The sequence below is a fragment of the Rhamphochromis sp. 'chilingali' genome, assembly GCF_963969265.1.
Source record: "Rhamphochromis sp. 'chilingali' genome assembly, chromosome: 3".
NCBI classification, from domain to species: Eukaryota; Metazoa; Chordata; class Actinopteri; order Cichliformes; family Cichlidae; genus Rhamphochromis; species Rhamphochromis sp. 'chilingali'.
In genome coordinates, this window is record NC_137931.1 from 25,336,835 (window position 1) to 25,481,013 (window position 144,179).

Genomic DNA, 144,179 nt, shown 5'->3' on the forward strand with positions numbered 1-144,179 from the left:
TAATTCTGCAGCGTGTAGCTGGGATTTGGTGTTATACAAATAAACTGGAATTGAATTAAATTTGTATTGTCATTTGACTTTTTATTAATTATTAATAATAGAGATTTTATTTATTTTCATTTATTTGTTTCATTGTAATTCATGGATTTCTTTTTAATGCACCAGAAGTCATCTGGAACCAAATAGTGGAAAGACCTTTACCTTTTTCTTCAGTTTCACAACTCAGTTGTTTCTGACCATAATCACTTAAATCACAACAATCTGCTTGTCCCGTGAACATTATGTTCATAAATCCTGATAAAATAACACAAACAAACAAAAAAACCCAACACATTTTGTTTTGCTTTTTTATCAATACAGTATCAAAAATTTAACATAGTTTACATCCTTCAGTTTTTCGTTCATTTTCTCCTGCTAATTAATCCAGGTTTACCGTATAAGAATTTACGACAGGACATCCTCACTTATTGGTGCCCATTTCCAAACAGGATGTTACACTTGAGTACTTTGTTAAACCTATGAGGTAGCCTGACATGCAGCTTCCCAGAAAGATATGTACACATTGTGGTAACATAGACAGTAATATGAGGTATAACCAGAATATACTGATTAATACGGAGATCCAAAAGTCCAAAGAGAGACCACAGAAAGTGAAAGACATTCTGATACTGCGAAATAAGCAACAGCAATGGGAAGTGGGTGGGAACCAAGAGAAACGTGTCCCTGCTTCCAGGAGAGCCACTGAAGTGACTACCATTTTGTCACATTACAGCCACAAACATGAATAAATTTTATTTGAATTCCACATGAAAGACCAACACAAAGTGGTTCCAAACATTTTTTACAAATAAATAACTGCAAAGTGGAGTTAGTGCAAAAAAACAAAACAAAAAACCCAACACTATTTAGTCATTTATAAATTTCCTTTCTCTTAAAACTGGGACTTCTTCATATGAACAAACTGGCTCTAATTTAGAATTTATTTAAAAATGTTACCTTTTTTTGTTTCTGTTTAATTTGCTTCATTTAGCGCACACGTTGTATTTCTATTTTGGCACTAACTGTCTTCCACACATTGCTCCTCGGAGCAGAGCGCAATGGAGACGAGGAGGTGGTTCAGTAAAGATGGGTGGGGGAGTCCAGAGCTCCAGCTGGTGTTTGGCTAATGACGCGGGATCAGGTGGAGGAAAAGCTCCTTATGGAGGGGAGGGGGACAGAAATACTGTGACAGGGTGGTGAAAGGCGCATTCGCTCCGCGGACAGCACATCAGCACCGAGCAACAGCAGCAGCAGCTGTTAGAACAGCTCCCGACTCTTCGTACGGACTTCATCCCCACTATCTGCTCAATCGACGGGCCACCGGCCGGTTCCTGCTCCCCGCGTGGGTTTGTGTTTGAGGAATCGCGCCACAGGAGGCGTTAAAGAGGCTTACTCCAGGTAAGACGGATTCCTGCTTTTTAATCTGCAGGTCAAGTGCGCCAGTTTGTAAGGTTAACAAGAAGATCCCAGTTTACAAACTTCATGTAAAGCGGAAAGAAAATGCGTGAACTGTCTGAAGAATCACACAACTGTTTATTACTGCTTATTTATTTTATGCAAAACCCCAATAGGAGAGTTTTCACCACAGTTTGCTTACTGACGCCCCCCCCCCCCCCCCCCCCCCCCCCACACACACACACACACGTTGAATCCATCGAAAATATAGTAACTATTGTAAATTACATTTAAAACTGATGCTATTCTGTGTGTTGGAGTGAACATGTTTATCTACTGACATTTGATATAAATACGTTTCTTTTTAAAATTTCTTTACACCTGACAGTGAAACTGCTGCCTGAGGAGCACATGTACACCTTTTCAGTATGTCTGTACACCTGCTCCTGTGTGTTTTGTAAGTCCCCTTTTGAGAAGACAAATGGTCAAATTTAAGTTTTTCCCCAAAAAATAATCGATGCAGAAGCAGATGTAGGACAAGAAAAGAAAAGAAAAGAAAAAGATCCGTGAAGTTTCTTAAGCACTTATCAAGTTCAGGATATTGAGGATGGCATTCAATTTACTTTAGTTATTATTTGAATTCACTTTTAATACAGGTTACTTTAATTGAGTGCTCTGACTTAAAATTGCTCTTTTCTGCTCATTTTAAATATCTCTCAGTGTGGTTTGAAGATTGACCTTTTGTGATACCACACGGTTCAAATATCATGTCTGCTTCTTGATCAAAAAACCATCCAAAAATATGAGAGATATCAAGGAAAACCATTGTCAATGTACAGCAGGAGTGTCAAACCTGTGTCCAATCTGGGTCACTGGGTGACCTCACAAAGTGTGAAAATTGCAGTGGAGTCATTAATTACAGACATTATCGATACGACACAACACCTGCTGTGGTGATGGCAGCAGTGCGTCATCACAGTGAAAACATCTGGAAAGTTAAAATTATTTCTAGGATGATGTAAGTTGCTTCAAATAAAAGATGTGAAATACTTCTGTTTAGTTTCAACAAAGCAACGGCTGTGTAACTTTCCTCTTTGATCCGTAATCGTGTGGTGCATGTAATGACAGCTGTGTCACTGAATGTGGAAAGACGTTGACGCATCATTGAAAAGTGCACTTATTTTTTTAAAGATGTCAGGATGTTCCACCGTTTTATGAATAATTTAATGAGAAATCTAACCTTCTGGTGATCAAATTGGGCCCTATGTGATCTAGGAAGTGCCCATGTTTATGTGCTATTGAAGAGTAAGGTTTCAGGCAGACGTAAAGGAAAATAAGCAGCGCTGTAATAAAATTAAATCTGTAAGCATTTAATTCAAGTTGGGGTTCATCTACTCAACATTTGTAGACATTTTGTACACAAATACTTCAGGAATAATAGGAAAACCCCCAATAATATTTCTGTTAAATAAAATAAGACAAACTCTTTGCCTTCAGTGGATGCCGGTCAGCTGTGCTGGTGTCACCAACAAGCAGCTATTCAAGGCTCAGGAAAATCCCTGAATTTTAGCTGAAAGAGTCAATTAATGTAACCTAAAATCATCTGATCATCATTCCAGATTCTAAAATGTGGCACTTTGTTGCTTTACTGTTTGTTTGTTTGTTTTTTTAGTCTAATGAGCTGAACATTTGGCTTTCTTAGTGTATTAATGCTGTATTAATTCTTAGATAACCATTAACTGTGACTTGGACCTTGGAAAGATGTAATAACTAAAGTCAGATAATGGAGCAGAATAGAAAACAAGAGTGACATTTCAGAACGTGAAATCGATGCTTTTTAAGATTTTTCTGCAGACACCCAGCTCTGTGTGAGCTTATCTCTGCCCAGTAAACCCCTTCGCCCTCATGACCCCATGTGTTATAATAGATAAGAATGGCAGCAAGCATACATTCAGCCACTTCCGCAACAATGAGCCATAAACAAGATGTTTTCTGAGGCTTGTTCAAGATCAGTTCAGTTCCTACATTAAGAGACGACTGTGCACAGGGATTCGCAAGGACGAAATTCTGGGTGCAGTTTTGTGAACACATCTGTTCTTTTCTTCTTTGTCGTTGTTGCAAATGTTTAATCACATCGCCACCTTCTTCTTCTCTGAAAACTTTTGTCTGCATGAACTGGGCTTTTAAAGTCAGGAGAAAGTAGATCTTGTCATCTTCTCTAACTGAAACTTCTAAATGCAGCTCAAGTATGGGAACAGAGGGCATTTACAGCATTTATAAAGTCAGTAAAACACACAGATTGAGCATTTCTATTTTTGTTTAATCCTTATGTTGTTGCCTTTCAGACGTGTCTGCACTCTAACTAACTGATTTGTAGTCACTGGGTACCATCTGCACATACCTGGAAATGCTTTCTAATGATATTGTGAACAAGAAGCATAACATGAAAGATATCGAACCTACTACAGAAAACTACAGAAAGCTCCATAGCTAATATTAGTGTTTGAGGAAGACTTTATAAGAACAATTTGGAATCTGTTAGATTAATATGATTCAGACCAGAGCATCCAAGTTGTTTTCAGTGAGCCCAGCTGAAGTCAGAGAGAGGGTGATGATCATTAACCCTATTTAATGATTATTTCCTCTGTTTCTCTATCTTCTGTTTGCTCATCACTTCAGAAACACTGAGCATATAAAACCACTAAATAAAAAAAACACAAGTTGAGCATTTCATGTTGCATTTGAGGTTGACATTGCTGCAGACCTAACTGTAAATTAAAGACTGTAGATGCTTTTCTTTTCATTTTCTTTCATTTACTGTATTTTTAGTCACAACAGCAGTTGTCTCAGTCTGACACAGTAAGATAAGGTGCTACAATGCTGGAGAGAGAACTATAACAATCAGCTCATCACATTTGAGCAGGACTGTGTTTTAGTAGTCCCCCAGCAGCTTAAGCGTATAGCAGCTTAACTAAAGGATGGCTCACGGTCACCTGATCCAGCCCTAACTGTAAACTTTATCAAGAAGGAAAGTTGTAAGTCTAATCTTCAATGCAGAAATAGTGTCACTCTCCCAAATCCAAACTGGAAGTCTGGGAGCCGAGTGCTCTGTTGGGATAATAGACCACTTGGTCTCAAAGAAGCAAAATAGATGACCTAGTTTTTCAACATCACTCTGAGACAGGATGTTTAACAATACTGCACAAATGGAAAGAGCAAGGTCTACAGATTTGGTTAGTTTGTGAGTTAAAGACACGTCTTGGTCAGAAGTGACTCCAAGTTGTTGATGAACAGAGATGGGCAGTAACGCGTTACTTGTAACTTTTCATTTTCTTTCATTTACTGTATTTTTAGCCACAACAGCAGTTGTCTCAGTCTGACACAGTAAGATAAGGTGCTACAATGCGTAATCAGATTACAGTAACGCGTTACTGTAATCTGATTACTTTTTTCAAGTAACGAGTAAAGTAAGGGATTACTATTGCAAAAACGGTAATTAGATTACCGTTACTTTCCCGTAGGAACGCTGCGTTACTGCGTTACTAAAACCGTGATTTTTTTGTGAGAATGTTTCATGACAGTGACGTAAGCGAGTGCGACATTCGTGACAACAGCTGTGTGCAGATCAACAGTGGATCATATATCGAGTGCGGGAGAGAGTATGAGCGTGCAGCGTTTAAAGCGTGGAAGTACTGACCTTATTTTGAGTCTGATTCCATAAAAAGTGACAAAAACATTAGCGTCCTTTGTGCGTGGGAAGAAAACGTCTTTTAACAGCAAAAAAAACCCCTAAACTTCCAAACAAGCACCGAGTGCACTATGACGTAATGGGAAACTCACAGAGAAACTCACGGATTCTTCCACTGACCGCTGCAGCACACCTGCACCAGGGCAAACCTCCGCCTACCCTACTCCTGCTTTACAGGTGAAAATAGAGCAACAGGACCGCTACTCTTTGATTTTATTTATTTTCTGCTGTGTTTTACTTGCATCTATTTGAAAGAGTGAGTGTAAACACAAAAAAAATTATTTTATGTGCTGGAATGTGCAGAAAATAGGTTTAAATGTTAAATAAATTTCTTCCAGTCAGAGAATGTTGCATATAATTTAATTTTTGCTTGATGCATAAAGTTAAAAGATTAAAACTAATAAAACAAGTTTTAAAAAGAGACTTTTCCATTTGATTACATTTTATATGATGGATTATGTAGAAAAAGTAGAATTGGGCTGAAAGATCTATTGCTTTATCACCTATTCAGGTTGTAAATCATGTTTTTAAAAAGTAACTAAGTAACTAAGTAATTAATTACTTTTGAAAATAAGTAATCAGTAAAGTAACGGGATTACTTTTTGGGGGAAGTAATCAGTAATTAGTTACTGATTACTTTTTTCAAGTAACTTGACCAACACTGTTGATGAATCCCAATCTGCTGCAGACAACAAAGGCAATGATGGAAAAGATTTTCAGGTTTTCAAAGTTTTGGGAGATCTAATCAAGTGTGCAGCTTTTTTTCCCGTAGTTTTTGCACCATCTACATTTGGGTCAGTGTTGTCATGTACCTGTTTTTATTCAGAAATTGCTTTTCTCCACAGTGAAATCCTCCATTTGATTTGCAGATTGAATGCTTTCAAGAGAATGAAAAGGTCACGGCGACACCAATACATGAATGTATTAAAATGGACACCAGATAAAAATCAGTATCGATTTAAGCAGAGCAGAACTCTGACAAAATAACGGAAACATCCCATAGTGTCTGACGTTTATACCAAGTCAACTTGTTGATCCCAGGTGGAATGATCTGCTAGGCTGATATCTGCATAATCAAACTCAATGACTTTCCTCTGCTGTGATAGGTGAAAATACATGATCCACTAACTGGAGTTTGGGCCGTGCTGCTGATATTTTATCCATCCATCCGTCCATCCATTTCTTTCCACTTCCTCTGGTTTTTATGCACTAGGTGACCTGAAACCTGTTAGGGGTAGAGTTAGAGTTAGCACCTTAAACTATTTGGCAAATCGGCTAAAATTCACTTAGGATACAAGAATGGCATCCACCTACCTTAATATTAATTTGTTTAAATTATGATCATGAAGGCATTTTAGTTTTGTGTTTAACAGGAAAATGTTAGGAGGTCAGGCACAGCAAGTGACCCATGCCTATTAATGACTATTCATGAGACCTGCCACCACACAAGCTTTGACTGAAATTCATAAATACCACTGTAGTCACTATAATTGTTGTTACTGACATCAAAACAGCTACATATAATATAATGCACTTTACTACACCATAAGGAAATGATTGTCTAGAATTGCAAGGACACTGAATTGGGGTCCTGGACGGTGGTAATGTTCCTGTTTATAAAAATAGAGTTTCCGTTTATCTGAAAATGTCACGGTATGGCATGGCACACCGTGGAAGGAGTGGGGAAGGAGGACCCAGGCGCGGTGCTCTATGTATAGACAGTGTTTATTTACAAAGTGAAACAACGTAACAATAAATCCCCGTGTTCTCCCAGACTCCAGTGTCGTGTCTCCCCGTGAATAGTCCGTGTTTCTGTGCTCTCTCCGCTCCCGTGTCAGCACCCCCCGGTGCTCGCTGCTCTCGTGTCTTCCACGCTGCTCCTGCGGGAAACATAAGACGCAGCCGTCAGGACACATACAACTGCGGGCATGCACACTAACTCAATAACAGGACGACTAACGTGGAGTCTCATGCAATGATCCCGCGTCGGTGGGAGCTCCAAGACTCTCTTAAGTAGCTCCCCCGACGAGGCCTGATCAGCAGCAGGTGTGTGGCTTCGGGTGTGGCCAGTCCCCTTGCAGGACCACACCCTCCAGGCCTGACGCCGCCTATAAACGGGTGCTCAGCCACACACACATATATACACACACAAGCACAGAGAAGGGAAGCAACACCAAAATACATATGATAATGATAATAATAATATAATTCATAACTGCTCAGAGATCCTGGGTCGCCCAGTCCCAGGACCCTGACAGTACCCCCCCTCTAAAGGTCGGCTCCCGACGACCCCAAAACCAAAACAAAAAACAGCACAACCAACCCAGGGCGGGCGGCGGGGGGAACCAGGACGGAGGGCCAGAACCAAAACAAGCAAAAACAACAAAACAACAAACCGACCCAGTTCACAGTCTCAGAGTCAGACCGCGCATCCCGCAGCGGTGCAAAAAGAAAACGAAAGACGCCACAAACAGTCACAGGCGGCCCATCAACACAACAAGAGAGTTCAGGGGGCCTACCTCGAGCCCAACGGCGGCGACGAAGCAGCTCCGGCGGACGGCCCCGGGTCCGGCAGCAGCAGCAAAACAGTTCAGGGGGCCTGCCACGGGTCCGGTGGCAGCAGCGCTGCTCCTCCGGCGGCCTGCCACGGGTCCGGTGGCGGCGGCGCTGCTCCTCCGGCGGCCTGCCACGGGTCCGGTGGCGGCGGAACTGTTCTGGTGGCCTGCCATGGGTCCGATGGCAACGTCGCTGCTCTGGCGAGCAACAGCGAGGCGTGGCACCAGGTCCATGACGCGCCGATCGCTGACGTGGACGCACCGGACGTGGACGGCGAGGAGGCCGCGCTAGACGTGGAGGTCCCTCCGGTCCGCTGACCTCCGGCCGAGCGGGACCCTCCTCGGCCGGCAGCGAGAGCTCCTCCTCGGCCGGCAGCGAGAGCTCCTCCTCCGGCTCGCTGAGCTCCTCAGCTGGCAGAGCGGGCTCCTCCGGCTCACTGAGCTCCTGCGCCGGCGTGCCAAGCTCCTGCTCGGGCGTGCCGAGCTCCTGCTCGGGCGTGCTGAGCTCCTCCGGCTCGCTGAGCTCCTCAGCTGGCGGTGCGGGCTCCTCCGGCTCGCTGAGCCCCTCAGCTGGCGGTGCGGGCTCCTCCGGCTCGCTGAGCCCCTCAGCTGGCGGTGCGGGCACCTCAGCTGGCGGTGCGGGCACCTCCGGCTCGCTGAGCCCCTCAGCTGGCGGTGCGGGCTCCTCCGGCTCGCTGAGCTGCTCCTGCTCGCTGAGCTGCTCCTGCTCTCTGACCCGCTCCGGCTCACTGAGCTCCACCAGCTCGCTGAGCTCCTCAGCCGGCGGTGCGGGCTCCTCCGGCTCGCTGAGCCCCTCCAGCTCGCCTAGCTCCTCCGGCACGCTGAGCTGGTCCGGCTCGCTGAGTTCCTCAGCTGGCGGTGCGGGCTCCTCCGGCTCGCTGAGCCCCTCCAGCTCGCCTAGCTCCTCCGGCACGCTGAGCTGGTCCGGCTCGCTGAGTTCCTCAGCTGGCGGTGCGGGCTCCTCCGGCTCGCTGAGCCCCTCCAGCTCGCCTAGCTCCTCCGGTACGGGCTGGCGTCTCAGGCTGTGAATCCACCAGCTGTCCAGGCCGGTGAGCAGCCTGAGGAGGAGAGTGGAGGTGGAGGGTGGAAAGTAAGAAGTCCAAGACGACAGGATTAAGGTCGTCAACCAGCCAGGGAAATTTAAAAAGCGTCTCCTGCAGCCGCCTCTCCACGGCGCGACGCAAACCTTCCGCGGGTTTCTCCCACCATAACTCACAGAGTCTGTAAACCCTGTCCATCACCTCCCTCCTGAGCCTCTCCTCAGAGACCGCTGGGTCCATACGTGGCGGGATCATTCTGTCACGGTATGGCATGGCACACCGTGGAAGGAGTGGGGAAGGAGGACCCAGGCGCGGTGCTCTATGTATAGACAGTGTTTATTTACAAAGTGAAACAACGTAACAATAAATCCCCGTGTTCTCCCAGACTCCAGTGTCGTGTCTCCCCGTGAATAGTCCGTGTTTCTGTGCTCTCTCCGCTCCCGTGTCAGCACCCCCCGGTGCTCGCTGCTCTCGTGTCTTCCACGCTGCTCCTGCGGGAAACATAAGACGCAGCCGTCAGGACACATACAACTGCGGGCATGCACACTAACTCAATAACAGGACGACTAACGTGGAGTCTCATGCAATGATCCCGCGTCGGTGGGAGCTCCAAGACTCTCTTAAGTAGCTCCCCCGACGAGGCCTGATCAGCAGCAGGTGTGTGGCTTCGGGTGTGGCCAGTCCCCTTGCAGGACCACACCCTCCAGGCCTGACGCCGCCTATAAACGGGTGCTCAGCCACACACACATATATACACACACAAGCACAGAGAAGGGAAGCAACACCAAAATACATTATGATAATGATAATAATAATATAATTCATAACTGCTCAGAGATCCTGGGTCGCCCAGTCCCAGGACCCTGACAGAAAATAAATTGAATGTAAAAGAAAAAAATGACAAAATAAAACTAGCGAAAGAAAGTTTCAGAAAATATTAAGAGCTGTTCCAAAACCAGGTCTACTTGAAATAAAGTGCGTGGTGTAAGTAAACAATGTTGATAATCACATATAATGATGACAAATGTGCTGGGTAATGTAGCTTCAAAATGATGTCACAAGCATTAATTAGCGGAAACAAAATGAGGGGCTCTTTTTTTCCAAAATAAAGTAACTTGACCGTGTTACCTTGCATGCAAGCACTAATTAAAGCTCTGCTTTTCCACAATGTGACCATGTCAGTAATTTCCATCCAGTATTTACTCTCATGGTCATATAGAGTACAGCTAGCGAGTGCTCTGGCACCACTCTCCTTAGTAATTCGTTTACATTTGGGTAGCAGATCACCAGCTGCTAGCGTCTCGTTTTTTGTGGCCTGGTTCTGCTCGTTGATGGCTATTTGCTTGTGAAGTGGTGAAACAGGTTTGTTGTTTCCACCTTTAGTGGGAGCAGTTTTCTGCTCAAGTATTGAGTTTTATTCGAGATTGTTTTAATAGTTCCCTTTTTTTCCTACTAAACCGTCAATGGAGGCTCACACGTGGCTCTCACTCTTATCCATGACTGAGCTTGTTGTTATGTATGCTAGGGAAGCTACAGACTTGGTGTTGCCATATTACTGATCTTAAAATGTGACACGTTTGTACCATGTAAGCATTTATACTGGTATATAAGAGGATGGTATTATTTGGCAAAGCCCTAATTATAATAATGGTTACCAGGCTTATGATACTGTGTGGTATATTACCATATTTTTTGGACCATAAGGCGCACTGGATTATAAGGTGCATTAAGTGAAACAAAACAGTCAGATACATCAAGCTTTAGTCAGCTTATTCTTCTTGCTTCCTCCACTTCCATACCATTGATTCATTAATGTTGAATTCTCCTGCAGCGGCTCTATTCTCATGTTGTTGCAGTATATTAATGACTAACCTCGTATTGTGGATGGATTATCTCAGTTGTCTCCTGACTGAAGTTTGGTCCATTTACAGTATCCTGCCATGTGATTGCATTTGTCTCTAACCATCAGGAACCCTCGTGTTAACTTTTATCAAGTGGAAAAAGGTTAGCGTTCATCCTCCAGCTTCACTGTGTTTATGTTATGCTAACATAGCTGTGTCGCTAGCAATCACATAGCACATCATTATATACCAGCTAGCCCAACTTCAGTAACCCTACAAAATTCACTGCTGTTTGGTTTTCTGTCTTCATTTATGCTGGAAGTGATAGCAGAGCTGTAAGTTTTATTTTTTTCAGAAATCTCTCAGTCAGAACATGCTATATCATGTTTAGGTGGAAACTAGCTAGCTAACTTCTAAGTCGGTTATGTTTTCATGGATGCTTGAATATTAAACTTCATTGTTACACCTGGTAAAGCAGCAACACTTATCATTTTTAAAGATGAAAAAATTTAGACAGTTTTTAACTCTCAGTGAGTTCGTTTGACTTTGGGACCTGAATCTGTCAAAAAAACATTTTTTGACAGATTTTGAGCGCTGTGTACCACATATAATCGGTTAGAGGTGTTACGATCCTGGGTCTTATGACCCAGTGTTTTGAGTTTTAGTTCATTTTGATGTTTATAGTATGTTTAAGCTCATTAGGTCTCCTAGGTTTATTTGCTTATTAGTTCCCCCTTGTGTTTCCAACCCATGTTAAGTCTCCCCTGCTCTTCATGTGTTTCATGTCTGTGTCTTACGTTGTCAAGTTCTGGTTGTCATGTCTGCGTCTCATTATGTTTCCTATTTTATTTTGAAGAGATCTTGTGTTTTTATATTATGGTTTATGTTTTGAGTCCTTTGTTGTACTGTTTCTTGTTTCCCTAGGTCTGTTATGGTTATCATAGGTTTAGTTCTTTGGCTTTGTCATATGGCTTCCCTGTGTTCCATGTTATGTCCACTGTGACGTTTTTGTACCATGTTTCAGGTTCCTATGTTCTGTCTCCCCAGTTGCTGTTAAGTTTGCATGTTTAGAATTCAGTCAGTGTGTTTCCTGTTTTACTTTGAAGGTCCATGTCTCATGTGAGTGTTTCTAGTTTTGCTTCCCTTGTCTCGTCCAGCCTGATTACTCCCAGCTGTGCTCTCCTTCTGTGTCTCATTCCGTCGTTATCCCTCTGTGTATTTAAGCCCTGTGTTTCTCTTTGTCAGTGTCATAGTCTCCCTCATGGCTGTGTTTCCCTGTGTGTTAGTTATCCATGGCCCAGTTTAGTTTTCCATGCCATTTCTGCAATAAAGCAGCTTTTTGAGTTTAATTTCGTTGTCGTGAGTTTTGCGTTTGGGTCCTTCTCCTGCCTGTACACAGCCGAAACATGACAAGAGGTCAGTAAGCACAACCAGAATTCATACATACGGCGCTCAGGATTATAAGGCGCACTGTCGATTTTTCTCACAGCACAAAGGGTATATTTTTTAGAAAGTAAATTGATGCATTTTATTTAAAATTATTTTTTTAGCAAGTGGCTAAAAGGCAATGTGGATTTTAAGAGTTTAAGAGCCTTGATCTGTCCTAACAGTGTATCCACCAGTTAGCTTTTTTCTTTGATCACTGATCTAATCAACTTTTACACTGTTTAATCATCCATACATTAAGATGGACATATGAAGCTGAACCACAGACTTACCTGAACTGCAAGGTTATTCTCCCAACTGGCAACCATAGCCTGACAAAGGGCACCTATTCTGTTCCTTTCCACCTCTAAATGTATTATTGATGGACCCTACTGAAGTAGCTATGTGTTATTTGCAGTTTGAAAATGAAATATTGAAAAAAACCAAAGTCTTTTCCACAATAGATCCCAACCAGCCTCAAGAAGAAGGGAGAGAGATTTAATTTTGAGCATCTAAAGAACCTGAAAGTATGCCAGATCTGACGTGCAAACTCAGATGCTGTCTTCCGCTCATTCTCTGTCTGTTTTAGCTCTTTCCTCTTTGAGGCACTTCTTCTGATTGGCTGACACTATTAAAGTGAAAGTTTGACCAGCAGGCAGTTCTGATATGGCAAAAGATGGCCATATCAGGGATACCCACTCTCTGTGACATTAGAAAAAAAGAAGAAGAAAGAAACAGCATCCTAAAGCCTGAGCATTTGGCTCACAGGGATTAGTTGTACAGTCACTGACCTCGTTATTTAAAAGCAACGCAGGTTCACTTTAAAAGTATTTTAGAGGACTGTTCTGCTTCCAGAAAAGTGGACTGTGCCCGACTTTCAGTGCCCTGAAATCTATAGTAGAGTCATGAAGTATTCAGATTTGTTGATTAAAGTTGTGTTATTACCTTTTTCAGTTATTAACTTTACCTAAATAAGTTTAAGACCCCTTAAACAACAAAATCACGAGAGCACACATTGTGTTTAAGGCTCTCAGCTCAGATTCAAGCTGTTTCAAGCAGACTCCAATTTTCTGGCTGTGTTCATCAAAGATTGCTGTGGGATTGGGTCAACATGGACATGCAGGATTATATAACGCTGAAAACCAAACATAACATGTGAGTTCCTGTGGATCGAACGCCCCTGTCCATTCAGATCTATATTTCCTTTGTGCGTTGCCCAAGGCACTGTGATGGTTTGGTGGAAAATGGAAACCACAGAGCAGCATACATCCTCCAGATAAGACTTATCACTGCACATGACAGTTAGAACCGTGGTCACAGAGTGACAGAAACATGTTCTTGTACTTTACAGGGATGTGAACACAAGTTAATTCCTGGGAGGACTTTCAGGTCTCTTCTTTGGCTGTTAAAGGGTTTGCATTAGTGCTTGAGCAGCTGTCATTTGCAGGCTGTTCAGCCCCTGGTGTCTGTTCACTCCAGCATGGTCTGCAGATCAGCGAGCAGAAAAGTGACAGCATTAAAGCCAGACGTTTTCATTGTGGCCTGTGCGCTTTTCTTTTGAAGAATTTACACTGGATTGTCGGAGCAGGTCAGTGATTTGAGGATTTTCTGTCTCGGTCTGAATTCAACATAAGGCAGCCAGCTAATCCCATACACTGTGGAAAAAAAGCTGTTTAGAAAAAAAAAAATAAGACAAAGCACTCGCAGGCTGACCTTTGGACTCTTAAGTAAAGCTTGTATCGCTTACACACACAAACACACTCACAACACACACACATACACATGTCAGGCTGGAAAGAAACAAGTCATGCTGCTCTGATTAAGCTGTAAAGGAAATGTACATGAATCCAGAACTGAAAAATAAATATATAAGGCAGCAGCTCTCAAAAGGGTGAAAAATATGGAGCGCAACAAAAGTCTTTCTGGAACAAACTCTCAATGCTTGGCAACCATCTTGGTAACACCTCTTGGCAATTATTTTGAAGCCTCTATATCAGTGGTTCCCGATCTTTTTTTGCTAGCCCCCCCTTTGTTTTACAAGAAAATCTTCATGATGTTGCGATGCTTCAACCTCTGCATTTGTGTGGGAGCCGTGTCAAAAAACCTGTCCATTATGCTAGCAGTGTTGTTAACTTGTACACAACTTTGGTGACAATGTAGGATCAAGTGAAGAAGGCCCTGGTAACACGGACGATCTGATTTCCTCGTGTCAGCATTGTTCCCACATCATCATAATTAATGTTGTTCCAGGTTCAACATTGCAAGTGACCAATCACCTTCTTGTGACGTCATTCCTTTGCGACTTCGAAATACCCGCCTTCGATTATTTCGAAATACAAGTGAAGAAGCGAAAAACCGCCGCCTGTCCGCCGAATTTGAAGTCATATCGCCTGTCCGCCGAATTTGAAGTCAATTTAGGATACTTTCCTTTAATAAACGGTAAGCATTATACATATGTTCCTCACTTGGCTTGCTGTTTGTTTGCTAGCGATAGGCTACTTGACGACAGCATTAGCTAACCAGTGTTCCCCAACTTTTTGGGTGTTTCGTGGCCCGGGGGTTGGGTCAGGCAAAATTGCAGTAGCTTCCCTGATCATTTTACAAACATAAGTGAAGAGAATCTGGACTAAAAGGCCTAGACTTATGGTTGTGTGCTGAATCTATGAATCAAACTATCACCTGGAAACATAATTAACTGGTCCATAGCTGTGAAACTGGACATGAGTTCTTGATTCTATGGAGATTAACAGTAATCCAGAAATTTACAAATTTGTCCTGGTACATCGCGTAAATGTTGTCCCAGGGACATCGCGTAAATGTTGTCCCTGGGACATTGTGTAAATGTTGTCCCTGGGACATCATGTAGAAGTTGCCCTGGGACATCGTGTAGATGTTGTCCCTGGGACATCGTGTAAATGTTGTCCCTGGGACATCGTGTAAATGTTGTCCCTGGGACATCGTGTAGATGTTGTCCCTGGGACATCGTGTGATAGCTTGTAAATAATGGAATGAAAATTATTGATTGTTATTAACTTGTGAAAAAGAAGTGTAACAAATCCACATGTTATGTTCTTACACCCTTACAGAAACTGTGACTCCTTCACAATGTCAGGTAAATGTCAACTCATGTTGAATAATCAACCAATCAAGCCTTTTATTATCACATGCAATGTTACACGTACAACTGCAATGAAAATTTCACCCCCTTCTGACCATACATATATTGCTTAAACATCACATTGGGAAGACAGGTCGGAAACAGTTAGGAAGGTCAGAAAACAATTTAATTAATAGATGAGGGGAGAGGAGGAGAAAAAAGAACTACAACCAGACAAAGCTCCTAGAAGACTGAAATGGATGATGGTTGCAGCATGCAAAAAGAAAATGATATCTGTTGACTACAGCATATGCTTTCTCACAGATTACCTTGTGGGAGTAGCTGGACCAAACTCTATTGGTATTTCAAGTTTGAAATCCCTGTTTGACCAGACTAACATTTCAGATGAGGTACCTCTTGACATAAAAATCCTTTTATGTTGTCATAAAACTAATGTTAAATTCTGCTTTAAATACACTTTATTGTACAATTTACTTAATGAATCGTGTTCCTTAGTTCTGTTTTTATTTATATGTATTTATTTATTTGTTTTATAAGGTAATAGATGGCCTAATCTATTTGCAGTGTGAGGTATGTTGAAAAGCTTGTTTGATCATAATGACATAGCATGTTTACGTTTTTTGTAATGTATTTGAAAACATAGGTGTATTTATGTTATTTTTATAGAATTTCCCTCACATTTATCCAATACCAAGCCAAATCACTGGAAAAATTTTGGATGGGTCCACAAGAGCACAAAGTGCATACTTTTTGAAGGTATGACTTGGACTGTGGTAACTATGTTCTTATCACAAAGGGTTTATAAGTTGCCACTATAAACAAACAGCATTTTCCAAAATTGAAGCCTTGTCAGAAGAACCTGAAAAATACCTTTCTGAAACCTTTTCTGTGTAAAGACTTGTTCAAAAGCAATGCACACAGATTAAAACATTTCTGTCTTGGCCAACTGATAAAGAACACCAAAAATTTAGTGGTGCGTGTTGAGTCTGTGGTCTTGATTTGTTTTGTACACACTATAGAAATTAATTAATGTAAACCAAAAATGACACTTTCTATATGTTTGTGTATCTGCAGAATTAATTACAAGTCTCACCTGACAAGCTTTTGCAGTTTTGCAGTGTCATTCTTGACAGAAAAACATACTTGTCACATTATTTTTATTTCCAGAAAAACATCTTTCAGATGTATGAGAAATTGATTGGAGCCTGTCTGGAAAACGGCAGCCACTGGACCTTGTTTGTAAGTTGCACAGATTTTGCACTCTCTCTAGTGCATGATACTTTTCAGTGTCCCTCATTAGGAAAGCTCAAGGCCCAAGCCTACCATATCCATCTTTTTACAAAACAGTTTTGTGACATACCCAAGAGGACCATAGTCTATATGAATTCATTTGGCGAGTCGGAGGTCAGAAAAAGTGCGGTGTTGAAAAACTGGAGGTAATTAATTAACATATTTAACATAACATATTTAATTTAATTGAAATCATTACCGAACGTGGTTATTGATTTCTCTATATGCTTTTTATTTGTAATAACTGCGATCTCTCAGCTCATTTGCTTCAGCAAGAGGCTGCGCTGGAGAGTGGACCTTGTCACATGTGAGCCACCCACATCAACAGGATGGGAACTGATGTGGAGTGCATGTCATAATGGTACTGAAAACTATAGCTTTAACCTATATAAGTAATGTTTACATTTTTGCCTATTCAGTTTTTAAAGCCTTAGAGGCAGGATGGTAAAATCTCAATTTTTTTTGTAGATTGAACCATTTCAGCAGTAATGCTTTGCTTTGGTTGCTCTGTTTTTTTTTTTTTTCTCGGGGGGTTAAAAAAAAACAAACATTTCTTTGTTAATCTAATTCTTTTTGTTCTTTTTTTTTTTTTTTTTTTCTTCGTCAATTATTAGTTTGCCCAATCTCTCATTGACGGTAAAACACAAGTGGAGGAGTACAACACTGAAATCACAAAGCTCAGGTCCCGACTTTGCCACTACTTATTTTCCTCAATAGGTAAAGATAAAATTAGCCGCCTTCTTTTTCTCTAACATTGGAAAATGTAACTTGTACTTAAACAAATTATATTTTGCAGATCGAACTAGGAAGTGCAGTCAGTGCTGGTGTGTGATTGCAGCCAAAGACCGGGTACACTATGACATGTCCTTAGCCATATAGATTGTTTATTTAATGGACTTTGTTCATTTGTTTTTTGTTTGTTTATTTCTTCTTCTTTTTTTTTTAATTCACAGGTGCAGTGCCAGAAATGTGGTGCATACAAGCACATGCGTTGTTCAAAGTCTGTTTGTGGCATCTGTATCTTCTGTGAGAGTAAGTCACAATATAACTAAACAATGTCCAAAAATGTTTAAAGTGAATTTTTTTTTCGTAATTTTGCCTTTGCACACCAGGACTGTGTAATTAAAGTGGACGTTTCAAGATCCAGTTTTTACACAAAACTATTTTAGACATAACTGTGTCGTATTGTGGGGATTTCTCTTCACAATTAAATTGATATAGTGCTGTTTATATCATTCTTCTTTATGTAACAGCACAGTGCAGCACAGCAGAGGGAAAGGAGTTGTGCAGCATAGTGGGTGGCTATACAGGAGGAGCAATAGAAGTAGCCAGTGAAGAATGTCATCAGGGAAAGCATCAGGCAGCGAATGACAAAGGAAAAGTTCCTAAGGGAGAGAACATCTGCAGCAAATCGACAAGTAACAGTGAGATAGGAAGACTGACAGTCAGAGATGAAGGTACACAGACTGAAGACAAAGAAAAAGAAAAAGAAACAGAAGTATACGGCACAAGTCTGAGTACAGATAATGCTGCTGCTGATGATGTTGACAGGATCGATGCAGATACAGAATTCCAAACTGATTCAGAAGGAACTAGTACAGTTTACAGAGTGCATGGTCGCTTATCTGTACCAAGCTCAAAAAAGAAAACCTACACAATAACAGAAGACGAGATCAAGCGCAGAATCAACGCAGAGAACATGTCAGTTCATGTTTTCAGAGGTTTGATTGGGGTAGGTATACATTTCGTGATTTTGATGTCACCTGAAATAAATCCGGGTTACTCGTATCAATGAAGTGACAATGTGGCTGGAAATTGTGCATTTGCTGCAACATATACACAATTACACCATGTAAACAAAAGCATTTAACGTTGTGCGCGTGTGTGTGTCTCTCTCTGCTCTTTTGGTGTTTGCACTTTTTCTTTTTTAGGGCCGTAAAGCCAAACTGCCCGCAATGATTCTTGACAGGCCTAAGAAGGCCAAAACTAAAGTAACAGTGTTTAGTGTTCTGAGTGAAGAGGAGGCTGGGGAGCTAGCCCTCGGGTTTGCCGGAAGATTGGCCTGCGATGTCACAACAGACATGGTCTGTAAAGGCATCGACCATTCAAGTGCTGATATGACAAAGTAAGTTAGTAAAACAATATGAAAGTTGTATCTTTTTTGGTATTATTTGTCATTTCCCCGTATTTGGGTTATTGGTGTAACATTGTTAATCTTACTTTCTAATAACAGACAGACTCTTCTCAAAATCCAACACAATCTTAAACATGAGCTGACTGATTCCTCAACCTTCAGTTTGCTGACACACACGTTTGGCCCCGCTGCACTGGATTCTGTCATTTCATTCCTGTGTGAAAAACTTGATCTTGTTTCTTAAATAATGAAACCTTTTGTGACTTTTGTTTGTTCTGTAAATCAGAATCTTGAAAATTGTTCATTGTTGTTCTAAGTTTGTGTTAACTATTTGGCAAAAATGATTGGTTCCTAATCCAAACAGCATAATGACTGTTCTAACACATATCTTAAAAATGCTACAAAGAAAGAAAATTATCACATATGTTTCAATATGAATGTAATTGTGTCACACTCGGTTTGTAGTAGCTTTCCTGTTTTATTTTGAGTTTTGGTATGTTTACACTGTTATTTTTATTTCCCGTGTGTTCGTCTTCCCTTATTAGTTTTACTGTATTTAATTAGTCTGATTTAATAACTTATAATTATTTACTTTCCAGTGTTTATATATGCTCCTCGTTTGGATTATTGTTTGTTTGAGTTCTGCCTGTCTTTTCTATTAAAGATTTGGACTTTTGGACTATTAGTGGACCTCGTAGGTTTTTATTCTGTTCAATTGGTAATTGACTGGGTTTAATTTAGTGGCCTGGAAAACAGGCCGGAGGGGTCTGGTCATTTTAACCCCCTAAGACCCGAAATCTTCCATGGCATGCATTTTTAATTTCTCTTTGATATTTGGGCCGATTGGAACCCGATGAATGTAAAAAGAAAGAATTACCAGGTTTTGTTTTTTTTACCTAATTTTTGTTTCTGAGAAAAATGAGAGCCACATATGAGGACATTAATTTGAAATTTCGATAGAACAGTTGCAGTATAATGTCCTCATAACTGTATATCAGGCACTTGTTGATCAAGATTTAGTATTTTGGTCTAAATAACCCAAAATGTGATGTCCACATGTGTGGACGCCAGGCTGGAGTAAAGTGTTAGAGCTATTTATACCTATGTAAACTTTTATACACTGGTTTTTACCTGTCTTGTTTCAGAAAGGTTTAAAAGGGTAATGTCCACAGTTTATTTGTTTATTTATTTGTTTGAATTCAACATATTTTATTAAAGTAATTGAGCTTGAACACAGAAAAAACTGAATCAAATAATCATAAAATCAAATCACTTGCACTATACTGAAGTCTAATCTACTCTGAGCTAATGCCGGTTTCCAACACTAATGATCGGGTGAAGGAGAGAGATGAGGGTGTGCACGGCCACTGGTGCTCTTATCCCTGTTCTTTGTGATACAATCCAACAGGAAAGCAGTCAAACCCTTGGACATTAGCCAAGTTAACGTTCACAAATATATACACACAGAGGAACTCTGAGCCCCAATGTCAGCATTAGCACAAACATGCCACTTCATACCAAATCTCAGTGTGAGGTCAGGTGTTAGTCTCATTCCATTATTCTGGCTATATTTTCTTACTCATTACTATTAAACTTATACTTAAGACTAACTATTAACAAAATCACACCCCAATAACTCTGTTATTACACTTTGTATTTAATCATAAAAAGGCTGGATGTTGAAACCTTTTACTTCTATTTTGTATGAGCCAGGATTCTCAACAGCTGATACTCTATGTCCAAAAAGTGACAGGTATCGTTTTATGGAGCAAAAAACTTAAGAGCGCATATTTTATAAATAATACCAACAATTACAAATGCAGACCTTTAATAGTTATAAGTAATCCTTTATTTATAATGCATAGCAATATAAAAATAGTAACATATGAAAATATTACAATGGGCACAGATGAATTTGTATCAAAAACAGCAACCAAGCCAAAGTAATGAATAACACACATAAATAACAACTGCTTGAGAGAGCAAACAATTTCTTTTCAACTGTTCCTTGGCAGAAAGTTAAGACAGCTATTCAGCTTTAGGTTTCAATAAACAGAAGTAATGGATGCAGTCCCTTTGAAATGTCACACAAAAGTCTACTTGTGCATATACTTAGCTTTAACTCTTCTCTTTTTTGTTTTGTATTCCAAAAGGTTTTCATTTTCTCCAGAGGATGTCTCTCTTTCAGTGGTTATCGACTGTTCACATTCATTTTCACAGACTGTTGGAATGTCGATGCTGGCCGAACGTTTCTTGCTAGAATACAATGGCCTAATTTTGCGTGCATTCTCTGTCGTCTTTATTTCGTACTGGCATATACTTTTGCCTACTTGTTTTGTTTTTAAGACATTTGTATGCAGTTCATTTATCATTGGAGTAATACCCTCTGGAATGAATGCCCACTGTTTAACTGTGTCTAAAACAGCATTTAGTTTTCCAACTGCATCTTCTGTGCATTTTTTGTCTGTGCTTTCAACTACAGGAGTGTCATTCAAAGTTGATAGAGGACTTTTCAGAGAGTTTTTCATTTTTTTAAAATGGCTACAAGCCACCTTCAGGCAAGCACATGTGTTATAGTGAGAGAACGTACAACAAGTGCACTGAAGTGTTTCAGCCGATGCAAAAAAACACAGATTTCCAAACAAACTTGGCATTTTTATCACTTTCAAGTCCTCACAGTGTACAAAGTAATGCCTTTCTTTCACTGCAATTCTTGCCAAGGTAGAAATGTCTGTTTCCATGTTTGGATAGATGTCATTGTCAGCCTCTGCTAATTTTGCAAGTAACACTAGATGCTTGCAAAGAAGTCCTCGTAAGCCATATGTACAGTTGCAGTAGGACTCAACAGGGCAGACGTCATACACCATGTCTTCTCTTGACTCAGATGGGACTTGATATGCATTAACTCCATGGCTGTTCTTGACTGTAATTTTAAGAGCCCAACCACTTTCCATCAGTCTTGAAGCAGAGTCTGAAACTTGAGACAAGGTGTCAGCAAACCTGTTTTTCATGCGGCCCACATCTTGCAGGGTTTTTATGACTGAGAAGTAGTCGTCGGCCTTCCCTAGGAGCACTTCAATCAGATCATCCAGACGCCTATTCTTGTAGCCAGATAAAAACTGGTATTTCAGGCGGTGGAAAAATCTGAAAAACAGTTATTTGAAATGATTAGTAACTGTAATTGAAGGAATTTAAAGTTTTAATCAAGACTGTATTATTTTTTTAAAAATTGGAATACCTATTGCACACGTCTTTTATAAAGGAATGCTCTGTGCCGGTTTAGCTGATTTAGGCAAATCCACCTACTCTGTTTTTTGTTGTGATAACATAAAAAACGCTGCTAGAATTTAAAGGATTTGCCTAAAACCTGTTCTGGCAATGACATGACGAACCTACTCAGTTTAGCCTCTTGGATTAAAGCATAATATCTTTTTTTCAGCAATACAATTGAATGAGGTCAAAATAATAAATCATACCTTTCAATCACATTGTTTGTTTCAGAACGAGCGTGACTGAAGCGACGGCCGTAGTCACACCACATGTGGCCAATGCCTTCCCAGTGCTTCTGAAAATACTGGCACACCAAAGGGTATTGCTTAAATGTCTGGCAGAACTCTGCTGATGTGGCTTTAAAGTCGTCCTCCTAAGAGAATTGGATGCAACAGAATATATTTCAATCCATTTAACAGACCTATTGAAATCTTTAATATTATGTATTGAAGCCCTTTTCCTTTTATTGAATAACATTAAGAATTTTAAGTTATTAATAATATGTCGTGTTTTTGTATTAAGAAGCAATTATTTCTTCCCTTACAATGGCTAAGAAGGAACACTAAACCTATAAGCATATTTGGTTTCAGCATCTGTCTGTGAAAGAATCCCACTCACAAGTTCTACTGCACAGTGGGTGACACAATGATGTTCTGCACAGCTTAAGTACTTGTTTTGATAAGCAAGATAAGAAGCCAGTTTTAGAAATTGTTTCAAAAATCTATTTTGTATCTCTCTGTAACTTTTTTTAGCAACTGAAAGTTATTATGCTCTTAGTGTAATCAAGAAATCAAAATGTGAAATAGACAAATTACACTTACAGATGTGCAAGCTTTCAGCTTACAAAAGAAAGAAATGATTTCATTTCTCTTTTGGGTGTTAGAAAGCCCATGGACCCCAGACTCTGATTTTGAAAGCCATCGATTAACAGCCTGTGAATGTAAGAGAAAAAAAGTTAATCTGGAGAGAGAGACAGAGGAGCAGCTGTACAAAAAGCATAAAAGAAAGCTGACGTCCAAAAATAACTTTGTCACTCACTGGACAAGAGGACCTGTGCATTACAGAAATCAACCAGGCAAACATATTTTTAAATGTCAAAAAGAGCTTTGGGAAGCAGCCACCAGAAGATGAGTGCACTGTGGTCTTAAATGGATGGACATAGTCACTCAACATTTTATCCCTTTATATTCATTAACCTGAGTAGGTGAATATCACAATGAGGCAAATCATAACAACAGGACCCTGTTGTAAAAATGTGTTTCAGGTGCATCTTAGACAACGTGAAAAGAAAACAATGTGGTTTACCTGCAAGACACGGTACCAGCATAGAAGGATAGCTGACTCTGGAAAAACCTTCTGCAAAGCATTTATTTCCGCAAAGTCTTTGTCAACCATAAATGCTCTACAGAAAAAAAGAAAACACTAAATGAGATTAAACAGTATGAAAATGTTTTTGCTATCTCAAAGCACCACTTCAATGCCAAATTAAACATTTCAACTCACAAGTAGATATATAAAATACTGCATACAGCCTATAGGAATAACTTTAACAACTGGAAAGGAAAGTTTTTTGCAGCCCATGCTGCAGCTATAGCATTAGATTCTGGCATGTTATAACTTTTTTGAAAAGGAATTATTTCAAAATCAATAGCTGTCAATGTATTATTTACCTCGGGGAAGTTGGGAAATGCTCACAAACTATTCCAAGAACAGTTTCCAGGGTTTTCTGACTTTCGTTGCTGACAATAGCATAGGCCACAGGGACTCCATGCCCATGATCATCTCTTACAACAAGTGTGAATAAGGGAAATGAATACTGGTTAACGCAGTGCGTGGTGTCAACAAATACTAACTGTTTTGCATAGTTCTCCATGTTTGATTTCATTACAGGTGTCTGCAAAACAATCATTAGTTCTTGGTCAGATGTGTATGGTTGATAGAAGAGAACATGTTCTTGATGTTTTCCATTAAGTAAGGTATGTACACTTTGACTGTCTCCACAGTTAAAGTGCTTCTTCCTCATCATGCAGGTTCTAACACTGTCAATGTCACGTGGTGTGACAAAATGCTCTCTGTTGTGAAGATCTCTGTGTCCATGTTCTTTGGCCCATTTATGACATTCGGTTAGTATGATGGCTGGCTTAGTTCCAAGGGAAAGCAGTTCCTCAATCTTCCTCCTCAAATCACTGGAAATATTGTTGAAATGTGCGTCTTTTGGGTCCGAAGGATCATGCCCATCATGCTTATCATATGTACGCTGCACGATGACTGTGTGGTCTTTCCAACATTTAAATGAAACATAGGCCTTACAGCCCACTGCTCTGTAGCTGTTTCGACTTTTTTTCCCAGCTCTGATGCAGTTGAATTTGTAATAGTCTCTTTTCCTGTCTTTACCTGAGGCAACATTTAAACATTTATAATGTCCATGAAGGGTTAATGAGTTCAATTTTTCTAACACAACACTGAATGGGTCCTCCTGGCATTGTGACACATGCACACAAAGTTGTGTGTCTTTTCCAGTTCTTTTTTTTTCGTCATTCAGAACACTTCTTCTAATTATGTCGTCCATTTCTGGTGGAAAAATAACGAAGGTTTAATTAGTCAATATTCATTAATTCATTTTAACTTGTTGTGGGGTTTTTTGCAATACAATGTAAATATTAAAAAATATATATATATAAAATAATATAAAACAAACAGGGGCTAAAAGAAGCTAAACTTTCATATGGTATGTCTCTGGCAACTTTAACATGATGTCCCAGGGACAACATCTACACGATGTCCCAGGGCAACTTCTACATGATGTTCCAGGGACAACATTTACGCGATGTCCCAGGGACAACATTTACGCGATGTCCCAGGGAAAACATTTACGCGATGTCCCAGGGACAACATTTACGCGATGTCCCAGGGACAACATTTACGCGATGTCCCAGGGACAACATCTACGCGATGTCCCTGGGACAAATTTGTAAATTTCTGGATTACTGTTAATCTCCATAGAATCAAGAACTCATGTCCAGTTTCACAGCTATGGACCAGTTAATTATGTTTCCAGGTGATAGTTTGATTCATAGATTCAGCACACAACCATAAGTCTAGGCCTTTTAGTCCAGATTCTCTTCACTTATGTTTGTAAAATGATCAGGGAAGCTACTGCAATTTTGCCTGACCCAACCCCCGGGCCACGAAACACCCAAAAAGTTGGGGAACGCTGGTCTAGAGAACACTGGTTAGCTAATGCTGTCGTCAAGTAGCCTATCGCTAGCAAACAAACAGCAAGCCAAGTGAGGAACATATGTATAATGCTTACCGTTTATTAAAGGAAAGTATCCTAAATTGACTTCAAATTCGGCGGACAGGCGGCGGTTTTTCGCTTCTTCACTTGTATTTCGAAATACTCGAAGGCGGGTGATAGGTTTGTAGCTTGAACCCATCTGCTGGAACGTTGAAGACAATATAATTACACTGCAAGCAAGACGCAAGTAGGCAAACTTCTTCATGGTACTCGTGCACGGGAGAGAACCAGACAAACGCCGTTCCTTCGCTTGACCCCAGTAGCTCTCGTCCGTCCTCCCGTAACACTGTCCTTTTATTGAGGTTACATGAATATGCATAGGTTCATTAACATACGACGTCTACATACAAACAAAGAGTACCTTGTGTGTGTGTGTGTGTGTGTGTGTGTGTGTGTGTGTGTGTGTGTGTTTCTGATCAAAGGGTTAAACATCCTTGGTCAGGAAGAGGGTAGCCTCCCCCTCACCCTAGATGGTTCATCCTAGATAACACGGTGAGGAAGTCCTGCAGTTCATCTAAACAAAGAGCACTTAGACTAGAACAGATGTAGCTACGTTAATCCTACCATAAAACAATAAGACACGGTATGACCTCTCATGCTCCCAAAGTGCTGTCTAATACACACAAAGTTTGCAGACTATCAAGGATCAAAACCTCTACCAATCTACAACTAATTACAAAACTCTAAGCATATATAAGTAAATATTTCTAAGCATAAATGACAATCAACAATACAAATCTAACATTTCCCCCCTTTTTGACCTTTATGCTTGAAAAGTTCCCAGGTATGAATACCTCATGTCTGACAGTTTCAATGCAAACCTTTTTATACTCAGCATATGTCAAATCACCCTAAATTACTGAAAAGGTACACAGTTTAATAAATGTATTAGCAGTTACCCCATTCATTGAGCTCATCTCATGGCAAACTGCATCTTACGAGCAACCAAAGAAATTGTTAATTTAATAGTGAAACTAAAAAAGTAACATTTTCAAAAACATCTCAGCTTGGTGGTGCTTCCTCCAGGTGTGCACATCACATGTCTCTCTGCAGAGTGGTTTAAGCTCTGCAGGGCGTCATGAATGTCTCTTCCAGTTGTTTCCATCACTGTCCATAGGACCAGAGTCCAAATGTATGTAGAATAGACATTCAAACATACCAGTTGGTTTTGTTGTTCGTCAACATGGGTCTCAGCTATTTCCAAGCTGCAGACCTCTCAGCACTCCAGTTTTATGGCCTCTTACCAGCCCCCATCACCTGACTTCAGACCTTCGTCTTGTGAGGGGGATATTTATGACTCCTTAATTGTCCACGCTCTGCAGAAAAAGCTCTCTGTGGAAAGGGTGCTGGGTTCCGTCATCTTACTGCTATTATGATCCCAGCAGCCTTCAGAGTGTCATCGTATGCACAGTATAGTGGCACAGCATTAGGTGATGTTCATAGGAAACTGCTGTCATCACCACCATAGCTTCTGGTTCCTGTGCTTTCACAGAATCATGATGTCATCCTCGAACTCCTTCTGCGCTGTCGATGGAGCTTGGCACGCTCCCCTCATCCCACGAGTTTTCATGTTCCAACGCTGCTGAAGGTTTAAGGCAGAGCACGTCGTACACCTTAGTTGTCTTCCTCAGCGTCAATATTGAATCTTTCATTTTATTTAAAATCTCCTGGAAGCTCAGTAGCACAGCTCTCTGTGTGATGTCTGCTGTGCTGAAGATGATCTCTGATCCTCCTGAAGCCTCTCTCCTGGCCTCAGCTCCCATCTTGTGGACGATCCTCTCCTCTATTTTGTAGGCAGTTTCATGGTCCTTGCTGTGGCTCCAAGGTCTGATCTCATGATGGGCCCCAACCAGCTTGACCTTTGACCTCAACCACTGCCTGGCTGTCAGCTATGCCTGGAATGGTTCACGCTTCTCACTGGGCCTCTGAAGATTTCTCAGGAGATTACTGCTGCACCTGTATTTCCTTGCTAAGAAGAAAAACTTCTATTTGGAGAGCATGTCAACAATCATCAAACCACATTCTTTAGTTCAGTGAACTTCACTTATAGGCCATCAAAGCCTCATCTGAACATGGATGCACCACTTGCATAGGTTTAATATTTGTAAATAAAACGGCTAATCACACAAATCACTGCAACAATAATAGTAAACATTGTTTAATGTTAATCCTTGCACTCCACCTCTTGACGCATGGACATTCCCATGCGTCAACTCACCAAACCTGGATCCCTGTCTTAAAGAAAAAGATTAGCTAGATCATGTCCCAGGCAACATCAGGGCATCTCCTCTGGAGTAGCTCCGTAACCCTGCAATAAAAGATGTTAGCGTGTGTTGCATATTAAGTTTGCTTAACACCTGGCTCTCCCAGGAGCCTGCATACACACCATCACGGCCTGGAAAGCAAAATCTGGAAGTGAAATCAAACTTCATACCTGTAAACAATTGTATCATAAGAGTAATAAGCATTCAACATCAGCAAGACAAGTGTCATGTGCAGGTTTTCTCAAAGCAGTAACTACAACTATTACCCTAATTCACCTCAGACATGGATTATCCCATGTACTCTGTTAACATTAATGTAATCAGTGACTTCTCTTAAGCAAAGTCACTCCACTCATATATTATTATTATGGGTTCAAAAGTGGCCAGCAAATGAGCCCATAATAAACTATTCCATAAATACCGTAATCTCTTATTTGTTTTACTCATGTCACTTGTCCGCTTCAGCTGAATCTACTACAGCATTCTCAAAGAAACAAACATTAGCAATACACATTGACTGTGGTCAGACGGAGGTCAGACACAGGTCAACAGATTCTAGAGGTGCCATAAAACACCATAAAGTTAACACTCGCTGTGGAAACAGTAACACTGGTCTCATCACAGTATGTCTCAAACTATATTAATTTCTCCATCAACATATGCCTGTAACTACAGTTTTCTTCACACATAAACCCAGAAATCTTGTAGTAGAGAAACATTAGCCAGTATTCCTATAAATCACATGATCAAACACACGAAGAACCGTAATGCTGTAAAAACGAAAATGCAAATGTTAGCGCTTGCGCAGGCGTATGCATACTTTGTCACAGATATCTCTGTGAGCACACAAGCTAGTGAATGACACACACATAGTAAATTCACAGACACAGAAAATGGCATTTAAAATGTTAAATCATCACGCAACCTCGAGTGTTGCTGTCATCTTTCTGCTTCTGTAAAGGGAAGCACACACAGACTCATCTGCACCCCTGCCAGGCGGGGGTCAACTTCACACAGTCGTGTTACATCAGTAAAGTCTTGTCAGCTTTTGTCAGCTTTTACCAGTCAGTCAGTTTGTTTTCCTTTCACTCACTCATTCATGCATTCATTCTTTCTTTCTTTGCTGATAGTGGAACCTATCGTCGCATTTAGTTTCCACTCTCAGCAAAATGACGTCATTTCAAAAAGAAAAAGAAGAACTTTAGTTTGGATTACATCGCTGAATCCTTTTGGACTGGGACTGTCATTTAATAATTGTCCCAAATAAGTGGCTTTCTCCAGAGTCCATTTAAATGTGGAGAACTCACTTGGCACAATTTTCTCGACGATGTGTAGCATTTTTAATTCCCGACGTGCAGATCTGCTTAAAGAAAAGAAAATAGACAAACAAAATCAGTGCCTGTTCAAAAGATAAAAATGAAAAATAACAGAGATTATCAAACAAAACTTTCAGTGCACTGTGAAAGTATCAAAATAAAAAGGCCTTGTTAAGTCATGACACAAACTCCTCATCTCAGGTAAATCATACCATTAGCATGGTTCATCATACCATCATACTAATCGGCAGGCTCGACTTCACAACAAAAGAAAAATCATCAGCTAGATTCACTCCAAATCAACCATCAGCTGCACAACACACAACATAATCCTAATGTCTTATTAGCTATGAGTTTAATTACCAGGTCTGTGCTCTTCACTCATTTAGGCCACAGATCTATTTTATTCAATTTTCCTTTTCCCTTCATCATAAAACATGTGACATGCTGTCATGCACTTCACAAAACAGTCTGTTCTGACGTATTCAGAGTTGTGTATCTAAATACAGGATTCACTCGCACATCAAAGCAGGAAACTCAGTGTTTTAGAGTCTCCACTCAACACACAACAACTCCAACACATCTCATTCACTCGTACTAGAATTCAGTCACCTTTCATTAATCTAAAACCGATCAACTAATTTGCATATCAACTATTAACCCACTAAGTTGACAGGACGACAGAAAAGCATGTTCAAAATAGTATCACAAAAGACAATTTCCCTCATACAGTAAATTACATGTGCTGCCTCAATCAAGCAGGAAGCTTCTCCCAATTTACCATTTTAACAACTAAATTTATTGTCTGATCACTGGTTGGTCAAACCAGGATCTTTTTTCTCACAAAAGTTAAACTGTTGTCCTGCAACCTGGAGAGTCAATTTTTTGCATTGGATAAATTCAGTATTTAATAACAAGTGTCTGCTAAATTGACACTATTTTAACACTGATGAAAGATAACAAGCTAATTTTCATTACATGTGTTTGTGTTATTAGGCAGGTCTAATGCATGTCTGTGGAGCTGCATCTCCAGCAGAGCATGTTCTTAAAGCTGCCTTTCCTACACACTTCTCTGCTATTATTTAATCATTTCTTAACTAATGTGCTATGAGTCTTCATGAGTCATTTTGTGTTTGGAATTGTTAGTAGGGTTAATGCATGTTCTGCTTGTGTGTGTGTGATTTTGTATATGTTTCTATTTTCGCAATGTTTCAGACTCCGTCTCAATTTTCCAACTTAAGCAGTCAGTTTTCTTTTCCCCAGGTTTGCTAACCCAAATTTTGATTTCCCACATTAAATAATTCCTATGTGTTCTCACCTAGTCTTCTCACTCTGTTGTCCTCTCCCACTTCAACAGTCCAACAGCCGGCAGTTCTCCTTCAGCTTTGTCCTGTGTCCCACTGTCTCTTCTTGCCATTTTACTCCACAGGTGGCAAATGTCAAACTCCAACTGTTCAGTTCTCCTCAAACGTTTTCTTCACATGCACAGTGAAGTCACAGCCACTCTCACTATTGTCCTCTGATGCGGTTGACTTCGTGCTAGTGGCTGAAGTGCTGCTGCTGCTGCCTTCCTGGGCGACTTCTTAGCAGCTGCTGCCGGTTTCTTGGCTTTGGCCGCGGCGGGCGTCTTAGCTTTGGTCTCAGTAACCCTGTTCATCTTGAAGGATCCGGAGGCCCCGGTGCCCTTGGTCTGCACCAGAGTGCCCTTCGCCACCAGACTCTTGATGGCGGTCTTGACACGGGCCTTGTTCTTGTCCACATCGTAGCCTCCGGCAGCCAGAGCCTTCTTGAGAGCGGCCACGGCTTTCACAATCAGCTCGCCCACGCTGAGGCCGACCTTCTTGGGCTTGGAAGTCATCGTCTTCTTCTTCTTGGCCTGAACCTCGGCGCAGGGCGTGTTTATGATGGAGCCTTTCCCACCACAGCGCTGGCACGTTGAACGCATCATGAAGGGTCCATTTCTTTCATGTCGCTAGCCGCATGTGGCTTGCCCGAGTCACTCAGTCCTTTTTGAGCATTTCAACATGCTGCCGCCACAGACCCTGGCCTCAGATCCAGCAAGTTTAGCGCGCTGATCTCCAAAAAAGTCCCGAAAGCCAGAAAGACGTCAAATAAGTGTCTCGTGCTAAGCGCTCGAACAAAAACTCCTCTTCACGCCGCCATCTTGCTCGCCCTTCCGTGGAATTCATTCAATCAGACAGGAAGATGGGTTTGCTTTCTTCTTCTGCTGCTTTTGCTTCTGCAGCCTCTGCTCCGATACTGCCGCTGCTGATCAGGTTTTTTCAGGGAAGAGTGAGAGTTTTGAGACAGATCGTGCTATAAATAAGTCAGCCAGAAACTTGGCTTGAACGTTTCCAATTGTTAAACTATAACTTTTCTTCCGACCGCTGCATGTGGAAAATTGATTCAGGTCTGCTTTTCACCTGAAAGTGACAACTAAGACATTTTCATTATTATCATCACTGCTTAATCAACACATATCTCTCTCTCTCTCTCTCTCTCTCTCTCTGTTTTTGTGAACAATCCTTTCTTAAAAGCAGAAAATGAAATTATAGTTGTTTTTTTGGTTGATCAACACAAAACCTTTTTCCTATGATTATTTTTTTCTACAATATAAATTCTCCCTCTTATTCACTCTTTTTTTTTTTTATTTACAATAGCTGGTGACCTGCAAAATCACCGCTGTCACTCACAATCAAAGGCAATTACTCTTGCACAGTGCACAAAAACACTGTGATGTCAGACACATTCACACTCACTTTGTCATCTGCATAAATAAATCATATGGCTGGAGATATGTGCCATGGTGATCCATAGGCATGATCACACGTTTATTTAATTATTTCCAACCCAACAAAACAAATAAACAAAAACATAATGCTGATGCTATGAACACTCCACACACAAGAGTCAAGATTCAGGAAAACTGCTCATGGAAACGCTGCACACTCCAGTTATCACAGTTAACATAGTGCTGTTTCCCTCTCTTAGAGTAGTTCTCAGACAGCTCTCGATCTGATAATGTGTAGCCTGCTCATCAGCTCAGAAGAAAAAAAAAAAACTGCAACGCAACATCACACAGTAGTTGCTCTGCCCACAGTGGCAAAGTCTTACACTTTCATATTCAACTCAGCTTCTCCATCATGTACTTTTAGATGTTTCATACAGGGTTCAGCATATTAGTTGTTTTCACAGGTGTGCTCCATATCTCAACAATGGTTCATAATAAGACGACAGTCTTCCACACAGGTCAAGTGCCTCTATGCACTTCATTAGTTTAAATATTTATCTATATCACTTCACCTCACATGTCATCGTACTGAATTTAAGCAACCACAAGCGTAATGTAGATGACTTTTAACAACTATCCACCTCAATTACGTCTATGGTCTGGCACACAGGCTGAAGAGTTAACGTTTTGTGTCAGCAAGGGGTGGGGGGACAGCCACCCACCAGAGCATAGCTGCTGATGTGGGCTGGCCTTCTCCACACGCTCTTCAAGGCTGGTGTGTTTTCTGAAAACTTCTAACATTTTAATCTCTTCCATTTTTAAGCCTGCGATTAACCGCACGGCTCAGGTCCGCGTGAAACCCGCGTGACCGCGCTCGCGTGAACCCGCGCAGCTGTGGAGCCGTCGCTCCCTCTCTTTTTTACATAAATACTTTGTGCTGCCAGGAGCAAAGTCCAGCACAAACGTCTGTCTCCCTCCGACTCACTCTTGGTTGCTTAGAAACCCATGATAACAACAACAGTCGGTGTCACAGACCACATGTTCTGCTCCGCACACACCCACACAACAACAACAACGACGACGACGACAACAAAAACAACACAAAATAGGCCTATCGTCCAGCACAGTCTGGACCCCGCGGAACTTCTCAACGCCCCACAAAGTGGCGGAGAACTCACCTCTAGCCACACAAAGTAGCGAGGAACCTCTTGCTCCACAAAGTAGCAAGGAACCCGGGTATCGCTCCACAAAGTAGCGAACTTCTCAACGCCTCACACAGTGGCGGAGACTGCACAACCACACGGTTATAGAGTCGGGCTCTTCTCAACGCCTCACACAGTGGCGGAGACTGCACAACCACACGGTTATAGAGTCGGGCTCTTCTCAACGCCTCACACAGTGGCGGAGACTGCACAACCACACGGTTATAGAGTCGGGCTCTTCTCAACGCCTCACACAGTGGCGGAGACTGCACAACGACACGGTTATAGAGTCGGCCTCTTTAAACTTACTTGGCATTGCTTAGAGTGTAATATCAGCCCGAATCCCGCCGACCGTCATTCATCGAGGAGAAAAGACAGACCGCGAATCCACAGGAACTTCCTGGCTGACGTCAGTCTTTCAGCGTGCCTCTCCTCCCCTCGGTGAATGCGATTCCAGGGCTCCGGCATCGAAGGACCAATTAATGATAGGTTTGTAGCTTGAACCCATCTGCTGGAACGTTGAAGACAATATAATTACACTGCAAGCAAGACGCAAGTAGGCAAACTTCTTCATGGTACTCGTGCACGGGAGAGAACCAGACAAACGCCGTTCCTTCGCTTGACCCCAGTAGCTCTCGTCCGTCCTCCCGTAACACTGTCCTTTTATTGAGGTTACATGAATATGCATAGGTTCATTAACATACGACGTCTACATACAAACAAAGAGTACCTTGCCTGTGTGTGTGTGTGTGTGTGTGTGTGTGTGTGTGTGTGTGTGTGTGTGTGTGTGTGTGTTTCTGATCAAAGGGTTAAACATCCTTGGTCAGGAAGAGGGTAGCCTCCCCCTCACCCTAGATGGTTCATCCTAGATAACACGGTGAGGAAGTCCTGCAGTTCATCTAAACAAAGAGCACTTAGACTAGAACAGATGTAGCTACGTTAATCCTACCATAAAACAATAAGACACGGTATGACCTCTCATGCTCCCAAAGTGCTGTCTAATACACACAAAGTTTGCAGACTATCAAGGATCAAAACCTCTACCAATCTACAACTAATTACAAAACTCTAAGCATATATAAGTAAATATTTCTAAGCATAAATGACAATCAACAATACAAATCTAACAGCGGGTATTTCGAAGTCGCAAAGGAATGACGTCACAAGAAGGTGATTGGTCACTTGCAATGTTGAACCTGGAACAACATTAATTATGATGATGTGGGAACAATGCTGACACGAGGAAATCAGATCGTCCCTGGTAACACAGGCCTACAGACTGGTCCAGGATCAACTCATAATCATGGTTGCTAGGTAAAATGTCATTCCTGGGCCGGTTAGCAAGAAACTCCTTGAGATTGCTGATCAGCTGAAACACAAACTGGAAATACAGACTTCAAAGTAAAAGCTGAGTCTTTTGAAACGTGTTTGATAAAACATTCATTATGGGCGTTCTCTGTTTCCAGTTTCCTACTGCTACTTTTTGAGTTTTACTACTGCTTGATGATTAGTAAGCAGTAAGTAAGTGTTTGCACACAAGTCGGCATCTTCCTTGTAAATTAGTGGCAAACTCAGCACCTCTTTGCAAGACGATTTTACCTAACGACAGGCAGCAGCCTTCAGCAAACACCCACCGACTGATTGGGAAAGACACATTTTTCCTTCATCCCCATTGGTTGTATAGCACCCAATATGGAAGACTTTTCCCTAAAAGTCTCAGCTTTTTAAGCTGTTGCAGGATTTTCCTCTCTTTAATTAGAGGGATATATCAGAGCTTCTGTGTGGATATATCACTGAAACAGTGAAGAGCAACCTGACTTTGAACTTATTATGCACTTGTTATAAAAATCAAGAGATGCACGATTGGCTGAAAACACACCAAAATGTGGTTTGTGCCAGGGGATGTGATGTCACTTGTGGCGTGAACCACCGACCACGAGGGCAACAGCAGCGGGTAGGACGAAGGCTTTACTTTCTCTGAGGTTTTAACTAAAACCATCACCAACAGGGGGCAGAATTTCACCAGTGTGTGGTCGGTAGATGCCCGCCTAATACAGCCCCCCCCCCCTACCGCCCACACTACCACACTACCACCCACCTCCTTTGTTGGGCTTTTGTTGCTCTTTAAAAGTCATCAAGCTTTTGAGCCTTTGTCAGGTTTGATAAACTGGATGGCACAGTGATACATAAACTTGTGCTCCCTTCTTTAAAGTCACTACACGTTTGTTTAGCCCATATTTTACTGCTTGTGTGTTTGGATGTAATTAGAAACTTAATTTTTAAAGGTCAGCGCCTCGCCTGTGGGGAGCGCAGCGCCGTGACGAAGCAGCAGCAGATGCAGTAGCCCTATTCTTTTAAAGTAGGAGATAAGGTTTAATTTAATGGCTTTTTGAATGTCTGCTGCAGCCCGTGACCACTTTTATAAGCTCACAATCACAGGTTTGCACAGACACAGCAGCATGGAAACATTTAATTGTTTTTTTGTGTCTCACTGGCTGCATACCTGCATGTCATCAGAATGAGAGGATGAGAAACACATAGCAACTTGCCATGCAAGGAGAGTTATCTTTTTCAGTCTTCATGACAATGCCAGGTCGGGGTCAGGTGACCGTGGAGTCAGCACTCCTTTGATCTTGTTTGGTCTTCAAAGCTTTGAGGCGTGTTTGGGCTCATTATCCCAGTGCATTTTGAATCCTTCACAGAGATGCAAACCAGAAGAATAACAGAGTCTATTTGACTTTAATCTTCCCACCAGCATGTTTCACTCTGCATTTGATCCCCTTAAGACTGGGTGAGTAATCGGGTCTTTAATTTCACTAACAATTTCTAATGAAACTGAAAGCGAGATAATCAGGATTAAAAAATATATATTCTTTTTTAACCACAAAGCTCTCAAAACTATCAAAATTAGCCTGCCAAAGACTCCAATCTTTCCCACTGGACAGCTTTGGAAAATGTGAAAAAAGACATAAATTTTAGACTTTTAACTGTATTTTGATACAAATTACAGCTTGTCCTGCTCACCCACAGTCATTCATACTACAGTAATAAAAGTAAGAGACAAACAAGCAAGCGACAGGAAAGTTCTGATTTATTGTAACAGGGATGTCTAGGCAGTGAGCTACAACAAGTCTTTCAATAATTTTTCACGTCTTACAATTTAAGCCCAAAGAGCCGCGCTGACACATTTATTTAATTTCCTACAGCAGCTTTTCATTATCAGATCGTAAAACTGAGGCATACTGTTGAAATTGCACTTGTTTTTCGACTGCCAAGATATCTCAGGGATTGCAGTTTAACTACTTTACACTGACAGAAAGGGGAGTTTCACCAGTTAGGATCAAAGTGCGCTGCATATGGATCCCAATGTAAAATGAGTTTGACATCCCTGATCTAGAAGAAAGTTTCTGTATGCAAACCTGTTACATACGGTTCTCCAGGAGTGGAGCATTGCCATAGGTGATGGTTGTCAACTTTTCACGGTGCTCCCTTTGTTTCTCCTGCTGCTACCTGAGTCTCTAGTTGTGCCCTACAGTAAAGGCCCCTTCAGAGTCAAAAACACCTGTTAGCCTGACCTTTTTATCCCCATCCACCTTCGTTTTTCTTTAATTCATCATTCAAATTATACCTGAATTTCATGCAAATTCCCAGAAAGGATGTGTTTTTAAATGCATCAACCTTATTAAATTATTATGCCAAATAAAATGATGTTAAACTGAAGATAAAAATGTTCAGATAATTATAATTATGATCTTTACGATAAGCCAGCAGACCTCTTGTGTTATTATTCTCTTTCTCTTTATTGCCTCTGACTGGGATTTAGTCAAGTACAGTGAATATTAGTTGAGTGAATTATGTCAAAAGGAATTTTTTTCTCCATAGTTCACTGTGAAATGCCGGTTCATGATATTTAGCCTTGTTTTCCCTTTTGGGAAAACTTTCAGAGAAGCCCCTCGTCCTCAGAATCTGCTAATAGGTGCTCACTGTTCTCTCTCTATTTATTTCCATCTTTACTAAGGTTTGACAAAAAATAACTAAAGAAAGGAAATGATACCTGACTTCAGTGTGTATACATACACACACATGCGGAGCGTATATCTTTCTACACATCCCTGTAACACGTATAACCAGAGCAACAAATGAAGCAGTTTCATCCTACAAATTGAGCATAAAGTTCAGAATGTCAACAGAGTGACGCTCAACCTTAATCCTCTTCAGATCAGCTGATCTCAGTGCCTGCCCACATCAGCTGATTTCTCGTCAACACATCCCATTGGTAAATCTCACACAGGGAATACTATTCAAGCTGCTTTTGTCACAGTCCCATGGTTCTGTGCTGTTTGTCACTTTTGAATTCCCTTTTTGTTTTTAGTAGTGCTTTGGACACGTTACATTTCAGTTTTTTTGTAGTATTTAGAGAAATTCTGATTCAGTGTTTAATTAATAAAATAATAGATAAAAGCTTATTAAATGATCTACAGCTGGGCTCTAACATCTTTGCCTGAGACAAATTGGGTATTAGGAAGAATTCAATGATGAGTGGACCAGCAGCTCCTTTAGTTTTTAGCACCTGCAGCCCGAGGGAATGACTGCTTTCACTGCCTGGGATCACACCGCTCAATATGTGTGAGTGCAAACAAGCAAAGTTACTTTAGAGGGCTGACTCACAGCTCTGCTCTGAGCTGGTGTCCTGTTTCGTGCATGTGTTTCACTGCAGTTGTTTGTGCAGTATGAAGATTGCAGTGCTTGGAAATGGAAATATCAAGTTCGATTTGATAAGAAGGCAAAGACGGAGAGGAAGACGTGGCACATGCTCTTCTCTGATTTCCTCTTCCTATTTTGCTGCCATGCTGCTGATCACCTGTTTGCATATCGGTGCCTGCTCCACCTGCATTTACACCTGATGGTCTTAAATGACAGACTCTCAAGCTTTGTTCTTTACCTTGAAATGAGGCTTTACTCTGCAGGTATTTTGGGGTAGTTTAGGGGGGAAATGAATGCAGGTTTAGGGTTATAATAGTTAACCTTCAGATTTTTATATAAGTCACACTTATCTGCTCTCTTTCTGTGTCTGTAGCCCTGGTCCAGAGGAGAGAATATGTAGAAGTGCATAGAGGTTAACATGAATATGTCTCATTTAAGGTCATCTTTTCCTGTTCTTGTTGGCCGAGCTTCATGAAATTTGGCATAAAGTGTCCTTAAAAATGTAGGTGAGTGGAGAACAAAAGAATTATATACAGCAGATGGGCAGTATCTGAAAGTCATGTCCTCAAAAAACAGGAAAAAATCCAGCAAAGACCTGACGCAGGACCTGAGAGATGCATCTGGGTTTTCAGTTGATCATCTAGTATTCATTGAAGCCTTATCTGAAGTGGTCTCAGTGGAAGAGTGGCTGTCAAGAAGCCATTCTTAATGAAGGGAGACAGGGAGAAAAGGCTGAGGTATTAAAATTGAACAAGAACTGCACTGTAAATCAGTGGCAACAGGTCTGATGAAGTGATGAATTCAGATTTGAAGTTTTTTGGCGTAAATCATTGTCAGTATGTAGGGAGAAGTTCAGGAAAGAAGTACAGTGAGTGTCTACAGCCATCAGTAAAACACGGTGGAGGCTCTGTCATGGTTTGTAGTTAAACAAATGGTTGAATTAAGAACACAGAGATGTACCATCACATCTTGATTCACCATGCAAAACCACCTGATTAGGAATGGCTTCATTTTTTAGCATGACATGGATCCCAAACACTGCCAATGCAGTAAAATCATACCTGGATAGAAAAAGTCAAACTCTGTTTTGATTTTATATACATTATTTCCATGTATGCATGTATGTTTCGGTAAATCACAGGATCCATTTTTCTTGCTCAAGACTTTTTGCACAGTATCGTACTATATATATTGACATCACCATGGGAGTCTACAGAACCTAGAGTTTCACAGACTTCCATATTAAAATGTTCCACTTTTAAGGTAAATTGAACATGTTTACAGTCTGTTTTTTGTTTTTCTTGTTTTTACAATGTGAAATTCTTTTCAACAAATTTACAGGTTTTGCACTTTTATAAAAATCAATCGTTTTCTGTAATTTGGGACACTTCAAATAGCAGGTTCAGTGCAGGTTCAGTTCAATAGACATCCACTGGGTTTTGTCTCTGCTAATTGGCATTACTTAACTTATCTTCTCAACCATGTCTGTGCTGTTGGTTCCTTTTGGACCATGTTAACAATTAATATGACATGCTCTGTGCTTGATTGAGGTTAATTATACTAACAGACAATCGCAGAAGAAGCTTTTGCTCCATTTTAGCTGTTGCACGCATTAGAAAGGACTTGGGATTGACTTTACTCACCACACATTGTTGACCACAATTTGTTATGATGCTTCCTTTGAATTACTACAAAAATATTTCACTTACTGACCTAGAATTTCACTCCTTTATTCTCTAGCACAAATTTCTAGCTGCTGGTGCATTTGGAACAGTCTAAAAGTACAAAGGTTCAGAATTCAAATAGTGTGACCCATGTTATGAAACAAGCATTCCAGCAACTACACCTCCTGTTTGGCACTAACTTGTCGAACCACTATAATCGTGTTTCGCACCACCAGACATCTCTCACTCGCAGCTGCCCAGTTGTGATCTCATCACATCTGTTGAGATGTATGTTAATGTCAGAGGGTGAGCTAACGACTTAACTTCCTAAATTGATAAATAGTGTTTTGGTGTCTACTTTTTACAACAGAACCAAGATAATCTGATTTCAATTCCCCCTGTCCAGAAAACTTTTTAAATGTATAACTGGATCATAACTACCACATGAGTGGTCATTAAACCAATCATGCGCAGAGCCTCCACATGCTCTTGCGCTGAATTCCTCAGAAACATAATTAGATTTCATCTTTTAAGGTCAACAGCATGTTCTGGGGAAAATACACAATTATTTTTTCCTTAAATATGATAACAGTGGTCATATTATGCACTCGACTCCACAGTCCATGAGTTTGTCTCGTGTTGCAGAGTCTTTCTCTCAACTTACGAATAGTAAATTAACTATTAGATGTAGAGTGATTTCCTTCTCTCAGAGACACATGTTTGTTTGTTTTACTACAATCCACATTCATGGCGTCTTACTCTCTAACTTTTAAGGCCTGTATCTATCACGCAGGGCGACTAACTCTGCCTCGTCTCCGCTAATTGGCATTACTTAACTTATCTTCTCAATCGTGTTTGCGCCATTGGTGCCTTTTGGAGCATTTTAATGCAATTACCCAACAATTAATATTGCCGGAGGAGCTGCAGATCAAACCACAAAGCTCCTGATTAGCCATGGCCTAGAGATGGGAGCCTTAGCCATGCATTTTACAATTGTGATTTTAAAAAAACCCAACAAAAAACCCCCAACACATTTAACCACCTGTGGCATTGATTTCCATTAAATAAGGCATACATGAAATACAGACAAAGCAATAATTTTTCATTTTCAGCAATGCTGTACTCTACTACATGCTACATAAAGTTCATAAAAAACTTTATGTAGCATCAAACATTAGCGTATTTAAATTTGGCCAATCCCCCGGTCAAGGACCCCATCAGGTTACTTCTGCCCAAAGTAACCTGATGCTTATAACAGAGATAGCACCTTTTATAGATGAACTTTAGCTGTAAGTGATTACGTGTTGCAACTGCAGTCTCCCATCAACAACTTAATTAATGTTTCCTACATAAGGCTGAAACCGGTGTCTACTTTGAAGCACAAAGCAGCAGCATCAAAGAGCTTTTCTGTAGTTCAGGAGCATGAATGAAGAGCAGTGGGCATTCCTCAGTTTGTGCAGGACCTCTAAGGCTAAACCCCAAACAGTGAGCCAGAAAAAGACCAGTTCAGAGAGTCACATGCATTGAGCTCATTTGGCACATTTCCCTCAGGCTTTTAGATGTTTTCTGCGTGACAGGAAGCTGTAAGTTAGCTAATTGCTCAGCAGTAATAAGATGAAGATCGAAAGAAATCTGCTCTAATCATAAAAAAAAAGATCCATGTGACTGATTAGCTCACAGTGGATGTGAGGATTCTCTTTTCCGTCACGTTTTTTCATTGAAACTGAAATGATGCTTGTTTTTCAGTGGTAATTATAGTTCACTAGTGTGTAGTGGCAGACAGGGCAGAGACGCTGAGTCAAAAGATGTAATATTTTTTTTGGAAAGTCTCAGAGCTCATCTAGCAGCTATAAATCGACGCTCAAAAGAAAACCAAGCACAGAACAAAAAGATACAAGATGGTCACAGAGAGAAGTGATATAAACTCACCACAACAAGATAAAACAATTTCACAGAAACATAAAATAACCACAAATAGTTGTTAGAGGACACTTTGTAGCAACTACAAAAATGACCACAGATGAATTGAAAAACACACAAAGAGGCACAAAATGACTTCAGAAAAATGTGAAATAACCACAAGTAAGTGGAAGGAGACCACAGAGACACCAAATTACTCTAGAGGGATACATATCAGGCAAAAGGCGCAAAGGAGCTACAGAGAGACTCCCAGTGATATCAACTGACCACAACATGAAAATAAGATTAAAGAAACATTTTCAAAAAGACACTGAATAGACATAAAATGACAGCACTGAAATACAAAATGACTATAAAAATGCCAAAGACACAGAGATACAAAAGAAAATTCAGTGATATATAAAACAACCACAATTAAATGGCAAAAGACCACAAAGAGTAAAAATTAAAGCAAACCAGCCACACAAAGTTGCAAAAGAGACACAAAATAACCGCAGAGAGACTTAAAGTGATATAAACTGACACAGCAATGCAAAAAATATTCTAGATTTTTTAAAAAGACACACAAGCGACACAAATATCTGCACAAAAATGCAAAACAATCACAAAAACTCATAAAGAAAAATGTTAACTGAAGTTCTAAGGAGGTGGTGCTTTTAAACCCTAGCCAGCAAACCAACTGAACTGCCTCAAAATAAAAACACAAAGAGCTTATTTTATCACAAGTGTTAGCCCTTTAAATCCCTAAATACAGAGCATGGGGTATGATAAACATAAACATAAAATCTGAAGTGCAGTCTGAAGCTTTTAAAACAAGTGTTTGGCTTTTTTTTTAGGTCAGATGTTTGGTGAGGGACGCCGAAGGATTAGAAACCGAGACTTTTTTGTGCTTTTTGAGGTGGTTGCGCCTTGTGGCGTGTCAGGGTGAGCCGAGGCTGCCAGATAAAACCCAACAAGGCCTCGCAGTAATCCTGTGAGATCAAGGCGGGGATTATTCGCTGTGATTGTTGTCTTAGAGCTGGAGGATGGAGCTGAGCTGCTGCTATTGTTGCTGCTTGCATGTCAGTTCTGTCATCTTTGCCTTCATAAGACCAGACTTTAAAGGCCCTAAGCCCCCGTGTGGCTTCATTAATGTCACACAGGCTTCACGCAGTCATGATGAGGGAGGCTGACAGATTTATTTATACTGTTTTCTCCTGTTGTTTCATGTCTCCTGTTGCTAATGTAGGTTCATGCCCATACAGTTGTCAGCAACAGGACGGCCCAGAAATTCAGTCCAAGCTTAAAGCAATAATCAGCTACATGTAAGGGTCAGCTATGAGCAGTAAAAGAAAGGCAGAGGGAGGTGGATAACATGGAAAGAAGGAAGGCAAGCTTGAACGTGACAGGTAAAAGGATTTAAACAAAGTAATAAAAAGAAATAAGGAGATGGGGTGAAAGCAAATGAAGTAAAAGTACATAAGGGCAGATGAACAGGAGAAGTAAACAGTGTAAACAATATAGGTGTAAGAAGGAAGGTAAGAAAAAAACACAGAGAAAAGAAATGGATCCAAAAGATCAGAATAAAATTAGGGACACTAGGAAAAAGCAAAGAACAAACTAAGATTAAAATATGGATATATGGTATGAAGGGAAAATATAAAGTAGGCATTAATGAAATGAGAAAAACACGATATGAAAGGAGCAAAAGGAGACATGGAGTGTAAATCTGGAACGTGTTTGGAAAATGAAGAAGAAAAACATGACAAAGAAAAAAACTAAAGAAAGAAAAGTTAAAATGGATGAAAGACAAACAAGTAGTGGCAGAAGTAGTAGAGGTGATGACCTCAGACTCCTGGGTGAAAGCCTCATGTAGGCCTAATGCCACTGCATCCACCTGCTGAGGGGAACTTCGTGGTTTTTTCTACAATTTGCAAAGAGAAATAAACTTCACAGTCAGTGCAGGTAATCAGAAATTAAGAGGCTTGTAGTTGTTTGACAGGTAACTGTCACTTCTGAAATATTGTCAGTGGCCAGGCCAGGAACCACATTTAGACCCTGCAAAGTTCCCGAGCTCCTGGAAAAATCTGTTTATGGTCACTTTAGCTGATTCTAGGAAGCTGCAGCTGAGTAGTCCTCAATAGTTCCTGAGTGCCAAGAAAATCCAGCATTCATTCAGCTTATTAGTGACTTTAGACTACAAGCATTTGGTTTTCCTACTGAAGACCCTCATTCTCAATAGAAAGACAGAAATGACAGAAAACGTTTATCTTCTTTTTGCCTCTCGATCACAGCACGTCTTGAGAATGACTTGTGTTTTTACCTCTGCAGAGAAAACCACCAAAACATATCAATAAGTCCACTCTCCTGATCCTTCAGCAGTGTGTGTAAATGTGCATCTATGACTTCTTGCACATGCTCAGTAGGCTCTGAGGAAACAGTTCAGTGGAGTAAGCTGATTAAAGTAATGAGCTTTGAGCAGACCCTCTAATATCTGATATCGTTGATGTTATCGAACACAGCAACCTAAAGGTCAGTGTCACGGCAACGATATGTTCTGATTTAAAAAATCATGTTTTGTGAGGGGACAGGTCTAAATACTGCAGCACTTTATTTCTAGAAACATCAAAGTCCCTCCAACAGTGTTTTAATCTTTTCATCCAGATGGTTTGACTAGTCTCTGGGGATTCTGGAGACAGTAAGTACTATTAAACCACTTTGTGGGTCGTGCAAACATTGCAGGGTAATTCACTTTTCGAAAGATAAATAAGATCTGATGTAAGCTGGAGCGAATGAGCATCAGCAGTTGTTAGAGTTACAGAGGAGAACAAAAGACACCAACTTGGAAATCATCCACAATTTGAAAGTGAATTTACACCAAGTTTTTCTTTTTTTAATGTTCAGAAGATGTGTTTGTAATGCATCTTTAACTATTTGGAGTTATATTTAAGCCTAAGTTAAGAAGTCCGCTGACTTTAAGTCATGTAATATTGGCTGTGGGAAAATGAACCCATCAGACTGAGCCGTAAAAGAAGAAATTGTCAGTATCTTACCTTACACATGGGCAAAAATCCCTCAAATTTCAAAACAGTGCCAATATTTTAGACTTAATATCCAAAAACATGTCCAATATCTGTTCTGCCAAGGTTGTTTTGTCAGTTTAGTGGGTAGTCCAGCTTCAAATGCTAATTTGAAACAAACAATTTGGGATTTTACAGACCAAGGTCTAGTGCCCAGACTTTGACTTTATTTCTCTAAAAAATAAGTACAGCTACAAACAAAGTTACTAAGTCACCACTAACTAGTTCAGAGATCTGCAGTTTCTTGCTGGTTTTCACAGACAGCATAATATCAATCTGCATACATTTTCATTGCTATGCAGACGATACCCATCTTAACACACAAAAATTAGTTATTAAACTACAGGAATGTCTTAAAGACAAGACTTGGAAGACTTCTAATTTCCTGTTTCTAAATTCAGGCACAGAAGTTTTTATACTCAGCCCTAAAATCTTAGAAATATGGTATCCAACCAGATGCCTACTCTGGCTCCCAGTAACACTGTGAAGAATCTTAGAGTCATTTTTGACCAGAATATGTCCTTCACCTTTCATATTAAACAAATATGCACACTGAAGGATATACTCTTGCTTTCCATGATGCACTGACCATTTCTTCTTCGCTAAACTCTTTTCATTCTCTACGTTGTGTACACCACTCTGCAATTATTAGTTATTAGTAAAGGTTGGGCCTCTCTCCTCTAGTTTGCTTTTTCTCCAATCTCTCTTTGCTCACTTTCCTTTCCTCTCACCATATGGCTGCCCTTCTCTGAGCCTGCTTCTGCTGGGGCTTTCTTCATTTTAAAAGGCAGTTCTTCTCTCATCGTAGCCAAGTGGTTGGTTGTAGGAGGTTGTGTGATTTGGGGATTTATTTCTAGGGTATTTACCTGACAATATAAAGTACTTTGAGATGAATTGTTGTGAATTGGCACTATAGTACGGTGGCCCCTAGAGACAAAGCACGTACAAACTCCAAAACACATGCAAATTCCAAAACACATGCAAACTCCAAAACACTTGAAAACTAAAGAACACATGCAAACTCCAAAACACGTACAAACTCCAAAACACTTGCAATATCCAAAACACTTGCAAAACCCAAAACACGTACAAACTCCAAAACACTTGCAAACTAAAAAACACATGCAAATTCCAAAACACGTACAAATTCCAAAACACTTGCAAAACCCAAAACACTTGCAAACTAAAAAACACATGCAAATTCCAAAACACGTACAAATTCCAAAACACTTGCAAAATCCAAAACACGTACAAATTCCAAAACACGTACAAATTCCAAAACACTTGCAAAACCCAAAACACTTGCAAACTAAAAAACACATGCAAATTCCAAAACACGTACAAATTCCAAAACACTTGCAAAATCCAAAACACTTGCAAACTAAAAAACACATGCAAATTCCAAAACACGTACAAATTCCAAAACACTTGCAAAATCCAAAACACGTACAAATTCCAAAACACGTACAAATTCCAAAACACTTGCAAAATCCAAAACACTTGCAAACTAAAAAACACATGCAAATTCCAAAACACGTACAAATTCCAAAACACTTGCAAAATCCAAAACACGTACAAATTCCAAAACACTTGCAAAATCCAAAACACGTACAAATTCCAAAACACGTACAAATTCCAAAACATGTACAAATTCCAAAACACGTACAAATTCCAAAACACGTACAAATTCCAAAACACTTGCAAAATCCAAAACACTTGCAAACTCAAAAACACATGCAAATTCCAAAACACTTGCAAAATCCAAAACACTTGCAAACTAAAAAACACATGCAAATTCCAAAACACGTACAAATTCCAAAACACTTGCAAAATCCAAAACACGTACAAATTCCAAAACACGTACAAATTCCAAAACACTTGCAAAATCCAAAACACTTGCAAACTAAAAAACACATGCAAATTCCAAAACACGTACAAACTCCAAAACACTTGCAAAATCCAAAACACGTACAAATTCCAAAACATGTACAAATTCCAAAACACGTACAAATTCCAAAACACGTACAAATTCCAAAACACTTGCAAAATCCAAAACACTTGCAAACTCAAAAACACATGCAAATTCCAAAACACAACGGAAGTGCTCCAGGACGCTAGGGGCAGTGTTGAGCTCGATTTGCAAAATAAACGGCAAGTTTGTCTGTATGGGACGGTCTAGTCTCCGTCGCGCTTCCCAGGTTGCCTAGCAACCGTGATACTAACCGCTGGAAACGTGTCATACAACTTGGTTTGACAGAAATGAGGGAGAACATATTTTGTTCATTTGTTTGTTTGTTTGTACATGAGCTTTGTGTGATTTGATAAGTATCTGAGGCTGAGACCACAGGACAGTAAAACATGATTTTTGGGCTTCATTTCTGTACTGAACAGTCATTTCAAGATTAATTAGTAAATAAGAATTAGCTGATGTTGTTCATGAGACTAAAGTCATATCACTTTGGTAATGTAAATATAATATGGCCAATATTCTAGTTATTATATTAATCATTATTAGCTATTACAGCAGTGAACATGAACTCTGTCAAATACTGAGCCTCAGTACAGATTCAAGTTGCAGTTATTTACATGTCTTATCACCTTAAATCTTCACTCAAAGAGAAGTATCTTTGACAGTGCATATATAGGTGTATGATATATGAGACAAATGTTGTTCCTTCATGTTGGCATTACTAAATTTGGCTCATTGCTTACATATATTTATAAAAAGAAAATGTACAAGCTGTGATAACTGTTTCTGATAAAATGAAGAGTAGACTGATATATGAAATATTCCTTTATTGGGTGAGAAAATCAGACCATGTCATAACTGCTTTAAGTCATACAGAATAGATATCAGAGCCTTAAACAGGCTGGCTTCTGCTAAATGGGTCAAACTGGGCAGAAAGTCTACAAACACATAACATCCTTATAGAATATGATGTAACACTATAGATCAACTTACCTCAGAATATATAAAGCATATAAACAATTACAGCAATATGATGCAACAAACACAGCAGTGCTACTGATCCAAAATACTCAAAGCTTCATAGAACTGGAACAAACATTTATTTTTAGGTCCATTCTGCTGCTGATACATACTTTAGGTTTCTGAATATTACACTTGTTGCTGCCTTTCATAGTGTGTAACTTGAAGGCCCTGAGTACTTTCTCCCACACTGAAAGCACTGGAATGATTAAATTATTTGAACATTACCTAATAAGACTGATTCAGGACAGACAATTAGTTATTTTAAACTTTTCTAGCAGTCCTTCACAAACAGGGAACAGTCTGTCTATTCTCTCCATCTGTCAGCTGCTGCTGGCTCTTCCTCCTCCTCTTCCTCACACACTGTTGAGTTTGTCCTGGTGGATCATCAGGGGTGCAAAGCCTCACAGATGATGTGCAGCAGTGGGTCCCTCAGTCTGTCCTCACTCTGGACACTTGCACGTGTCACACATAGAAATCAAATGTGTGATAAGCTGCAGGATTCAAACACAAGTGTGACTTATAAACACATGTTCATACTTTTATTACACAATCAGAGAGAAAGAAACAGAGAGAGAGTGCAGGACAGACAGACAGGTGACAGTCTCAGGTGTATACACTGCTACAAAACAGCACAAAAGAAGGAGGATTTAGTGTTTGTGTTATTACGAAACAAGAGGAGTTCCCAGATGGTACAGTGGACACACATGTGTGACTCCTGTGATTAAAGCATCTTTCTTTCAGCTTAACGAGTGAACCGTCAGCTCGTTCAAACACACGTTAAAGTCTGTTTGGCTCGACACCACCGAACAGAGGCAGCAATATAACATAGCTAACATTAACAGTGCAGTGAATCTTCCTTGTGCTGTGATATTCAGGACTGCAAACCGAGCAGCATCACTGACTTTCAGCTTGTTGTGTTTGTGGATATATGACTGACTTTAATTATCCACAAAATCATCACAATCTCTGTAAGATTAAGGTCGACTATATATATATTTTTAAAGTAAAGGCTTTAAAACCAAGTTAATTCTGAAAGTACAGACATGTCACACTAATGTCACATAACTTTCCCGACATGTGGCCAACAATAATGGTTTAATGTTCTTCATTAAAAAAATATTTGCGCATAAATAAGTGACATAATATTCAGTACTTACTTCTGAAAGTTTACTCTTCCTCCGCTCCGCTTCCACCGATTTTTTTCGGCAAAATTATCCACACCACCACCGCACTATGAAGTCTGGGATATGTTGGGCCATGAAGGCTACACCGACCCATCCTTAAAATTCAGGGAAATTATGGACGCATTTGAGGGCTGCATTTCGAGCAGCCTTTGAATTGGGAAAGCCTTCTCTTGTCGCTGTGACGTAATCGGCCTTAAAATGCGGCCTTTAAGGCTGCAAACCCCAAATCCGGTCATTGGTACGTCCTGGCTTGTGTAGTTACTAGGTAACAAAAGCTCAACACTGCCCCTAGCGTCCTGGAGCACTTCCGTTGTGTTTTGGAATTTGCATGTGTTTTTGAGTTTGCAAGTGTTTTGGATTTTGCAAGTGTTTTGGAATTTGTACGTGTTTTGGATTTTGCAAGTGTTTTGGAATTTGTACGTGTTTTGGATTTTGCAAGTGTTTTGGAATTTGTACGTGTTTTGGAATTTGTACGTGTTTTGGATTTTGCAAGTGTTTTGGAATTTGTACGTGTTTTGGGTTTTGCAAGTGTTTTGGAATTTGTACGTGTTTTGGAATTTGCATGTGTTTTTTAGTTTGCAAGTGTTTTGGATTTTGCAAGTGTTTTGGAGTCTGTACGTGTTTTGGAGTTTGCATGTGTTTTTTAGTTTGCAAGTGTTTTGGATTTTGCATGTGTTTTGGAGTTTGTACGTGTTTTGGAGTTTGCATGTGTTTTTTAGTTTGCAAGTGTTTTGGAGTTTGCATGTGTTTTGGAATTTGCATGTGTTTTGGAGTTTGCAAGTGTTTTGGAGTTTGTACGTGCTTTGTCTCTAGGGGCCACCGTACTATAGAAATGAAAATGAATTCAACCAATTTGAATTACCAATTCCTCTTGTTTTCTGCCCTCTGGCTCCATGTACATGTTAGCACTGGGTCTGGGTCTGTCAGAAATGTTGATTCCATACAAGTTAGTTCACAGCCTCAGATCCTTCGGTGGGTCCTTCAAAATGTCACAATGCAGACATGGAAAAAAAAATACGTGCCATGCTTAAGTAGCATACAGAGCCACCTTTAACAGCAAAAAGCTTGAAGTAATGATACAGAAGTCAAAATAAAATTATAGTAACATAGTAGTACAAGTACTATAATAATAGCTGGCAGATGCCTCTCTGCCAGGTCACACAGGTATAATTCAATTATAGTTGGTGATAACATATGGTCTGTTAGAGAAGGTGCTTCACTCCAAATGCTGTCATTTTTTCTGTAAAGCAAATTTACCTTGCCTATGGGTATAAATAAAGTTACCTTGACCTTGACCTTCACTCCTAACCACTATCTGCAGTAAGTGGTGCAGAGGGTGGTCAGGATTATCCACGGTGGATAACAGTTTGGTCAGTGACCTCCCCACCTCGACTTCAAAAGTTTTCAGTCTTCAATCAATCACAGAGCCAGCCTTCCTAATCAGTTTATTCAGTCCGTATGTGTCACCAGCTCCAATGCTGCTTCTCCAGCAGATCACAACAAAGTACACTGAGCTCACCACAACTGAGTGATAGAAAATCTCCAGCATTTTGCTGCACACATTGAAGGATCTCCAGAGGATACGGAGCTTTACAGCCTCATTTTGTATACATTTTGGTCCAACTGTTCAGCCTTATGTTAACATGCATGCCACAGTACTTGCACTCCTCCACCGCATTAACATCCTGATCACATTTATAAGCAGATGATTCCTCCTCGACCACTTCATGGTGCTCTCTTTCTCCTGCCCATCACTAATACGTCCAACTAATGCAGAATAGTCAGACTATTTCTGTGGGTAGTATACAAAGTGAACAGGAATGCAGACAGCATCACCTGTACTGCACATGACCAAATCAGAGTGAATTGTTTTCTGTATGACTTTAACAGTATCTCACTTTATTGTTGTCTGTATGTAATTTTTTATGCACAGCTTGCTTAAAGTTGCACCAGAAGAATCAGGTCCGGCTGAAGTATGGACTTTGGCTGAGCCGTTACAACACCTCGAGTCATTTTTTTTCAGCCATTCTGTTGGAGATTTGCTGCTGTTCTTGGGTTTATTGTCCTGTTCCATGACCAAGTTTTCAAGCTTTAGCTGGTGGTCCTTACAGATGTCCTTACATCTGACTCTAAAACAGTTTGGTATATAGATGAGTTTATGGTCAGTTCAGTGACTGCAAGGTGTCCTGTGTTTGCTTTTCTCCAAAAGCGGTGCTGTGTGAACAAACATCTCCATTTTGGTCTTGTCTCTCCAAAATATATTGCTAAAGAAGTGTTGTGATTTGTTCAGATGCAACTTTGTGAACCTAAACCATGCTACCCTGTTCTTTTTAGATAGAAGAGGTTTTATCCTGAAAACTCTTCCAAACAAGTGATGCTTGTTTAGTCTTTTTTTAATTGTTCTGTCATCGACTTAAACATTTCCCATCCCAGCTGAGGCCTGTAGAGTCTGAGTTGGGTTTTTGGCTTTTCTCTGTGCATTTCACATTCGGATATTGGGCTTATGTTACGGGGTGCCGAGGCAGGCCGTATGGATTAATAACGGACCCAAGATGCAGACTGCTTAAGTGGAGGGTGAGCTTTATTGACAACAGGTGAAGTACAACAAAAAAGGGTGGCGAGAAACAGAACGGTAAAAACTCTAAACTGGGAAAACTAAAACTAAACACAAAGCCAGAACACGAACGAGGGTACCTTGCAGGGAGAATGACCAGGAAGCCGGAGGAATAAACACAGAATGACGAAGGGGGAATAACGCAGACGAACCAGCAACTAACAGAGGCAGACACGAGGTTAAAATACACAGAAGGATAATGAGGGGATGAGACACAAAAGGAGGGCACAGCTGGGAGTAATCCGACCTGACGAGACTGGGGAAAAGTAAACTGAACACACTGAGAACAGACACGGACCTTCAAAGTAAAACAGGAAGCACATACACGTAATGACATAACACACCAACTTAACACAGACTGGGCGACACAGAACATAGGAACATGAACCATGAAACAGAGAAGTACAAACACCCAAGGTAACCAAAACCACAGAATAATAATAAACTAAACAAAAACACGGAGTCACAGACTCCGGACCATGACAGCTTAATTTGCTGGCATGTCTTCTCCTGGGAATCTTGTGGCATTGTGTTACCAAACAGCTAAATGCTACACATTAGCAAATGGCTAAAGCATCTGCTTTTACAGTTAGTCACTGCATAGAATGCTAAAAAGGAAAGAGTAAAGGCAATTACTTGCATTTATAATGATTAAAAAGGGACAATTTTTCTTATAAATTCCATTTAAAAATATGTGGATTAAAAAGTTAATTCTATGATTACTGAGTATTTTGTGTGCTGTGTTACATTTCATTCAGTTAAATGGTCAAAAAAATAGATGAGGGCATCCTTTTTGGATAATTTAATGAGCAAAACCTGTCTGTTTGCTATTTAGTTTTAAATTTTTATTACAAGTCCATTTCAGTTAAATTCATTTAATTATTATCACATTCCAGTTTGGGCATTCATGGACTTCCATACCAATGGACGGTGTTTTTCTCTGTTGTTTTATTGTTGTGTAACATGCACCAAGGCAGATTTTGTTTTCTGCTCCTTCTGCAAACACGTGGAAGATTATCAACACTGGGAGGTAAACAGATAAATCTAAATTAGTTTTTTCTCCTATACGTTTATTAATTCATTGGAAGAAGTTGTAATTTTAGGAATGCATGAAGTTTTTAATGGGAATCTGGTGAGGCGGCGGTGTTGTTCAGGACTGATTTGATGGGAGAAAGGAGGAAGTGAGGGGGGTTTCATCCCTTGTGATGTGTCTCATGACTGGAGGAGGCAAAGCTGTTGTGTTTGGACTTGAGGAGCTGCAGGGTGAACCCACTGATGCCCCTTAAAATTGAACATGTGACTCTTAGACAAGTGGACACTTAGATAGACTTCACTGTTATCAGATGGAAACTAAACTTTCTCACAGTAAGTGCATTAGGAGCATTAGGTGTTTAGTGGGTCTTTTCCCCAGCTCATATTTGAATGTTTATTTGTGTTGATAGGTTAACAGAAGGCTCTGAGATGTTGTGGCTGCTGCTCTGTCTGCTTCCTCCCGTGAGTTACGGCAGGATCGTCGCCCAGAACAACGCTCACACCGAAAGACACAACCATGGTGAGTCTGAGAGCAAATGATTTACAAATGATTTACAAAGTATTTATTTATTGCCCAGGTTTTCTTTTTTTTCAAAACTGTTTGCTCATTTGTGCTGATGTCACACCAGATGGTCCCTCTCCTCTTTAGCCTGGAGGCCACAGGATACATGAACTTCAAAAAGTGTCTCAGATCTGATTGTCAGACCCACACCACTTGGCCTCAGGCCATCTTAAACGAGCTCAGACTCATTGAAGAAGATGTTTTTGGATCCATCTTTTTCCTTACTCGGTAGAGTTTTAACTTAATGAGCTGTGTTTGCTGACAGTTTTGCCTTTAGAGGTGTTCCTGAGTTCATGCAGCAATCTCCACCACAGAATCAGCTCTGTTTTTAAGGCAGCGCTGCCGGAGGGGCCTGAACTCCACCAACATTTAATGATGGTCTGCAGGCTCGTGTTTTCTTTACAGAGATTTTACAGACTTTCTGAATCTTTTAATTACATTATCCTTCCTTATATTTACTTTTGAAAAGCACTGTCATTATTTTGGGAGGAATTTTGTTCTACTGTCTTGTCTGTTTGCAGTCAGAGAGCACAGCTATCCCTAAAGGGCAATGGCTGTACTAAAGCTTTGATCTTTATTATGTTTTTTTTACAGTATGATGATGCCAGCCTCTTATTGCATCATCGTGACATTGCAGGGAATCATATTGAAAAAATACAAAGTGTGTTGTACAGTTGTGTTTATGTCCTTTCATATGATATATTACTTAATATGGTTTCTTGAAATTTTTTTTCAAGGTCAACTTTTATCTTGAGCGCTAACGATGAAGGACACGGTGAAATACTTAACCAACCTAGCTTCTCGTGTCGGCAAAGGTCTATTATGCTGTTGTTTGAAGTTTGAAGATGATCGGTAAAAAATTGTGGGTAATATAAACTTTTTACGGATTTTCATATTTGGTGTGACCTTGATCCAGTTTTCACCTAAATGAGATCAGTTCAAGCTGTTATTGGTACCTATCATCACACAATTTGAAAATGATATCTTGAAAACTGTGAAGCCTAGACGGGTAGCAAGCAGACAACCAGACAGAACCGATAACATACTCCCTCCCTTTGGGGAGGGGATAACTGTTAACAGGGCAGTCCATCAGCTTTGTTCAAGATTACTGAGTTCATGTCTTTAAACAATTTAAATCACACAGAGAGTCCCGTAATGGGCACTTTCAATCAGCTTGATAAGTTTCCAGTTAATTTTTTGCGGTAACCTTCACATCAGTGTGAACATTTAAAAATAAACTCAGAACAGCAGCAGCTTTGTCTGCCGGGATCAGCTTCAGACGGCTGCCAGCTGAGTTTGACAATTTCCTTCCGCTCAGATGGACATGTCGGCAGCTCATCGATACCTCAGCTGGAGAGGCAGGATGACTCACAAACCTGATGGCTGCTCATGTTTCGGAGCATCACACGGGTTTATCTCTAGGCCTACACAAACACGCTTTGTCTGTGTCTTTCTGATCTGATTTTTGAGTGATGTTTAGGTGAGAATTCATGATTGTGTTTGAAGATACGCACAGCACAATAAGAGATTATCTCATGGCCGCAATTTGAGTTACAAAATTGTGCTTCAGCTTTTATAATGTGTTGAATAACTTACTTTTCATTGAGGAAGAAGAGATATCCTTCCAAGGCTACACTGAGTGAATAATTCAACACTGCAATTCAAGTATGTATGCCCTGGTGTATTTATCGAAAACAAAATGCCTTAGGAGACAAAAAGACAAAAGACGGCAGCAAACGAAAACTTCAGTTCTGTGGAACAAACCATCCATCCATCCATCCATCCATCTTCATCCGCTTTATCCGGGGCCGGGTCGCGGGGGCAGCAGCCTAAGCAAAGAGGCCCAGACCTCCCTCTCCCCAGCCACCTCCTCCAGCTTATCCGGGGGAATACCAAGGCGTTCCCAGGCCAGCCGAGAGATATAATCTCTCCAGCGTGTCCTGGGTCTGCCCCGGGGCCTCCTCCCGGTGGGACATGCCTGGAACACCTCACCCAGGAGGCGCCCAGGGGGCATCCTTGTCAGATGCCCGAACCACCTCAGCTGGCTCCTTTCAATGTGGAGCAGCAGCTGCTCTACTCTGAGCCCCTCCCGGATGGCCGAACTTCTCACCCTATCTCTAAGGGAGAGGCCAGCCACCCTTCGGAGGAAGCTCATTTCTGCCGCTTGTACAAACCAGCTCAGCTCAAATAATTACATTTCCATGTTTTGGCTTTTTCTTTATTGGCTTTTTGGAGGGAGAAGTGTTCATATATGGATGAGAGGGTGCAGTGTTATCAGCAGCAAAACAGTTTTTAGCCACGCGTGTAACCGGTCTCAGTTACACAAGCCTAGAGACCTGTCAGCGATACCTCAGGAACCATCAACTGCAGTCTCTCACAGCCAATCACAGCTGTTTCCAAAGGCACTTGACAGCAGTGATGTACTGCAGATAACGTAACCCATAGGTCATGACGTGTCACTGCTATGCCCTAACCCCTTTATAGTTGAGGCTTGGGTTTTCATTGACTACTTAGTCTTCAACCCTTGAGTTCTCATTTATCTTCAGCACAAGTTTCTGTGTGTGTTTTTATGACATTAATTATTCTCATTAATTAATCTCACCCTTCAGTTTAGAGTTCATTCTTGTCCCTGTTTAGTTGTTCCCTGACTTCCTGTTTTGATATTGGTTTTCCTGTCTGTTTGTTATTCATGGTGTTGTTTTACTTCTCTCCTCTTCTCTGATTGTCCTGATTATGTTCAGCTGCATCTTGTCAACCATTACCTGATTACCCTGTGTGTCTATAAATAATGCTGGCTTCCCTTTGTCCTCCCTTGTGCTTTTGAAGCTTTTGGATTCTGCTTGCCTCTTCAAGCTATTAAAATTTTGTTTGGATCCATTAAAAGGTCTATTAAAAGGTCCATTGTCAATTCGTTTCATGAGTCTGCATTTGGGTCCTCAGTCTCTGAGACATGATAGTCAATGGGGTTACCTAGGCAACTGGAATGTCCACTAGTGAACAACTGTCTACAAGGGGATGTTTACAGAAGAAACCACACAGCGCTGTCTTCTTCCATGCTTCTCTTTTGATACTGTGTGCATAGATTTGAAAAAAAGCCCTACACTGCACACTTGCTGGATGGACTCCCCGTACCAGCACAGCAAGACACATTATTTGTTAGATAATTCCACTTAAAATGCTCCAAAAAGCACTAATAGCACAAACACAATCCAAAGGTCCAGTTCAGTAAATGCAATTACTCCAATTACTCCCCTCCCGTCCCACACACAAACACTGTTTTTATGAATGTGGAAATTATCCATATGGAGAGCAAAGCCTTATATTTTTTTATATCGCGCCGTAAACAAGTTCATTTTTGCTGTAAAGCTGGTCAATTTAATGTGGGAGTCTTTGGGGATTGAGTCACATCTGGAGCCAGCCTCGAGTGACCATTAAGCACAGGTTTCACTTTTCAGTCCTGCACACTGGTGCAGCTAATTTGCAGCCTTTATCTTAAGTCCCCTGCAGAGATTTTCTCTTGCTCCCTCTCAGTGACTGTACCTGCTCTGAACCGCAGACTTGGTCATTTTCAGTAACAGGAGTGGCTTGCTTCAATCAGAATCAAGTAATATGGCAAGTTGCGAACTTTAAGTTTAATTTTGAACTCTTGATGTACGACTCACATGCTTTCTCTTGTCATTTAGCTCACTGATAAATATCCTGACATTTTCCTTCAGAAATCACAGGCTTAGTTGACTGACTCCTGGCTCAGAAACAGCAGTATAGGTTCACGCAGGAAGTGTTTATCGACATTTTGTTTTCTGCACAACTAATATCCCAGGAAGCTTACGAGTAAACCTTTTTATATTCTCTCTTTTTTATGACATATGGCTGAAATCTTATTCTCCCTTTCAAACTTTAGCTGTGAAACACTTCTGACCCTGCAGTGTTATTAGCCTTCTGTGATTTGTCTGGCTTTGTTCTACTCGGACGGCTGTTTGTGCATTTGACAACGAAAACGGTTTTGACAAATGTCAGAACAAATTAGTTTGATGTCTTCAGTCGGTGTGTGTGTGTGTGTGTGTGTGTGTGTGTGTGTGTGTGTGTGTGTGTGTGTGTGTGTGTGTGTGTGTGTAACTGGCATTCAATAAATCAGTGTGGCTGGACATGGTATTTGCTTTATTTCATATCCAGATGTCTGCTTTTGTTTTGACATTTACGGGAGGCTCAGCCATTAGTTCGTTCCCAAAATGCTAAAAAGCTGCGACTGCCTGTGCCAGACAGCAGGACCTGCTTCTGATCAACAGCAGGAGCATCTTTTTATGTTTATGCTTGTCATTGAGTTTTGCATCATTTCACCAAGAATTACAATCTGGAAAAAATAGATGGTTCTTATATATGGACATCTGTTTCTAAAATTTTAAAAGTCATATGGCATAGCGAGAAGAAAAAAAAAATACATATATATATATATATATATATATATATATATATATATATATATATATATATATATATATATATATATATGTGTGTGTGTGTGTGTGTATATATGTATGTGTGTCTGTGTGTATGTATATATATGTGTATGTATATGTGGGCAATCCAATGGTTGCCAGTTTGAGTCCCAGTTCAGATGCTGTTGTGTCCTGTAAAAATAAGCACTATAAGCAGTACTGTGCAAAAGCCTTGACCAATAATTTCTTTATAAATTGCTAGGGAAATGGAGCATTTGAGATCATAGTATGAACCATCAGGAAAAGAAAATTCATCGAAGAATTTATATTTCTTTCAACCCTCCTACACTCCATGCACAGATGTCTGAGGGATCTTCTAGAAATGGCCATGCTATTTTTGCAGGGAAGTGATCGGTCAACAGGAGGTGATTTTCTACCTGTTGATCTCTAATCTGGAGCATAACCTCCTCCAGAGCAGATCAGGTCTGCAGCATAAGTTACCATGGAGATGCACCCAGTAAGGTGTGAACTGCCTTTGTAACGCTGAAAAAACCCGGGATTAACCTTGAAGTTACCTGGATAAACCCAAATCCTGCTTCGTAGCGCAGACCTCAGGTCATCACGTCTCTGATGCACTTTGCTTTGAATCATTTCAGGAGAGAATATAGTCTGTTCTGTTATTTTGAAAATTGACTTGATGCTCTCTGGTAATACTTTGTCTGACTTCCTGACCTCCTTCTCTGCTCTGTGCAGATTGAGAGGGCTTGAAGGTTTACATCAAAAATAAATTTAGCACTTGTTTTTAACGACACTGGTGCAGAGCCAGTTCTGGTACACTTCAATAATCATGTTATATTCTGGTTGTTTCATGTAAATACGAGGCTGGTCCTTTGAAATCTCTTCATATCTTCATATATTAAACTAGGTCACTCTAAGAATTGCCTTCTTTCTTTTCTCTCCTTCTGTTGGTGCAATTAAAGCCGGATATCATTCTTTGTGAAAAATTAAATTGCAAGCACTGCTGTTCATCTGCAGGTAGAAATTTGTCCAGCATTATTGGTGCCCAGCGTGCGTTCCTTAGCTGATTTATTTCTGAGAAGTGTTGGTTTTTCATGAGAAAGTCCCTGCAGCGTGGCTCCCTGAGCTTCTTACAGCAAACACAAGGCCTTTGTTTCCCTGCTGCTCGCAGACTGAAGCGCCACGAATTCTCAGATGGATTACTGCTCGCTTCCCACAGCGTCATCTCAACGGGCAAGCAGTATTTCATTACATTAATCACCACACTGAGGCCCTGCTTTAACATGATAACACAGACATGAGGTGTGCCTGATTTTGCTGCTCTGAAGCAGTTGGTCATGGATAACTGTTCCAGATTCACACGTTGGGTACACAGTAACAATTGCTGACTTGTTTATGCAGCATCTGTCTGGATACAGGTGAAGCTTAAAAGTTAGGGGTGTAGTCGCTGTGTTTCAGAGGTGGATGGAGGCACAGGTGGCTTTAGCTGCTCTGTCTGCAAGAATCAAATTCAGTAACTGAAGTGTTTGTGCTGTTGGCAGGGGCATGCCTAGAGGGAGCCCCTGTAGTGCCCCCCCACCAATGTCATTGGAACAGAGTACTATTAATCTTATATTGCCCAACACCAGAGCAGTTGGAGTGTAACTGAGTACATTTACTCGAGTACTAGTTTGATGTACTTGTATTTAATTTACGGATTTTTTCGTTATGCTGCTTAACAGTCCTTTGCTTTTACTCCATTATACTTTCACAAATTTCTAGCACCTATCATTAATTCAGGTGTGCAGAGCTTTCTAATTTTTTTGTTTGATACAAATATTTTCTTAAAAATGATTAAGCATCAGCATCTTATTATTCTGAAGATTCATTTTACTGTCATAGATCAAGGTGGACCATTAAAGAGACGTGTACACATCAATAAATGAATAATAATAATTATAGCTTAATAAAATGTCTATATATTATGTATATAATATTCTGAAAATGGTCATTTTACATAAGTAGAATGCTCTGTATAGCTAGCTCGATACATTGACATTTATTTTAATCTCACAAGACAAATTACTTTGATTCTACAGCTTGTTTACTTTTAAGCTATTTAACTGGGATTGTAACTTTTACACAAGTAAAAAGTCTAAATATGTTTTTTCCACTTTGCAAAACATTTGCCCAACACAAAATTATATTTAAAGTCTTGTGCAGCGCCACGTTTCATGTAATAAATCTTTAACAGGACACAGCAGTTACTCATTAGCAGGTATCTCAGTCTGTGTGTTGCACTCATACATTTTATACATTAGCTGATAATTGAGTACTTCATCTCTCTCATCCATCAGAGAAGTTACTTTTCTTCTAGTTACAAACTTCATTCTGCTGTTTGCGTGCATCCGTTACTAGCAGAGCTTTGATTATTATTTAACAGCACTGGGACTGCAGAAACCTTCCATACACGACCTCTAATCCTGTATTAAAGAATCTGTGCAGTACACTTTGAATTTTTGCAATTATAAAACTGTGATGTACTCGGGTTGTTTGGAGGCAGGGGATTTCTGCCTCACTGCTTCATTAAACAAAAAGTAGGCGCCTAACATAAAAAAGCTATAAACTCGGTTAATTCCTAGAGTGCTCAGAGCTCAGTGCCACCTCATCGCCTGGATGATGCCGTTGATCTTTCCTTTTTTTCAAAATTTATAACAAACAGCATGCTGTCTGTGCAGACAGGACCGCTTTCCCTCTGCTTTCAGACGCCAATCAATTTTCCAGCACTGCTTTAAATCACAGTCATGGGACTAACAGTCTATCAGATAGAGATGGGCTGGATAATTGTGTGTGTGTGTGTGTGTGTGTGTGTGTGTGTGTGTGTGTGTGTGTGTGTGTGTGTGTGTGTGTGTGTGTGTGTTTGAGGTAGAAACTGATGAAATTAGAGAATGGATTTTGTCGAGGTGAAGCAGATGAGAGATGACAGCTGGATAATTGATTTTCCTCCCTGTTGTTTCCCACTTTATGTATGTGGGGTGTGTGTGAGTGTGAGATCTAGCAGTCTGACTGGATAGCCATTTCGTTACCTTTCCATTATCCAGTCAGTCACAGCTTTTTCATTAGATGCTTTCATGTGTTTACTGGGACGAAAGATTTGATTTTCTCTCCAGCAGTTCGCACGTGTTGGCACCGAAGCTGCTTCGGCCGGTTAGTTTCAGCAATGCGACTTTGCCAAAAACGGCTCAGGAGATACCGAAAACAAAGCGGTGAACAACTTTTTAGCAAGTTTTCCTTCCTGTGTAGATTATGATAAGAAACGTAGGGTTTAATTTCCGTCTTTTATTAGATGCAAAATGTCTTAAGGTGCAGAAATAATAGCTGGGATGTTTGCCCCCAGCATGTGGCAGAGATACAGAGACCCTGCAGGTATTGTTTAATGATTTAACATGATTTAATAGTTTGTGTGTAATAAAGGCAAAGTTGACACACTGCTGTGCTCCCACAGTGTTTTATTAATAACTACCATGCTGTGTTGTCATGTATAATATGTTTACAATACATTAGGTTTTTGTCCTAAGTCACCACCTCACTAGTCTCCCTCTCCTTGTTGCTGTTCTTAAGCTGGGCTGAGACAGTATAAATAAACACAAGAATAGAAAGGAAATGAATAGATGTGACCCAACAGAGACAGGTTTACACAAGTGATCTGATCAAATTAGCTTTAAAAGGTTCACTTGTCCCACACTTAGATTAAATTAAAGCAAGCAAACAATACATTTTTCATTTATAAGATTCTTTTATTTTGTTATTATTATTATTTTTTAATAGAAAAGGAAAAAATGTCTTTATATACACATTGATGGACAGAAGTTTCATGGAATGTCATAGTAATTTTTGAGCTTTAATGATTTCTGTGGGTGGAATGATTGCACGCACACATCTTTAATGAATTTAAAAAACAAGCACTGGGTGCTCCAGTCTGAACTTATTTTAGATTTTTTTTCTAATCCACACAGGGTCAAAAGCCTTCTGGCTGGATATTTGACCCCTCTTCTTGGCAGAATTGGTAGCATTAGCTTAAATTGGTTGGTTTTCTGGCACAGACCTGGGTTTAAAGCACGGTACACAAAATGTCAATATAGATGGTGTTGAGGATTTGGGAAGTTCATTCCAGAAGGTTAATCTTAGCCTGCTTCATCCACTCAAAAAACAGATTTTATCTGTTTTTCTTTTGTCTTGTGTTTGGTCAGTGGTCAATGGTAACTTTATTGTCCCCAGTGGGAAATTGATTTGCAGTCTGTTCATACAGAGAGATGAAAACAAAGAAACACAACACAAAGCCCAGAGAAAACAGACCAAATTTTTCATAAAAAAATGCAAATGTGCAATGGCAACAACCCTTACGTATTATTAACCGTGATTATAGCAGCAGGTACAAAAGACACGCTATGTCTCTTAGACTTCAACGGAGGCACTTTATACCCACGACCACAGGGAAGCAGCTGAAAATCATTAAAGAGAGGATGGTCTGAGCATAACATGACAGAGGTTGCCTTCCTCAGCACCTGCCTGTTATAAAAGTCCACAAGTTGGACCTGAGACCTCCCTGAAATCTGACCAGCCACTTTAACCAGATTGCTAAGTCTGGCCTTATTGTTAAAAGACATATTACCATACCAAGCAATGATGCAGAACAAATAAAACAGATTCAATAAAACTTTTATTAAAAAAAAAGGGTCATTATTTCAGAAGAAACATTAAAACCCAATCTCCTTAAAAAGTAGTCTTTGTTGAACCTTTTTCACTGTAGCAGCAAGATGTGGCTAAAAGGGACAGAGTCTTATCAACAACCCCCAAATACTTATAACTGTCCACTAGTTCAATGGCTGCACCATTTACCACTGTTAGTGCAGGATGGGGGGATGACTTCCTGAAGTCAATAACCATGTCCTTGGTTTTCAAGGTGTTGATCATTAAAATGACTGATCACACCAAGAAGCAAACTCATCCACAACAGGCCCATGGGAATCCTCTTCACCATGAAGGAGGCTTACCATGACTGTGTCATCGGCATCTGTAATGACATGCCTGTTAGCCTGTGTACTGCGACATTCATTACTGTACAAAATATATAGTAAAGTGGAGAGGCAGCAACCCTGTGGTGAAGCAGTAGAAGAGTTCAGCTGTTTGGAAAAACAGCCGTTTACTCTCACACACTGAGACCTGTCAGCTAAAAAGTCTAAAATCCAGCCAACAAGATTAAAATCAAGTTTAGACTGGTTAAGAAGTTCATCAGCTAAGCTATGTGTCTAAGTCCTAACTAAGTCCAGTTTTTATCATTTAAGGCGACTGGCAAGAGTAAAATCTTTTCTTTCGAGGCAGCACCTTGAAACAGTGAGCCATGCTTTTATTTCTTCCTGCCTGGACTACTGTAACTCACTTTATGTGGGGGTCAGTCAGTCATTGCTCTCATTGCAGGTTCAAAATGCGGCTGCACGACTCCTAACAGGAACTAGAAAAAGAGAGCATATAACCCCCGTGCTAGCCTCTCTGCACTGGCTGCCCGTGTCTTTTAGAGTTAATTTTAAAATTCTTGTGTTTGTTTTTAAATGCCTTCACAGTCTTGCCCCGCCTTACCTCTCTGAGCTTCTTCATCCCCACACACCCTGTCGCTCTCTCAGGTCAGCTGACCAGCTGCTCCTGGAGGTACCGAGATCCAGGAGGAAGCTCAGAGGGGACAGGGCCTTCTCTATCATGGCTCCAAAATTATGGAATAATTTGCCCATGCACGTTAGAGAGGCCCCTTCACTGTCCACTTTTAAATCACGTCTTAAAATCCACTTTTATTCCTTGGCTTTTAACCTCAGTGAGACTTAGTTTCTCTTTTAATTGAAGTAGTTATTTAATTAATGATTCCACTCTTCTTTTATTTGGTTTTTACTTATATCTCATGTAATTTTATTTTACAGTTCCACAGCACTTTGTGTCAGCTGTGGTTATTTTAAAGTGCTTTATAAATAAAGTTGATGATGATGATGATGTGGCTGGATAGTATTAAAAGCTGAAGAAAAAACAATAAATGAGAGTTGAGCATGACGCTTTGGCACCATCAAGATGGCAATATAGGAAATTTAACAGAGTGACCACTGCATCATCAACACCCCTACACGGCCTGTATGCAAATTGTAGTGGGCCGATAAGCTTTTCTACCTGCTGCAGGATCTCCTTCCTGATAATTTATTCAAAAGACTTCATCACTAAAGATGTTTTTTCCATACCTCGGGAAACCTTTTGTTGCTGAAGTGATAAAAGAAAGATATAAGAAAAAACACTGCAGAGTTGCTCAGCACATGTTTTAAGCACCTGGCCACATATTTGTTTTTGTTTTGTTTTTTCTAAATCATTGTTCTGCTTGAGACGTTTTGACGATCTAGCTGTTGATTTGAGGTGAAGCTGAAGAATTTGGAGGTATAGTCCTCCTTCTTGATTTTTCCATCCAGTTTATGTAATATGCTAGTACAACTGTCAGCAAAATAGCGCCATAGCATGATGCTACCACCACCATACTTGCCAGATGGTACAGTGTTTACATACCTCTGTCTACCAATATACCTCTTGTCGTTGTGGCCAGGCGGCTCAAACTTTCTTTTGTCTGACCACAAAACTTTTCTCCAGAAGGCATTTGGCTTGTCCATGTGGGCAGCTGCAAATTTCAGTCAAACTTTAAGGTGTTGCAAAAAAGTTACAGATACAAATTCTTGAAATGTTGAACTGATCATCTTGGAATTTCCAGTTGTTTACAAAATGGCTCCAAGAGACATTCCTAACCTGTGTAAATCTGCAAATCTTAATCTAAGTTCCTTGAATTTTCCCATTGTCCTGAGTGTTAGTCAGTCCAGTGATTGCTGTTAATTAGTGCTGTTGTGCTGAACAATGAAGCAACCACTTGTAGTCAGTAATGATCACTAATAAGAAGTTAATACGCCTTAAAAAGTTAAAAGACTCTGCAGAACCCTCAGCATCGCTGAAAGATTTAAGTGAGTATATATTTGAGTCTGTATGTATAACTCTGTACATTAGAGAATTCCAAAATAAATTCAAAATTGTGAATTGAAACTACAACGGGTTTTTTTTTTTCAGAAATATAAATGAATCCATAAATATTTATATATCATTCAACTGATATGTTCATTTATTTATTTTAATTATTTCTGAACATTTATTTATTTATCAATACATTTTTTTCCTGCCTCCTTTTTGGCGCAGGGCGTTTTTTGACACTCGCCAACTGTTCACGTGTGGCTGAGTGCTTGATTGATTTGTCTGCCCCTGTTTTCGGCCAGTTGTTTTTCTGCTTGTGAAAGAGTGTCATGCTTTAGAGAGCACTGTGTTTGTATTCACAGTGTGAGTCTCCAAAATCCCTGCTGTGCCTGAAGAAGAGCAGATTGATCAAAGAGTTACTGTGTAGCACAGCTGTATGCCCACTTTGTCTGTCTTTTATATTTAATTTGAAAGAAATTGAATTATCATCAGTCTGCTCTCAATAAATCATAAAAAAAAGAGAGGACGTGTTTTTAGAAATGATTGTAATAGTTTTCAGTTTGCTGCAGTCATGTGGGCCATGTTTGCTTCAGTTGTCCTACTTCTTAATTATAGGATTTGTAAAGAATTTATTCGTAAATCACGGTGGAAAATAAGTATTTGGTCACCTCAAACAAGGAAAATCTCTGGCTCTCACAGACCTGTAACGTCTTCTGTAAGAAGCTTTTCTGTCCCCCACTCGTTACCTGTCTGAATGGCACCTGTTTGAACTCATCATCTGTATAAAAGACACCTGTCCACAGCCTCAAACAGTCAGACTCCAAACTCCGCCATGGCCAAGACCAAAGAGCTTTCGAAGGACACCAGGAAAAGTATTGTAGACCTGCACCAGACTGGGAAGAGTGAATCTACAATAGGCAAGCAGCTTGGTGTGAAAAAATCAACTGTGGGAGCAATCATCAGAAAATGGAAGACATACAAGACCACTGATAATCTCCCTCGATCTGGGGCTCCACGCAAGATCTCATCCCGTGGGGTCAAAATGATCATGAGAACGGTGAGCAAAGATCCCAGAACCACACGGGGGGACCTGGTGAATGACCTGTAGAGAGCTGGGACCAAAGTAACAAAGGTCACCATCAGTAACACACTACAACGGCAGGGAATCAAATCCCGCAGTGCCAGACGTGTTCCGCTGCTGAAGCCAGTGCATGTCCAGGCCCGTCTGAAGTTTGCCAGAGAGCACATGGATGATACAGCAGAGGATTGGGAGAATGTCATGTGGTCAGATGAAACCAAAGTAGAACTTTTTGCTATAAACTCAACTCGTCGTGTTTGGAGGACGAAGAATACTGAGTTGCATCCCAAGAACACCATACCTACTGTGAAGCATGGGGGTGGAAACATCATGCTATGGGGCTGTTTTTCTGCCAAGGGGACAGGACGACTGATCCGTGTTAAGGACAGAATGAATGGGGCCATGTATCGTGAGATTTTGAGCCAAAACCTCCTTCCATCAGTGAGAACTTTGAAGATGAAACGAGGCTGGGTCTTCCAACATGACAATGATCCAAAACACACCGCCCGGGCAACAAAGGAGTGGCTCCGTAAGAAGCATTTGAAAGTCCTGGAGTGGCCTAGCCAGTCTCCAGACCTCAACCCCATAGAAAATCTGTGGCGGGAGTTGAAAGTCCGTGTTGCTCGGCGACAGCCCCAAAACATCACTGCTCTCGAGAAGATCTGCATGGAGGAATGGGCCAAAATACCAGCTACTGTGTGTGCAAACCTGGTAAAGACCTATAGTAAACGTTTGACCTCTGTTATTGCCAACAAAGGTTATGTTACAAAGTATTGAGTTGTATTTTTGTTATTGACCAAATACTTATTTTCCACCCTGATTTACAAATAAATTCTTTACAAATCCTACCATGTGGATTCATGGATTTTTTTTTTCACATTCTGTCTCTCACAGTTGAAGTGTACCTCTGGTGCAAATTACTGACCTCTGTCATCATTTTAGGTGGGGGAACTTGCACAATCGGTGGCTGACTAAATACTTTTTTGCCCCACTGTAATCATCAATGATTTTTGCACCACAGCTGCCATTTCTTATTGTGTGTCATACATACAAGTTTAAAACAATGAAGGTCACTGTATATACAGGTGTTCATTGTGAGCAAAATTTCAGGTTTCAGACACTCAGGTTCAGTTTTTTTCTACTCTTGGCCTTGTATGATATCACAGGCACAAATGTGGCCAAATATTTCAAACTGACAGACAGCCAGTCAAATGAATGTTAGGTCAAAGGGAGGATGACCTTAAAGAGGAAGTAGCTGAAATGGCTTGTAACAGACAGAATGAATTAAACTGAGGGGCTTGAGGAAGAAAGATGTGGTGAGCAGACTATAATTTCATCATACTTCCTCTAACTCCACCCATGTGTGACTCCACAGAGGCGACTGGTGGCACCACGACAAGGCCTCACATCTACTTCTGCCGCTCGCCAAACATGGAGGACTTCACCTGCTGGTGGCATCCACTCAGCAACCTGACAGACGGAGAGGAAGTCACCCACATCCTCACCTACTCCAAAGAGTATGAACTCCACATCTCACAGTTAACTAGGACTAAAATAAACAGTAGATAGGTGTTGACTGGTGGCCTTAGTGCATATGTTTGAGACTGAGGGACTAAAAGGCTTTAAAAATTGTAATCAAATTGTTTCAAATTTCATCAATGCTTTACACTAACCCACATTAGTGGGGTTAGTGTAAACATATTATGTTATAAAACCTTATAAAACATCCACCCTAACAAACAATAAGAGCCTTGTTTTAGCCTTGTGAAACTATAAAAGAAGCCCCAGATCAGCAGCACACTGGGTCAGTTTCTGGGTCAGGTGAGTTTGTGCAGTTTGATTTCTCGTGCTTCGCGTCACCGGGAAGCTTTTAAGAAGGTCAATATTTCCAAGCTGCTCTGAAATCCTGAACGCAGACTCACGTGGCCTCAAACAGATGCCAGCTGGCCCAGATGGCAGCCACAGCAAAGAAAACGCTGCCACTAATCAGGACAAATTGGATTGTGCTTTTGACCACCACGTGGCTTCAGAGCTCCTACTGATTGTTGTTTCATCTCCTGCTGCACTTTGTATGTTTGTTTGGGAAAACAAATGTAGATCAGGGATTATCTGATAAAAAAAAAAAAAAAGACAAAATCTTACTAAACACCAAAGCAGCTAGGAATAAAGTCACAGCTCAGAGAGGGAGATTACACTCTGCAGGCACACCTCAGTGCTGTTTGTGTTTTAATATATTAAACTGCCATTACACACTTTTTATTTACATGAAATACCCTCACTAGGACTGAATACAAACATGCTAATAAGGTTAAACATAAGCTTGTGATTATCCTCCATATAGAAAAGTTTCAAAACTTAAAGACAAGTTCCTTAAAATATTACAGTTAAGATCAATTTGAGGCATTAGCCTAACGTTGAACCTGATTTGGGGCTTTGATTTGGCCATTTCTTTATAATGGTTTTAACCTGGTTTTAAGCTGGTTTCAGATGTTGGGACTACTAGGTCAGGACTGGATTCAGTTTTGGTTTGGGGCTTGATCGAGAACTTTCCCCAGAATTTGTGTGTCTCTCTCTGTAATCTCCATGTGTTAACCTCAGGTCCTCAGGAGTGAGACCATCTGTTGTGGGATACCTTGTTTTTCTTTTGGCTGAAAACAGTTCTTCAGCCCTCTGGTTGGATGTTTGGCTTCATGATGTCTACAATAAGTGTGATAAATTATTGCAAACCTGCTTGGAAATTAGACAAAATTAGACTGTTAAAAAAGCCAAAAAGAAAAGAAAGCCCAAGTATTGTTTAAAAAGATGTCCAGTGTTAATTTACTGATTTCCCTTTTGTTTGTTAGTGTTTATCTAAATGTGTTTTTTCTTTGATTTTGTGAAGGAAGGAAGCCAAACTGGAATGTCCAGACTATGTGACTGGCGGCCCCAACAGCTGCCACTTTGACAGCAGCCACACATCTATATGGATGGTGTACTGTTTGACCGTGACCGCCATAACCACCCACAGAAACTACACCTCCAAGCAGCACTGCCTGGACGTGGCGGAAATAGGTAAGGGGTCGGATCTCGGTTAAAAATGCTGATTCAAACTAATTATATGACTCCATTACACAGAAGTTCAGTTTTTTTGCTTCTTTTTGTTTTGATTTGGTTCGTTTGTTATTCAGCCAACAACAAAACTGTTCTGTTAAATGGAATTTGATTCCATTGGAAATTGATTTTGGTGCAGATTTCTCCTTGCGACCTCTTATTTACTGACTAACATTGAGAACAAAGTGATACAAGAAAACAGACGAAAACAGAGCGAGTTTCAAGGCTTCAAAATTCATGTCTGAGTATTGATAAACCCATTTTTTAAAAAAGAAATCTTCATGCTCAGACAGCCAGCTGCGCCACCTGTGGTCAAAGCAGCAGCGAAATAAAGGGCAAAAGTGAGATGACTTTATTGTCTGCAGGCTTTAATTCATTTTACCTCCTGGAAAACTTAAAAGATTGCATAAATAAGATAATTCACAGCAAGTTCACGGGAAGGAGAACTTGTTCTAATCTCAAACTCGATATAAATCAGAAACAGAAAAACATTTGTACACGAAGAGCCAAAGGACTTTGGACTGGAAATCAGTAGGTTTTTAACTTTTCCTCACTGTCATCATAATTGAGCTGTAATTTTATGTGTATCTGGTAAAAAGCCACCAAATGTGTTATTAGTACAAGCAGCTCAATATGACCTTTATTCACTATGTAAATAACAGGTTTTGTCCTTGCTCAAAATTAGCCCTAACTAAGTACAGCTGTAAATTTGACCTCTTTATCATTACATCACACCATTCATTAAAAAAAATTAACACTCAAGGACAGAGGAGGATCTTTAGGCTCATCTTCAAGTTCATAAAAAGACAAAGAGAACTTGACAGTTGACAGAGCTGCCAGTTTGCCGAGAACTAGGAGTTAATAACAACTGTAATAGTCACTGTGATGGCGTGAATAATTACCCACCTACTTCATCTGGATTGGATTAATCCTGAACCTAAATAGAGGATAATAGGGGGATGTGAGGTGTGCACTATGAAGGGAGATTAAAGGAAGCGTTGTGGCTATCTGGCTGAATCACCATGGTACTTACCCTCAACACATAACCTCATCTGGACAGGTCGTGTTTAGAGTTTTGATTTAAAATTGTCTTTAAGTGTAACAAGTACCGTCTGCTGAGGGAATACCTTTTACACATAAACTGTATATAACAGATGGACACAGCCACAGTGATGTCACACATTGGTTTGTGTGTAAGTGTTTTGGCTATGCTTTTTTTGTAACCTAGAGGGACCATGTTTGGATGACAGGTCAGAATGCTGTGTTGTCAACATTTGGCTCTTTTGGCACTTTCCATTTGTACTTTTGCAGAACACACTGTCTGCTGTCTCCTCACAACTTACATACATTTAAATTCCTGAATCAGAAAATACATTACCAATTGGCTTGGCTCTTAACTCCATTTTTAGCTGGAATGGCAACAAATCAAGCAGATTAGAAAGCTGTTCAGTCTATTACAGAGCCTATTCAATTTGGGAAAACAAATTTTACTTTGCTTTGGTCCAAAGCTAAAGTGATTTCCTCGTCTCCTTCATTATGGCACAGTGCCATACCTGAATGCGCTTCTTCAGCTCTATTTAAATGGATCTAGTTTAACATTTAACATCTTTAATGAGCAGCTGTCAGTTTGGAAAGAAACAGCAGCATTGAGAGCAGATTGAGTGGCAAAATAAATGTTTTCACTTATGAATTCACAAGATTAATGGTTTTCTCCCAGCACTGCTCTCTTGACTTATTTTCAGAGCCTGTTGCTTTCTGCCAGAATATGTTTTAAGGCTTAATAACCTCTACTCACATCCCGTTGCCCTGTTCCACTGACTCACCGTCCCGACTGACATGATTGCTGACTTCTTGGCTAAATTGGATTTATTCTGTTAATGGCAGTAAAAAGTAACACTTAAGCACAAGTCTGCAAAGCAAATGGAAATCTAGTTGTGTGAAAAAAGGGGAATGTAATTATATGTCTCCACATGAGGTAGATAAATCAGGGTTCCCATGCATTCTTAAGAAGTTTTAAAAAGTATGAAATTTGATTTCACATAAAATGTCTTTACTTCTGAAAGGCCTTTTTAGTTTTTAAAAGGTATTTATGACAGAAACAAATCATAGTACTTAATCAAATATACAGTCATGGTAAAATAAAATTTCACCCTTTTTAACCCTTTACAGCCGATCGGAGCGGGCACGCTCTGTTTTGCGTAACTATTTTTAAATCCCGGTAGCTCTGCAACCAAGTAAGCTAGCGCAATAATTTTTTTTGCATATGAAACTGGAGGAGTTGTACTTACATCTTATGCCATCAGCTTGTCCTAGGTCACAGTTTCCTTCCACATATAGCTTTGCAAAAACTGCATAAAAATCACTTGCAGCAACAAAAACATCAGCTGTTTGTAACACTTCCTACGTCCATCAGCGCGAACTATCACATGACCGCATGACCTGCCCGAAACCGGAAGTGACGTCATTTTGCGGAAATGTAGTTTTTTACGATCGGGGCCTTATGAGCTTGTGTTTTACTTGTTATGTGTTTTAAAAAGTTATGTTTGACTTTATGACTTTCTGTGTCATTTCTGGGATGCTTAAGACTCATATTGCACTGCTGGAAATAGTTTATTTTGATGCATATGCTGTTATTTTGCAAATTTGCACTATAATATTTATTTTCGTTTTTCCTGCAGTATATAAAAATTGGTGTATTTCAAAAATAAAACTATGAAGACACTCAAAATAAATTTCCTGTGGTGGGAAACTAGTTTGTGTAACTTTTTTGTATTTACAGTTTTGAGGGATAAGCCTCTTAAATTTCTCTAACTAGAAATATATGTTAAAAAAACAAAAACGATTTTCAATTTTTTTGTAGTTTATTGCACTTTTTTGCAATTTATGTAATTACTATGCACCTAATGCAGACATATTATTAAAGTTTGGGCTATAATGGTTGTATTGATGTATAGCAACTTGAAATGCTCCCAAAAATGGCTCCACAGCATGTAAAAATATAATATAAGCTCTGGCGAACTTGGTTCTATGGTAGGTCTTAAAGGGTTAAATTCAAATATTTTACATTTCATCAGCAAGTGTGAGCACCTCTATAAAAGTTTTGGGAGTTTGCTAGTCAGGAACATTCAGGTGTGCGGTAACTCAATGCCAAGAAGGAAAGACATCAGCAATGGTCTTAGAGAAGCAACCTGCCTATCGCTTACTGAAGCGTTGTAAGATAATACATAACCAAAATAATGGTAAATGGCCTGCATTTGTATAGCGCTTTTCTAGTCCCTTTCTAGTCCAAAGCACTTCACACTACATTCAGTCATTCACACACATTCACACACTGGCGATGGCAAGCTACATTGTAGCCACAGCTGCCCTGGGGCACACTGACAGAGGCGAGGCTGCCGGACACTGGCGCCACCGGGCCCTCTGACCACCACCAGTAGGCAAACACGGGGTTAGTATCTTGCCCAAGGACATTTGGCATGCAGCCAGGAGGCAGCCTGGGATCGAACCACCGACCTTCTGATTAGTGGCTGACCTGCTCTGCCACCTGAGCTACAGCATAGCTGCCACATCAGAATCGCTTCATTTCCTAATTTCAGAGAGTCTTCTTTATACCTACACAAATATACGAACAGTGCTAATTTGACCATTTCAAAATCTATTATTGCTTATCATGTTTACCATAATAATATAAGATAACAATAAAGTTAATAAATAAATAATAAATAGTTATTATTTGTTAAAACCAGCCTCAGAATCTCTCAGTATGCTCAGTCTGAACTGAAGTAATTTAGCTGTGGAGCATTTCAAGGTTAACCATGTGAGTGAGCTCCTGATGTAATTAGAATCTTGTTTCACTTCATATTGAGTCTATTAGCAGCCATTCATTCTTACTTAAATATAAGATTCACAAGGTCATTCCTTAATTGAGGGAAGTTTTTTAAAGGCCTCAGACCCTGCTTATATTGAGATTCTGCGTGTAATGACCAGCTGCTAATCTCATTTATTGGGGACTGAGTGTCTGTTATTATCCAGATGCTGCACATTTGGACCAGAGCAGTCCACTTCCTGAGCTGGTTTTGAGGGGTTGCAGATCGGAGGTCTGCTTGGCATCATTATCACTGAACACGTGCGTGAAGCAGCGTCATGTGACCAGCAGTGTAGTGCTCTTTTTTTTGTGTGCCTCAGATGTCAGGGGAGGTCAGAGACGTCGCTCTTATCACAGCCATGCAGGAGATTCAGCTAACAGCTGCAGATAGGCGTTTTCACTGGAATTGAATTAAAGGTTACAGTTTCAGTGTTAGAAATGAATTATTCTCATGACTCATTACTGAAATGTTGCACACCTAAGAAGAAGCAAACACACCTTAGATGAATCAGTCAGAGGGTGAATTTCCCTCTGACAAATACCCTTTGATGTCGAATTTCAATTAGAGTTTTAATGAGAACACTCCAATACATTTTCAGACTCACTACATAATGAGTTTGACATTTTTTAATGTTAAAATATAGAGAGTGTAGTGTTTATATTATATCCCTGTATAGTACTCTCAAAGCCTCCCAATATGCTTCAAGTTCAAGTTCAAGGTTCTTTATTTGTCACATGCATAGTTATACAAGTATAACACACAGTGAAATGTAGCCTGACACGCTCCTCGACATGTGCAAAGAAATTGGGAGGGGGGGGGGGGGGGGTGTAGAGGAAGAACATTATATATATATATATAGTATATACATTGGGTGAATGTGCAGTAGTAGCAGCAAGCAGGTGAATTCTGTACATTAATATGAATAGACATCTGACTATTTTACAGGATAGACAATTTAAAATTAAAGGAATTGAAATGTACATTGTGCCTTGGTTTAGTGTCTGGAAGAGAGTCCTGCCTCAGTCAATTATAGATGATGTGAGAGGGCGGGTGTGTGTGTTTAGGGCACGGATGGCTTGGGGATAGAAGCTCCTCTTGAGTCTCTCTGTCCTTGCCCGGATGATGCAGAACCTTCTACCAGATTGCAGAAGTTGGAACAGTTTGTTGCCAGGATGGGACGGGTCCTTCAGTATCTGCGCTGCTCTAGTCCGGCATCTCCTGGTGTAGGTGTCCTGAAGCGGGGGGAGAGCAATCCTGCAGCAGCGTTCTGCTGTACGGATCACTCTCTGGAGAGCTTTTTGGTCCTTCACACAGCTGTTCCCAAACCACGATGTCATGTTCTGTGTGAGGATGCTCTCCACAGCGCCTGTATAGAAAATCCTGAGGATCTTTGGAGAGACCCTGAACTTCCTCAGTTGTCGTAGGTGATACAGGCGCTGCCTGGCCTTTTTGGTCTGGACCTGAATGTGGGCAGCCCTTGTCAGGTCTGAGGAGATGTGGACACCAAGATACTTGAAGGACTGCACCCTCTCCACTGGAGCTCCATTGATGATAATGGGCTTGTAGTCTCTGTGCTGACCCCTTCTGAAGTCCACCACCAGTGATAAGTAGGGTACTAATAGTTCCTACCCAAGTCTAAGAGAAAAGAGAACCCAGAATTTTGACAATTCTGATACACTAGTATTTACCATGTTCTGGATCCTTTTTTTGTTCACAGTTCAGACGGAAACACCAGTCAACCTGACCTACAACCTGACAGACGTCGGTGGTGATGAAATGGGCCACAATGCGCTGATCTCCTGGACCTACCCGGTGCCTGCCCATGTGCAGTACGGTTGGATCACGCTGGTCTATGAGCTGCAGTACAGACGTATTACCGAGCCAGACAACTGGAAGGTAAAGAGAGAAGTAATAATGAACTACAGATGAGTTTTTATACAAATGGAAGAAAAGAAAAAAAGTTCTTGGGGGAAGATCTTTACATTTACAGTTCTGGATATTTATTTAGGAAAGAAAAGAAATCTTTACATCACTGAGGTGTGTTTCTGAATTAAATTGGTGATATTTGCCTTTATTTTATTTTACTTTTAAAAATAATTTAAGCGCAGACAACTGATTCAAATGTGAGATTACAGTCATTTGTTTTAATCGAGTTTTGGTTTCAGGTGAATGAGAAACTAGCTTGTGGGTGTGAGGAAAATGTTGGGTGCATCATCTACATAAAAGATAATATTTTGAATCTTGTACAGAATTTAATTAATAGACATTAGAAAAAACAAGCTCAAACAAAAATGTGATGAGGATGGCAAACTTCAACAAAATGTCAGGAAAAAAGAGGAGAGACCCTAAATTGAGCACATAGAATCTCAAGATACAAAACAAACGAACCAAGAACTTAAAAAAAATTTGCCAACAAAATCCTGTGTAAAACAATGTGGCAGAAAATGTTATACACGTTACACTGAGTTCATTACTCTTCTTTAGACAGAGTTTTACGTATAAAGTAGTTCATTATGGTCTGCATGTCACAGAACATGTTGTCTGTATGCAGGTGAAGTATCCTCTGCGTGAGCCTCAGGTGGAGCTGCTTGGACTCCCGGTGGACGACTACGTGGTCCGAGTTCGTTGCCGTGCGCAGCACTCCAAGCTGTGGAGTGACTGGAGCGCCACGCTGGTGATGAGCATCCCCCCGAGGCAGTCTGCAGGTACATCAGCAGCCAGACGGAGTAACGGTGCTGATTTACATGCTTCTGGTTTTGACTTTCAAGTGTTTCTTATTTTTACATTTATTGTTGGTTTAATTGCAGTGAACACAGTATGTTTCTGCATTTTTAAATTATATTTTGTCGGTTTCTCGTGAGATTCATTTTGAACAAATTTTAAGGCAAGTACAAAAAAGTTAAGCACCTATTTTTATTGTAGATCCTAACTAAAGCTTTATAATGCAGGCATAAAATCACATTGCATTTAGTACAGGCAATGACAAGACATCAATAACTTAAAAAAAACACCATCCAGTTAAAAGCTCTCAACACAGACTCAGTAGTGCTGTGGCACAGGAGGAAGGATTCAAACATCTACAGCTTGACACTAGACATTAATCCTGCAGACACATGCTAAGCTTTTTAAGCACATTAAGCATATTTCTTTTACATGCAATGTTGTTTTAAAAAAAAAAAAACAAATTTAAAAAAACAAACAAAAAAAGACAGTTTTTCAGACATAGAAACAGCATTTCTTTCAGTGCAGTGCCAGGATTCTGAATTTGGACAGAATGGATCAGATCTATTTGAGCTGAGGATTCACATTACAGAAGTTAATGTTTTTAATGCTACCACTTCTATTTATTACAAGCAGGTACATGTGCCTGTATCAATCAAGGAAGCAGTACCCAATCAATCACTGTTATTTTTGCTGTACATTAGAAATACTAATATAAGCCAGTTCACAAGCTGTGGGCAGTGACTGAAAGAGGCTCTCCCTCAGTGATCGGGTGAGAACTTCAGTCATTTGGGAGGGATTCAGATTAGATCTGCTACTACTCCATAGATGATGGATGGATGGCTAGACACTGAAATCCAACTGAAATTAAATAAATCCTGTCTTATTTGAATTATTTCCATCATATAGGCTAGATCACAGTAAAAGAGAGCTGAAGAAAGAGACTGTTTGATAAGCTACATTGACTCTCATCAGTCGAGAGGCTCACTGTATTTAAATTCATTAACTTCTCTCAATAGAAACTGCCTCTGCTTTCAAAGAGAACGATATGCAGAAATGTTCAGCTCTGTGTAGTTCTACTGTGAAAAAAAGCTACTGTGTAAAATACATGTGACCCATTTATTAACAATCTCAGGGAAAATTAGTTTTTTCCCCTAAGGGTAGTGTAAATATCTTTTAAACAGCAGGAGAGAGCCATGCTGCTTCAATAAGCATCATGCCATGTCACAAGATATGCATCCACAGCAGTATGCAATGCAAAAGAAAAAAAATTAAAGAAAGTTTCTTTGCTGAATGACTCCTGCTTGCTTAACATGCATCAGCTCGTGTGAAATGGCCTGTTCTGATTGGTGTGAATGATAAATTAATGAATGTTATCTTCAAAGATTGGAAAACGACAGTCTTTTTTCATTTTTTATTTTTAATTGTATTTGTTATAATCATTTAACATGAAATCGAGGAAAATCTCTCTCACAGGCAGTCCTGATGGGCTCTTTGTTAAATTGGTGGGTCCAAGCCCCTTAGGCCCACCCACAACATCACAAAAGATTTCCTCTGTTAAAAAAACATCCCTTTTCCCAATTAAATGTGTCACTGAAGGAGTAAAGCTGCAGGGGAGGAGGAGAGGGACGGTGACTCAAGGTGTGTTTTACCTGTGCAGGTAAATTGCTGGTGCTGATTCTGGTGACTGGAGTTGGCGTTGTGGCTCTGCTTGTTATCACCTTCAGTATTGTTCTACAAAGCAAGAGGTGAGAAAAAATACACATCTGTTTCTATCTTTGTCTTGCCACATATACACATGCGCCCGGACACACAAACACACACATCATTTGATTTAGATTTTTGGGTTTAATATTGCAGGTGTAGAAGTAAGACGCTAACTGCTGCCCTGCTTCTTGTTTTTGTAGCTGTCAATAAGAATTTTCTTTACATCTGAACTGATTCATTTTTAGGAAGACCTTCAAATTTGTAAAGAATGTTCAGCTGCAGAGAAATTGTTAAACTTAAATTGTTAAACTATCCAATTCTGACGCACAGGAAGAGCAGGCTCAGAGATAACGCTACATTTTTTAAAAAGATTAAATACATTTTATGGCTGGAACACTGACTTCGTTCAATGTGTGTGTGCTAGCTTAGTGCTGCCGTGAAGCTGCCTATTTTATGTGTGTCAATTAAAGGCAAGTACACCCTTTTTCAAGGTTTTACATATCACTACATATTAAAAATAATCTAGTCCCACCAGAGCATTTCAATCAGGTTAAAGTCTGGACTTTGACTGAGCCACAGTCAGTCTGCTGTAGATTCTCTACTGTGCTTGGGATCATTGTCCTGTTTAATGACACAGTTTGGGCCGAGCTTTAGTTGTTGGACAGATGGTCTCAAATTTGACTCTAGAATACTTGGATATACAGAGCACCTCATGGTCAACTCATTGACTTGTGGCTGCAAAACAAGCCTAACTCATGATCCGTCCACCACCATGCTGTAAGCTGGTATGAATTGTTTGTGCTGATACACTGTGTGTTTTGTGCATTATGATCAGACATCTTTACTTTGGTCTCTTCTGCCCAAAGGATGTCTTCTGGTTTGTTCAGATGCATCACTGCAAACTTAAGCTGTGTTGCAATGTTCTTTTTAGAGAGAAGTTGTTTTCTCTTGGCAACCCCTTCAAACCAGCTTGTTGATCAGTCTTTTTTGAATAATCCTTTTCACATACAGCCACCAGGAGGTGATCAGGATATTTTGGCTATTTTGGCATGTGTTTGAGCTTCTCTTCCCTATAATTTAGCATATCTGCATTGCCCCATAATACACACCAACAGTTCCTATTTAAAGCAGAAAGTGGTTCAGAATAATATTTTCCATGGGAACTTTTCAGAGGCTCCACAGAAACACACTGTGAAAAATAAAGATTAGCTTCACTCCTCAGTGTGGACAAAATGAGCGAACGGCGATAGGTTTTGTCTCTTCTCAGGGTCACACTGTTACAGCGTGGGAGGATGAATGTGTTGTTTTTGTTTGCGTACTGACATGTTCAAACCTCCTCTCTGTCTACATTCACCTTCAGAATAAAAGAGTACTTCCTGCCACCCATTCCAAAGCCACGGATCATCGGGATTGACCCATTGCTCCTGAAGGTAAAATGCGTGCATGCATCCCTCCTTTCAGGGTCGTGTTTTAGCCATTTGTCCTGACCTTGTACTTCTGCTCCTTTATTGCCTTCTTTCCATTTGTTGCTTTTATCTCCCCTCCCCCTCTTTTTCTTATTGTATCCTCATGTTTCTCCTTCTTTTGCTGTTTTCACTGAAAATTGCCCTCATGTTCTTTTTCTTTTTTCTATCACTTTCCTCATTTCCCATTTACATTTTGATTCTATTTTTCCTCATCTTAATTTTCATTTCTCATGCTTTTGCTTTCCTGATCCTCTTCCTCTTAATTTCTTAATTTGCCTTACTATTATTTCCTTTATCATTCTTCTTCTTTTCCCATTTTCTTCTACATCTTAATTTCTCATTGGTTCATTATTTTTTCTTTATTTATTTATTCCTCCCATCCCCACCTCCATCCTCAGAAGGGGAACTTGGACGAAATCAACCGCCACTTCAGTAACTTCCACAGCTACAGGCCTCCAAGCTACTCTGAGGAAGTCTGGGACCACGTCAGCACTGATGACATCTATCTCACCACACCGAAGCACAGCAGCGACGCACACAACCCTTCGGAATCAGAGAGGGACACCTTAATAGTTCCCTGCAACCCGGCGCCCTTAGAAGTGTCCACCCGGCATCAGCTCACAGCTCTAAACCCAAACTCGTACATGCAGAATGTTCCACCTTACTGCTCTTTACCCACTGAAGCCTTCACCCCACCTCTGAGTATTCCTTCCCCGTGGCCGATGCCAGAGATCGTATCACTGCCCCGGACGGACTACAGCATGATGGAACATCCCAGCCTTTCCAACACCATCCCCACTCCAGACCTCACTTTCAGCACCAGCCCCTCACCACAGGACTTCTACACCTGTGTCCAGCTCTTAAATGAAAGTGGTGAGGTGCATCTAGTGCCATGCTTGCCGCCGCCATACTGCAGGGAGTTCCCACCTCTCCCAAGGGCTAATTTAGATACTGCAGAGAAGGAGGAGAAAAAGAAGACAACCAACCACCAAACTAGGAAGAATGATGGTGGCAACTCTGAGAAGAGTGAGGCGGCTGTCCCTCTGCTGCCTGTTGCTGTTGACAACAGTGGCTGAGTCACAGGAAGGAGATCTATAAACTTTGAGAAAATGCGTCTAACGCAGAGACTTTTAAAATATGCAAAGTAAAATCTCCTGTAACCTGCTGGTTTGACTGGAAAGTGATACTGTTCTGTTCCACACCATTCAAGCTTCAAAGAAGAAGAGCACCTGGTTGACTTAACAACAGGGAGTAAATCTGCAAGCTCAAAGAGCCTTTTTTTTAGCTTGCTAACATCCTGATCTAGTATTGGAAACCATTTAAAAGACTATGGACCAACAATACTGATGCAATAAAGAACATTATGTTTCGATGACCAACATTTGGGCCCTCACAGTATTGAAACTGATCATTTCAAAGACACTTGGCTAAATTTTAAGCTTCACATGCACTATGCTAGAGCTAAAATCAAAGAAATCAATAGTTAAGAGGAAAAAAATCAAGACTAAATTAATACAAGCAAGCACGTCATCCACAAAAGCTGGATTTCCTGATGAGATTAACACTGAGCTCTATTTATGGGTAATGGAGTTCATCAAACTTGAGGAAGCGTAACTGTAAATAAAATAATATAAATGTCACTTTACCACTCGCTGCTTTTCCCCAAAGCTTCTCATTCAGGGTTGTATGTCTTCTCAGGAAAAAGTGCAATCTGATGTTGAAGGGTGTTTGATTTACGGGGATTGTTTAACTTTCATCCCACTGTTTTCTCTTTCAGTGTCATTAAAGCAACATCTGGTGCATATTACACATATATGTTACAAAGCTGTAAATATGGCAATCTTCATGTCCAGGATATCAACTTATTCCATTGTGTAGTACTTACATGTGCCGGCCTTGTAGGGGAATATTTGCATCATACTCTGCATCACTTTCAGAATGTGAGTCTGGCACATTTCAGTGGGTGTCCCAGACTGGGGAGGAATAAAAAAAATAATAATAATTTATATATATATATGTGTGTGTGTGTGTGTGTGTGTGTGTGTGTGTGTGTGTGTGTGTGTGTGTGTGTGGGTGACGGAAAGGCTTGGCTCCGAAGTTAAACTCACACTCCTGGTATGACATGAAGCTGGCTGCTGCCAAGAAGCCGGACTTGGCAGATGAGAACACCTGTTTCTCTTCAGAGGAGGAACCTGTTACATTTTCAGTCCAGAGTCCCAAAAGATTTATTTAGAGATTTATTCCAGAAATATAAGGAATCAAGGAAAAGTAACTCCACTCCCTCAGAAAGACAGAAACTGTGAATTTATTTTCATTGTACTCAGTATGTTTAACTTTATGAGGTCTCAGTCAGGACCCTATATTTTGGAGAGAAGCAAAAGGCATTCTGATTGCTGTAACGTTTGGGAATTGGGATAATAACAAAATGACTTTGTAATCGCTAAGCATCAGTATAATCACTGAGACCTCACAGGATTAACAAACTTCTACCTCTGGCCACATCTCTTTAGTTTCCAGAGAATATTTAATAAGGTAAAGCCCTCCCCCTCTGGTCTATTACACAATAGTATATATTTTCATAACAGATGGTTTTAGTCAGGATTAAAAAATAACACTATTACAAAAAGTGTTATATATATTTTTTGAAATGATGAAAGACCACCCTCAGGTAGTGTGTTCTTTATTTTCTTGGATCGAAGTGACATATTTTGGAAATCAAAGAGAACCAGTGCATGCATTTAAATTGCAGTATTACATTTTGTATTTAGGTCAAGGAATTCAAAGAGTCTGAGGACTCGTCAGGGGTTAAATACAAAGAGTTGGATGAAAAAGAAGGATATTTTTAAGAGCAAATCCAATCTGTCCATCTGCTGCTGGCTGATCTTTGGTGCCAGGTGATCTTACTCTATTTCCAGATTGTAATGACAGCTAAAATTAGAAAGCTGTTCTAGCCCTATTCTTCAGACCAATGGGATGAACAATACCTGTAGTGTGTCTAAGACATAAGGCCTCTTGATGTATCAGTCTTAATTCTGAATGTCCAAACTCTTCCACAATTTATATCCTAGACACCCTGAGAAGGATTTGACCAGTCAGCATCCTGACATTCAAGCCCAACAATATCATGAAATCATTTGGCTGTTTTAGAATGTCTTAAAACGTTTCCAGCATCAGAGTGCCAAACATGCCACCAAAGAAAAGCCAGTAGCATTTTACCAGCTGGATACACTAGGTGATTTTTGATTCCTTAAGCCTCAGAGAAATGCTGTAACCACTGTGTTGAGGTGGGTTCTGTAGCTTACTAATAATTTCTACCTTGTTATTGTCGAAATGGCTGCCATTGTTGTCCCACTAGCTGTTTCAGGACACAGAAATACATGAAATGACCACAAAATCATACTTTAGCAGTGGAAAGCAATGAGTTCCTATCCTGTGGCCATGGTTACCAGAGAGTTTTACATGTGTTTGCTGGTTAATTCCATTAAAAAGTATTTTTCCAACATGATGATGATATCTTGACAGTGCAGTGCCAGGAGATCACCGGAGATCAGCTGCAGGTGCGTGGGCCAAGGGCGTGAGCCCAATCCGAGCTCCGCCCAGGCAGACAGGTAGGAGAGAGAGAGAGAGCAAGGCAAGGGGAGCAGAGAGACAGTAAAACAACAAGCACTTGTGGCCACACTGGGCTGGCCGGGGAGGCACAGGGACCATGACACACCGCTGCCCTGTTAGCTCTGACACTGAGAAGTGTGCCGTCACCGTGGGTTTTTTTCTTGTGGATGTTGCAGTTAGACGTCGTGCTGTTACCTCTTCTTGTGCCTGTACGTGCCTTTTCTCACAGAGTACTATTTGTTTGCTATTCCTCTGTCGTGTTGAACTCTCAAGCAGCCAACGTGCCACTCCTACACTCCTGGAAATCTTTTAATATGAGCATAAATGGCTGATGGGTGAACACCTACAGTGTCTGCACATGTGTGCTGTGTGGAGCATGTACAAAACCTACTCAGTGTTAGTTACAGTTTCACCTTTTATTGTGTCTAGACAAAAGCACTTTCGATTACTCTTCAATAAAATAAAGAGTTTAAAAGCTTCTAAAAGTGTGTGGGCTTCATCATTCTTAATGCACACACCTTTAAATCAAAACTGTTTGAGATGGTTGATAAAACGGAGTGATTCGTGATTGCTCCAAGAATAATCCTTCTTGTTTATTTCCTCTCATGTTTCTCACTAATGTGTCCAAATTGCAGTTACCTGTCAGCATAACTGGATTTGGTTCTGTCCTGCCTCCTATGCGAGTTATATCTTCTTGTCCTTGTGATGATCAACAACTTATTGAAGATAGATAAATGGTTACTAAATATTAATGAACTGTCAATATATCATTTATAAATGCCTAGAATAAAGAGCTAGGCTTACTTTAGGCGGAACTGGGCTTATCGTAAGTTTTATTTTGTAACAGGCCTAAAGGAACCAAACACCAAAAGAAGCTAAAAATGAAAAAAGTAGAAAATAAATAATGTGAAATTAAGAGAAAAACAGTGGTTTTTGTGAGAGTCAAATGTGTCATGTGTGAAAGTCCACTGACTGCTCAAGTTTTCCCTGGATGCTCCATTTTCATTCCTCAGTCTGAGCACATGGTTCTTTGGTAGGTCACAGTCCCTTCCACCAGAGATACAATCAGACACCAGGAGTTAAGGAGTGAAGTAGGTGTTCTACTTAAGGAGCCTTCCTTGTTGTTGTTGTTTTTATTAAATATGCTGATTGGAACAGTTCCATCATTTACCCACTGTTTTTTGTTTGTTTGTTTGTTTGTTTGTTTTTTAAAGCAGGCATTTAATGATCTCAACATGACAGTATTCCTGGACCTGTTTATATTGTCACAGTCATGTGAAAAAGAAAGATTTCTTTGCAGTCCTGTGGCAAACGCTCTGTGATTCAGTAGCTCGTGGAACCCCCTTTAACTGCAACAAACTGAATTCATCATTCAATGTTCCACTTTATCAGTCTCTCACATGGTTATGGGGGAATTTTGACCCTCTCTTCTTGCTTCATAGAGGTGTGTATGCACTCATTTATGCACGGCCCTCTTAAAGTCCCTCGGCAGCATTTCAATCAGGTTGACATTTGGACTTTGACTGGGCCTCTATCTTTTTCTTTTTCAGCCATTCTGTTGTACATTTTCTGCAGTGCTTGGCATCCAGTTTGGTCCAAGCTTTAGCTGTTAGACAGAAGTCCTCACATTTGACTCTAGAATACGTTGGTATACAGAGGAGTTCATGGTCAGCTCAGTGACAGCTCCACGTTGGGCTCATATGTTCAAAGGATATTATTCTATAAGTATTCAAGTATTCAAGCTGCCATGTTCTTTTTAGCGAGAAGAGGCTTATACCGGGAAATCCTTTCAAACAAGTCATACTTGGTCGTTTTTCTTATTATGAGGTCTGTAGCATCTGAGATGTAACCCATAGTTTTTTGCAGTTTGAACATTGCATGGGCTTTCTTCTATTTAGCCTCTTAATCAGCATCCTTTCAGCAGATCCAACATAGCATTGCTATGTAAGCTGTAAGCGTTGTGTCTCAGCAGCTGTGGTGACTAACTAGATCAAGCACTTCAACTATATATCAGAAGCTTTTTTTTAAAGAAAAAAAAAGAGGAAAAAAAAGAAATATTCAAGGCCCAGGCAAGAGGAGGCAGAGGATGTGTTGTCTTCTGTTGCTGCTACAGCAGACATGGACATTGCCTCAGATACAAACTTAGGAGGGTGAATTTGGACCCACTGTAATCTCACTGTGGCTCAGTACAATCTGTGACGCACCGAGCCAGACATTCACACACTTCTCCAGTGTCCAATTTCTCACTTAGGCCTAATTGAAAAATAAATTCATTACTCACAACAAAGTTATTAAAGGAAACTTCAGAGGCCAGTGAGAAATGTCCATGTCTGTCACACTGTCACCATAAAATCATGCCTGCTGCTCAGAGTAATGTCAGTGTTAACAGCAGTGTCTCTGTTCCTTCTGTTAAACTGTGCACACAGGTATGCAAGAGTGAGTAACCATGGTTACAAAGGGACGCCATAATCATCATTCCCAGCCGAACACCTCAGGCTATTATGAAATGTTAGCTTTTTTTTTCTTTTCTCTTTCGTGTTATGAGGCGTTGATGGGAGAGAGGAGTTAAACACAAAACATGCTAATAGAAAGGTTTGGTTTTACTGAATAAATAAATAAAATTGCAATCCAGGTATCCACAGAAGGGTAAACAGTCAGGAGGACAGGTGGGGAGTTGGGACTATAGAAACACTTGGACATGGGTGAAAACCTTACAAAAGAGGGAAAACAAAGAAAGCAAAGCAAAGTTGTTGTTTTTTTTTTTAAAAAAAAAAAAAGGGAAAAATGGTGAAACCAAGAAAAGAAGAAACAGGAAAAGTCAACCCAGGAAAGGCTCTTTTATACTGACTCAATTATAAAGGGACCAACATTTTCAAAATAAGAGCATGACAGTAAAGAGGGGGCTCAACCTCACAGTTTATCATCTTATATAGCAGCTTTGTCCCTTCCTGCCATACTACAGCAGAGCTGTATCTCACACCACTTTATACACAGAGGGTTAAAAACACTTACAGTGGGGCAAAAAAGTATTTAGTCAGCCACCGATTGTGCAAGTTCCCCCACCTAAAATGATGACAGAGGTCAGTAATTTGCACCAGAGGTACACTTCAACTGTGAGAGTCAGAATGTGAAAAAAAAAAATCCATGAATCCACATGGTAGGATTTGTAAAGAATTTATTCGTAAACCAGGGTGGAAAATAAGTATTTGGTCAATAACAAAAATACAACTCAATACTTTGTAACATAACCTTTGTTGGCAATAACAGAGGTCAAACGTTTACTATAGGTCTTTACCAGGTTTGCACACACAGTAGCTGGTATTTTGGCCCATTCCTCCATGCAGATCTTCTCGAGAGCAGTGATGTTTTGGGGCTGTCGCCGAGCAACACGGACTTTCAACTCCCGCCACAGATTTTCTATGGGGTTGAGGTCTGGAGACTGGCTAGGCCACTCCAGGACTTTCAAATGCTTCTTTCGGAGTGGTCTTGTATGTCTTCCATTTTCTGATGATTGCTCCCACAGTTGATTTTTTCACACCAAGCTGCTTGCCTATTGTAGATTCACTCTTCCCAGTCTGGTGCAGGTCTACAATACTTTTCCTGGTGTCCTTCGAAAGCTCTTTGGTCTTGGCCATGGCGGAGTTTGGAGTCTGACTGTTTGAGGCTGTGGACAGGTGTCTTTTATACAGATGATGAGTTCCAACAGGTGCCATTCATACAGGTAACGAGTGGGGGACAGAAAAGCTTCTTTTTTTTTTTCTTTTTTTTTTCTTTTTTTTTTTTGGCCTGTCCCGTTTGGCTCTTTTGCCATCAGAATTGTTGTCTAAAGGCAAAGAAAGATGCCCAACGGATTTACTTTACCAAATTGACCATCCCAGCCTTGCCGTAATGGTCCATTTGATTCACCTTTTATTGTTTATTTTATTTTCACTTACTGAATACGGGACAGACTTGACTGGGGGAAAGAAGGGGAGAAAGAAAGAGGGAAAGAGAAACAGCTGAGAAGAGGGACGGGGGAGAAGGGCAAAAGACAAAAACCAACCGAAAAAAAAATGCATATATCAATCACCTGGGTCACCTGCTGAGAAAGAAAAAAGAAAGCAAGCAGAAGAGAACAAGAGTAATAGAATAAACAACATCACAATGATATATGGGAATATGACAGTAAATACTAAATGTTAAACATTATTGTGCAGCACATAAGATCAACAGAACACAGTGTGCTTTGAGGTAGGAGCCAAAAAGGGTGTAGTTTGTGGGTGTGATCACCCGTGTGTACACCTGTGAGCATGGACGCGTTTGTTTTTTGTTTTTTTAAAAGGTTCCTTCATGTAATAATCTGCTAGAGGGTGTGGGGGGGCCACAGCCCCGTTCTCCAGGGCGTGAAGCAGGTGTGGAGGAGATCAAAACTCCAGACATCCAGAGGCCCCCAGAACACAAGAGACCAAGGAAGACCAACAGAGTGGCAGCCGCGCCACTGTCCCGGAAAGAGCTGAGGAGAGTCCCAGATGAGGGCTCACTCAGCAGCCGCGGAGCAGAAGCCAGGGGGAGTTGCAGTGACGCGCCCGTGAGCTCCGCCGGCAGCCAGCTGCGCCTGAGTGACCGAGCCCCAGGCCGAGAGGCCGGGGGCACCCCACCTCCGAAGTGGCCCGAGCGAGCCCCAGGCTCCAGGCCCCGATAAGCGGCCGCCAAGGAGTGAGCCGGTGTGTACCTGGACGCCCATCCCCGGACACAAAGAACCACCAATGCACCGATGTCTGAGGGAGTCCGCCACTGGCAGGGGAAGTGGTGGTAGGGGGAGATAGGCCTCCAAACCTTGGAGGGCCTGAGATGTCCCCAGAGAGGTGGCGCCTGACACCCAACCTGACATATAGACACAGACATACAGGCACACACAGATACAAACATCCATTCCCACCCTCATGCTCTCATATGTACTTACTCCACACTCAACCAACGTGGAGACAGACATAAAGAGACGTTGTACACACGATCACACTCCCCAAGCGTACTCTACAAACCGGGTCTAGGTGCCCCCGCCCCTGGAGGGGGGAACTGCACCCAGACCCAGGTGGTGTTTCCCTTTTCCCTGCGGTGGGGGGAGGCAGACCGCCCCGACTCCGCAGCAGCAGGAAGGCTCCACACTCCAGACCGCAGTCGGACGGCCAACTCCTCCTCCTAGCCCCCCCGCTCCAGCAGGTCGCAGAGAATGGGGGTGAGAGAAGACTCCAAACCTCCCTCCACCCGCTCATTGTAATGTTGATGCATGTGTGTTCTAAGGTGCATTTAAAACCCAGGAGGGCATGGAGCTACCTGCCAGAGAGCAGCAGGTAAGCGCATGGTCCCTCCTGATAGCCCTCAATGTCTACGTGTATTTAAAATTGAGAGGTGGGCAACGATGCCAGGGGTGGGGTGTACACCCTGATGGTACTTTGGACTCCGTGTATCGTGCCCACCCCCAAGATCCTATATGTATGTGTAATGAGAGTGTGAGTAATGTGAATGTCTAAGTTGTGGGATAAAATTGAGGCAGAGGCAGCCAGAAGGGGACAGAGGGGGGGGGGGGGGGGGGTAGCCTCCTCTGCACCCTGGTGACATATCCCTACTCCAAGGCCCTGCATGTGTGGGTGGTTGTGGTGGAGCGGGAAGAGGGAGGCAGCTGGAGATGGGGAGGGAAGGAAGGGAGGGGCAAGTGACCCCTCCCTGGGGCCAGCTCCCCCGCTGACCCCAGTAGGCACCCCCATACTCCGCGACCCGCCAGGGAAAGGGGGCCCAGGCCCATCCAGACCGGGCCCAGTGCAGCAGCGCCGCCCGGCCCCACAGAGCCCGGGACAGTCCACCCAACCCCACCACAGAGAAAACTGCACCCACCCCACCATCCACTCATCTTCCAGACTACATAAGACAATAAACACCCAGGCTGAGATCTTCCTCCACCTCTCCTGTATCTCCCCCTCCTGCAGAGGGAGCTCCTGAGGAGAGGAAAGCTCCTGCAAGATGTGACAATCTCCCCCACCAGTTGAAGAGCCCCCCAGGTGGCTCGACGCACCGGCGGCACCCTGCTCCAGGGCTGGGCCCCCATGCACCCACCCGCCCACAACCCCGGCAACACACCAACCAGGACCCAAGCTCTTTGGTCTTGGCCATGGCGGAGTTTGGAGTCTGACTGTTTGAGGCTGTGGACAGGTGTCTTTTATACAGATGATGAGTTCAAACAGGTGCCATTCATACAGGTAACGAGTGGGGGACAGAAAAGCTTCTTACAGAAGACGTTACAGGTCTGTGAGAGCCAGAGATTTTCCTTGTTTGAGGTGACCAAATACTTATTTTCCACCCTGATTTACGAATAAATTCTTTACAAATCCTACCATGTGAATTCATGGATTTTTTTTTCACATTCTGTCTCTCACAGTTGAAGTGTACCTCTGGTGCAAATTACTGACCTCTGTCATCATTTTAAGTGGGGGAACTTGCACAATCGGTGGCTGACTAAATACTTTTTTGCCCCACTGTATGTGTTCTCAGTCACAGCTCCTCTGCCAATCCTCCTCTATCCTATAGCTTCATTTAGGGTTTCCTTCAAGACTGATTTTAAGGACACAGGCAGAAAAAAAGGCCCTGAACTGGCCGTAGGTTTTCTGTCTGTGTGTATGTCACCCCTGTAATGGACTGGACGGTGTGGTGTGAAGATCAATGTCTGCAAAATCATTAATTTTGTAGCAAATGATAAAGAGTTGATCTGCAGAAGCAGAAAAATATCATCGTATTAATGTCAATGTTCCTGCTTAAAACAGCTGGATTAGAAATCACCACAGGCAGACTCTGAAATTGTGATTATTATATAATATTTTATCCAAGAGCTTTTCCTGCTTTTTATTCAGCAGTTACAGTAAATAAAGTCTTTCCATAATTAGCTCTACATGCATGCAGGAAGACTCGTGTATCTTATTAATCTAATGAGACTAAGTTGAAACACATCACGTGAAGTGGAAATAGACTCTCATGGGAAAAGAGGAGTTTAAATTCAGTTTGATCTGCTGAAACATCCAGTAATTGGAATTCATTTTGTGAGCCTTTAAATAATGAGCTCATAATATCAGTGTGTGTGTGAGTGTGTGTGACTTAAATTAGCTGCATTCTCAGACTATAAATAGTCCAGATGATTGTCATCTGACTGCAGATAAACACAGACACACACAAACACAGTTGGGAGACTGTAGTTCCTACCATTGACTGAGAAAATCAGCTTTCTACGGGAGGTCGTGTTACAAAAGCAAAAATAAAAATAGTTCTGTGCACTGAAAGGACAGGAAGGCACTTATCAGTTGTTTGCTGAAGTCCAGTGATACATCAGTGTGGAGTTTTTATTTCTTACTTTTCCTTTCTTTTAGAAGCTTTGTTTCCTGTGTTTCAAAGTCAATGTGTTATTATGCCGAGTGACTATAACGCAGAGAGTTTACCTGCTGTCTGAAACCAGAATACAGGAAAAAACACTAAGTGAAGAAAAGGGGAGGGCAACAGAGGAGTAGAGAGAAAGGGCAAAGAAAGAAACTTTACAAAAGTGTAAAGGAGAGAAAGAAAAGGACTCAATAAAAGGAAAGCTCTGAAGAAAAAAAACGTCATGAATAAATTAAAAAGAAACTGACCTCCAAACACATTTCATGATGTTTTTGGTCATTATTTGATAAGCTTGCAGCATTGCTGATGATGTAACAACATTGTAACTTTAAAGAAAATGAATACAATGTACTGTACAATGTATCTACAACATAAATGCGATAAAGTTTTCTAATGCAACAATGTAACTTTGTTACATATAAGACATACGCTTATCAGATGTAACCTATCTTTTCACAGAAAAGGTAGATAGATAGAAGTAACTCTCATACAATTCACCTATAAAAAATGTGTTTTTAAGAAGGATTTAATATGAAAGTGGGCTTGCTGACCTTATCTCCTTATTTTACAAGAATCAACATTGCTAGGTATTAAGAACACCAAATTTTAAATGTAATGCAGAAGTAATAGACCGAGATAGATGAAATTACCACGACAATACCCCAACCAAATTTTTGTTGGTAGGGAATAAACTAAAGAAAAGGAAGGAAATGCAGGAAGAAAGGCAGTGGGAGGCAGATCCGTTTAAAAGGTAGGAGGAAATGAACAGGAAGTAAAGAAACAAAGGTGGAAAAGAAGAGGAGAGAAAAGGACTGAGAAAAGAAACCAAAGGAATCAAGGAAGAAAGAAGAAGTATGTGAAAAAAGACAAGGGAGGAAAGGTAATAGGAGGGAAGGAGACATAATCATGTTGTGGATGTAAATCTCAGTGAAATTAGAGAAAGCTGAATCCTCCTGCAATGCATGTTATTCAATAAACATTTCCTTAATTTGCATTTAATTTGCATTTTTATCAGTGTGTGTCTCTCCATCTCGGTTTGGTTGTGTCTTTTAATGAGGCCTGTTTAAGTAAAGGTTAACTGAACTGTACTCGAGTAAGAGTACTCAGTTACTCCACAGCTCTGGTGTCAGGTGTCAAGGCCTCCACTGGCCAGGCGGTCCAGGGTGGGGGGAGGTGAGAGGGTCTAACTTTAGGAGTCTGTGTCAGAGCGCTCGGAGTCGGCTTCAGAGGAGCACCTTTCAGACAGAGGTAGGAAAACACACTCACTCTCAGACACACACACTGACACAGGTAGGAGATGTTTTCTATGCAGCTGAAGTCCTGTTTATTATTTCTGAATTTTCACACATCTGATCTGATCTGAGAGCAGCTCTTCCTCTGCTGCTGTTTAAGGCTCAGAGCTGTTAGGTCTCAGCACTGCTGTGAGGCCTGCAGGCTGAGGCAGCTGTCACCGCCTTAAAAATAGACTTGCTGGAAGGCCTCAGCTCACACACACACACACACACACACACACACACACACACACACACTTATAGCAACATGAGGCTCTGTCTGATTGCTTAGTATCTTAGTCATGGCTGCCTGTTGTTGACCCTTACTGACTGTCGATCAATATAACTGAAAGAATATTTGGTGTTTTGACTTATTTCAGCTGTAATCACAGCTGAGAGAAAAACAAGAAGAAAGAATCAGACTTCTTAAATCTTAATCTGACCTCCCCTCAGGCTGATTATTAATCACTGTCACTGACATAAACTCAAGCTACATATGTTGAGCTTAATGAGAGCAGGGCAATTAGAAATCTGAGTTTTCCTTTTCTGTTTAACACCATCAATTCCACTTAGAGCCAGTCAGTGTTTATGCAAGTATTAAAACCAAGTATCATATAGACTAGTACTGTGCAATGCTGTATATTTTGATGTTGATCCAATATTGTCAATACTGCCAATAACTGCACAGATACCGATTTGTAGATATAACTTCATGTAGCTAATGTAGGGGAGAGGAGTGTGTCTGAACACATAATGACCACTGTGATTTTTTACTTTTCTCTATAATTAGTTAACACATCAAAACTGTCATGGTTAGCACTGGCAAACTGTGGGAACGGGGGAAAATGGGACCACAAATGCAGGACTCTTCAATGAAATCAATACATTTATTTACAGTGAAGTAAATAATCACACAAAAATAAATCCCTGTGCACCCCAGACTCCCGTGCCGTGTCTTCCTCCCAGTGTCTGTGCTCTGTGTCCTCACTTCCAAGTGTCCACGCACCCCGTGCTTGCTGCCCTCTCGTTTCCACGTTCCCCGTGAGAAATAACAGAGGCAGACTTTAGACACGTTCAAACTGTGGCTGGCTTACACTCACTAATATGTTGAAAACACTGATGGGTAGTCACACAACAATCCAGCGTCGGAGAGAGCTCCGCCACACTCCTAAGTAGCTCCTCCGACGAGCCTTGATCAGCTGCAGGTGTGTGTGTGGTCATTTCCTCAGGTGTGGCCAGCCACCTTGCAGGGCACACCTGCCAGGCCTGAAGACTCCTGTAAACTGGTGCTCCCAAATTCAACCGCATCCAGACACGCAAGCAGTGAGAATGAGGGACAGCAGCACCAAATATGCATATGTCCATCAACTATTCGAGAACTGGAACTAACACAGCTTTCTGCATTTCATGTTCTGGGTTTTTTTGTGTGTGTTTGTTTTTTGTAGACCTGGAATTAAAATGTGTCTGTTCCTAAAGGACTGTGGGTCTACTTCTGTAGTTTAAATCTGCGATACGGTTTAATTAAAATAGACATGACAGGTCATATTTTTTATAGTGCATGATTGAGGAAATATTTATTTTCAGTGTCCTTTTCTTTGTGCTGTTGTTTTGTCCATCAATAAACTTAAGTTAAAGATTATTAAACAGTGAAATACTGCTCACAAATTCATGCAACTTCATTAGTACAGTCACTTTAGTACAGTGCAAAAAAATTTTTTGTCCTTTTTGTGATATTTTACGTGCAATCAAATTATTGTGATAGAACAATATCTTTATAATAATTTAGCTTAATTTTGACCAAATATAGTCTAATTTAATGTTAATTAAAGTTGAAATTTATTAAGAAAATAAGTTACAAATTTTGATCTTTTAAAAAAATCATGTTTCTGTTTTGTTTGTGTCATGGTCTGTGGAATGCGTGATGCTCGGGTAGCCACACCCCCGGGCTGGGCCATCACTAGCACACCTGCTCTCCATCCCGGTGATTACACGGAGATCCACTTAATCCGGCGCTGACGGATGCTCCACGCCAGTCCGTAGTCATCCCCACAGTGGTAACCAGACTTCCACGAAAAGTGTGTATTCTCTTCTGCTTGGAACTTTGTTTAACCTGCCTACTTCTGTCCAGATTTCTACTCGGCGTCTGCTACCTGCCTGTCCTCCGGCTCAACTGGATCTCGCGGCGCTCACCTGGCCCACTCGCCATTCCACGGACTTCCTGCCCCCACGGACTGCCACACTTCCCTCCCGAGCTCCCACGGTTCCGTTCTATCGTAAGCCCCTACTCTAACTCAGTCCTGATATGTTCTCCCCGCTTCCTGGCTCCCTAGTAATCATCTCCCCTTTCTATTGCAGCCCCCCGCCGTCCCGATCCCGGCTTCCTCGTGTCATTGTTTCCCCGGATTTTTAGTTTCTGTTTTGCTCTCTACTTTCCCCGGGTCGCCTTTCGTTGTTTTAATAAAGTGTCTTTTGTTAGCTCGGAGTCTGCGCCTGGATCCTTTCGTGCCCGCGCACCACGGCGCATGACAGTTTGTTTTTTTTTTCATTAAACTTTGGCATTAACTCAGATGACAATGCTGAACTGTTGACAAAAATATAGACTTAGCATCATATTAAATGTCTGGTGTCACACTTTTGTCAAGACGTTTTAGAGAGTACTCATATACGTGTTATTCATTTATTTAAATTGATCTATAAAATAGTGAAAACATCGCACAAGTTACAGGAAAAAAGTTGAGAGTCAGTGAGGATGAAGTATGCTTTTATTTTGTTGATGTCTCTAAAGAGAAAAACAGCACAATTATTTATTTTCTTCTGTCAGTAGGGATCCAGGTTCATCAGAGGCAAGGGAAGGAGGCATATTGGTTGCCATGGCGTCGGCCAATGAACATGGAGAGCGAGGTGATCAGATGGTGCCTGATGGAAAGGAAGAAGAGGAGGAGAAGAGCGTCCGTGGAGTCCAATCTCATTACCTTCGCTGTCCCTCCCCAAAGTAAGAGCCAAGTTTTAAACACAGAACACCAGACTCAGGTTTACTGACTGGGAAATTAACAGATTCTGTCAAACATGAAAATACTGCACAATTCCTGCTTCAGTGTTCAAAATTTAAATCAAATCTTCCATTTTCACAGGTTTTGTATCACTGCAAAACTATTACTGTGTAGTTTCCCAGTAAAATGTTCGCTTTACCCCATTTAAATGCATTTACACTTCTTTGACACGTTATTAGGTACACCTGTTTAATTCAATTCCATTCCATTATATTTATACAGCACCAAATCACAACAACAGTTGCTTCAAGTCGCTGTAAGGTGAACTACAATAATACATAGAGAGAAAACCCCAACAATCATATGAACCCCTAGCAATCATTGGACTGTGGGAAGGAAAAATTCCCTTTTCTCCTCAGAGAGGAGCGGCTGTCTAATGTGACCTGCAGATTTGCTTATTAACACAAATATCTGATCAGCCAACCCCACAAGTGTAACTCCGTGCAGCCACGCTCAAGACGACATGCTGAACTTCAAACTGAGCATCAGAATGAGCATGAGGGAGGAGAGGAATTAAGTGATTTTGAAAATAGCACTGCTGATTTACTGGGATTTTTCTACATAACTATCTCAGGGGTTTTTCAGACAGAGCAAAAATGCCTTGTTGATGTCAGAAGTCCGAAGAGAATGATCAAACTGCTTTGAGCTGATAGGAAAGCAACCATAACTTAGATAACCACTTGTTACCACCAAGATATGTGGAGGAGAATTTCTGAATGCACAACATGTCGAACCTTGAAGCAGATCGACTACAGCAGCAGGAGACCACACTGTGAACCACAGAGGACTGGAAAAATGTTGCCTGGTCTGATGACACTGATTTCTGCCATGACATTCAGATCTCGATCCAACAGAGCACTTTTGAGATGTGGTGGAACGGGAGATTCTCACCATGGTCCAAAGATGTCTTAAGTAATTCATTACACATGAAAAAATAAGAGCTAGAAATATGTATGCCATATTTAGCTTGTTTCCTGTTTTACAAATCTCTTTTTAATGCGTGTTTCCTTCTCGTACAAACAGCTTGGAGCCATGGTTAATGGCTTAAATTGAAGAAGTTACATATACAATAAAATATGTGTGCCTTAAATTATTTAATGTAATTTGTGCATGAAAATTAAGGACGTTAAGCCCACTTTGATGTGAAAAACCTTCTGTTTCACATTGAATCCCGCTAAAAAAAATACTATAAAACTGAGACCACAAAGTGAAATGAAGATTTGGCAGTACTGTATTTTAATTCCACCTTTTTGTGCTGTGATATGTGGAGCCCCGATTAAACTGAAAAGCAAATTAGAAATAAATCAGAATAGTAGAGTTTATTTTTGTTCATAAGTGATGAAACTTGTGTTTTTTCATCCTCTGTAAAGAAAAAACAAAGTATGAACGCTGCTGTGGTTTCAGTGAATAACTGTGGTTTGGATAGCTGTTATACCCCCAGTGTGAGGGTGTAAAATCAGTTGTAAACTACAGTTTTTACACGGAAGGTGGTGCTACATAGAACATCTCTCATGAATGCTGCAGTAGATTTAAAACTTGTGAAAGTCAAACCAAATTTTCATGTCTGATTTCAGTTTTTTCTTTTGATTGTATTTTAAAGTAAATGTACTTCTGACATTTGCAGCAGGAAGGTCCTCTGTATACGTCGCCTCCAACTCCTTGTTCATCACTTTAGCTCAATCCACCTGCAGTTAAAATAAAGCACCTCTTTGAAGTGTCTCACATTCCTCTAGAGGTCTGGTTTCCAAGCTCCTGCTTAGCTCTTATGGGACTGTAATGGAATTACACAACGCTTATATCCTTTTTTAGTTTTTCTACATTTTGGTGTAAATGAAATGTGCAAGAATTCAAAAACAAAAACTGGGTGGACTAGTTTCAGTTTATTTTGGATTTTCTCTTATCCACACAGGGTAAAAAGCCTCTGCCATAATTCTCACTGTATGTTCGACCAGTCTTCAGCCCTAACTACATTTATAAGCTTTGTCAAAATGGAAAGTTTTAAGCCCAATCTTAAAAATTTCATGCTGGCAAAGATAAACCCAGCAGCAGTGTCACGGTCTGGCTGGCAGACCGTGGGGATGTGGGGGAAGGAGGACCCAGGCGCGGTGCTCTATGTATAAACAGTGTGTTTATTTACAGAGTGGAACAAAAACAACAATAAATCCCCGTGTTCTCCCAGACTCCCGTGTCGTGTCTCTGCGTGAATAGTTCGTGTCTCTGTGCTCTCCGCTCCCGTGTCAGCACCCCCCGGTGCTCGCTGCTCTTCGTGCCTTCCACGCTCCTCCTGCGGGAAACAATAGACGCAGCCGTCAGGACACAAATAACCGCGGGCATACACTTACACACATTAACTCAATTCAATGGGACGACTAACGTGGAGTCTCAAGGAAATGATCCCGCGTCGGTGGGAGCTCCAAGACTCTCCTAAGTAGCTCCCCCGACGAGCCCTGATCAGCGGCAGGTGTGTGGCTTCGGGTGTGGCCAGTCCCTCCGCAGGGCCACACCCCTCAGGCCTGCAGGTGGCCGAGCTCCATCCTCCAGGCACACCCGCAGACATACACACCCATACCTCGCCTAAACATATGAGTGGGACACAGACTAACACAGCACAGAGAAACACACATATGTACACGCACAGAGAAGGAGAAACGACACCAAAAATACATAATAATAATACACAGGTCCATGACTGCCCAGGGATCCTGGGTCGCCCAGTCCCAGGACCCTGACAAGCAGAGGCTAATCAATGAGGTTAATGGGCCTTGGCCTTGTAAAGTAAAAAGACAATGCAGAATCTTTAGCTCTACATTAAAAGATGTAAATGTCTGTTTATATTTCAGTCTGTTTATATACTTTTGACTATGTGGATTACAGAAATAAATAAATAATAAATAAATTCAAACTTCTGCACCCGAGTTTTAAAGTCATAAATATGTATGCTGTACAATTGTTAAAATAAACAATTAAAATATCAAAATCACCACCACATTCATAAGTCCATGTGAGCTTCTGATCATGGCTGTGAATAATAGATGTTGAAGATGGTGTCACTGTTCTGCAACCTTGATGGGTGAACTGGAGCTCTTTTCTTGTCTCAGCTAACATATTTCTATCACATTCTTTAGATTCCAGAAAATACATTTAGTTATTTAGTTCAGCATAACCTTAAAATACAAAAGTTGCATTCTTCAAGAAGTACTTCTACAATGTCTAAATCAACCTCACTGTAGTTGATGGAGGAGCTCTTGATCAGACTGAGAACACTTTATAAAGCCATTTAGATTAATTAAACCAAGTGAACCTTTTCTCATTCAGAAATGACATCAAAGAATTCAAAAGTCAGAAGGGTGCCTCAGCCTCATTTTATAAACTCATGCATTAACTACATTTAACACAATCAACATTTCAGTGCAAGCTGACGCATTAGGCTCTTGTTTTCAGTCACGCAGCGCTCATGAATAATAACCTCTCTGTCTGTGCCTCCCAGTTTCTCCATGACCTCAGAGTCCAGGTTTTCCATGATCTCTGGGTCTGACGCTGAGAGCATCTTCATGGAGCCCATCCACCTCTCATCAGCCATCGCTGCCAAGAAGATCATCAACGAGGGTGAGACGACACAGGAAAGAGGCTCAAGCTGCCCTTTACATATTTTATTGAGATTCTAAACAAGCTGCTGTTAATCACATTTTCTTAGAAAACTTCTGCTGCCTTGCTTCAGCATGATGTGTAAGTCTGATCTCCAGATCAGACTTACTTATAAAGTAAACAGGCCTAACAAAGCCCTCAAGTAGAGAAATATCAGAGCTTCTGGGTGGATTTTATATGCACTTGGAACGAGTAAAACACCTGGCCAATGAATCCAGATGTGCAGATATTTATTTTTAAAAAGAGAAGACCAACAGGATAATCAGACTTAATCCAAAATGTAATCCGCAGCAGAATAATGATCATCTGCAGAGGAATGGTTTATTTGAAGAGTTTCAGTCAGGTTTCAGAGCTCAGCACAGCACAGAAACAGCTTTAGTTACAAATGATCTTCTTATGGCCTCTGACAGTGGACTCATCTCTGTGCTTGTCCTGCTAGACCTTAGTGCAACATTCGATACTGTCGACCATAATATCCTATTAGAGCGATTAGAACATGCTGTAGGTATTACAGGTACTGCACTTCAGTGGTTTGTATCAGGGTTTTAATAGTTTTGCAATTTTCATTAGTTTTTATTTTTATTTAGTTTTGACTTCAGATTTTCAATTTTATATCAGTTTTAATTAGTTTTTACCAATTGTTTGCTAGTTTAGTTTAGTTTTTATTTTTTTGAAAATCCTTAGTTTCAGTTTAGTTTTGATTAGTTTCAGTTATAGTTTTAGTTGTGTTTGCAATAATTAAGTGTAACAAAATCCCAGTTTCATCATATCAGTCATTCTCTTCTGCTTATCCTTGGGTATGTTGCTATTCCAGCTACCATACCCTGCACTCTGGACAGGTCGCCTGTCTGTCGCAGGGCTAACACGCAGAGACAGACAACTCACAGTCCCACCAATGGGTTCTTTAAATAAATAAATAAATGAAGGCAGATGAACAACCATTGATACCAGGCAAATATAAAATTTATATCTTGGCCCCAATGAGACTATTAACTCTTGCAGCACCGGGTGTTCGTAATTTTGGTTCAAGTGAATTGATAAACCTTTTGAAGGCAATTGACTCACACAGTTATGTAGATATCCCCGTCCTGTTGTCTCGGGATGCATCACGCTGCCCTGCCTGGGGTTAGCTTCTGTTTTCTGGGGATGAGGTTTGAGTGCGCTCCCTTACCTTCTCAAGGTAAGCTAGGTTAGCCTTCTTGTGTGAGCTTTTCAAGTGCACTTTAAGGTTTGTGGGATTTTTTTCCCCTTTAGAAATGTCCCTCATAATTTGTCTCTTTCCACTACAAGACACTTGCTTTATCCAAAACACAGTCATATTCAAAGTAATCCCAAATTGGACTCTGGTGCTTTCTCCCGACTTTTCCTGACATGATTACGCGTGGACGGAGCAGCAACACAGACGACTCGACTAACGTACTGCCACCTGCTGGCATAATGAGACACAGCAAGAAAAAAATCTGGAAACTAAACTTCATTTTCACCCTTGACTATTGTATGACATGCACACATCAATGAAAACTAAACACATTTTTGCTATAAATTCAGTTAATTTTAGTTAGTTTTGTGAACACTCATTACAGTTTTAGTTAGTTTTCCTTTTTTTGTTTTTATTTTTATTTCCGTTAACGAAAATGTTTTTTCACTTCTAGTTTTCGTTATTTCGTTAGTTTTCGTTAACGATAATAACCTTGGTTTGTATCATATCTATCTAATAGACTCCAATTTGTTCATGTAAATGGAGAGTCCTCTTCACACCCTGAGGTTAATTATGGAGTTCCACAGGGTTCAGTGCTAGGACCAATTCTGTTTACATTATACATGCTTCCCCTAGGCAGCATCATTAGAAGACATAGCATAAAATTTCACTGCAATGCAGTTGACACCCAGCTCTATCTGTCCATGAAGCCAGATGACACACACCAATTAGTTAAACTGCAGGAATGTCTTAAAGACATAAAGACCTGGATGGCCGCTAACTTTCTGCTTCTTAATTCAGATAAAACTGAGGTTATTGTACTCGGCCATGAAAAGCCTAGAAATATGGTATCTAACCAGATTCTTACTCTGGATGGCATTACCTTGGCCTCCAGTAACGCTGTGAGGAACCTTGGAGTCATTTTTGACCAGGACATGTCCTTCAATGCACATATTAAACAAATATGTAAGACTGCGTTCTTCCATTTGCGCAACATCTCTAAAATTAGAAATATCCTGTCTCAGAGTGACGCTGAAAAACTAGTTCATGCATTTATTACTTCCAGGCTGGACTACTGTAATTCATTATTATCAGGATGTCCAAAATACTCACTGAAAAGCCTTCAGCTAATCCAAAATGCTGCAGCAAGAGTCCTGACAGGGACTAGAAAGAGAGAGCATATTTCTCCTGTTTTGGCTTCCCTTCATTGGCTTCCTGTTAAATCCAGAATTGAATTCAAAATCCTGCTCCTCACATACAAGGTCTTAAATAATCAGGCCCCATCTTATCTTAATGACCTTGTAGTACCATATCACCCTATTAGAGCACTTCGCTCTCGCTCTGCAGGCCTACTTGTTGTTCCTAGAGTATTTAAAAGTAGAATGGGAGGCAGAGCCTTCAGTTTTCAGGCCCCTCTTCTGTGGAACCAGCTTCCAGTTTGGATTCAGGAGACAGACACTATCTCTACTTTCAAGATTAGGCTTGAAACTTTCCTTTTTGCTAAAGCATATAGTTAGGGCTGGACCAGGTGACCCTGAATCCTCCCTTAGTTATGCTGCAATAGACATAGGCTTCCGGGGGATTCCCATGATGCATTGAGTTTTTCCTTTCCAGTCACCTTTCTCACTCACTATGTATTAACAGACCTCTCTGCATTGAATCATATCTGTTATTAACCTCTGTCTCTCTTCCACAGCATGTCTTTTATCCTGTCTTCCTTCTCTCACCCCAACCGCAACAGATGGCCGCCCCTCCCTGAGCCTGGTTCTGCCGGAGGTTTCTTCCTGTTAAAAGGGAGTTTTTCCTTCCCAAAGTGCCAAAGTGCTTGCTCATAGGGGGTCATATGATTGTTGGGTTTTTCTCTCTATCTAGCGCCTTGAGGCGACTTTTGTTGTGCTTTGGCGCTATATAAATAAAATTGAATTGAATTAAAGTGAATTCACACAGAAGCTTCCTTCACTTAATAACAAATAAACAAAAATGGCAAAAAATATAAATATATCATAAACTATTGATGAAAAGTACAGAGCAGACATCAGATGCCTGTTTACAGGCTAAATAAAGAAATAAAATAAAATCAGCTTTTATATCATGATTCCTCACCAGCCTTAATCTGAAATTTGATTTGTATTTGCAAAGCTCTGGGGGGATTCTAACTGATTAATAATAAACCACAATCAGATGAATTTCTCTGTTCTTTGTCCAGCCGTACTGAACTTTTAAAAGTCATCCAAGGGCAGATGAGCACTGCGCAGGGGTCAGACTCTGTCTCTCTTCACTCCTCATTCATATGCAGTGTGTCAAGCAATGAAGACTAATGTGGCTCAACAGTCTTCAATCACAGCCAATCCACGTTTTGCTCCTTCATCTTGTTACATGGAGATGCCATCCACTGGAATGAGGAAATTAGCTTAATGTGATGCATGACAGATTCGTGGCTTCATCAAATTTCTCCTCTTAAGTTGGACTGCATTAAAGGCAGCCTAATGATCAAAACGGGTTTCATCTGCAGGGAGGAAGATGACCGCTGATGAGGACAGCTGCAGTGACCTGTTTCTGCATTAATGGCATGCTTCTTTTGAAGCTGCGCACACATTAAACCCCTGTATGTCCTTTAGGAGTGGCATAGCTGTTATGATTTCACAGGGGAGTGGGGCTAAACGCAGGAGCTCTGAACAAAAGCTTCTTAATCCTAAGCTGATTCATCTTCACAATAAACCATAAAAGGATAAATTCCAGGAAGGTTCAAATACTCCAAACTAAACATGAATCTAAGAAATAAGAGCAGCCAACAGGGGCATGGGGGAAAAACGTAGTACAAGAAACCATCAGAGAAATCACATGCAGCAGAGCAGAAATATAAAAGAAAGTAAAGAGAACTAAACTGCAGGAAATAAAACAACCAAAGGCAAATTACCAAAATAAGGTCGGAAGTAGCAACAGAGACAATCAAGGAAGACGCAAAACAAATTACCAAACATAACAGTTGGAGTAATTTTACACTCAAAATCTTTGATCCTAAATACTTGGATTTGTTCTGTAGCATACCTGAAGATGTTCATCTCGCAACCTCCTCATCCTGTCTTCTGTGTCACACAGACTTCTTACATTAATTTCTTAATATAATACAACGAAATCAATCAAGAATCCATCATATTTATTACTATCTTACCTCCTCAGAGTTGCCACATCGAGGCGTGCGGTCTGAGTCCATCCCAGAGTCCATGTTGGAAACCGCTGAGCAGCTGATGGTGGAAGATCTCTACAACCGTGTCAGGGACATGATCGATGACCGCAGCCCCTACAACACACCCTGTGTGCTGGACATCCAGAGAGCCATGGTGCAGGACCGCCTAGAGGCTCCCATCAATCCCGTGGATGAGGTGTGGCCCAACATCTTCATTGCCGAAAAGTGAGTCGGTGCATTCTCGTTTTGTTTAAATTATTTTTCCACAAGTCATCATAGAGGATTATTCTTAGTTCCAGACCATAGGCACAGATATTTTAGAAGACAAATCTGTGCTAGAAGATGAACTTCAGTTCAACTTCAGATTTCAGTAAGGGTTCACAGAAAGTTCTGTTACATTTTTATGGATTTTGAATGGTTTTGCAAATTTTCTTGCTTTCATGGCAAGTACCCATCAGACGAAATGGCACAAGATTCAAAAATGTATAAAAATTCTCATAATTTCCTTTCTTTAATCTTATAGTGGATAGCTGGAAATGAATAGCTAGAGAAATCCTTCCAAATATGAGACAAATTCCACCTCATCATTCACTTGAAACAGACTTTCCTCTTCTAATTGATTTTATAAATCCCATTTTCTGATCTGTCTGCGATAAACAAGTAATCTGCACAAACAGTCCTAACTCGTCTACTTGACAGCTTGTTCCAGAGGTTTTGTGTAAATCAAGCTGTCTTTATTGGTGAATTTATCCAACCATTTTTTTTGGTCTATTAAAAATCCAAAAAGTGCTCAGATAAATGTTCCGTGTTAACTGAAACAACCTTGGTAGCTGATGAATATTGTGTGATGTGGTTGAAAGCTCCAGAACAGGGTGATAGATGGCTGATTCCAAAGTTTATTTCCCTGCTCTTCTCCAGAGTGTGATGTTCCTCAGGTTTCATTTTCTGCAGAGGCTTTTTAGTAAAGCTGTTTGCTTGAATGTTTGGATGGGTCATTTTACACACAGTAAGACAGATCCCCCCCCCCCCCCCCCCAGGTCTGTTGCAGTGAATAAGGCCCGTCTGAAGCGAATAGGCATCACACACATCCTGAACACAGCTCACGGTACAGGAGTCTACACCAACGAGTCATTTTACGCCGGCATAAACATTAAGTACATGGGCATTGAAGTAGACGACTTCCCTGATGCTGACATCTCGGTGCACTTTAGACCCACCGCCGAATTCTTGGATGATGCTCTGCTGACGCACAAAGGTAGGATTTGGTTCATCTCCTCTGAAATCTGTGTTTGCTGTTGTGGTGAAGAGTTCAGAGTACATCACTGAACACTAATCAACTCCGCTGGTAAGATTTATTGACAAATTAGAAGTAAATAATACACAGAGGAGAATTTGGTATGCATCTCTCCCTTCTATTATTTTTGTTTATTCACGCCTCTTGCCAAAAAACCACACTGAGTAAATCATGTTAAAAGGCTGACTGGTGATGTTAGCACAACTGGAAACCCACAGGGGTGATGCCTTTTCATAGTTGGAAAGTCTGTTTCTATTTTTTCATGAATGAGAAGAATAACAACAAAGAAAACAAGCAATCCATAGCAACATCCATACATAAAATTGTCTCCAGAGGAAAATAAGAGACCAAGCAGAACAAACAGAACTGAGAATAAAACAAAAACTGCATGGTTCACAAAACTGACCAGATTTGAATCATGACAAAATTCATTGACTAGAGAAATTAGAAATTAGATAAGAAATTAAATCCCCTTTATTTCTGGTGGTATTTGGTTGTGTGTGGATTCAAGTCAAAGGACATATTGTATTTCTGGGATTTACAAAGCCCTTGGAGAGGGGCAGTAACACACTGAAGTGACAGATGTCTGTTCCCAAATGTGGTAGTGGTTGTGAGGACCTTGGTAGCTACAACTCCTTCTGAAACAATGTGTGGTTGGGAGCAGAATTATGGTTGCTCAGCCTTAGAAGCTGGCATGGCAACTTGGGGGAAAACCTTTTATGAGATATTTGTTTCTTGTTCAATAGGGAACAATCTGTCTTATAAACAGCCCAATCTAACCCCCTTTCTGAGATGCATAGGTTAAAGATAAATCCAAACAGGCTCAGTGTTGGGGTACATAGCATAGGGTTTGAGGTCTTGCGCCAGCATGCTAGAAAGATCAGTATCTCCTATATGTCGACTGTAGGCATGAATGAATAGTGGAAAAAATACAAAGTTTTGGAGTCCATCTATTATTTGTTAAACAAAAAGAACCAGAGTATGTTTAAAGAGTCTCATTTTTTTTTCACCAAGTTTAAGATGATCACTTATTGGTGATTTACGACCACAAATAAGTGTTCATAAGATTTTTTTATCTCATAAATAAATCATTATCATTATAATGATTATATATTCATACTTATGAAAGTATTTTAGCAAGAATGTCATGTAGTACAATTACATTTATGATATAAACACCAATAAATCATCATAAGAGGTTTTATTTCTTTGCAAACAGACCTTTGCAGTTGGGTTAGCTTCAGCTCGAAAATTTACTTTAAAGGAACAAATCAACCATTTGGCAGAGTATATTTTTGGAAAATTATTTGACCCTTAAAAAAGTTGTTTGTTTTTTTTAAGCTATCATGTTTCTTAAATTTGTTCACTAAAGAATCTGACACTTATATAAAAGCCATATCAAAACAAATATATCTGACGTTGATATTTTCCTCACAGAGAGTCTACATTTCTTGCATTCTTTAGTCATTGCTAACTTCCTGTGAGGAAGCTACCTGAAAAACTCAGCGAATAACCTAGATTGACATCCACAGATCAAACAGAAACAGAAACTTTGGCAGTGGTTTTGTATCTGTCTTCATCAATAGAGTGTTTATTTTGTGATCTCTGGTTCCCACGGACCTTTAATCATTCATTTATTTTATCATTTAGCTCACAGACATGATACACAATGCACTTATTTTACCAAGGTTTGCTAAAAGCACTTTTTCAATACTTGTCCTGGAGTGGAGGTCAACAGTGACGCATTAACAGATCCCAAACATCTGATCAGTGATCTTTTCAACATCCCAGTTTCTGAGAAGAATTTCTTGTGCCGACAGAGAACACAGAATATTCCTGGAAGGAAATGGCATAGTCACAGTGTTGTTGACTGTGCTTCTTACTTAACACAGCCTAAAATGTTGCTGGAAGACTATGGCAAGAGCATCTTAATAATATCTTGTCTTCACCCTGGAGACTGTGGAGCAAATTTGGACATTTTTATTAACTGATTAATGATTTTGTCTTTCTTATTGTCCTACCTACAGAGCAAGGAAATTAAATAATATTAGATATTAGATATATCAGATATTTTACCCCTTATTAACTTCTGCCAGGTTTCATGTTATGAAGACCATTGTAGTGATGAAGAAAGACCCTGAACAAATAATCTTCCATGTCAAGATATTTAAGAGTCATTTAATGTCAAAACAAGCAAAACATTTAAGAAAACATGATGCTGTTAATTAACAAACTGTTTTTTGTATTTATTTATAGCAGTTTACAAGCATAATGCTCAGATCAATTAAAACTAATAATACTTTTTAAAAAGCTTAAATATTTACATTTCTTTCTTAATTTTGTTAAACTGATTAAATTAATTATTTTTAATAGTTTTTCAATGGATTGACTGAGCACCACATAAGAGTACATCAGTATTTAGTCATGATATGAATGCTGTGCTATAGTTGCAGTTGTCAATATTGTAAACTGTTGGGGAGCACAAATGGTGTAGAGAGGGATGTTTTGCTTATTGTGAAAAAAGAAAATTAGCAGAATTGCAAACTTGCATAGCTGCCATATATTTAAAAAAAAAAATTCCCATCACAGCCCTGTGGGCTGTCTATCCTTCAGGCTTGGGTCCTCTACCAGAGGCATGGGGAGCTTGGGGGCCTTTCGCAGTATCTTAGCTATTCCTAGGACTGCGCTCTTCTGGACAGAGATCTCCAACGTTGTTCCTGGGATCTCCTGGAGCCACTCGCCTAGCTTGGGAGTCACTGCACCTAGTGCTCCGATTACCACTGGGACCACTGTTACCTTCACCCACCACATCTTCTTGAGCTCTTGAGCATCTTCCGAGTAAGATGGCCCTCCTCAGAGGGCAACATCGCAGAGTAAAGTTACTTTTTACTTTCTTCTTCCTTATTAGTCTCTTGCGAAAACTGCGAGAGCACAGTAATTTTGGACATGTTGACCCAAACCTGCTGGAATCCTACCCAGAGCTAACACGCTATGCTGACCTGATGCTAGGCTGGCCTGAGGCAGGGGACTCTCCTGAGAACAACAAGCCGAAGTGGAGGCATGGCAGATGGGGAATGGCTGACTGAAGGTTCTGGCGCATGATTAGCAAAGGAAGGCTAATACTGCTTGCAAACTTTCAGTCTCTGGAAAATAAAAAGGACGAACTCCAAGCTTGGATTTCCATTCAAAAAGAAATTCAGGAGTGCTCCATACTGTGTTTCTTTGAAACCTGGCTGGCGGAGAGGACACCCGATAAAGCAAACCAGAGGGCTACACGATTTTCAGAGCAGGCACTATGGACAGCGGCAAGATACATGGTGGAGGAACGGCCGCCCTCGTCGAGCAATCATTGTGTACTGACTGTAAGATCACTTCAAAATCCTACTCTGAAAATGTGGAATTTCTCACTCTAACGTTAAGGCCATTTTATTTGCCCAGAAAACTGCAGTGCATTATTGTGAGTGTCGTGTACATCCCCCCGTCCGCTAAGGAGGAGGCTGCACTGAAGGAGCTGCACGACATGATCAACAAGCATGAAAATAAACACCCAAACGCTGCTGTAATTGTTCTGGGAGACTTTAATCACTGTAATCTCCGGGAAAACATGCCTAAACTGCATCAGTTTGTAACCAAACTGGGGAAATAAAATACTGAATCACTGTTACAGCAACATCAGAAATACCTTCTCAGCTGAACCAAAACCTAATTTTGGAAAGTCTGATCACCTAGCAATCTGGCTAAAACCCATCTACAACAAAACCCAGTCACAGTTAGTACTATTAACACCTGGACTGATGGTACAAAAGCCAGCCTTTAGGGCTGCTTAGAGGCTACAGACTTGAGCATCTTCAAAGGAACAGCTAACGACATCCATGAATACACAGAGACTGTTAGCGACTACATAAACTAGTGTTTAACAGGACTGTGCGTAGCTTCCCCAACCAAAAACCCCGGTTTAATGGAGACATTAAACAGAAAATCAGGCAGAGGAGGGAGACCTTCAAGGCAGGAGATCAGGTGGAGTATAAGAGAGCCGCCCGCTATGAACTGCAGAAGTCCATCAGCGCAGCAAAGAGGGGCCACTCAGAAAAACTTGAAGGCTACTACCTGAACAACAACACACGCAGTATGTGGCAGGGAATTCAAGCTGTCACAAACTACAGGGGAACTACAACAACCACAGACCCCCGAGACACCACCCTACCAGACAGCCTCAACACCTTCTATGCCAGGTTTGACAGGCTGAACACACAGACTCCCTCAAAGGCCCCCAGTGACCCCACGGAGACCATCCTCCAGGTGACACACACACAGGTCCTGAAAGCTCTGAAAAGAAGTGAACCCCCACAAGGCTGTGGGACCCGATGAATTTCCTCCCAGAGTATTGAAGGCCTGTGGGGAACGGAGAGCAATCCGATTACTTTTTTCAAGTAACGAAGTTTACTATTGCAAAAATGGTAATTAGATTACCGTTACTTTCCCGTAGGAACGCTGCGTTACTGCGTTACTAAAACGAGAATTTTTGCGAGAATGTCTCATGACAATGACATAAGCGAGTGCGACGTTCGTGACAACAGCTGTGTGCAGATCAACAATGGATAATATATCGAGTGCGGGAGAGAATATGAGCGGGCAGCGTTTAAAGCGTGGAAGTACTGACCTTACTTTGAGTTTGATTCCATAAAACGTGACAAAAACATTAGTGTCTGTTGTGCGTGGGAAGAAAACGTCTTTTTACAGCGGAAAAAAACCCCTAAACTTCCAAGCAAGCACCGAGTGCGCTACGACGTAATGGGAAATTCACAGAGAAACTCGCGGATTCAACTGACTTCAACTGACCGCTGCGGCACACCTGCACCAGGGTAAACCTCCGCCTACCCCAGTCCTGCTTTACAGGTGAAAATAGAGCAACAGGACCGCTGAGTCTTTGATTTTATTTATTTTCTGCTGTGTTTCACTTGCATTTATTTAAAAGACTGAGTGTAAAACACCAAAAAACAATTTCGTTTATGTGCTGGAAAATAGGTTTAAATGTTAAACAAATTTCTTCCAGTCAGAGAATGTTGCATGTAATTAAATTTTTGCTTCATGCATAAAGTTAAAAGATTAAAACTAATAAAACAAGTTTTAAAAGGAGACTTTTTCATTTGATTACATTTTGTATGATGGATTATGCAGAAAAAGTTGAATTGGGCTGAAAGATCTATCGCTTTATCACCTATTCAGGTTGTAAATCATGTTTTTAAAAAGTAACTAAGTAATTAATTACTTTTGAAAATAAGTAATCAGTAAAGTAACGGGATTACTAATCAGTAATTAGTTACTGATTACTTTTTTCAAGTAACTTGACCAACACTGGTGGGGAACAACTAGCTTGTGTGCACATGGATATCTTCAACCTGTCACTATCTCAGGCAGTAGTCCCACATATTTTTAAATCCTCCATCATTATACCAGTTCCCAAAAGACTGGACACATTCGCCCTCAATGAAATCAGGCCAGTGGCACTCACACCAGTCATTATGAAGTGTCTAGAAAAATTGGTTCTCACACACATCAACCACATGTTCCCTGACACTATAGACCCCCTCCAGTTTGCATCACCAATCAACAGTGTTGGGTAAGTTACTTTAAAATAGTAACTTAGTTACATTACTAGTTACTTCTCTCAAAAGTAACTCAGTTACTTCAAGTTACTCGTTACTTTCAAAGTAACTAGTTACTAGGGAAAGTAACTTTGGTTTTACTCAGAATTCTCTCGCTAATGTGTTGCTTCCATAACTTTGCCAGTCTTCTAGCTTGCTTACTTGCCACAAGATCACTGTGCCACCTACCAATAGAAAGGAAAAGATAATGTGCATATTTCCACGAGAGAAATCCCACGCCTGGACCATCATTGACTGCTGCCATGATTCTAGCCTACGTCACAGTGTCATGTGCGCCTTTTACATCCAACACAAAAACTGCAGTCGTGGTGCTTTGATTGTACTCAGAACTCAGAAATTCTTCCTTCTGAATAGGAAGATGTAGGTAACACCAGACTGCAGATGAGCTGCATACAGGGCTGGACTGGGACAGAAAATTGGCCTGGGCATTTTGACTAGAGACCGTCCATCCATCCATCTTCATCCGCTTTGTCCGGGGCCGGGTCGCGGGGGCAGCAGCCTAAGCAAAGAGGCCCAGACCTCCCTCTCCCCAGCCACCTCCTCCAGCTTATCCGGGGGAATACCAAGGCGTTCCCAGGCCAGCCGAGAGATATAATCTCTCCAGCGTGTCCTGGGTCTGCCCCGGGGCCTCCTCCCGGTGGGACATGCCTGGAACACCTCACCCAAGAGGCGCCCAGGGGGCATCCTTGTCAGATGCCCGAACCACCTCAGCTGGCTCCTTTCGATGTGGAGCAGCAGCTGCTCTACTCTGAGCCCCTCCCGGATGGCCGAACTTCTCACCCTATCTCTAAGGGAGAGGCCAGCCACCCTTCGGAGGAAGCTCATTTCTGCCGCTTGTATCCGCGATCTCGTTCTTTCGGTCACTACCCACAGCTCGTGGCCATAGGTGAGGGTAGGGACGTAGATCGACCGGTAAATTGAGAGCTTCGCTTTTACACTCAGCTCCCTCTTCACCACGACGGACCGGTGCAGCGTCCGCATTACTGCAGCTGCAGCCCCAATCCGTCTGTCGATCTCCGGCTCCCTTCTCCCATCACTCACGAACAAGACCCCGAGATACTTGAACTCCTCCACTTGGGGCAGGAGCTCATCCCCGACCCGGAGTGGGCACTCCACCCTTTTCCAGCTGAGAACCATGGCCTCAGATTTGGAGGTGCTGATCCTCATTCCCGCTGCTTCACACTCGGCTGTGAACCATTCCAGTGCGAGCTGGAGGCCCTCACCCGATGAAGCCAACAGAACCACATCATCTGCAAAAATCAGAGATGAGATTCTGAGGCCACCAAAGCAAAAGCCCTCTGCCACTTGGCTGCGCCTAGAAATCCTGTCCATAAAAATTATGAACAGAACCGGAGACAAAGGGCAGCCCTGGCGGAGCCCATCACCCACCAGGAACGAGTCCGACTTATTGCCGGCAATGCGAACCAAGCTCTTGCAACGGTTGTATAGGGATCGAATGGCCCGTAGCAATGGGCCAGACACCCCATATTCCCGCAACACCTCCCACAGGACACCCTGAGGGACACGGTCGAATGCCTTCTCCAAGTCCACAAAACACATGTAGACTGGTTGGGCAAACTCCCATGCACCCTCAAGTATCCTGGAGAGGAAGGCTGGGTACTCTGAACTGCCACTCGGCGCATAAGCGCAGATGACAGTCAGGACCCGTTCCCCGACCCTAAGGCGCAGGGAACAAACCCTCTCGTCCACCGGGAAAAACCCCAACGTACCGGCAGCAAGCCGAGGGGATATTAGGATACCCACCCCAGCCCGCCGCCTCTCACCAGGGGCAACTCCAGACTGAGACAGAGTCCAGCCCCTCTCCAGGAGACTGGTTCCAGAGCCCAAGCCATGCGTAGAGGTGAGCCCGACTATATCTAGCCGGTACCTCTCAACGTCACGCACTAACTCAGGCTCCTTCCCCACCAGAGAGGTGACATTCCATGTCCCTATTGCCAGTCTTGGCAGCCGGGGGTCAGTCCTCCAGGGCCTCCGCTCCTGGCCGCCACCCGGCACACAACTACTACACACAACTAGAGACCGGCCCACCATTATAGCAAAAATCATAAACCCTTTGAATGAAAACAAACACTGTTGTGACAGTGATGTACACTGTTCTGATGGTATATATGCATCAATCTATCAATTGTTTGTTGTAAATTCAGATAATTATTTTTTAAAAGCTAGACATTTTAAATGAGAATAAGAAAGAAAAGTATTTCTTTGTGCCCCCCTTTCCCCATTAATGCCCTACCTGGCCCCCCTGGCAACACTTTGCTAGATCCGCACCTGCACAGTTACCAGCTGTCAGCTACATAAAAAAGGATCCTGGGGTTATTTGTCTCTCAGAAACAGTTCATAACTTCCCTTCAACTCGTTCATGTTAACTAAAAGGTAAACCTGTTTCTCCATCACAGCTCTGATGATCCAGTAAGGACATCTCCTGGTTTCATCTTCATGTTTCTCTCTCACCAGATAACCAAACGATATCATGACCAGCAGCTTTTACAGCTGTGGCTCCAGCAAACATCAGCTGATACTAGAAATTAATATTAAATAAATTCTAACAACAGCTGATCAAGCTTAAACGTGCTGCTGTTGTTTAGCGCGACATCCGCTGGTTTCCTCTTTCGGCGCAAAGTGGGCGATAAACAAACAAGAGAGCCGATCAGCTGATCACTGATCAGTTTTCATGATTGAAGCAGAAACGGGAGAGGGAGGGGGGAGAGGATGAGAGAAGAAGAGGCAGCTGTGCAGCGTAAACACAGAATAACTCCAGCTTTGTGCCTTTTTCATTGTAGCTGAATTACGGGACAAACTGTTCCTTTTCACCTCAATAAGAAACGCGTAATATTTTCTCTGAATACCAGACGGGAGGGTTGGCAACTCTAATAACTTATGAACAAAATAAAGTTCAACATCATTAACTTCATAGCACCCACCCAGCTGTATAGAAACCCCGTCATGCTAGCTAGCACGCAGTACGGAAAAAGTCAGAATAACGAAAATAAACTCCACCTAAACTTGGTTTATATCTGACCCAGAGAGACTGCAGGTCATAACTTCTTACCTGAAGTTCAGTTCACACTTGGACCGGCAGCCGCCTCGGGTCTCTTTTCGTTCTGCGTCCCCTTTCCTTCATCCACCTGCTGGCCTCCACCACTTGCTAATGTTACTGAATCTGTGGAAGCTCCGCGATAGCCACCACGCGAAGTAACGAGTAACGACTAGAGATGGCACGATACCACTTTTTTATGTCCGATACCGATACCGATATCATAAATTTGGATATCTGCCGATACCGATATGAATCCGATATAGTGTTTTTTAATCAACAAAACTGTTTTTTAAAATATCTTGCTGCATTTTGCAAGTCTGCAAGTTCATACTCAAGTTTAAAACAACAACTACACTAAAGCTATTCTGTTATACCTGTATACAAAAAAAATATTTCATAGTTCAGCAATACTGATCAATCTAATAAACTTAAACCTACACCATCCTCACTATTCTGGTATTTTAAAGAGTACTTAGCGTAAATATTAAGCAACCTAACTAATAGGGTTCCAACTCAGTGATCACCTACCAGTTTTTGCAGTTTATGACACTAATTATAAGAAAAATCAGCATGAAGAACAACTGAGATACAGACGTGTAAGGACAGAAGAAACTATGACTGCATTTAAGAACGATCTATTAAATCAGGACTGGGACAAGGTGTACAAAGAAGCTGATATTGATATTGCATATGGCATATTTTTAAGAATATTCATGGAGTTGTACGATAAAAACTGTCCAACAATAAAATACAACAGAAAGCACAAATATTCAGATAGACCATGGCTCACTAAGGGTTTACAAAATGCATGTAAAAAGAAAAATACACTCTATAGGGAATACCTAAAACAAAGAACAAAAGAAGCTGAAAATAAATATAAAAAATACAAAAATAAGTTGACCAATATTATACGTGTATGTAGAAAGGAGTATTATAGTAAAATATTGAACAACAATAAACATAATATGAAAGGAATATGGGATGTTTTAAACGGTATCATTAAAAATAATTCTGGACAACAAAGTTATCCACAATACTTTATCGATAATGGCAATATTATGGAAAACACTGCTGATAAGGTCAACAGCTTTAATCATTATTTTGTAAATATTGGACCAAAACTGGCAGAACAAATTCCTGAGTCACTGCCATCAGTAGACTGTAGTGAAAACCTGATTGATAGGAACCCTAACTCAATGTTCCTCACATCAGTGGAGGAAAAAGAAATAATTGACATTGTACACATGAGTAAATATAAAACATCCACTGATTGTAATGATATTGACATGAAAATCGTCAAGAAGGTCATTGAAGGAATTGTAGGACCTCTAACATATATTTGCAACTTATCATTTCAGACGGGAAAAGTGCCAAACAAAATGAAAATAGCTAAAGTTGTGCCGCTGTATAAAACCGGGGATAGACGCCACTTCACAAATTACAGGCCTGTTTCTTTACTACCACAATTCTCCAAAATCCTAGAAAACCTGTTTAATAAACGATTAGACAAATTCTTAGATAAATATAAATTACTCTCTGACAGTCAATATGGATTCAGATCAAAAAGATCAACATCTCTGGCATTAATCGAATCAATTGAGGAGATTACGAATGCTATAGATCAGAAACAGTATGCAGCTGGAGTATTTCTGGATCTCAAGAAAGCATTCGACACAATCAATCATGACATATTAATTAATAAACTGGAACGGTATGGGATTAGGGGGGTTGTACTGCAATGGGTGAAAAATTATTTAAGTGACCGGAAACAATTTGTGAAGCTGGGTGTCCATTCCTCATCATGCTTGGACATTGCTTGTGGTGTTCCACAAGGCTCTGTACTGGGTCCAAAATTATTTATTATTTATATAAATGATATTTGTAAGGCATCTGATATATTAAAATTAGTATTATTTGCAGATGACACAAATATTTTTTGTTCTGGGGGGAATCTAAAGGAGCTGCTGGATACAATTACTTCAGAAATGTGCAAAATTAAAAAATGGTTTAACAGGAACAAACTATCGCTAAATCTAAGTAAAACTAAAATTATCTTATTTGGGAATTCCCTTAGAAATGCACAAGTGCAGATTCATGTAGATGGTGTGGAAATTGAAAGAGTACTTGAACATAAGTTTCTTGGTGTGATTATAGATGATAAATTAAACTGGAAGTCTCATATAAATCATATACATAACAAAATTTCAAGAAGTGTCTCAATCTTGAGTAAAGTAAAACACATTCTGGACCACAAATCACTCCACATTCTCTATTGTTCCCGGATTGCACCGTATTTGAATTACTGTGCAGAGGTTTGGGGCAATACTTACAAATGTTCGCTATCATCAATCTTTATATTACAAAAAAGGGCCATAAGGATAATCCATAAAACTGGTTAAATAGATCATACAAATCCACTATTCTTAAAATCAAAAATTCTAAAATTCACAGATCTGGTTCATTTTCTCACAGCACAAATTATATATAAAGCAATAAATAACCTGCTTCCTGACAATATTCTAAAAATGTTTTCTAAAAGGGAACGGGGATACAATTTGAGGGGGGAATTAAATTTAAAACATCCTCGTATCCGTACAACATTAAAAAGTTTTTGCATCTCTGTGTGTGGAGTGAAGCTGTGGAACAGACTAAGTAAAGATATGAAGCAATGTCCAAGCATGGCGCAGTTTAAAAAGCGGTTTAAGGATATGGTTTTTACAGGGTACAGGGAAAAGGTAGAGATTTGATAGGGTGTTCTTATCTAATATTTTCATGTGTGTGCGCATGCACGGGTTTGTTGGTATGGGTATATATGTATGTGTATATGTATATATATATATATATATATATATATATATATATATATATATATATATATATATATATATATGTATATATATGTGTATATGTATATGTATATATATGTGTATGTGTGTGTATGTATGTGTGTATGTATGTATATGTATGTATGTATATATGTATATATACATATATATATATATATATATATTAAATATATATAAAATTGTAGGTTGTGTATCCTTCAGGTGTTAATGGGGTTATTGAAAATGTGTATATGTGCGTATGTGTGTATATACGTAGGTATGGATAGATAGAAACATATATGTGTATATATTAAAAAAAAAAAAAAAAAATTACACATAACATATAATGTAATTACAAGGAGGTATTTCTGTAGTCTATTGATACTAGATAGTGGAAAAGGGGTGGGATTAAATAAGCTTATGCTTCTTCCTGCTCCTTTTTGAACATGGACGTTATTTGGAGTTGTGGTTGCTCGTTTTCCTTTTGTTTGCTTTGTTTATTTGTCTCTTTTAATTCTTTTTTTTTTTTATACTTTTTCAACATGTTCAAAATAAAGATTCAATCAATCAATCAATCAAAACTCCCAGCAACAACAAAAGTAAATAAATAAAAAATAGGGAACCACCCCTCACGCTCCACCTCATGATGCTTAATCGACGTAATCAACCTTAATTTGATGAAGTGTGAAAAAAATGCACAGAAATCAATTATTTTTCAAGAAATATTAAATAGATTCAACATCTTTCTTCAACAAAATTGCAGACTGCACAGATGGTACCTTCCCAAAGTAAAAAGTACTATAGCTTACTAGGGTATATATATTAGACTTAATAGTCACTATATACAGTAATTGACTTCTATTCATTTTACATCAAATTAAAACTTTGGGTGTCAGATAATTATTTATTAAAAGCTCGACATTTTAAATGAGAATAAGAAAGAAAAGTATGTCTTTGTGCCCCCTTTTCCCTGTTAATGCCCTATCGGCCCCCCTGGCTAAACTTTGCTAGATCCGCCCCTGCACAGTTACCAGCGTCAGCTACGTAGAAAAAGATCCTCGAGTAGAAAGTAATATTAAATAAATTCTAACAACAGCTTATCAAGCTTAAACGTGCTGCTGTTGTTCAGCCGCTGGTTTCCTCTTTCTGGTGCAAAGTGGGCCAAAAGCAAACTAGAGACACGGACTCGCGACAGAAAAGCCGATCAGCTGATCGTTAAGCAGTTTCATGATTGAAGTAGCAGCAGGAGAGGCAGTCGCTTGTTAAGCTTAACGCAGGAATGCTTTACAAACATTCAGAGATGGACTTACACACTTGCTTTACTTCTCTCGGGGATAACTTTGTCGGAGATGAAATGCCAGGTTGCTAGCGAAGCTCCAAATGCTATCCAGACCACCGACAGGTCCCGCATGCCACAGCCGCTCTATCAGTGATGCATACTGCTCCGACGTGCTAGCGTTCTGAGGCGAGTTACGGCGTGTTGCAAGTTTTGTGAGGTGCTTTCGTGATATTTAATGGATCGGATTACATTTTTTATTTTTCTCCGATATCCGATCCAGTAATTTAGGTCAGTATCGGACCGATACGATACGTAATATCGGATCGGTCCATCTCTAGTAACGACCCTATCTAAATCCCAGTAACGACTAACGCGTTCCTGATTTTGGCATAATAACTAGTTACCGTGCTCGTTACCACAATAATAACGTAGTTACTGTAACGCGTTAGTCCCAACACTGCCAATCAATCAGTGGATGATGCAACAGCAATAGCCCTGCAACACACACTGCAACACCTGGAAAGCAACAGAACGCATGTCAGGATGCTCTTCCTGGACTACAGCTCTGCATTCAACACCATCCCCCCAGGCAAGCTGACAGAAGCAGACAGACCTTGGCATCCCGACTCTGACCCGTAACCGGATTCTGGACGTTTTGACAGACAGACCACAAGTGGTGAGCATAGGAGGTGCTCACAGTCAGCACAGGATCTCCACAGGGCTGCTGTCTCAGCCCCAAGCTCTTCACCCTGTACACCTATGACTATGTCTCCACCAAGGAAAACTCCATCGTCATCAAATACGCTGACGACACCACCATCATGGGGCTCATCAAGGAGTGGGTACACGACTCTGGTAGACAGTGTTCATTCCTACAGAGAGGAAAATGACCTCATCCTCAACCCTGCCAAAAAAAGAGAGAATTATTAGGGACACACACCGTCCAGCTCACCCTCTGCACAGACACAAAAATTGTTACGTACAATCTGAGACACAACAAAGCAGACAGCATCATCACAGAACAAGGTTTTTCAACTGCTTCTTTCCCGCAATTGTCAGACTGATAGCTAACAAAAAACAACTGAACACTTAAAATAACACAGCACTACTTTACCTCATTTTGAATGTACAAAAATCACTTATTAATGTGCAATACTTACTGAGATCTGTGAAATGTGCAATATTATGTGTACAATACTATTACACTGTTTATATATAATATACTATTAATATACTTCTTCTGTTTGTCTACCACCACTATGTCCAGTTGGTTAGCCACCACCATTTTGTCCATCTGTATCTCAAAGTCCCACAGGATCTTAGCTTGGTCATTCTCCACCGTCCTTGGGGGCATCACCCATTTTGAACAGGACTTCCAGGCCGTATTTGGCCTGGAAGTCCTGGCTATGTCTGGCATAGTATACAGAAACATCAAATACAGGCCAGGACTTCCAGGCCAAATACGGCCTGGAAGTCCTGGCCTGTATTTGATGTTTCTGTATACTATGCCAGACACTTGCTTATGGAGTTCCATATGTGCCCTGCTTGCTAGCATCTTGCACCCTGCTGTTATGTGCTGGGTTGTGCTGGATTTATATCTTGATGTCAGTGGCTTCTATCTCCTCCTTTGGCCAACTTATTATCCCATCCAGGTACCTGATCAGGTACCTGGATGGGATGGCATAGATATTGATCTTGTTCTTACAGGACTTGCCAACACTCTGCAGGTACTTGGTGGTTCCAGCTTTCCCAGTGGCCTCTTCATGATTCCCATTTGCCTGTAGGATCCCCAGGTACTTGTACCTCTCCTCTATGCCTGCAATGTTGCCTTCTGGTAGTTGGATCCCCTCAGTTCTGACTACCTTCCCTCTCTTTGTTATCATCCGACTACATTTCTGCAGTCCGAACAATATTCTGATGTCATTGCTGTATAGCCTGGTAGTGTGGATCAGTGAATCGATGTCTCATTCACTCTTGGCATAAAGCTTGATGTCATCCATGTACAGGAGGTGGCTGACAACTGCTCCATTCAGAAGTCGGTATCCATAGCCAGTCTTGTTGATGATCTTACTGTGGGGGTTCAGGCCTATGCAGAAGAGCAATGGGGACAGAGCACCTCCTTGGTAGATCTCACACTTGATGGTGACCTGTGCTATGGGCTTGAAGATTGCCTCTAGTGTTATCCGCCACATCCTCATTGAATTCCTGATGAAGGCTCTTAGGGTCCTGTTGATCTTGTATAGGTCAGGCCTTGGCCAGTTCTAGACAGGCATATATGAGGGGCCAGACAGAAATATAAAGGGGGCACATGGTGGCAATGGAGGCGGGAAAGGTGTGGGGGTTGGGTGGGGTGCTCTGGATTAGGGCTGCCACAAACTATTATTTTCATAGTCGACTAGTCACCGATTATTTTTGCAATTAGTCGACTAATCAGATCATGCATCCATTTGACGTAAAACGTACATTTTATTGCACCTGCATGCATCGACTCTTATGTACCTATCATTAGCTTACAGCTTGAAGTGTTTAAGGTATGTGGTAACTAAAAATAAAGACAAAATGATAGTCTATTAAACCTTTAATGAAATTTGCAGATTGAATTTCCTTGCTATCGAAAATATAACAGGACACTGGAGTAAACAATAACATTTTTAAGTTATCTAAGTGATTTATATATCATGTTTAACCTGAGTAGCGAAAGACCGCAGGGGGTTAGAAAACGATGTGCCCGGAGTTCGCTGTTCTCGCCAGCTCTAATGAGCCTTGAACCTCCAGCTAGCTATTGAGCTGGTGGGTAACAGACGTCTCCGAAAACGTCAGAGCACTTTTGCAAATATGTGATGTCTTGATAAATCGAGGAGATATTTGAAGTTTACACAGCTACATTCTCGCCTGAAAATATCTTAAAAGTTTATTTTGTGACCCAGAAAGAGTAATATTAAAACCAAGTAGCTACCACCATTGCTGAAAACTGGAAGCCAAACAGGCAAAAGTACATTCTTCGCAGCTACGCTTCATCTCAGAGGCAGGTTAATAAGTTGGACTGAACTTAACCACAATACTTTGACATGGGTTCTTTATAAACTTGAGTCCAACTTGAAGGCGGTGGCAAGATGCATCAAATTGATGTATAGCTGGGTGTAGGGTGGGGTGTGAGTTCTCTGCCGAGTCCTGTGTGAGCCTGCACAAACAGCGCACGGAGGTAAAGAGCAAACGAGATGTGAAACCTATCATCTCATTTGTGCCTTTTCCAGCGGATTTTTCAGCTACTGTAGTAAATCTTGTCCATATTCAGTTTGTGGGTAAACTATTATTTTCTTTCTCAACTTCTAAAAATTTGACTTAAGGGGGCAGGACGTTTGTTTAAGGGGGCATTGCCCCCTCTTGCCCCAGCATATAGCCGGCCCCGGGTCAGGCATTCCAGGATCCAGGTGTGAGGCATTGAGTCATAGGCCTTCTTGTAATCAATCCAGGCAGTGCACAGGTTGGTCAGCTTAGTCTTGCAGTCTCAGCTGACTGCTCGGCCTACCAGTAGCTGTTGTTTTGCACCTTTGGTATTCTTGCCAATCCCTTTCTGTGCCCCGCTCATGTATTGACCCATGTGCTTGTTCATCTTAGCTGCTATGATGCCTAACAGGAGCTTCCATGTGGTACTGAGGCAGGTTATAGGCCAGTCGTGGGATGGGGCCGGTCCCATCTGGGGGTCCTTGAGGATCAGGACCATCCGGCCTTCAGTTAGCCATCCAGGTGTCTCTTGTCAATGATCAGCTGGTTCATTTGTGCTGCCAGAAGCTCATGGAGTGCAGTCAGCTTCTTTAGCCAGTAGGTGTGAACCATGTCGGGGCCTGGTGCTGTCCAACTCTTCATACTGGACACCCTTTCTTGTATGTCTGCCACTGTGATGGTTACTGGTCCCTTTTCAGGGAGGTTGCTGTGGTCTGCTCTCAGATCCACTAACCACTGAGCATTGCTGTTATGGGTTGCATCCATCTCCCATATGCTCTTCCAGTATTGTTTCATTTCCGATGTGAAAGACTGTTAAAGACATATAGAAAATGATTGCTTTTTAAGTTGTTACTGCTAAAAAACAAAACTGTGAACATTGAAATAGTTTAATATGTAAAGTGTTGTTGTTTAAATTAGGTTGTATTTACCTCATTTTAAGATTTTGTAAGGACAAGACATTTTTTAATTATGTCTCAATCAGTAAAACCTTACTTTACAGAGAGGGTACTCCAGAACGTGATATCACCATGGGTAAAACCACTCAAAATCAAATAAAAGTTCATATTTAAAGTATTTATAATCAATAAATTTATAATAGGAAGGGTTGAAGAAAATTTGCTTTTTACATTCTTATATCCATCTACTTACTGGTGAGCCTATAGCCCTGATTGTCATTGCTCTGTATGTCCACTTTATAATAAATGTCTTATTCATTTCTTGACCTGAAGGCATCCTCTTCATCTGACATTAGAAATGGAAGTTGGGAAACCTTGAGACTTTTTTTTTTGTCTGTTTTCATCAATGCTGCATTTTCTGGTCTCTGGTTCCCACAGACTTTTAACTATTCATTTATTCTCTTATTTAGCTCACAGTCATGATCCACAATGCACTTATTTTTCCAGATTTATAATACATATCTCCAGGTGAAGGTCAACAGTGATACAATGAAATATTCCAAACAACTGATCTGTAATTTCTCATCGTCACAGCTTCTGAGAACATGCGTGTTCCTGGAAGAGGCTGACACAGTCACTGTGCTGTTGATTGTGTTTCTTAATTAACATGCCCTAAAATATTGCCTGAAAACTTCATAAACAACAGCTTAATAATACAGTTACACCAAAAATTTGATGGACAAAGAAACAGTTTTTGTAGTTTGGCCTCCGTATGCAACATTTTAAACCACTCGGTAAGATATGATTAAAGTGCCTCTACCAATTTTACTTCAAGATGTATTGTGTTAACTGTTATGGATATATATTTTTCAGAGGGTTAACAGTTCTTGTAAAAACTAAAAGTCAGTGATTTCCTGAAGTCTCAAATCCATTGAAATCACCAAATGTTGCATTTCCTTCATTGAGATGCTCTACCAGGCCTTTACTGCAGCAACCTTCAGCTTCTGCTTGTTTGTGGGTCTCTCTGCATCACGTTTTAGCTATAATAACTGAAAAGCTGCCCTACTGGGTTGCAATCAGGTGACTGATGTGGTCATCTGAGAAACTCTTGGGTTTTATTTTTATTATGCCTCGGGGGTGGACAGCAGTCACATCGTCAGTAGACACTAGACGCCTGTTTCCACTGGCAGCCATACTTGCCCATTCCATAACACTGCCTCTACCAAATCATGTGGTATCCCTTAGATCATGAGTTGTCTTCTTCTCTATCCCACTCTCTTCCCATCATTCTGGTACATTATCCTTGGTTTCAACTGTTTCTCCTCTTCTCTGGTCTAATCTGTCTCTCCTTTTCTTGAGTGTAACCAGTAGTTGTACATTGTTGTTAAGTCTCTGTATTTACATTCATGAAGCTGTCACCTGATCATAGACTTTAAAAGTGATATATCCACCTCCCCAAGAGTGTTCTTAAAATGATTAAATCGTGTGAACTTGTTTTTCTTAACCATGGAAATAATACTATCGTTATGATTTTTACTCATCTTCCTTCAGGCCTTTTGATGTTGCTGAACTAGTCATTATAGTCACTGCTTTTAAAAATGTATCTGACTATTAATTTGGCTGCTCCTAACATTTTTTGTTATTTCTCTAAGATTTCATCAGGTTTATTCAACCTGATGATGACCTGTTTGATATGCAATGACCTTCATCTGGGCCTTATATTTAAAATTATGGAGAAAAGCAATAAAATAAAAAATTCAACTCTGAATTAACTTCAGATATCATGTCTACTCTATTTGTCATTAAGTAAAGGGACAGTCCTAACCTGGCCATGAAAGTGGATGTCAGCCTGTTATGAGCCTGAAAATGGGTGTATAAACATGTGTGTAATTCCTAATGGATCTGTGGAACATTTTACCACTGGAACATAACATCCTGTATATTTTCTATGCATTAAATCATAAACACTTACATGAACATTAAGAATAGAATATTCACTTAAATGTTTTAAATGTTAAATGTTTTTCACGCTGATAAATATGAATCTATATATATTGCAACACCTTAAACTATTTACCAGACTAAGTAAGCCGCTCATAAATGTATAATATCAATGTATTTGTTTTATTTATAGTATCTGCTATATTTGCACTTGTCAGTTAATATTGTAGAAATCGTCACTGTGGTAGCACAGATACCACAGAGTGGGGTTTGCATATTGATTATTGTGTTTAAAAAGGCCTTTAAAGCAAGTTTTAACATGTCTTAGGATATAGAATAAGATATGAAGCAATTAATACAGCCAGAAGCTGCATTATCAACAATAGAATCCCTCCCACTCAAACTTCTGTTTACAGCATTTATAATCAATGGTTTTAAAATAATAGGTGTTGAAGAAAGGAAACTCTTTACTTTACAGTGATTTTCAGTTAAGCTGCGTGGCTGTGACACACTTATAACCTTGAATTTGTCCACAGCATGCTGCTGGTTCTAAAAGAAAAAGCTCTTAAAAGCCTTTCCTTCCTGACCTGTTTATCTAAAACCAGCAGGCAGTCACACACAAATATATACTGGTGAATACAGTGGAGCATTTAGGTAAATAAATAGATAGACATTTCCTCTAAAGAGTGTGAAGACAAAGACTAAAGATTGGTCATAAATAAAAGAAAATATTGGTCATATATATTGGTCATAAAAAAATCTTTTTTCTTCATAAACATTATAGAAAGGGATTCAGCACACTTAAGTTGAAACATATAAAACCTAAAATGTAATAAGTTATTGCTTTGTCAACGGTTTTGCTGCCCTCATCTGATCATAGGCCATTATTGCAAGTTTAACTAGATTAACTACATTAATCTATTGCAGACATCAAAACTGATGTATACTGTGGACTATTTCATGTAGAATTTGTACATACATAACATACTTCATTTACTTTGGGTGTAGCTGAGTAATGGTATTTGCCTCAACTCTTCAGTATTGGTAATCATTGTTCCCTTTACTTGCAGGAAAGGTTCTTGTTGTTTCTATGATGGGCATCAGTCGTTCTGCTATCCTGGTGGCTTGCTACCTGATGATCTTCCAGAACATGACCATCATGGAGGCTCTGACCTCAATCAGGAAAAAACGTGCCATCAACCCCAACGAAGGCTTCCTGAAGCAGCTGAGAGAGTTCAATGAGACCCTCATGGAGGAGCGAGATGATGACGACGAAACACTAAGCCAGTGCTCTGTGATTGATGCTCGAGCGCGTACTCGCATCTTTGGGGAAGAGGATGATGAGGATACGGACACAGAGGAAGAGCAGAGTATGATTGAGGTGAAAGCGAACTCCATTATGATGGAGGAGGAGGAGGATGGAGAAAGTGTGATGAGCAGCGTTGCCTCCTCTGCAGCTGCTGCAGCACTTAAAAGTGGTTTGACTGGAGCACAGAATGGGTTCAACAACCAGGTATCCAATGGTGTCCCAAATAAGTTTGTTCTATCTGAACAAGGGGGCAAGGAAGATGGGGATGATGATGATGATGGTCTGGACAGCATGATTCAGGAGTGGCAGAGGAGGAATGAAAAATACCAGAATGATGAGTGGTGGGAGGCACAGCTGAACACTGATGGGGAAGATGAGCAGTCTCTTCCGGGGGTTTTTACAAAGAAGACAAAAGAAGTTGGAGACACTGATGTGGAGAGCGTAACCAGTGAGGACATACGAGCTGTGAAAGAGCGGCTGAAACGTCGCAACAGACGCCCACCCTCTGACACAATGTCCACCTCCAGCTGCATGAGTTACTCTGATCTTTGGAAGCAGCGGCTTAAGGAGATCGAAGAGCAAGCAGCTGCTCGGTACCGCAAGAAAGAAGATGATGAAGGCAGTGAGAGCACTGCCACTGAAGACGAAGGAGTAAAGAAGACGATTGATGATGAAGTAGATAGCATCCTCTCTGACACCAGCTCCATGTTTAACTTCTGTCAGAAGAATAAGGAGAAGATGTCACCACTGGAACGTTGGCGAATCAAGAGAATCCAGTTTGGGTGGAACAAGAAAGATCGTGAGGATGGAGAGAAAAGTTCTGTTGGTGATGGTGAGGAAGAAGCCAGGACACCATCTCTGCAAGACGTCAATCTGACAGCGTATCAGGCATGGAAGCTGAGGCAGCAGAAGCGTCTCGGGGAAGAGAACACAGATGAGATTCTGGAGCTGAGCAGAGGCGAGGACTTAGCAACAATCAGAAGAAGACAACGACGTGAAGAGCTTCTGGAGCGTTCAAAGAAAACTTTAGAAGAAAGCCAGTCCGTATGTGGCTGGGAAACAGAAAGTTGCGTTAGTGGTGGTACGATACCTCTATCTGCCTTCTGGGCTGGAGCTGGTGTTACAGGGCCGCCAAGTGTTGCCAATGATGACAATATGTCCATGCTCAGTGGTAGATCTTCCATAATTTCTTCAGTTTCCCAGGCTCACAGCACAAGATCCTCACAGTTTGGAATCCCAGCAAATCCTGTGCCACCAGTACCGCCGATCCTCCCAGTTCCAACTGTGCAGGGCCCTGGAGGTGAACCAATGGTCAATCTGGCTAGCATCCAAAACTGGATTGCTAATGTTGTTTCAGAAACAATCAAACAGAAGCAGAGTGAAATGAGCCTTCCTCCTCCATCACGTGCCGGGTCTGAATTGAGCTTTGGTGCTCCATCAAACGTGATTTCAAGGCGCAGTGTCGATGATGACAAAGCATCCTTGCTGAGTGGTGCTTCCTACTCCAGCTCTCTGTCACAAGATCGAGGCAGGGCAGCATCAGTCCTCTCCAGTGGCGGTTCAAGCAGCATCTCCGGTCTCAGTGGTAGAGGCTCAGCATTAGGCTCTAACCTTGGCTCCACCCTAGGCTCAAAGAAAAACAAGATCACCACTACCAGTGTTCCTCTCTTCAGCCTCTTCCAGGACCAAGTTAACCTGGATAAACTGGATGCCATGGACAAGGAGATCAAGTCAGAGATGAGGGACAAGATGTCTACCTATGAAAAGAAGAAGATCCTGGAAGACAACAAACGCAGTACTCTGTTTAAGAAAAAGAAGCCAAAGGAGGATGAAGATGAGGAGGAGGAAAGGAAGAAGAAAGAGGAGGAGTTTCTTGAGGAGACAAAGAAAAAGGAGAAACCAAAGAGGACTTACGGTCTATCGGGGTGCCTGAATCTTAACCCAGCGCTGGAGAAAGATAAAAACACCAACATTGATGACTGGCTGAAAAGTGTCAGGCCTCCCCCGAGAAAACCAGCTTCAGGAACTGAAGCTGGTCCATCAGAGGACCCCTATGATGATCTTGATGCCTCAGCTTCTGAATTTGACTTCTCAAGCAGAAGAGCCTCTTATGCTGCTGACGAAGATGATGATGAGGAAACGTATGGCATTACTTCCAGATACCGAGCCAGGTTACACGAAGATCTATCAAGTGAAGACACAGAATATTCCTGCAGTGGCTTCACACAATCCCACAGCTACAGCCAACCGGGAAGACCGTACGGCGCTGTTCATCATTCACGATACGAAAGCAATGAGACAGAAGGGAGAAGGACTAGGAGACAGGAAGCCACAGAAGAGGAGGAGGATGACATCTCCACCTTCATTGCCCAAACCAGGCAGAGGATTAGGGCTCGAGCTGCCGCGGAGGCTGAAGACGACGAGGTTCTCGCTGCTTGGAGAGCTCAGCAGGAGGCAAAGCGAGAGAAGCAAAACTTAGAAAATACTACTGATGCAGACAGGTTTTAGAAAATGTAAAAGAGCCAATTCTGTGCTGCTGCTGCTGCTAGCTCACACAAAGCTCTTTTTGTTTGGTCAAGGAGTGAAAACAAAGGATGTACAAATTGCAATAATTCTAATGCACAAAAAACACTAGCATTCACATCCATAGAAAAATATGCACCTTGACCTTTTCATATTACATCAGCACTGCAAAGAAATTAAGGATTTGAGCCTGTTTTACTATTAAAATGGAAGAAATACACAATACAGTTCTCAGTTAAGGTTTTTCTTGTACCACAATTGAATGTAAAACACAATGAATGCAAATTTTCATAGAAAAGATGATGTGAAACTTCTAAAAAAAAAAAATAGGAAAAGTCCCTCGAATTTGTACTCTTGCACAATTTTACTATTGTAATAAATTTTCTGATGAATGATGATTTGGGCTTTTTATTTGGTTTAATGGCTCCTAATAAAGCTGCATCATAAAGGTTGTTTTCATCTTTTGTGATGAAAAAAAATTGAAAACCTCCATAACTTACTACAAAAAAACAAAAAATTAAATGGTAAAAATAAACAGAAACACAAACAAGTTGTATTTATAAAATATTTGTGCAGGTGACAAAGCAATCACTATTACTAGAATGTTTTTTGGAATGAATATAATTGTCACTTGCAGGAAGTGGGACTGATGGCTTTTTATGCAGACAAAAATATGTTTTTTTTTTACTTAATAATTTGATGTTTTGATGTTAATAACTTGTTTTGTTGCTTAACAAAAGCCACAATATGCTTCACAAAAACAGCAGCTCATTTCAAAAACTTAAGCAAGGTTTAAAGTGTGAAAAAGGACATAGTGAGGGGGGAATGAAGAGCTAAAACTAGTCATTCACCCACTAAGGTTTAGACAGTTAGGCATGTAACACACACACACCATGCAAACAGTTAAAATACAGGAAGGGGATTGGAGATGGGTGTAACACTGTTTCATTTTTGTAAACACACAGCATGTGGTCATGAGCATGGCATTTCTCGTGTTATACTGCCACATCTTGGACACTAAATGCAATTGCTTTTGAGATTTATACAATTTCTAAATTATGCAAAATGTGAAGATAACATCATTTACAAAATACCATAATATTTCTTTAACTGTAGTGGTATAGATGTGGTTTCAGTGAGATAACAACTATGTGCTGTGTAGTGGATGGGAAATATGGAAATAATTCCACTACATGTGAAACTGTAACATACTTTAAAGCTTATAATGCTTTACATAGCACAGTGGGATAAACCGCAGCAGGAGTGCTGATCTTCAAGCTCTTATATGTACATTTAAAGTCAGATAAAAGGCTCAGCCAAGGAGTCTGTACTGCTGTATAATTACAGGATTTTGGTTTTATGCTCTGGTTTTAGAACCTTTGCTTTTACTGCACATTTCAAAATTATTTATTATCATAATGTTATAGAACACACCTGGGATCATTTTTATACCCTGGCATGTTTAATAATTTGTGGAGTTTTTCTACTTTATTTTTATATAAATTTTAAACATGAAAACATGGTGAGCAGTTTGCATGAAGATAACATAAGTTCGAAAACTAAAAATGTATTATTTAGAGGGGAAACTATTAAAAGGAAATCAATGCAAGCTGTTACACTTTCAGAACATTTTGCTCTTTTTAACTCATGTACTTGACTGTTTACTCTCTCACTGGAGCATTTTTCAAAACGCTCCTGTTATCTGCTGGTTACACATGCTCTTAGAGAGGACCAATTGTGCTTTTCATCATTTTCTGTCTCATATATCCTGTTCAAGTAGTGCATTTTCAATATAAGCATGACCTAGTTGTCAAACATAAGTACAGGTAATCCTGTAGCCAAAAGCTTCAGACTACTGTCAACACTCAGTTTCTAATAGTTTTTCTTACTCTTGGCTCTGTTTTATCTCAATTAGAGGTCATGTCTTTTCATGGTGATGCCAGGTACAGGCAATCAGCCAATGAGAATGAAGTTGTTTTAAAGACAGTGAAACAAAAGTGCATGAGGGGATGGACTGAGAGGGAGTCTAATATCCACAGACAATTAAGACCACCTCCTTTCAGAACTGTCTTAATTCTTTGTGGCATACGTTTTAGTCCATGTTGAGATGACAGCATCACACACTTGCTGCAGATTTGTCTGCAGTTTCATCACATCACAAAAGAGCTCTACTGGGTTGTAATCTGGTGATTTGGGGTCTATCTCTGTACAGTAAACTCACTGTCATGTTCAAGAAACCAGTTTTAGATGATTTGAACTTTGGTGAGTTATCCTGCTGGAAGCAGCCATCAGAAGATAGATACACTGTGATCATAATGGCATGGACAGGGTCATCAACAACACTCAGGTTGGCTGCGCTTAAGAAGTGATGCTGAACCACTGACATAAAGCAAGATAGATCCACGCTTCCAAGTTCTGACCCTACCATTAGTGATGTGACGTTCTGTATCGAGGCTTCGAAGCGTGTGTCGAGTAATGGAGGGGGCGTTTCCGCGAAGCGCGTATCGAGGCTTGCTTCATTTATGGGAGGAGCTGAAAATGATGACGTCCGAAGCCTCGCTGCCCGGCTGTACCACGTGACTGGTTCAGGAAGCGGTTCGAACTTTGCCGCAAATAATCATTTTCCATACTGCCAGCATAAATATACACAGTATACTGCCATCACTACAATATAGATGTTTTACACACTCCTTTTGTTGTTGACATTTACAGGCTGTGTGCAAAATGCCACACTCTTCAAATTCATGCCAACTAATATTTTTACGTCCAGTAGGTGTCCTGCTAGAGCAAATGAAGCTTCAAGAAGCTTCGCGTTGGGGTGAACCAATTGGATGAAAAGCTTCAGTGCTTCATGAGGCTTCATCTGCCCATCACTACCTACCATCCAGACTTATCAGACCAGGCAACTTTCTTCCACTCTTCTACTGTCCAATTTTGGTGAGCTATGTGAAATGTAGGTTCAGTTTCCAGTCCTTAGCTGACAAGAGCGACATGCAGTGTGGTTCAATGTTCAGGAGACAGACTGTGCGGTGGTGTGTGTGGTGGACCCAGGTGCGAACACAAGAGAGTAGATCGGAGTAAACTTAAACTGAAAGCGAGCCTTTATTATGGCTGATGACAGGTCTCACACGAAGCAGAAACACCGTGACTAAACCAAACTTAACTAAACTGGGAAACAGATACTGATAAACTAAGAAGACTCAGAGGACCATGATGATGACTGTAAAGACTGGCCATGAGGACATGGAGTGTGGGAACACAGACGACACGACCCAGACTGCATGAAACACAGAGACTAAATACACATGAGGGATGATCAGGGGAAGTGGCCACACATGGGAGCACAGCTGACACACATGAACCTAAAGACAGGAGAGGTGAAACTAAATACACTGACATAGAATACAGACTTTCAAAATAAAACAGGAAACATGGAGATTAGACATGACATGAACTAAACATAACCACGCAGACATGACGCGTGACAGGTAGACGCATGATCCAGGGAGACTGAGTACAGGGAGATGACATAAACAACTAAGAAACAAAGGGCTAAACAGCACCCTAGAAATTAACTAGACGAACTAAGCTAAAGCATAAATGAATACAAAAGATACATAAAACTCAACACTGGGTCACACGACCCAGGACCATGACACCATTCAGATGCTCTTGACACACTTTTGTTGTAACAAGCGGTTAGTTGAATTACTGTTGTCAGCTCAAAGCAGTCATTTTCCTTTGACTTCAACGAGGCATTTTCTTCCCGAGAACTACCGCTCACTGGTTATTTTCTGTTTTTCAGATCATTCTCTGTAAACTTTAGAGATGGTTGTGTGGGAAAATCCTAGCAGATCAGCTGTATCTGAAATATTTAGACTAACAATCATGCCAAGCCACTTAAATCAACACTCTTCTCTGTTCTGATGCTCTGTCTAAACTTCAGCCGGTCATTGTGACCATGTATACGTGAGTGGCAGCCTTGTGATTGGCTGATTTGACATTGGTTTTAGTGAGTAGTTAAATAGGTGAAGTAAAACTAAATAAGTATCATTTAGACCTATGAGTCATGCAAGGCTACTTTAGTAGAATTCAAGAAAGAAAATATGAAATTAGAAATAAGCATCAAAGATTCATTGTGGCAAAGAGAACACACAGAGCAGTATTTTACTAATCGAACTTTATGCTTGAATAGAAATTTGCATTCAGGACTTTACTCTTTAGTTTCTTTACTTCAGTCTGGATTCTTTGGTAGGAGTCTGTGCCACAGTTAAAGAGAAGTGAAACCTTGTGGAGGACTCAGTGAACTGGAGCGCAAGCTCATACCTGAGCGATTAAAGTATTACAAACCCACGTCCACTCACACACACATGAAGCATGAGGCTGAAAATGTGGCCGCCAGGTCACCAGACTGTGAATTGAGAAACGACACGTGCTGCTAGAAAGCATTAACAAAATCCAAAAGGATGAAGGATGTGTAGAGAAAGAAAGGAAAACAGAAAAAGAGATGGAAGGAGAGGCTGGGTGTGAAGGTGAGGAAGAGGAGAAGGGAGGCCACATGGAGAAAGAAAATAAGAGGGAGGACAATATAGAAATGGACCAAGAGGAGATGGAGGGAAGAGCAGCGGAAGGAGAAGCAGAGATGGAGGAAGAAATGACTGAGAGAGAAGAGGAATTAAAGACACAGGGAGAGAACGAGAGAGAAGAAAGGAGGTTTAAGTGTGAGAGGATGAAATGAAACATTCTACAGCAGAGGTAGAGAAAGAAATACACGATGAAAATGAGGAAGGAGAAATAGAAGAAGACAGAAAGAAAGAAAACCATGAAGTCAAACAGTGTGATGGAGAAAAAGAGGGAAATAAAGGGAGGAAGAAGGATGGAAGCAACAAAAGAGGGGTGGAGATAAATAATGATGAGTAAGAAGAGTGGTTTAAGTATCAGAAGGAGGGAGATGAGAAAGAAGTAGGAAAAGTATGTGAGGATGAAAGTCAGGGTGAGATGAAACAAGCTGTAACAGAGGAAAGTGGAGATGAAAGAGCAGGAAGAGGAATGGAAGAAGAAGATGTAGATGAAAAGAGAATAGAGCAAGACAGACAGATAACAGGAGGAAATGCAGAAGGAGTCAAAGTGGAGAAGCTGAGAGAGCATCACGCTGAAAATGAAAAGGAGGTAAACAAAGAAAAGGAAGAACAAGTTTATGTAAAAGAAGAAGAAACAGAAGAATGGGTTGAGGAGCCAGGAAAGAGGCCTGATCAGTCTGATCCCCCAAAACTGTCCCTCTGTCACCTCTGCAGGACCCACAATCTGCTGAAACTCTGCATCACGGCACAGAAAACAAAGCTCCCAGAGGCCTCACAGACGGAGAGAAAGGGGCTGTCGCTGCCAAAACCCACAGCAGGGACATTTATCCCACATCGCCGAGCAGTGACAAGGAGGCTTTTCTGAGCAGCACAGACGCTTCACACCAAACTGCTGCTGCACACAGTGTGACAGACACAAACGTTCCCTGTGCTGACGCTCATCTGAATCTAAGTGAACAAACAGAGACGTCGCAGCGTAGTTTACAGGAGCAAGAGCGGCATCCAGGTGAAAGAGCTGGAGTAGAAGAAGCAGACAACTCCGGAAATACTCCACCTGTATTGCACACAGGTAACCACAGAATTCCCTAGAAAGATTTCAGTCCTGGCTGGTTTGGTGACACCTGTGGTCACAGGTAGGAACTGCACACATTAAATCAGACACTTATCAGGTAGAATAAGCTTGGCTTTAGATGCACTTCTGTTTTGGGTTTTTTTTAAATGGGGTACCACACAGCAAGAAAAAGGCAGATCCACGGTATATCAAATTTACGAGGAAACATGTTAAAATTTGACTGAAGAATAGCTGAAGTGAAAGAAGTGAACTTTTTATTTATGTAAAACTACAAACATTTTAGCATCGAAATATGCTCAAAATGACTGTAGAAAAGACCATTATTGAGTAAAATCATTTACATGGTATTATTATACATAGACATAGTATTTTTGGTCATATTATTATTTATTTTATTCCTTCTAATTACAGTATGTTGCTGGGTACCTTTTTCTAAGAAATCTACAGAATAACAATAAACTCATTCTTAAGAATATTTTGGCTTTTATTGGCTAAAAAGTTAAGTACGTGCTTGCAAAATATGGCGGAGTAGAAGGAAAAATTTATTGTTATAGTCTTTAGATCAGCATTAAGACTTCCTAACAAAGACAAGGTCTGCAAATAGGCTAATACAGCAGTGCTTATACATACTGTTTCTGTGAGATAAGGTAAATTTTCATTTAAAATAAGAAACAAGAAGATATGGGTGAGGTTTATTTTTGTGTTGTCATACGTCGTTAATAAAACGGTTTTATAGACCCAAAATTCAGATTGCTGTGTAAAAACATTGATATATTTGTTCTGTAAACGTTCCAAAGTGAAGTTACTGTTTTCAAATGTTCAGATCTACATTGGATATTATATAACTGCAGCTATGATTGGCTGGAACACAGTTACTGAAAGTGAAGATTTGAGCCAGAAAGTTCATTCATTAAAATTCCACAAAGATGACACTGACTCAACTAAGATAAATATTAGTGGACAAAAACCTCCATGGAGCAAAAGAAAGTAATTTTAAGTCATTTCCTAGAAGTATTTAAATTATTCAAAAACATGTGCATTTTCAGACCTACAGACATCGCTTTGCAGACCAGAGGACAAAGTGACACTGATGGAAGCTCCTGCTCAGTCCTCGATGGAAGATGAACAAGAGAGCAAAATCTCCTCTGGCACAGTAAAACATCCAATGAAAACCGTAAGGTCTCCTGTGATGAATGGTGAGGCTGATGCTGCAGATGACAAGAAGAAAGATGGCCAACAATCATCGAAGTACAAAACAGTGTCCTACAGAAAGATCCCCAGAGGAAACACCAGGCAGAGGATTGATGAGTTTGAGTCCATGTTTAACTCGTGAATGAGCGTTAAACATAATATATAGTAACATACTGATATATAATATATGTAGAGGATTTGCTGAAATTAACCAAGTCGTTTTTTTCTGATTCAGCTCTTGCAAATTATGACCCCTACTGGTAATGTTTTGAGAAAACCAGAAGACCCAGAGCAGAGCTTTTCTAAAATATGTACATGATTTTATATGACTGTATTTGTACCTGTGGCTTGTTTGGGATGCTGAGGTGGCAGTTTTTGTTTTGTTTTTTCCATCTTCATAGGCAGTCCATCCCCTCCCCAATTCCCTAACCTGACTTCGTTAACCCTATCCCAGAAACCCAGCTCAATAAAACTCAGATCTTTAGTTAGCATCTGAGCAAATAAAACCTTAAGGGAAGTTCTGTCTAATTGCTGCCATTGCTCCACTTGACAGTTAAGGATCCCAAAAATGAAAGACTGCTTTTGATCCTTTGTTGGTCCCATACTTAAAACAAATGAAATTTCCCACTGAATTGAATTCACCCAGTTTTGTTTTGTTTTTTAGAAATACAGTGTGTCATGCAAACTCCTGAAGTTTCATTCATTTAATATTTTAACATTGTAGAGGATTCTAGATTCTTTTCAAGGAACAATTATCAAGTTAAAGGAATATGTTTTTCTCTTTTTCTTTTTCAATTGTGTAGTGTTATCCTGAATAGGTGGCAGAATTTTGAGTATTAAAAAAGAAAGGCTGAAGATATAAAGATAAATGTGTGCAACACAGCTATATAGATGATTTCTTTCTTAGCCAGTCTTTGACTGACATGTAACCCCTCAATGATGTTTACTCAGGCCATGATCTCTCCTGAGAAATGTTGCCTGAGTGACTGACTAGAGAACAGCAACCTATAAAATACATCTTATTCACCTCATTATTTTTTCTAGTTTAACAACACAAACATTTTTACTGTTGAAATGTCAAAGCATTCAGAGCTTGTACATACAGAAAAATAATAGCTGAGAGAATAAAAGGATATGATTTTGTTTTTACGTTAGTTAAACCTACCTGACACTTAGAACTGTATATGCATAGGGTCTTTAAAAAAAACCTCTCTTATTGACAAACTGTTTTAATGTAAATTTCATGGTATGTTTATCACAATTGTATGATATCTATTCGTTAATTTAATGTATTCAAGAAAAAGCATCATGCAAAATATATGTTCTTGCATTTTGTAATTTGTGTTGGCATCAACTACCTTTACATAAAACAACATATATGTCTGCAGTGGTACAAACAACAGAGGATTATCTGTTTTTGAGGTTTTTGTTGAATATTTTGACAATAAAGTGAACCTATTGCTGAATCTTTGTGGTATTTCTGTGCCTTTTGTGTTCCTTTTCACAACTTCACATTTTTTAAACTTTATTTCTTTTTACAAATCCACAATATTAAACACTTGTTAGTCATCTCTAGGAAATCAAATGATTTTATTGTCTTCTAAACATTATAGGAAGACAGATTTATATACAATACAGCATTCTTTGCATAATAATAATTATTATTATTGTTGTTATTATTGCTCTTGTTATTATATAAACATACATGAGTTGTCCAATATTTTGTTTTTGTGAGGAAAAAATTGCAAGATTACCTAAAATTTGAGGGAGCTTGTTTCTCACATTGAAAAACAAAAACAAAAAACACTAACAAACAAAAGAAAACATTATTGTTATTATTTAGCTATAGATATATACATATGTAAAGAATTATTTTTTCCACCACACCTAAGTTAAATTCAGGGTTTGTATGTTGAAATACAGAGATTTTACTTTTTTATGGTGGCAGAGACAAACTTCCATTGATAATATGTAGAGGTCATTTGAGGTTGGTAAACACAGTAAGGACTACTATTCCCACAATCCCCTGCGTCTTTCGGTGACGTCACATAGAGCCCGGACCCGGCGTAGTGGCGCTGTGTGTGTTTGGCAACAACAAAAAGAGTGTTTTGAGAATAGTTTTAACTGCATTTTCACCCGCGGTATTTTAAGGGACATTATCACAGGTAAGTTATTCGGTGGAGTGTCTTCGACTTCATTAAGTTTTATTTTTAGTGTGAGCTAAAAGCGAGAGTTAGATTACAGTGTTGATTTTAGCCGGTTGGCTCGCTGGCTAGCAAGATGGCTCCGGCTACTTACTGCGAAACAATAACAAAGAATTAGCCATGGTGATGAATTTAAATGGATTGGTGTGTTTTTAAAGTTTATTGTGAACTGAATATAGCTGCAAAGTGTAATGTAATAATTTAGGGAAGGTGTGGGTCTTTTTAATTGGTGCTGTTGCCGGTGTACGCCTTCCGCTTCAGGCGTTAGATGGTGGCGATGACTCCGCCGCTACTGCTGTCCGTTGGAGGAAGAGGAAGAGGAAGGAGGTGATGATGATGATGACATGCAGTTAGCTAGCTGGCTGCCTCTCTTGCTGGACAGACGGACTTGAGCCCGCAGAGTGTCGGAGGTGTCACCGCGAAAACAGCACAGGATCCGTGCTGAAGAGAGGCGAAGATGCCGCGGAGAAAACAGTCCAACCCGCAGCCGGTGAAACGTAAGTCCAGCTGTTTACTTCCAGCTCTTTGCTGCCTTTCTCTCCGCATGAATCTTAAATCACTGCCATAGAATAAGGCAATGAGTCTTTGCTAGGTATTGGTCCACTTTAAATGCATTTTTATAAAATTAGACATATTTCTGAGGGATACAGTAATGTTAAAAGTTGCCTGACTGGTCATCAAGTCCTTTCCTCTTTATCTCCCTGAGAGGAAGACTGCTGAAGACATGTTGTCCTTTAAGCAGATGTGTTTATCTGTTATCTCATCCTGACTGTTCTGGCTCACTTGGATTCTCCACCTCCTCTCTGCTTCCTATCTCCACTTCCTCTTCGCAGGCTCCCTACCTAACCTCCCCCTGCTCCCTCCCTTCGTTCTTCCTCTCTTTCTTTCACAGCTTCCTGTATGATTTCTGTCATTCCCCTTGGTTTCCTGTGTACCCTCACCTTTATTATTAACAGGGGCCAGAAGACGTTTTTAGGTTCTAGTTGTGTCTCCAGTTTCTTTTGTTTTACTCTCCTCCCACACGTCACCTGTAGAACGCTCACCTCCCTTCGTTTACATTTTCTTGACTGCGTGGGCATCAGTCAGCTTACAAAAAGAGAATACTGGATTTAGGAGACCTGAAGTCACCTGTTGACCTTCTCAGATTTCTAATGATGTACATATTTAAACAGGCACTAGATGGGAGTGTACTTTTGAGCATGTGAGCAGGGGCTCAGAGGGGAAAAAAGGCCAGTACATCCTTGTATTCAAATTACTCGTATTCAAAGTCTAACTGCAGCTCAAGTAGCTTCTGGACGTCTGACACAATCACAGCAGTGTTATCTGAAAGAATGATCGCACAGTTGAACCAAAGCTTCTGTAAAACTGAACGATAAAAGGAGGATTGATGTGTTTTAGTTCAGGTCGGTCTACGTTTGAACACGTTAGCAGTTCATTTGAACAAAGATTGACCGAACAGCTTTGGTTCTACAGTGGAGGAATGACATTTTTTGCTGTTATAACCGAAACCAACATTTTAATGAAGGAAAACCTAAAATATCTGGGATTTGTAAGACGCTGGGTCTTAACTCGCATTACCTGCCTGCAGACTTGTTGAAAAACTAAAAGACTTTAAACAGGACTCTTAGCAGTAGCTTGCAGAACCAGCTTTATCAACTACAACTTCAAATAATCATTTTCTGTATGATTTTATCCGTCTGTAACACACTTCTTTACAGCGTTGCTCCAGTTCATTGAGGTATACAGGTATTAATTTAAGATTTGTTGCAGGGCTTGGGATCATTGTTCAGTTGAATGTCCCTGTTTGTACCAATAACGTAAAATAATCTTTAGCTGTCACACAGACAGCCTCATGTTTGACTGTAGAATACTTTGGTATACAGAAGAGTTCATGGTTGAGTCAATGACTGCAAGATGTCCAGGTCCTGTCTGTATAATAAGTCCAAATCATGACCCTTCCACCACCACGCTGACAGCTGTTATGAGATTTTTGTGCTGATATGCTGAGTTTGATTTTGATCTTGCTGTGCAAAGGACTTCCAGAAGTCTTGTGATTTGCAGCTTTGGAAATCTAAGTTGTGCTGTCATGTCATGAGAGAAGAGGCTTTCAGTGCCTGCCAGTTCTTGCAAACAAGCCACAGTTAATTAGTCTTTTTCTAATTGTGCTGTCATAGACATTTAACTAAGGTAACCGAGGCCTGTAGAATCTGAAATGAAGCTCTTAGGGTTTTTTGTATTTTCTCTGGGCCTTGCACAGTCTGACACTGGGGTGAATTTGCTGCGATTTCCACTCCTGGGAAGACTGGCAGCTGTCTTGAATGTCTTCCATTTGTGGATAATCTCTGTCTCTGTAGAATGTATAACTTGGAAATGTCCTTATAACCCTTTTGAAACCCTTTTACCTTCTTAATTCCTACTCACCTGCGCAGCCTTAAACGTGTCATACAGCATCTTTGTTTTCTTTAGTCGATGCAGGGAGCAAGCACAGTGCAGCTTGAATTAGTTTGAAAATTTTTAATGAGTTGTGGTGTTTGTTACTTTCTGTCCTCTGGCTGCTGGTCTGCAGCTAACAATTGCTTCTGTTGTTATATTTTTGGTTCCTACTAAAAAGGTTTCAACCAAACAGAAATCAACAAGTGTCTCATATAAATGTTTTTCACTTATTCTTTTTTTTAAGCAGGGCTTAGTTTACTTAGGCCTAATCCTCACATTTAAAATAGCCTGAAATGACAGGAAAACTCAGACTTTTGCCTTAATTGGATGTGTGTATTGGTCTCCAGAGGCCCATTTTGAGAAGGAAAAACATCTTAATTCTCTAAATTAATCTAAATAAATCTGCAAAAGCACCCCATATTTTTCCTGAATTAGTTTATCTTGTCTTAGTAAATGTCTCAGAACCTTAAATTCTAATTACTTTTTAGTTATGATTAAAAAGTTAATTATTAAAGATTACATTAGCCAGTGTTTGTCATTGACCTCTAAAAGACAAATAGGTCAGAAAAACCGCAGCAGAATAATTTTCTACTCTAACTACTGTTAATAGTTATGCAAACTGTTTGAAAAAGTAGGTTTTGTAGGTTTCAAATTAAAGCTCAGGAAAATGGGAATAAAGAGAATAATTTTAAGTTTCCTTAATATTTAGTGTAAATATTTTTAATTATCAGTAAGTTTTTATTTTCTTTGTGACATTAAAAGTTAGAATTGCTCTAAGCTGGGTCAACAAATGTCCGCTCAGAGGTTTAAGAGTATAAAAATGTCCTGTATCATCAGTTCTGTGTTCGACTCGTCTTCCTCTTCCTGACCCTCTCAGCCTCGTTCCTCACCCCACAGCTCTTCCTCCTCAGCACTTATCTCATGCTCACCGATTTCCTTCTCGTTTCCTCTCCACCTCCTTTGCTGTTATCCTTCTTCTTCTTCTTCTTTTTGTGTGTTTTCGAGCACAAACTCTGTTATCGGCTGTCTTCTGTCCCGTTTATCAAATGTGTTCTCTGCAGCCAAATTTTAAAACAAAAAAAACATGTGTATGTGAAACATGAGCCTGATTTTTGTCTTTAAACATCTTCTTTTTTATTACTGTTAAAAAAACAACCAACAGCCCTGCAATCTATAAATGTGTCTGGGGTTTTTTTTTGTTGTTTTTGTTGTTTTTTTTTTTGGGGGGGGGGGGGGGGGGGGGTTGTTGTTTGTTTTGTTTTTTTAAAGGAAATGAAAATTTGTTACATAAAGAGAAGAGATGTTGATGTTTGTGTCAGATGTTCACAGTTTTACAGCTCGTATCACTAAGGGAAACCTTTGAGTGAAACCCAGACTTTTTAACACCCTCAGGTAGAAGCTGACTTTGTGTTTCAGGATGGGCTTGGCGTTTGTCTTCATTTGGTCAGGTGTGTTTATACAGGAAATTATGAGAAATGTTTGTGTGTCTGTTTGCACTCAGTGGACTTTGAGGATGGGGCAGTGGTGTGTGAGCCGGGCTGTCTCGTTTTGGACAGCGACTTCCTGCTGAGCGGCGAGCTGGAGTTTGGAGACTCGGAGATCATGGGACTGGATAGAGAGTCTGGTCAGTAACACACACACACACAGGTTTTTACATACACGGGGTTGGAAAGCAAGCCACATATTTAAACATTCCACATGTTTTTATTAGGCTTTTCTCTCTGTTTTGACTGAAGCATTGACCCTGTGCTCACACAATATTTAAACATTGTTCTCCCAATTCCTGGTAATCAGGCGAGGTATGGTCCCTTTGATGATCGGGCTCGAAAAGACTTACAAGTTCAAACTGATGTGCTTTCCGTATTTAAGATTTTGAGTTTATGGTACTTTGTACCATAAGTTTGTCTCTGAGTTTGTTGAAAGTGAAATAATATGCAAACCCATTTCTGTAGCGCAAGTTAAAAGTCAAATGTTTGCTAATTAAAAATTCAGAAAGTTAAACAGAATGTAAGCTGAATGTATTATTGGGTAATTAGTCTGCATTATTAGTTTATCACTGGGTAAGTGAAATGTGTTGAGTGCAAAAATCTGCCAAATGAAATGTGTGGCGCTAACCACTGTGGTGACCCCTTGTGGTAAAGGAGAAGCTGAAAATAGCTTATAGATTTTAAAATTCACATTTGAAGCCAAGTTAAAGAGTCACAAATGTTGAGCTAAAATGAAAAGTATGCTGTATTTTCACTTTTTAACTTGTCTGGGCTTCCATAGATGATGCTGTAGTGAAAGAGCAATGAACGACTGAGCATGCAGGTGGCGTTCGTGCACCAACTGTGAAGTCCTCACAGGTCCATACTAGCAACTGAGTTGTAAAGGACTCCCTCTTTGCCTGAACCACCGGTGTCACCACTCAGAAATAATCTCAGCATCAGTGCTGGTGTAGGAGTAGTAGAAGTCGAAAGCTGATGCAGCTTTTGTGATGTCACTTATGGTACAGGCTGATGTATAGAGGGCAAAGACATTTCATCGCTATGTTAGGAGCTTGGAGAAGTAGATTCTCCAACTGACTAACTTAAGTTGTCATGTTGTTTCTTGTTTTGACTTCTATTTCTGCTCCAGCGCTGATGCTGCTGATTTCCTTCTGAGTTGCAACACCTCACTCAGGGGAAGTGAGTTCAGCGTGCCTCAGCTGCCAGCATAAATATATAAATCATTCCTGTAATAAATTAAGTTTTTAAATGCAGCGGTTATTTCCTCAAACCCCATGAGAGTTGAATTTTTCTCCTCAAAGGTTGAAGCGACTGTCTGTTTAACCCTGTGTTCTTCTTCAGGTATGACTGTCTTCTCTCTAAGTGTGGAGGACGACTCGTCAGCACCGACAGACTCCACCTTCCCAGCGTTCCTCTCCTGTAAGGGATGTGGTCAGCTTCTGGGAGACACACCTTTGGGGGCAGGCTTAGATCTTGGTAACTACTGACTGACTATAACATGCCAGGCTGTTTACATGTGGAGTTAAAAATAAAAAAGACCTGGGCACAGAGTGATATTGGAATATTTTCACTTCTTTGATTTGAGTTCAGTGTCCAGTAAATCTCACAACTCTATGATGGATAGAATCCAGCATATGTAAGCACATGAACACACATGCATATGAGTCACATCTACATAGTCCACCACTGACATTAACGTGGAAACAGCAAGTCTATTTCTTGCCTCAGAGAGCAGACACAACTCAAATGGCTGCAGAGGTTTGTTTTTACTTTGTTTGTACTGAATCAATATAATATTGTTTAATATTAATATTGTTTTAATTATTTTAACATTAGAAAATGTGATATATTTTATTCCAGGTGTAGGACTCGACCTAGGGGCAGAGCTTTATTGTCTCTCCTGTGAGGAGGGCCTCCAGCATGGCACCTCCATCGACTCCTCTCAGTTGGACGGTTCCAACCTGTCCGATAAATCCCTCGGCGGCAGCTCCGAAAGGAAGAGGAGAAACGTAGACAAAGCCAGCGGTGTTGCGGACCCCGCCCCTAAACTGTACTCCTGTTCGCTGTGCACCTTTACCTCACGCTACTCCAACCATCTCAAACGCCACATGCGGACCCATGACGGCCAGAAGCCGTACCGCTGCCCCGTCTGCCCCTACGCCTCAGCCCAGCTCGTCAACCTGCAGCGCCACGCCCGCACACACACCGGGGAGAAACCGTACAGGTGCCACCAGTGCAGCTACGCCTGCAGCTCCCTCGGCAACCTGCGCAGACACCAGCGCATGCACACGCAGGAGAGACCGCAGAGGAGGGAGAAGGAGAAAAGACGGGGAAGACGGAAAAAGGCAAACGGTGATGCTGAAGAAGGTGAGTAAACACAAACCTTTACATCAATTACGGTCTCAGAGTTAAAAAGCTGATAAATTTGTGTTAAAACAAGTTTGTTAATCAATAATTTCACAGGCTGCCTGCAGCTTCTCTCTCTTTTTTAATCACTTTGAAGGAAACTCTTTCTGATTGCTAATCTGACAACTAACTTTTATATATGTCACCTTTGGACTGAAAACTCAGTTCATCATCATCAGTATAAATAACATTTTCAGATCGTCTACGTAGCAGGGTGTGCCACTAATGTGAAAAAGCAGTCATTTAGGAGAAGTCACAGCGATGTCTTTTTGTTCAGTGTTTCCCTCTTTGGTGGGTTTGGAGGCTTCCTGGAAAAGTTCTCCTCTGGGATTTTAGACCGATTAACACCTGTTTACGGGATTTTTCTTGTAATGCATTTACAGTAATGACTAGGGATGGGTATCGTTTAGGTTTTATCCGATACCGGTGCCAAATCAGTACTTTTGAAACGGTGCCGGTGCTTAAACGGTGCTCGAACCGGTGCTTAAAGAATGGAGAACACAAACTTTGTCCAAAAACCTCCCATGTTCAGCTGTTTTGTTTTGTTTTTGTAAAAAGATAACAATGTTAGCCTTTTCTGCAGCTATGTGGCATATATGGTATCACTCTTGGCTGGAAGCAGTGCTTAAACAATGGAAAAAAAACACAAACTTTGTCCAAAAACCTCTCATGTTCAGCTGTTTCCCACTTTTTCTTTGGTCATTTTAGCCTTTTTGGCCAGGGTGAAGGGAGTATCTGCCATCAAACAAGAAGACAGCCGCATGTAGCTATGATCATGTTTGCTAGTTCACCTTACATGCATTAATGTAATAACGTGGTTAGCCTACTCAACGTAAATTACACTCGAACAACATTAAGCGACTCACGCAGAGAAGAACGGCTGCTGCTGCATCAATATCCTCATCATTTCTGCTACACTGGCAGGGCTAGGGGCCAGGACTCTATTCTTCGGGTTTTTGGGGGATGTTGCTCCGGGTCCGATAACTGGCAACCCACCCAACGTGCACAGGGTGAGGTCTTGCAGCAAGCTATCAAATACGGCGCATTTCTCGGCTTTTAAAAAAAACGCTATGCGTCGCCAGCTGTTTCATCAGATTTGAGGTGTTACCTCCTTTGACAGTATCACAGTATCAGCTTAAAGCACTTGTTGCAGGCTGCTGAGTGTGCATATTTTGCTGTGAAGTACAACCAGACTTTTGACCGCTTCGCCTTGGGCATTTTTAATCTGTAGCTCTGCTCTAACTGAACGTACGTACCTGGCCCCGCCTACTATCCTGGGAAATGTAAAATGATTGGCTAGAAGTGTATCACAGCTCAGGAAAAAAAAGCACTGAAATAAAGCACCGAAATGTGCGCTGCTTTTCGGTCTGGTTACTACCGTTTATGTCAGAACCGGTGCCATAATGGCACCGGACACCGGTACCCATCCCTAGTAATGACTTGTTTTCAGTTTGGGTAAAGTTGGTGTCACCAGTGCTCCAGTGTGCTCTGTGGACCATGACAGGTTAGGTGAATAACACAGAGTCATGTGATAAAGGAAGCACACCCTCTTTCTTGCCATGATGTAATGCAAAATTATCTGGTCTGTGGCAAAGGTGTACACCACGAGCAAAGTTCATAACACATACATGCTTTATATGCTTTGTTTCTTAACAACTTAAAACATGCTGCAAATGAATGAACTGGTGCAAAAGTGGCTCTTCCAGCCAATTTGAAAACTTTGAAAATATTACCTGGCACCCAACCGTGTTATGTTTTTTTAGCATCAGTTACCATGGTGATTTAGCCACGAGATAAAGCTGTGATGATATCCATTTTTAATGAATGATAAGAATTCTTGTTAGAATACATTAAAACATATAAAATTGTAAACCTTAAAGTTAGGGCTGCACGATTAATCGTTAAAAAATCGCGATCTCGATTCATACTTATGTGAAATCTCATTTCCAAATGACAACGATTTAAAAAAAAAAAAAAAAAGACGACGACGATTGTACCGCATTTTGATCCGGGACGTAATCTGCATGAAAACAAGCGCTCACTCTTCCTGCTCAACAAATGACAAGGGCGGAGCCTTATACCACGTGATACAGAAGCTGGCTGCTAAAATTAGCAGGGAAAAAACAACGGAGAGCACGTCAGGGATGACAAGAAAGTGACAGGAGAAAATCCGTCCCGGTCAACCACCCAAACATCAATAACGGGAACCTTATACAGCGCTTCCCTATACACGTCGAACTCCCGCAGGAGTTAGACGGGTATAGGGAAATTACGGAGGCTATTACTTATCACCTGACCAAAGATATGGCTCCCATCAACACTGTGCAAAACGAGGGATTTAGGAAAATGATCAACACCCTAGACAAACGCTACACTGTGCCGTCCCGCAACTATTTTTCTATTGTTGCACTACCTGCTCTATACACGCAGTGTCGAGCAACGGTGGAGACGGAATTTCAAGCAGTACAACATTTTGCGGCAACAACAAAACGTGAGACATTTGTTGTTTTTATGTTTATTTATTGTTTTTATGTTCAGTCTCAACTGTTACGAAGTTGATGTGCAGTTAATAAGTGCAATAAATATTTATACTGGAAAAGAAAATCGTGAGAGAATCATGATCTCAATTCTAAGCAAAAAAAATCGTGATTCTCATTTTATGCAAAATCGTGCAGCCCTACTTAAAGTTAGTGTTTAACTTTAGATGTAATTTCAAATATGTCTACATAACACTTATAAATGTGTATGAGATGTGTATATTTTGTTTTGCTCTCTCTCTCTCTCTCTCTCTCTCTTGCTCTCTCTCTCTCTCTCACTCTCTCTCTCTCTCTCGGGTTGGGGACTGCCCTCCGAGGGAAAGGCAGGGGAAACACTGCAGATCTAAGAGCGAAGCATGTGTTATTGTGTCGTTGTGAAATCATCATTATAACAGCAGCGATAGATTTCAGCTTCAGTGTGACCACATGTTGGGTATTCAGTTTTTCATTATCAGTTGATTAAATGTTCGTGTGTTTGTCTGTTGGTTATAGTCACATGCATCTCTTTTTGATAAAGGAAACCACTCTGACGTCGAGTCTCTTTGTAATTCTGTTTTTAAAGTCTCTTACTACAATTTAGTGTCTTTGTGACGGAGCCGTGAGATACGCTCACTTTTGTTGCTTGTTTGGGTCAAGCCCCACAAACACACACATGATGCCTGCATTTCCCATTTAGCAAAATGCTCACATATATCCTGTGGTATTCCTGTAGTTTTGTGATTTAAAAACTAACCAGGCTTTTTAAGCTGTTCTTTATGTAGAAATTTCTAGATTGAAAGCACACTTAAAACCTGGGAATATCACAAACCCAGAGCAGAGGTTTGATGACATGTGGAAGGTTTGCATTTTGGAGATTTGACAACTCCGAATTTAAAAAAAAAAAACTTTTTCTGAGGGGGAGATTTCTCATCTTGGAAGCAGTGAGCAGAGCAGAAAAGAGGAAGCAAGTCAGCAAAATGAGGAAGAGAAATTCTCTCTGGCTTAGTGCTCAGTGACCTAAAACTGAACTGCATGATGGGGAACATCTAGAAGAACGTGTTTACACTGCAGCTAATAATGATCCAAACAACTTTGC

General features: G+C 40.7%; 6 protein-coding genes across 15 annotated transcripts in view; 4 read left to right on the plus strand and 2 right to left on the minus strand.

The window, feature by feature from the left end:
- Positions 1-1,222: 1,222 nt before the first annotated feature.
- Positions 1,223-80,258, plus strand: LOC308394129 (prolactin receptor-like). 3 transcript variants are annotated; one of them, XM_080878302.1, is made up of 9 exons: positions 1,223-1,437; positions 52,267-52,376; positions 66,346-66,487; positions 67,852-68,021; positions 73,644-73,822; positions 74,478-74,631; positions 76,308-76,395; positions 77,715-77,784; positions 78,219-80,258. In XM_080878302.1, exons 2-9 carry the CDS (start codon positions 52,286-52,288, stop codon positions 78,894-78,896), a joined length of 1,572 nt encoding a protein of 523 aa, XP_080734428.1. In that variant the 5' UTR covers positions 1,223-1,437; positions 52,267-52,285; the 3' UTR covers positions 78,897-80,258. The 3 variants fall into 3 exon arrangements, with proteins under 3 accessions (XP_080734428.1, XP_080734427.1, XP_080734426.1); XM_080878301.1 differs by lacking the exon at positions 1,223-1,437 and adding an exon at positions 35,369-35,478; XM_080878300.1 differs by lacking the exon at positions 1,223-1,437 and adding an exon at positions 37,164-37,313.
- On the plus strand, positions 14,461-19,218 carry LOC308394068 (uncharacterized protein). 5 transcript variants are annotated; one of them, XR_013971092.1, is made up of 13 exons: positions 14,461-14,503; positions 15,151-15,176; positions 15,486-15,571; positions 15,720-15,752; positions 15,849-15,938; positions 16,350-16,421; positions 16,530-16,618; positions 16,731-16,833; positions 17,087-17,154; positions 17,269-17,321; positions 17,426-17,504; positions 18,404-18,597; positions 18,706-19,218. XR_013971092.1 is itself a non-coding variant. In XM_080878222.1 (11 exons), the coding sequence occupies exons 2-10, from the start codon at positions 15,170-15,172 to the stop codon at positions 18,409-18,411; spliced, it is 531 nt and encodes a 176-aa protein (XP_080734348.1). In that variant the 5' UTR covers positions 14,461-14,503; positions 15,151-15,169; the 3' UTR covers positions 18,412-18,597; positions 18,706-19,218. The 5 variants fall into 5 exon arrangements, 2 of the variants coding, with proteins under 2 accessions (XP_080734348.1, XP_080734347.1); XR_013971093.1 differs by having other exon boundaries at positions 14,462-14,503; positions 17,087-17,189; XR_013971094.1 differs by having other exon boundaries at positions 14,462-14,503; positions 16,745-16,833; positions 17,087-17,189.
- On the minus strand, positions 20,451-25,544 carry LOC308393283 (uncharacterized protein). Of its 2 annotated transcripts, XM_080876933.1 has the most exons (6): positions 25,190-25,544; positions 23,547-24,447; positions 23,182-23,278; positions 22,698-22,808; positions 22,083-22,249; positions 20,451-21,750 (listed from the first exon to the last, which is right to left on the minus strand). In XM_080876933.1, exons 1-6 carry the CDS (start codon positions 25,491-25,493, stop codon positions 20,703-20,705), a joined length of 2,628 nt encoding a protein of 875 aa, XP_080733059.1. In that variant the 5' UTR covers positions 25,494-25,544; the 3' UTR covers positions 20,451-20,702. The 2 variants fall into 2 exon arrangements, with proteins under 2 accessions (XP_080733059.1, XP_080733060.1); XM_080876934.1 differs by lacking the exons at positions 23,547-24,447; positions 25,190-25,544 and having other exon boundaries at positions 23,182-23,526.
- Positions 28,606-31,262, minus strand: LOC308393284 (histone H1-like). Its single transcript, XM_080876935.1, has one exon. It carries the CDS (start codon positions 30,700-30,702, stop codon positions 30,232-30,234), a length of 471 nt encoding a protein of 156 aa, XP_080733061.1. The 5' UTR covers positions 30,703-31,262; the 3' UTR covers positions 28,606-30,231.
- A 9,737-nt stretch (positions 80,259-89,995) lies between the features above and the next one.
- dusp27 (dual specificity phosphatase 27) lies at positions 89,996-125,599 on the plus strand. 3 transcript variants are annotated; one of them, XM_080879126.1, is made up of 8 exons: positions 89,996-90,075; positions 92,032-92,152; positions 92,227-92,371; positions 92,454-93,090; positions 96,636-96,754; positions 101,172-101,403; positions 102,216-102,433; positions 122,433-125,599. In XM_080879126.1, exons 4-8 carry the CDS (start codon positions 92,969-92,971, stop codon positions 125,177-125,179), a joined length of 3,438 nt encoding a protein of 1,145 aa, XP_080735252.1. In that variant the 5' UTR covers positions 89,996-90,075; positions 92,032-92,152; positions 92,227-92,371; positions 92,454-92,968; the 3' UTR covers positions 125,180-125,599. The 3 variants fall into 3 exon arrangements, with proteins under 3 accessions (XP_080735252.1, XP_080735251.1, XP_080735253.1); XM_080879125.1 differs by having other exon boundaries at positions 92,920-93,090; XM_080879127.1 differs by having other exon boundaries at positions 92,923-93,090.
- An 8,456-nt stretch (positions 125,600-134,055) lies between these two features.
- Positions 134,056-144,179, plus strand: part of LOC308394213 (zinc finger protein 513-like) — a 14,195-nt gene continuing 4,071 nt past the window's right edge. Inside the window, exons 1-5 of the mRNA XM_080878441.1 lie at positions 134,056-134,202; positions 134,503-134,738; positions 138,176-138,298; positions 139,503-139,637; positions 140,022-140,528. Coding sequence (XP_080734567.1) covers positions 134,699-134,738; positions 138,176-138,298; positions 139,503-139,637; positions 140,022-140,528 — 805 coding nt within the window. The 5' untranslated portion in view covers positions 134,056-134,202; positions 134,503-134,698. The remainder of the gene's footprint in view (positions 134,203-134,502; positions 134,739-138,175; positions 138,299-139,502; positions 139,638-140,021; positions 140,529-144,179) is intronic.

Bases quoted from the DNA above. Each gene is read 5' to 3' on its own strand.
- LOC308393283 (XM_080876933.1), bottom strand. From the start codon at position 25,493: ATGCATATTCATGTAACCTCAATAAAAGGACAGTGTTACGGGAGGACG. The intron at 24,448-25,189 runs GTAAGCATTATA...TTTTTCCACCAG, and splicing joins ATACTTTCCTTTAATAAACG to AAATGGACGACATAATTAGA. The intron at 22,809-23,181 runs GTAAACCACATT...TTACATTCACAG, and splicing joins GCTGGTACCGTGTCTTGCAG to GCTGTTAATCGATGGCTTTC.
- dusp27 (XM_080879126.1), top strand. From the start codon at position 92,969: ATGGCGTCGGCCAATGAACATGGAGAGCGAGGTGATCAGATGGTGCCT. The intron at 93,091-96,635 runs GTAAGAGCCAAG...TGTGCCTCCCAG, and splicing joins CTTCGCTGTCCCTCCCCAAA to TTTCTCCATGACCTCAGAGT. The intron at 101,404-102,215 runs GTGAGTCGGTGC...CCCCCCCCCCAG, and splicing joins AACATCTTCATTGCCGAAAA to GTCTGTTGCAGTGAATAAGG.
- LOC308393284 (XM_080876935.1), bottom strand. From the start codon at position 30,702: ATGATGCGTTCAACGTGCCAGCGCTGTGGTGGGAAAGGCTCCATCATA.
- LOC308394068 (XM_080878221.1), top strand. From the start codon at position 15,359: ATGAGGGGAGAGGAGGAGAAAAAAGAACTACAACCAGACAAAGCTCCT. The intron at 15,753-15,848 runs GTATGTTGAAAA...TTATTTTTATAG, and splicing joins TAATCTATTTGCAGTGTGAG to AATTTCCCTCACATTTATCC. The intron at 15,939-16,349 runs GTATGACTTGGA...TTTTATTTCCAG, and splicing joins AAAGTGCATACTTTTTGAAG to AAAAACATCTTTCAGATGTA.
- LOC308394129 (XM_080878300.1), top strand. From the start codon at position 37,273: ATGACTGCTTTCACTGCCTGGGATCACACCGCTCAATATGT. The intron at 52,377-66,345 runs GTGAGTCTGAGA...GTGACTCCACAG, and splicing joins CACCGAAAGACACAACCATG to AGGCGACTGGTGGCACCACG. The intron at 77,785-78,218 runs GTAAAATGCGTG...CTCCATCCTCAG, and splicing joins TTGACCCATTGCTCCTGAAG to AAGGGGAACTTGGACGAAAT.